The following is a 117,451-nucleotide window of genomic DNA, read 5'->3' on the forward strand; positions in this document are numbered from 1 at the left end:
ATAATACAACGATGAGTAAATGAAGGTGGAGAATTGAGAGCAGCATGGGGAGATAAAAAAAAAAAAAGAAGGAAGATGATTGACAGAGAGCCATCTGTTGATCTTCATGCTTATTTGTGTTGCTTTGAGCCTTTTCCCTCCCAACTAGTCCCTTGCATCGCTGACTGGGGGTCAGCTGTGACTGATAGCCGGTGCTCCTGTTTTCAGCTGACAGATGGCACTGAGACCGACTCTGGTGCAGCCTGAAAACGGATTCTCCATGCCTCTCTGTGTGCTGCCACAGCCATTTTGCCCACCTGTCAGTCACGAAGAGCTTGGTTGACGTTATCAGTTGTACCCTGCTAAACAGTGGAGGTCTACTCAGAGCTGCTGCTGAGGAAGAGTCAGCCAGTAGAAGGGAATCAGGAGGGGGTAGGGGGAGACAGAAAAGGAAAGACTCTCATAAATTGATGGAAGTAGAAAAAAAGAAGATAATGGAATCGGCAAAGGTTAAACACATGAGTACGAACGGCAGGGAAATAAAGTGAGGAGAGATGAGGAAAAAAGAGAGCTATGCCATGCTAGATATGACAGCATGATAATTAAAATGACATCAGATAGAGGGGTCACCAGCGCTGCCTTCTGCCGTAGATGGACACATAATGAAGATGGCTTCCAAGGCCCCTGGCTCGGCACCAAGCAGAGAGGTTAAAGATGAAGCACAACAAGAGAATCAATTCCCCCAGTTTCCCCTCCCCTCCTCTTCCAGTCAGGCAGAGATTTACAGCTAAGTTATGACACCACACTATAACGAAAGCCATATTTTTACTCCTGCAGTCTCACAACAGTATCTGCAGCCAATCAAATACCCCACAGAGCTAAGTTGTTATCGCCACTATATCTATATTAATATATATGTGTGTGTGTGTTTGCATGTGTGTCTTATTGCGCATAGGTGTTGAAAACTGCTTGTCACTGCAAAATGTGATTGTGTTACATTGAGTTGATCCACTCAATTTATTTCTGTCAGAGATAAGGGATTTGGGGGATAAGAAGATAGACTTTTATGGGAAACGTATAAAAAAAAAAATAAACACCCATAAAAGAGCCAGTTTCAATCAGACAGAGTTGAATTGCATGGAAACATGATCAGGAAATACTGTATGCTCTTAAAAGTTCACACAAGTGCTAAAAAGGGGCCAAAGAAGATGGAAAAAGAAATCTGAGAGTAAGAGAATGAAAATATAGGATACTTTGAGCCTGGATGGGAACAAAAGCATGATGTGAAAATAAAGAATGAGAAGACGAGATGCTGAAATAAGAAGGCAACCAGAGAGTTACTTAAAGCTGGATGAAAGTGTGCACAGATCAATAGATATGGATGTGAATAGGGAGACTTTTAAATAAGGCCCTAGCTTGTGTCCTTAGATCTTGTTTCACAAAGAAACTCAAACTCTGCAGATCAATATTCAGCTCGTCTCTCTGACCTGAGTCGTCCACAGCCTGTAGTGACCAGCTCCTCATGCATGCCACAGTCTGAGTTCACTTCCACTCAAAGCAGCCTTTCCGTCAGTGTCTTTATCTCTGCAGTCCGCAACACCTTTGCTTGTTAACTGCCCTAACTCTAAAAATTGTTTTTCTGACAGTGTAACCCTCCTCAGTACCAAGTAACAATCTGGCTTGTTATCATTTCCATTTCAAAGGGTACTTTCCATTGCAATTTGATGGGACAATGGCAATGCACACAGGGATTCAGTCTTTATTTATGAAATCTTTTTCTTTTGTTTCTTTGAGTATCTGGTACTGGTTAGGGCTTTTCCTGGAACTTGTCTTTCATGTTTTTTTTTTTTATTGAAGCAACTTCCTATAGAAGAACTTTAGAGGGATTGCTCAACATTTGGCTCAACACCACTCTGAGCTGAGGTGAAAGCATAAAGACTGCCAAGAAATATGTACTGCATGTAACTTTTGATAAAACCAAAAATGCTACCACAGGATGAATGTCAAAAACTTTAATAACCGTTGTCAGTGTCATCATTGGGTCACAGTTCAGTTGAATACCATATTTTCAAATTGTAGCAGCCTCACACACATTGTGCTTGATGCTTGCACTAGGAAATAAAATGTTATATCTAATTAGATAGTATTGGTTTGAGCATGTTAGTGCAGCCCCAGAGAACTGCTGCCTTAGTACATCTTGATCCTGTTACATATTTGTGTATGTACAGATTAAATAAATGAGAGACCATGTTAATTAGGCTAATCACCCCTGGCTCTCGCTTGTTTTAGCATTAACATAAATGTATGAGTGTGTTATTAATCTTCTTATCTAACTTTGAGTAAGAAAGCAAATCAGCACATTTCCTCAAAATGGGAACTATTTTTTGAACTTTATCAACAGAAAATTCAAGAGGTAAGCCACCACTTTATTAAGGACACTATCTGATTACCTAATGACCTCTGGTAAGTACTACTAGTGATTAAAAAAAAAAAAAACAAAAAAACCCACAAGAATATCTGTAAGGCAGCTAGGAAGACATTATAAAGACAGAAGGTCTGTGATAGGATATTGGAAGGATAATATTAACTAAATTCTTAATGGTGCTTGTCTACATGCCCACTAATGTATTTGTATACTTACACACACACACGCACGTACACTTTTAATTAATTCCTGACCAGCTATTGTGAGTCATCGACAGCCCTGGGACATCTGTTATTGAGATGCAGAGAGGCTGCCAATGGTTAGTCTGAACTGAGACTGTGCTCCACTGCCTCACAGCAGCCCCTGGTCAAGTATGTGTCAATACACAGAGATTTTTACATTAGGGCTTTGTTTGACGAGGGGGCTTTTGAATTTAGCCCAGTTGTATCTCTTGGTGTGAGCATATATGCATAAGCACAATTGTGCATGTCTGTATACCCTACACAAGAAACAATGCATTCATTCTCTGTTTGTTCATGAAATTGGAATTAGAGAGGGAGACTGTGTGATGTATGTATGAGTGTGTATACTTGAGTTTATGTCCATCACTGAGTGACTCTCTGCCCACAGCCTCCTTATTTTTCTCATTAGTAAAACCAGACCTTGTTCCTCGTGATGCTGTGATAGTTGGTTCCCACTGTGCAAATGTCACCAGAGTCCTCTCCTGGTGTCACCTCTGTCTGCTTCCCGCTGTCCTCTCTGACACCTCTGGGTCCCTCCCTGCCCTTTCTTTGACAAGGAACCCTGGTGATTAGAGAGACACTCGTGCAAACACACACGCGCACACACTGGAATGTGTGTGCGCAGACATGCACAAACAAACAGCAGACACCACATTGTGACTGGATCTGTATACATATTCTGTACATTCCCTCAGAGAAGGTAACTCCCCCTTTTTTTCCCCACAATGCTTTGTTACACAAAGAGTACATCTGGCAATGCTATGGCCCTGAAAAGAAACCGCAATTTAGTATGAAACAGTGCAGCTATTGACTTAGATGCTGCATTCCAACCTCACAGATGCATTTAAGACCATAGCAGCACCTATTATTGTACCATTTGTTACATTATATAGACATACAAAGTGATTTAGATGATCCCCATGGCACTGTCATGGCCTTTTCCAGAACAATAGAGGACAACATTTGCCTTTTGTGTGTAGTGGAACTATCAGTCAGATACTTTCAGCAGGACAAATACTACATGGACATATAGTGCTAAATGCTCTTTCACTTTAAAATTGTAGTGTTGATGCCACAGCTTCCTCCCTTGCTATAGTATTAACATTAGTTGTATGGACTTTGTGAAAGTCCAGGTGTGAACCATTGCATCGATTAAGTGAGACAAAAATGTTTTTAACCACAAACCGAAATCAGCATGAATTCCATAAATAACCAGGTGAGGCAAGGAAGAAACTGATTTTTCTTCAAAAAATTCGAACTCTGCCGCCAGAAACATTATTATGGATGCTGCGTTCTTGGACAGAATATACAGAGCTACCTTTCCCTGCTATGCTTTGATTATTTTGAATGCCATGATTATTTATGTAGCCCTTTAATCCACTTACAGCCTCCAAAACACCCACAGCCCGATAACAGTAAAAGAAAATTGCACTGCTGATGTTAGACCAGCAGTGATAACATGAAAAAAAAAACCTCCTACGATAACCTGCGTACAGATCCTTTTCTCTGGTCTTCATCTGAAAGGCAGGGGAGAACAGAACCATTCTTATTTTGAAGCTGGAAAATGTTTGCAGTAGATGAAAGGTAAACTGATTGTTTTTTTGTTTGTTTTTTTTTTTTGAATAATTGTAATTTAGCTGATTATATTTTTTTGGCATTTTAGTAAAGTTAAGGGGGAATTAAAAAAGGTGGCAGTGAATGCATAAAGTATTTATTTCTTATTTATTCTAAACCACATTTCAATGAATCGTTTTATTCAAAAACATTACGTGAGAATGTGGCCCGTGCGGTAAAGCAAAGCAAGTCTTTGTTAGAATTGGTTACTGCCACTGAAGTAGAGAGGAGATGAGACAAGAGTTTATTATTTCATGTTTTCCTTTTGTTTCATCTTTTCTTGCTGGAAGTAAGCAGAGACAGTGAGGGAGTACACCTGAATAGACCCCCACTGGCCGCTAAACGGAGTTAAGTGTGTTTGACTCAAAGAATTGATCAAAGCCTGGCTACTGGGCAAGATGCCCTTGCAGTAGTCTGTTTTTACCTTCCATCTTGTTCATCTCAGTTCAGAAGCAGGAGCTCGCAGCAGAGTACAGAAGAGAACACAGCTGTGGAGGGAAGTGCTGCACACTGGAGCATTTGGACCTGCAGCACAATGTAGTCAAGCTGAAGATTTAGATATCAGGAGAGAAATTACCAGAGGGTGGACAGCACGGTGGCATAGCGGTTAGAGCTGCCTGTGTGGGTTTCCTCTGGGTACTCCGGTTCCTCCCACCATACAAAGGCAAACATGTTTAGTTTGAGTGGTGACTTTGTAGGTGAGTGTGAGTGTGAGGGGTTGTTGGTCTGGTGACCTGTCCAGGGTGAACCCCTCCCTCAGCCTATGTGAGCTGGGATTGGTTCCAGCACCCCGCAGGACCAGGAAACAGATAGGCAGTAGAAGATGAATGAAAGTTACGGGAGGCTGACAAAGAAGCAACTAACCTCCATCAATTATCTTCTAGATATTTTTTAGGTGTGGACACTTTAGTGACGGTCACGAAACTGCCATTCTGAGTTTCTTTTCTATATGTGATGTGTAAGATGACTCGTTGTCATATGGTACGCAGGATACGTCTGCAACAGGGTATCTAAGCTCTGTATGGACAAAACAAAGCTGGATTAATCAATATGTTATTATAACAGTACAGACATTGAGTAATGTGAAAGGATCATCATTGGTTCATTCTTACAAAGAATTAACCCCATGGATAAACATGAAACTCACTCTCTCACAGAAACATCCCCCAACACAGCAGCTGACTGTGGAACTGGTACAAAAGAACTGAAGTGGGCACAGACCGATGTGAACACTGATCCATTCATTGTTCTATCTGTCTACACTACCAAGTGAATTATGTTGTTACTAATGATGTGTCTGAGACCCTCTTACCCTCAGCTATACAGGAGGAAAGATGAAAGAAAGCAATGATTGCAGGTGCATTACAGGCCAATTGTCTACTCAAGAGTCAACATAGAGAGAGAATGACAAAAGAACCTTAGATGCATTAAATGGTATATTAAGATTTTTTAGAAGTCACTTAACCTTTCATGTCCAGGCGATTATGAATTTTCCCAGCATGTTTAATCAATGCCATTGATCGCTGTCATTAGATTGGTGTTAATTAGATTTGTCCAAAGCCATAATCCTGGTCACTGTGTGGCTGTCTGCCCAGGAGAGGTTATCATCAGGGATCAGAGGTGAATGGTAATGAGGGTGTATGGGAACAAGAGATAATACCAGAGTAATGTGTGTGTGTGTGTGTGTGTGTGTGTGTGTGTGTGTGTGTGTGTGAGAGACGAGGAGGTACATGGGGGGGTTGTGCATATAGTTTGTAATGTTAATGATGTCACCACGTACTATGACAGACACTATTGTTCACAGGCAAAATACATCAGCATTTTCTATCCCATTTTCCTTCCCGTGAGCACACGTATACTTAGTTTAAAAAAAAAAAAAAAAAACGCTCACACAGTCACAGTACTCCCTCCAATTTGGGGACAAAAAAAATGTTCCCCAGCTCAAGTTAAAATGAACCATCAAATTTTATGCCTATCACTTAGTTTTTAGTCAAACTATTACTGTACAATCAATGCTTGGATTACATGCGTAATGTCCACAGAGAATATAAAAACACCAGCTCCACAGTTACCTACAGCTCGATGGAGCTGTTTAGCATCTTGTAGGTCAGGAGTCGGCAACTTTACATAGTTGATAAATTCTCACCACGCTCATAACCACCACTTCCATCAGCAGTCATCTATTTTGAGCAAAGCTGTTAAACCCACAGCACACCGCCTACCCAGCTCCAAACAGAAGACAGATGACAATAAGGACTAGCTAGAGAACAAAGTTTGGCAGCTGAAGAGCCAACTGTGATCTGTATGATGATGTGTTGTGCCTAATCTTTCTGCGTTTTGGTAACCAGTCAATCATAGCACGTTTAAGGTTTGTGGGTTAATCAAAGGATAGAGAAATTGCTTCCTAAAATGAGAAAGTTTTGACTGCATGGAATAAATGTGAGCATCTGTGTGAGTGTCTACAACAATGACTTATAAGACACAACAGTTTAAGCCTGTTTCTACACAACACGTCTACAGTTTTTTTTTTTTTTTTTAGTCAATTGCTCAGATTGATAGAACATAATGAACAAAGCTGTTTCTTTGTAGTTTAGATGAAAGCAGCCTCAAGATTTATATAACTCCTTCCCTTCAGTAAAAGAATTTCTGTAGTTGTATTGGTTAAATGATCCACAGATTTGCCCACAGCTGATACTCATATGTTCCTGCCACTTTATTGAATTAACCTGAGAGCCATCTTCAGGCACTGGTGTTCCAAGTTGGTTCTCTCATACATCTTTCCCACTCTCTCTATTTTCTCTGTTCCTGTCGGCTCACACCCTTTCACACATAGCTCCACATGCACACATACAGCCACACAAACCTGCATAACCATGACTGAAATTTGATGATCAGGTGTCCTAAAACCCCAGCTTCAGCTGTGGGGCCTTAAAATCAGCTTTCACCATCCATCATCTTTTATAGTGAATCACACATTGTGGTTTGACAAGAACCAGAGAGAGATGGAGAGAAGGAGGGAAATTCCGAGACAACTGAGGAGGCAGTGTTTAAAAAAAAAAAAAAAAAAAAAAAAAAAAAAAGGCAAAGAGAGAGAGAGGCTGGGAGAGTAGGGAAGAGATGGAGGCAGTGCAAGAAAAAAATGGGAGGGGGGGCGCGCATCAACCTTTTCTAATCAATATCCATTTCCTGGGGCTGTCATGTTGTTGCGAGAGTGGCTGTTGCATTACCAAACAGAGAGCGTCTGAACCTAAATAAAATATCACCTTCAATCCAAACTGTTGCATTCATCTTCATTTAACAAACACTCAGCTTTTGGCAATACCTTTTATGCATCCTCTTTGCCATAGCCAGAATGAATCTGTTAGAATGACAGCGCCTGCCACCTACATATGGGAACATTTCTCCTCTGAAAGGCACTTCACTTTTAGTGTCGCCGTTACATTACACGGTTCAGACGGGTGATCCCATAGTGGTTTATTGCAATGTGCAATTGAATTTACAGTTTATGACACACAAGCTTATGACTGATAGATTACAAGCAGTGGAGTTTTAGAATACATGACTGAGATAAATCTGACGAACAACAGGAACGGCTTTCTAGGAAGTGTGACGGTGCAGTCATTATGTGACACAAAGTAAAAATGAGTGTGTGAGGAGCACACAGATGGGTATGGATGGATGTATTTGTTGTAATGATGCACGGTTGGTTTAGGAGTCAGTTTGGGCTTGCAGAATCGTATGTGTCTGGCTGTGAATATGCTCTCCTTTAAATCAGCCTAGACTGACAGCAGACCTTATCAGCAGAAAGCAGGACCTAATTTCAGCGATGATAAGTCTGAGCGAAACATGTGACTACACAAATTGGCTCTACTCTCTTACCCTTCACTCCTCCTGTTTTCTCCCTCCTTAATCTCTTGTTTCTTCCTCATCTTCCTGTCTCTCTGTCATGAGTCTGTGGATGGCATTAAGTAAATCATCTGACTCTGGGTCCAATGAAAAGAGAGTGGTGTAATTTCATTACTGATGCATCTGCATGATTCTCACGGTTCTCAGTCAATGGACTCTCTCATTATTTTTTTTGTGTGTGTGAGAAAAGCAAAGGATACTTCTTGCCTCTGTTCGTGTATATTTAGAGTTCACTATCATTTGTTTCTCTGTGTTTTGGCCTCCAGACCAGACTGGGTACATCTGAAAGCATTGACCTTGCATCTTTATGTGGGGAAAGTGAAGTGATCCTATGTCTCTGTAATCGCTCTGATCACTCATTTGTGTCAAACCTAGTTGTTGCCATTTGTCATCATTAGTTTGGAATTTTAGAATATTTAAATTATGAAATAGAACCTCGGGGATGTTGAATAGGTAACATTACAATAGCCTCAACCAACTTGTTTGTTGACAATGTTTTAACCCCCAGAGACAACGTAACAAGACTGTCTGTTGCACTCCTGGCAGATGTTTGCTGCACAGTGTAGGTTGCCAGTTGGACAAAAGAGTTGGCTGTTTTCCTGTTCTCTAAGTGTCCACTGTTTATTGTAATCTTTTTATAGATTTTTCAGTGCAGATGGAGATCATTAGCAAAATGACCTGATGCTGCATATTTGGATACATAACTTGTCACACACAACTGTGTTTTATGGCATTGTGGACATAATCACAGAAGGAAAACAAGAAAGATAGCAGCAAAAACAAGAGGCGGAAAAAAATATTTTGCTGCTAAAGTCTCATGTCATCTCATTTGTTCGTGTTTGCCCTTTCGTCCTCTCTCGTGGCATCCTGCTCCTCTGCGCTCTGATCTGTACAGCCGTGACAGGAGCCTGATCCTCAGAGCTGCATCTCCACTTCAAACACTGAGGTAAATGACCCGATACAGTACGGAGGGGAGCACATACACACACAGACACACAGAGGATTGTATGCGTGTAGACACACACACCCACACACTGAGTTATAAGTATGCTTGGGATGTCTTAACTCGTCTTCTGGGTCTGCCTGAGATGTCATCTCCTCCAGCAGCTGCTAACAGTCCATTTCAGCCTCTAACCCTGCCCGAGGCCAGTGCCTTACAGTGGAGTACTAATGATCTCTATGCTTCAGTTTGTCTCTCCTTGTCCATCCATACATCTCTCACGTTTCTCACTTCCTCTATCAATCCATCCACCTTATTTACTGCCCTTTCTCATTTACTCTTCATAATTATGCCTGCCTATACATGCACAATTTACTGTTCCTCTTAGATAGGGCTAACAAGTCTATAATTGTTGGCACGGCTGTGTATTGGCACATCTTTGTAAAGCTACCATCCATTAACATTGTGTTTACTGTCTCTGTATCATTAAGAACTGCAGATGTGTGTCCTAGTAAAAGACTGGGACATAAACTGAAGTGATGCAGACATGGTCAGAGTCACATTATTCTCTGCTCCAATTCCATGGCTGCTTGAGAGCCTAAAAGCCTTCATAAATTACACTGTTATTTGGGTCAAACCTCTGTTAGTAAGCACGTGGCTGATTTAGAGCCTCAGCTGCTTACTCCCAGTTCTGTATTTTTGCTTTATATATGCACTCATAACCGCACACATGCTCTGTGGTAATGACAATAAACAATAGTCATTCATTCACCTCGAGGTGACATGAAGACACAGACAGAGAGAAAGGCTCAAATGTTTTTCATTTTTTTGTGACTAGACCACAAGTAGAGTTTGAGTCAGCACTTGCCCATGCTGTTTTACTAACCCATCTTGTGTGGTCAGACATCAACTGTCATAGTGTGTGCGCTTGCTGCGTGTGGATAGAGGGAGACTGTGTGCGTCTGTGTGTGTGTTGGTGTGACTCCAAACTTGCTGTTGGCTTTCCACGAAATTTCACAGACCATGTGATTGTGGTTTTACACTACAAAAACCCACCAACTGTTTTTTTTCCTTAAACTTTTAATTTGGCTGTCATACTGTTTTCCTTGTAAACTTTATTTTATAGTGTTCCTCTCAACCAGTCTGACCAGAGTTTATGCACACACTTACCGTACTATTTATAAGGTTTAGGAATTTTTATCTATTTAGCTCTCAGCACCAACACTTTATTATTAAACTATTCTAGTTTTTCAGTTAAAGCCTTTGCATTTAATAACTGTAGTGAATGGGCCACTGTAAGACACAGCCATTAGTTCTTACTCATTAGTTTGCTGTTTTTCTTTTTGGCAATAAAAAGTCCAAGTTTTGACTTTGATTAATGCAAGAGAAAAGGTCAGGAGATAGTTCTGTCTGAATCACACTGGAGGACTGGCTAATATCTCTTTAGTGCTTTCAAAAGCCCATGAGAGAAACTCAATATTGCATGATTGTCATGTATAGACTGTGTATTTCTCCTTAAAAGAGCATCTAGGTATTTTTTTAATGAATGGCTGGTGTTATAATTTCATACATCTAAATCCTTACCTCAGTTTGATACCAACAGTGGGGACATTTTCAAAAAGCATCTCATAACTCATTTTGTATGGGAACACAAAAGGAAAGGAAAACATTTCAGAAATCCTAATATGGAATAAATACTTGCCAGAAATGTTATTATGGGAATCCATGTGATGTATCTAATGTGCTGGATAGGTTATTCATCCTTGACCACACAAAAAGAAATTTCCCAGCCCATTGACCAGTCTGTCACACATGCTGGTCCACACCACATTTCATTTTTATTTGACGCAGGAAATTCAGTTTTTCTGCACAATGTGAAAGTTCCTTTTGTGCACCCTGTAATTTTCTAACACAACCATGAAGATATTCCCAACCAACAGCAGCGCTTACTCATGCTCTGCTGTTTGTTATGTTACCGGTCATAACCCCAGAGGCTACCAATCACTGCCAAGAAGACACGCCTACTTGTCAATGCCAGCCATTATGTAGATGACAAACTGGCTTGAGGAAGGAGGAGGAAAGCAATCATAGTAAAGGTGGTCATTTAATAGTAGAAAGCAGCCCAGCATGTGTCTCTATGTTGAATTCCATCTAGACCTTTTTCAGCTTTTATGAATCCTTCATATGTTCTTAAGATATCTGTTTCTATTTTGTCTGTAAAGAGCTGTGGTAACGAGCAAATTTCCCCAAGTGGGATCAATAAAGTCTCATCTTATCTCATCTTATCTGATAAGCACAAAACAGAGTCAGCAAAATTGCAGAAATGTCTTGCCTAAAGCTACAGTGGCAGTTTTTCCAAGTATAATGATATTACTGTGAGACCTTCAGTTTCAGTTCATTCCAACCCACCACTGAAATGTCTCCATTTAAAACTCTGGTGAAAATTTAAAACACCACATCATGCTTTTCTTGAAGAGACATTGTAGCTATGGCAAGAAAGAGATGATGATGATTCACATCTTCCCAAGGAGGCCATTCTTTGGCTTTGTTTGTATTTAGTTAGCTTTTCAATATTGAGTATGCTTTGATTGTGTAGTTTTTGACATTTTCCCTGTGAAGAAATGTTTTAAGTTGGTTATTTACCTTGACAAAAGGGCCTTGACTGAAATGTTTTTCTCATTCAAGGCTTAGACACTTCTCCTGTGTATGTGTTGAAGTGTCCCTTAGCAGGAGAAAGCACTCCAGTTTCTCCTGAAGGTTAGACCAATATCTTTGATTTTCACACTGGTGCCAAATGGGTGTTTGTTGGACATGTGGTGGATCACCATTCTTACTACAGACAACGTGTTTATGACAAAAGCAAATTAAAATTATTGCCACTGGCGTTATGTAACCTCACTGCTTCTTGCCCTCCTCAGATGAGGAACAAAGCAAGGCTAACACAAAGATTAACCCTTAGCTCAAAACATCTATTTTCACATGCCATTATATTCATTGCCCGCTGATGTTCTACACCTACTTTTGGGTTTAAAAAATGTCAGCCCAAAAACAGCCCAGCCACAGCGCATAGATGGGGGTTGCTCTTTTTGAGACTCTTCCCTGTAACATCAAAGCTGGATTGATGGCACTTGAGAAGTAGCTTTTGATTATATAGGATAGGAATCACACATAGGCACATGGTGCGTACAAAAGAACATGGATGTCTCGCCACCGTGCGTACACATGTACACACACAGGCAACACACCCAGGAAATCATGCAACCTACTGCAATCAGCTGTCACACGCAGGGTTCATAAAAGGATTTCACAGAAGGGAAAAGCTAGACCTGTACAGTATGTTTTTGAATAAGATAACATTAGCCATACAATTATTCTTAAATGGAGTAAATACGCTTTCTACACTTGCTGTCATACTAAATGAATCACTGCGACCTGGAAAGACATTTGGCCTGTCTATCTGTTTGTGTAGTTCATAGACCAGCAGATGTGGCCTTGCTACATTTGCTCTAAATTTAGATTTTTCATCATAGATGGACCAGTTTGAGTGAGAGTTTGTCTTTGGTCAGAGTCGCTTTTGACTCATCCAATAACAGTTCAGCGTGTCATGTCTGCCAGGTATTAAATAGTGATCTCCACATCTGTAAAGGATTATGTGGTCAATATTATCTCATTCCTTCCAAGCCCTTCCAAGTTACTCTTGACATATTTTTCAATCTCAAACTATTTATCCTCCTCTCCTCTTACTCTGTTCATCCTCTATCTGCCTCTGCTCCATTTTCAAGTGTGTAGCTGATTATAGGTGGTGACAGTTGTCCGATACAGGCTTTATTCCTGCTGATTCCCATACCTATTTGGGTCAAACAGTATTTGAAAATTCAGCAGTTTTTTTCTTCACAGTGTGCCAAAAACTGTAGATGGATTATGAGACAATAGGTCCTTGCACCCAGTCTGTTTTGTAGCTGTTTTGTGTTTCCTCTACATCTTTTCTTGTCTCTTAGTTGACTTTTGTCACCCCTGCCATTTATACAAGTGCTGTACTGTACTGATGGGCGATAAGAAAGTTTTGGAACAACTTTTTGGTGTTGGGTGGGGGTGTCTGCATCTAACTATTTTTGTAGCTTTCACAAACCAACCATCTAACAACCACCCACTTCACACCACCATTGGCCAACTGTAATGGGGATAAAGGAGCCAGGCATTGTACTTCTTTCTCTAGTTTTTTATTTATTTATTTTTTTTTTTAATTTGCAACACATTGCATGGCTTCCTGGGGAGACTTCTGTTTCTATCCCCATTATAAATGATTTTGCAGTTTTTTCCTCCCTCTCCATCCCAGCCAACGTTTGAGCCTTCGCCTTCTGGTACAGTTATTCAGATTTGTCTTCTATTAGCAGATCTTGAGAGCTTGGTCTGAGAGACCATGAACCAGCCCGCAGTTGTTTGCTCTCTCTCTTTGTTGTTGTTGCCTGACCTCTTTGTAGTTGTTTTGAATTTCAAGTTGCTTTGCCTCTTTTTTGTTGTTGCAGCTTGTCTTGGTATAATCCCTTTTGGAGAGGATTGGAGAACATTTTGTTTCTTTTTGCAATTGTATTGCATCAGCTATCATTTTCCATGTCTTTGTAGATGTTTTGAATCTACCTGCAGTTATTTATTGTATCTCTTTTGTGTCCATGTAATTTGTTTGGGTTTTTTTCTTTGAGTCTTTATACTGACATTTTGATGTAGGTTGTATTTTCTTGACACTGAACTATATTTCTATCACCTATATTGAAATTGTTTTACAAATGTTGCTGTATTTAAATGAAATATTACTACAGCTTCAATTTTACATGCATCTGCTATATAAAGGCAAGTGATATTTGTTTGGATTTGGTGAGGTCCCTGACCCCTTGGTCTCCTAAGCTCACAACCCGTATCTGACTTCAGTATTCTATCTATAATTCATTTCTTAATTCATAATTCAAGAAATTCCCTTCACTATTCGTGTGTTGATAAAATAGACTCCGTCTATCTTGTATTAAGTTGACACTAAAACAACATGCAAGGATTTATTTACACATATAACCGGATCCAGGTGTGTTATCTTTTGTCTCTGTCCTTTTACCACCCTGCTACCTCTTCTGTTATCAGTCCCAACAAAAAATATCATAGAGCACTTCTGTCAGCATTCATTTTCCCAATCCACAGCAAATAAAAGAACACACACACACACACACACACACACACGCAGACCAAAGCACAGACGCACACTCAGGGTGGCGGCTCATTCCTGTGGCTGATGAGAGCAACCATGATGGGAGTGAGGTATGTAATGTGATTTATAGAGCTGGGCTCACTTTTCAAATTCAATCAGGAACTTTGATTACTGATGAAAATTTGAGACAGGAAATCGCTTTGATAGCAAACTGAAACCTCATGAGACAGAAGAGGACTGATGTGTTTGCGTGTGTGTGTGTGTATGTCTGAGCGGACTGGGAAACACTGAGCCTGTCTGAACTCAGCCATATTTGATTAGAGAAGACACACGCAATGCAATTAAGAGCGGCAAAACAGGAACTCCTGCAAATTTAGCCAATGATCGATGAAATCTTTCCTCTGATTCAGATTTTATCTACTTTTCGACTCCTTTTTAAAAGTCACACTGCTCGCAGCCTTACACATGAACACCAGTTTCTGTAGTATAAACATTACAAACACACAAAAGTCACACATTTATAGGCAAACACAAATTTATATATACTCATAGCTCATCTAGCCAAGGTCTTGGTAGCAGTTTGCTCTCTTATGTTACTTTAATGTCTGGGGCCCAATTAGGATTCCCACAGGAGTGTAAATGTGTGTGTGTCTGTGTCGCAGAGAGGAAGACAGAAAAATGGAGTAAGGAAGTGCTCGCACGTGTGTGTGTCTGTGTGATAGAAACATGACAGGCTCATCAGTCACCAATGGCCTTTTAAAGTGTTCTCCATAGGGACACCTGACCTTTTCACATGATGCCAATAGCAGCTGCATGATGAATCAATCGTCTAAGCGTTCGGCTCCTGGTAGCTTCCGTGTTATCCAGAGTAAATGCATGAGATGACATTCTCCCTGTTGAGACACCTGGAGACAAAAGCCCAAAGTTATGGATTGGCTTTTAATAGTGAGGGAAAACCCAGCAGTGATAGCAGTGAGACAGAAAGAGGCAGCAGACCTCAAAGAGGAGGCTACATGTGGAGAAAAGCTTTGGATGGATGAATGGATAGGTAGATGGATGCAGGGGAAGTCAGAAAGCTGTGAGAAAAGGGAGATAATGTGGTATTGGAGGTCAGGGGACTGGCCACAACCTTTCTGTCTGTCTGCGCAGGATGGACACGTAAGGTGAGGGCAAAAAAAAACAGGGTCCATGTGGCCAGCAGAAAGATTAAGTGGAGGGCTGAGGGATGAGATAGATACTGAGTAAATTGTGGGAGTTTTATTTGTGTGTGTGTGTGTGTGTGCACAGTAGCAGTAGGGAAATATGGAGCCTAATATGATGGACTAAATAAGGTGTAATGGCGGTAACATAGACTGACAGACTGGGCCAGTGCATTAAGGGGTTAACCAAGGTCAGGAGTCATTGACCCTTCCCTTCCCCATGAGACAGAATTATCCCTCAGTAGGGAGACGCACACACACACTGATAATGAAAATGTGGTTGTTGCCTAGCTTTAAGCCTTGGCTTTTAAAGAATGGGATGCTTGGAGTTTCACCACCACTCACCACTGATCTGGGGATAAATGAGACTACCTTTGAATTTCCCAACTATTCACTGATTTTCTGTCACACTGGTCATGTGCTCACCTAAACAACATTTTAAACCTTCAGGCTTTGTTACATAGCTGAAAATAATTAAGTGCCAGCTCCACAACACATCTAAAGGCACTTTGAATTTTAAATCACCATTTTCAGTGTAATTAAATGGTGGTATGAGCGTATATATGGCAAAATTAATGTTGTATGTGTGCCTGAGTGATGGAGAGAAAAATGCAGCAACTGTGCAAAATGAAAAAGACACTGCAGGCTTCAGGTGAGAAATTAGAAATATTAGCATATTTATTACAGCAACATGAAAGACATTAGAATGCCTACACCCTTTACAACGACGCAGAGGAAACTGGCATGGGGACAAATTAGCACTGTATGGTGGCCAAAGAAAGAACGAGAGAGGGAGAGAGAGAAGACGGGAGGAGAAAGAGGGACTAGAAAGAATTGAAGTCTAAAATGAGTATCACTCATGAATGCTTACAATACAGACCTGGTGGTAAACAAAGGACAAACACCACATTTCAGATCAAGCAAACCAACGCACATAGCTAAGCTTGATAGAGTGAATCGTGAGACAAATTTGGGATATTGAAGGTTGAAACCAAAGTATGACTTCTGTATTCTTCAACTTTCTAAGATGGGAGTGTTGAACAAGCTTGCAAAAAAAAAAAAGAAAAAGAAAAAAAAAAAGAGGACAGCATTGTCAAAATGGGCTAATTATTTTTTTAGGCGATGTTTCATCTTCTAACCTGATCTTGTTTGAGGAATTTTGCACATTAACACTATCATACGTCAAAAATATCAAAATATAGCCCAATCACATCTATTATTAGGATTTTATTTTGAACAATAAATAAGTAGTTTTGCTATCAAATAAGAACCATATTGTCATTTTCTTCTTCTTCCATAATCTTGATTGATGAACAGCCTGAAGGCTCATTGTCATATTACAGAAGAAAATGTCACTCTTCTGCGTGAAAAGTGAATCTGCAATCTAAGGGTGTCTCAGGGATGTTATAAAACCAGGGTGTAGATGTGAGGTTATCTTTAAGAACACAGATAAATACTACCTGTACATACAGTTTACTTTTAATATCGCCTCTATAGGGCAACAGAAAAGAACAATAAATGAGGAAATAAGGCATCTAAAAGGCCAGCGGTCAAGGGTAGTCCGCTAGAGTGAAATCATAGCGTTAGCACAAGTAGAATGAACAGTTTCAGACTGTCCCAATAGCATTTTTTTCCTTGGGTGTATTTGACAAAACAGCAAAGTGGTTTGGCAAGAGATATTGATCTCTGGATTGTATTCTTTTAGCTGTAAATGTATGAAACCTGTATGCATTTAAATGTGTTTATCAATATTTGACACAAGTATAAACCTTATTGTGCTGCTGAGGGTGAAAGTTCATTTTGGCTCTGCCCCAACTGTTACTGTTACCAGGCCTGTCAAGCTTTACCTTCTAACACAACATGTAGGATTTACAGCGGTTGCACATTTATCGTCTCAGTTCTTATCAATTTTGGAAACAATGATTGCTTGATTTCAGTTGGAAGCAAGTTTCTAGTGGCAACCTAATCTAAACAGCTAAGTCGCTGTCTTTAGCACATTTTTATCAGCTAGAGCTAACTAACTATGCTATCAGTAGCTCCGTGAATTGGTTTTAAATGCCATCTCCATTCCGTGGCTACATACAATAGGCTAAAGCTGCTTGTCCAAGTTGTCAGTGGAGGATCCACATAGAAGACACGGAAATGCCCTTGTTCTTGTATTGCTGTGTAGAATTTATTTTTTTATTTTTTTATTTTTTTTTATTTAGTATGCTTTTCTTTTTGATGAACTGTAAATAAACCCAAATGAGACATAAGCGCAGGACAGTTTTTCACCTGGTATACCATAGTACACTGCATCTTTACAAAACCTGCAACCTTCAAAATTTCTTTTACCTAAGTAGTGAGTACTTCTTGATATTGCAAGTATAGCTTGGTTATTAAAGCCAGACATGGAAACAAATGCAAATAGAGCAGATAAACACACTGTTTCATCTGTGTGTTACATTGAGACTCGTGCTTCTATCAGAAAGACAGCGTGTAATGCCCTCCAAAGTCTGCTCTTGCTCTTACTACAGTTCCTTGCACACCGTGAATGCATGTGAGTAAATGCAAAGTTTGACAGGTCTGCCATGCCTTGCTAAGAGAGGACTGGATTGTTATGGCTCTTGGGGGTAGGTAGTTAAAGCAAATGCTCAATATGTGAAGAAATTTCATTTGAATTTTTCTCTTGTTTCATCCTCACCCCTTCTTTGCCTTCCTCACCGGAACAGTTATTTTCAAAAGTTATGTTGAACACTGACACAGGCTTAAAACGTGCATATAATTGCTTGTAATGGCTGTCTCATTTGGGTTCCAAATCAGGCCTTTGTTTCAATAAGGAAAGTACATTCTACTCATTCTAACACTATGGAAAAAACTGCAGTCACTGTCACCTGTCAAATCAAAGCCAAAGCTTTGCGCCGTCCTTACATTCCTTTGTTCAGACTTACGAGTCACATCCCTTCACTTTTCTCCTGTATGACCCGCCCCTGAACGAGTACTTCAGAAATCTCTATTTCACAATAAAAGTACATCATAGTTATCATCATCATCATCAGCGTTATCATTACAAACATTCTAACATTGGAAATCAACACTGTACATATTTTACACTATGATACAATCATATATACTGTACTTTATGCCACTGTTGGTCCTATAGAGTACCACATATATTAAAACCAGGTTTGGGGAAACACTAAAAGCAGATTCGGTGCCATGAATGCGGTGCACACGAGGAGGTTCCCATCATATCTAACCTTGTAATTAATATGATAAGCAACTGCTTCCTTCTGACAAGGAACAGCTAACAAACCAATTTATTTGCTTGTTTTTGTAAACATTGCTTTGTAAATTAGCCTTATGGTTGTTGTTTTGAAACTAGAGATGCTTGAAATAGTTTGGCATGACAGATAACAAGAAAGTGAGATTGTACACAACACACAAATCCTCTTTTTTTTTTTTTTTTGTAAAATTCTCCCTCACTTGGTGTCACAGCTGAGAACAACACTGCATATCTTTCCTCGTTCTGGAATTCCTCGTACTGCCATTTCAGGACTCCTTTTCATCAGGCAAACTACTTGGATAAAACACTGTAATTATTGTGACTGGCCTTGTGGAACAATGCAGAATTAAAGAAATTGTGTTGGTGTTCAGATGAACGTCTCAAGGTTATTGTACTCTACATGGTACAACATTGGAAAAACAAGGTTCACGTTCTTAACAGTGTCAACTCATGACTTTTCACCTTTGCATTACACAAAACACCAATAATTTTCTTAACAAACCTGAAACATGGGAAGGCAAATTCTTAGGCTGAAATATTCCAACAGCTGAACAGACAGTGTTGTTCGGAATAGACAGTTATGGAAGTAAAAAATGTCTCTGTGCTATTTCCACCGTAAGTAGTTTCTGTTGTCACTTCGCACTCAGTTACATCACCAAGTGCTAGCAGACAAGCACACGTGCACTGGGTCTAGTTGGTGTAGAAGTGTGTCTAAGAGCAGTCACCAGGGAACCCATTGTCCTGGTCAAATACACTATTTAAACGAATCCTCGTCCGTCCTACATGAGCTAGCAAAATCTACATCCCTCTCTACCTCTAAAGGTCCAGTTTTTTTCTGTTCCTCTCACCCAACACATTCATGTCATTCAGAATCTCAGCTCATTCATTGTCTTTCTGGAGACAGAGAGCAATGGAAAGGGCCATACAAGTACTAGGTAATAACTCTAGTTAAGGTTGAGCGATATAACTCTCACCACCAATACAAACGTTAGGTCCATCTCTACGGTTGCGGGACACGCAGCCCATATAAACATATATCTACACATATACATATCCTCTGACCCTTTTAAAACTCTTCAAGGTGAAAACTCAAAACAAACAAAATGACAGTAAAAACCAACTGTACACCTCACAGACAGTGATAATTATATTCTAATTTGTTTTTTTGTCATTTCATTTGTTAAAAATCTTTTCTTTTTCCTTTTTCGTTGAACTGATATGATGTGAAATGATCTGGGATGCTCTGTTTGTGGCCTTGTTGTCGGACACGTGTCTCTCTGTTGCTTCTCTCTGGTGGTCGTGTTGCTGGGACTTTGAGTGCTGAAGCCGGTAGTGCCCATCGAGGATGGGAAGAATGGTGAAACTGCGCAAAGGTGAAGGAGTCAAAATTTCCTTGTTGTCTCCATCTCTGTGTGCCGTAAAAATCAATGGAAGTCCGAGCACAGAGTATCCATTACAACTCCATGTCAGGAGAAACTCTTCACAGGAGCATCCATTTTGGCTCTGTCTCATTACGTGTTTATGGAAACTGTTATACTTGGACGTGCGTCCCTTGGGTCTGCAGGCTCTGAACACTGGACAAAATCTTCTTCTGATGTCCAGCCAGAGACACACCCATTTTGGCCAATTCACTACAAGAAAAGAGAGGAAACATTTCTATTAGTGGTGTTTTCAGAGAAATACATCTATAATGTCCTTCAACTTCCAAGCAGCTGCTGAGATTTGTTGTCTAAGATACTTGTGTAAATCCCTTTCTGTCATTTCTGTAATTTGCACTCAAGTAGCAAGTAATACCTCTTTTACTGATCACCTTGACCTTTTCAGTGTTTCACTTTAAAAGGATGAGGCCCTCAGCCATTTATACCTGACACTGATGTAGAGGATTGAGTCCAAGCTGACATATCCAGCACAGGAAAAGTTCTCCTTATACTGGCCCATCTTGATGGCCTCCAACCACTCATCCACTGTGCTCACACTGAACTCTGGGCTGGATGGGTCCTCCCTGCTGGAATACAAAGCACACTCACTATTCAATGAAGTTTCTATATGTTGAGTGGCTAATAGCAGTTTGTGACTTGTGTAACTCTTATTAAATGTAGACTAGACTGAGTATTCATAATAATAAAGGCTGTCTTGTGCACATTCGAAGGGTCTTTTAATGCTTATTCATGGCGCTGGATCTGGATATGGACAGAACAGTTTAAATTCTACAACAGCTGTAGCATTTAAGATTCAAATCCTATATAAAAAGAAAACAAAAACCCTAAACCTTAAACCCACCCATTAGTGGGTAAGTATGATTAATGACACATCCCCTCGTAGCCTGCTCGCACAATCACACACGATTTGAAACCCTTTGACTTGCCCCATGATTGCTTCCTTTAGCGGTAAATTGTTATAAATGATCTTTGTGTTTATTAATTTCTGTGCTCAAACTTTGTGAATACCTTGACTACACAAGACTGATGCATCTGCACGCCGTGATATATGTGCTTCAATTAAAGCCCTGCCATAGTATTCAAGTCCTGTGTATGAAGCTTTCTGGTCATGTTGTTCACTTTGTCTGTAATATGTAAACTCTTGTTATTAGTAATGCTTTTAGGCTGCGGCAGTCTTTTCAGTTGTGCTGGGATTTTATTTTTATGCTGAGTATCTTCTGTCTCCCGTGAAAGGGATTAAAATATCTTCTGCTGTACACTGTTTGCTGGTCTGATTCAGAACATCAGCCAAATGCCTGGAGTGTAAAATGTAAATGTGAAAATAATGACATTCTATGGACGTGTGCAGTACAGCTGGGGGAGACAGGGTGTCTAAGCTGAATGTGAGAATATGGATATGCCAAACGCAACCCTATATTTACATAATTTCACTGACAAACTTAACTTTGTGGGAAAGGAAAAGATAAAAAGATAAGAATGTAAGTAATAACTTGCTTCCTCCGCGACTCAACTTTAAATACAGATACACAACGCAGGCATGAGGAAATGATTATGCTGTCAGTGTGTGCATCACCCTGTGATATGTATAGCTCAAGTATAAATGCACAGGTCATTGAATGCATTGAATTCCTAGTTTTTCTCCCACTGACCATACTGAGCTGTTGGCCAGCTCTCTGAGGCTGGCAGGGTTTCTGATGAGCTTGTCCAAGATTGTGACAATCTGTCCAAACTTTGGCCTGTCGCTGCGCCCCTTCTCCCAGCAGTCTAACATTAGCTGGTGCAACACCACAGGGCAGTCCATGGGAGCAGGAAGACGGTAGCCCTCATCTATTGCTTTAATCACCTACAGGGAGAGAGAGCCAGACATTATCCAGATATTAATCACTACAAGAACAGGGAAATAAAATGTCCAGGAAAATTCATTTTCAAGGTTTAGTATTTGACAATTGAGAAAAAAAAAATTGTAGTTAAGAGATATGGTATGGCTGTATGACTCACATCCTGGTTGGACATCTCCCAGTAGGGCCTCTCTCCGTATGAAATCACCTCCCACATGACGATACCGTAACTCCACACATCACTGGCTGAAGTGAACTTCCTGTAAGCTATAGCCTCAGGAGCTGTCCATCGAATGGGAATCTTCCCTCCCTGTAAATGGTTTACATCACAGTCAGCACATTCTTGACAAACTGAGTATACCATCCCGAACTTGACGCTTTATCATGTCTCCAATAAGGTAATAAGGTAAATATTTAAAGCTTGTTTCAGTGGTATATTTCTGCCTGCAAATCAAAAGTAAATCCAACAAAGCAAATAAGATGCTGCCTGCAAAGAAGTATGGTGTCATCAATAACAAAGCGAGAATGAGAATGAGATTATACAGTGACTTGACAAAACAGCACTCCACTGATATTTCCTCAACAAAAAGTTCTACCTCTGTTCCTGCATTTATTCTTGCCGTTGACTTTCTTTTGTCATCTCCCTCATTGCTGCCTTTGTTGTTGATGTGCTGATCAAAAGGATTCCATGAAAAGCCCAGTGTACAGACACAATAGGCAGAGAGATACGCCCCCCTTCCTCTCCTGTCTACACAGACTCAGTCTCTATAAGGCTGGGTTCAGCTTTTTAACATGCGGCAGTTGCCTCTGCACCACCTAGTATTCCCCCTCTCTGCTTGGTCAAAGTCAAATAAAAGACAAAGCTGCCAAGTCACTCAGTACTGTACTTTTTGTTTCCACCACCCCCTGTCCACCAATACACCATCTTCTTTTTTTCTCTTAACTGCACTCACTGGATCCTTCCCCCTTCTGTCTTCCCTCAGCCTCCCTAGATCCTCAGTCTTATTTGATATCCACTCCTCTCTGCCTGTCTCTTCCCCATCTCCTCCAAAGCCTCTCCCTCCTCCATGCCTGCAGCTCTCCATCTAGGTCTCCTGACATAAGTCGAAGTGTATGTGTGTGTGTATTATTGCGATTGCAATAGAGCAGTCAGCAGCTGATACACTCCTCCCAGGGCAATGCTAATGCCATATTAAAAATAACATCCCCAACACTTCCTATGAATATGAATAATCCCATCTCCTTGTGGGCATTTTAGATGAGTTACTCCGCAGTGGTTTAACTCACCAGCGTTTGACTTTCTTCATTCTCTTAGAGCTCTGTGAGAGGTTGGTGATGTTACTAAGGAGTTCTTCAATTTTACTATATATAGGCAAAATCTTAAAGGGAGGAGGAGTTTCATTCATCCCTGTGTGTGCATGGTTGGGTTACGTTGTGAGTTTATAGCCTTGATTAGGTATTGTGACCTCATACAAAACTGAATTGAGTGATAAGCTGTTTCCATCTTTGTCTATTCAGTACAGAAACATTTTCTACACAAATTTACAAGCACAGTATTACATTTGTGTCTGTAGAGATGAACACGGACGATAATCAGCTGGTCATCTCCAGAGCCAGTTTGCTAGCTGCCAAGATTGTGTATGTTTTCGTTTTTTCCCCTGCAAGCTGGACCTCGCACAGCTCTGACAAATGGAAAACCAATGTTTGGATTTTTTATTATGGCAGTGAACTGACAACATATTGGAATAAATGATAGCAAAACTTTATATGTTGACAGAATAGAGCTGCAGTGCCAATTTGATTGAGTCTACACTATAGCCAGTGGTTGTGAAATGCACACTGGGACTTGTTTGATAAATTGCGTGGAGCAAGAACAACAGAGAGAGACGGTTCGACATCCAATGTGTGCACGTCATAAATAAAATAAACACAGCAGATTCTCAAAGCCAGAGAAGGAAAAAGAAAATATGTCATTAGTAACATGATGGCGGAAATCTTTCTTTAACTGGTTCTGCTTCATTAGCCTCCCATTGGAGCAAGCATCTTCACTTGAAATAAATTTTTGCACATCTGTTTTAAGCAGAGATTGTAACACCCTATTTTGGATCAGGAACAATAACGGAGGACAACGGGGGGGATGAACTGTAATTGGAGATAACATTTAATTCTGACAAATACAGCTGGTGAAAAGTGTGTCCTACCCTTGTAGTGTAAGCAGCCTCCGGGTCGTCCTCCAGAACTCGGCTCAGGCCAAAGTCCGACACCTTACACACCAGGTTGCTGTTGACCAGGATGTTTCGTGCTGCCAGGTCTCTGTGAACGTAGCTCATGTCTGACAGGTACTTCATACCTGAGGCGATGCCACGCAGCATGCCCACCAGCTGGATCACCGTGAACTGGCCGTCATGTTTCTGGAGAGAGAGACAAGGAGAAAAATGAATTAATAGACGGCACACAGTGCAAATGCTGGCATTAAGCAGCATCAGGAGGGGCACAAAGATTGGTGCTGGATCCTTCAGCAACCTCAGCTGGAAGTGAGGGCACATGCCGGCAATGACCTCTGATGGCACCAGTCCATCCTCGAGCATAAGTCCTTGAATCCTTTCCAGACCAGGGTAACTGTGGGCTTTGACCTCTCTCTGGGGGCTGCTAGCAAAAGATGAATTTCTCCTCAAAGGAATCAATAGGGGATCACTAAAAGATCCTACGTGCAGAGGATTGAATCTGACAGAGCAGACAAAACTTCCCCATCTAACGCTGAGCATGTGCCCAAGCAGAGCTCACTGGATTTCAGATTTTGAGCTGTCTTTGGCAGAGAACGGAGCCTGTTGATCGATGGCAGTCCACCTCACCTTCCTCTGCCAATTATTTCTGCCCTGGGCCAACGGTCCCCGTTAAAAAGCCATCCATGTTATCAGTCACCCTCTCTCCTTCATATCATCTCTCCTTCCCTCTGTCTTTTCTTTCTCTCCATCCATCTCTTGCTCTCCTCAGTCTCTGTCTTAGAGAGAGAGTGTGACAGAGAGAGAGGGAGAAAGAGAGCCCTGTATTACTTTGATTCAGTCTCCATCTATCTATCTACCTACCTTCATCTTTCTGCATTTGTGCCCCCCCCTCCCCTTCCTCTATCCTTCTTTTTCTGTCTCTCCCTCAGTAGCTGTGGAGTAAGTTAATTAGCCGGTGGTTTTGTGAGATGCTGATTGATTGGACTGTCTAACAAACCTACAGACTTCCTCTATCAATCTGCCCACCACACTGCCTTGCCAGGAAGGAGGAGGGGAGCGGGTGGGCAGGACAGGGAACGGGAGAGGAGACAAATGCAGGACAGCCGAGGTTAAACAAGGAAATGGGTACAAACGAGAAAGGTGGAAAATTAGACTTCTTTTAGTCAAATTTTGCCATATTAAAATGTTTGGCACCCAAACTAGAAAGGAGAAAGGAGAAAAATGGAAAATTGAAAGAATCAATAAAGGTAGTTGGAGAAGAATTCAAAGAGGAGGTGCTTCCCTGACACAACAGTTGTTTTGTTATATCTGAGGGAGGACTGCTTGATTAATGGCCAACATAATTAAAGACACATATGGATGCCAGAAACACCAATGAGCTGTAAAACTCATAAAAGTTATGCCATAATTACAAGGAGCCACTGCGGACACTCTTTATGACCCTCATTACAATACATATTGTGACACACAACATGCATATACTGTATGTGCATATGTGGGTGAGAGAATCTGAGTGTGTGTGTTTATTTATCTGTCCGATCTCATTACATTTTGCCTCAGTGTTACTGATGGGATTGGTGTCTATTTAGTGATGGGCCTATCATCGAAGGCTTAATGGCTTTGGAGCACTGCAGTGATTTTACTGGCTGCCAAACAACTCTGAATATGAATCAGGGGGACTTTCAATGTGAGGCACACACAAGCTGGAACCATCCATTCATCTGGCTGAATGTTAAACCCAGCTCTGGGCCGCTCGGCTAAATAAAAACCTTGAGTTTGTCACTTGTGCTACATATTGTGTATTAACAGGAATCACGGCTCTCACACTTGTCGTATTTCACATTATTATAGCCCAGTTTTCTTCCATCTCCCATTAAATATAGAAACTGTTTATATAATTGATATTTTAAGAAATGGTGCTGAGCCTCTGAGTCAGTTTTGATGAAATGTTGATAGACCGATTCGAAAAATTGTGCAGGTTTGGTATTTCCTCAGGTTACAGATAAAATATTGGGCAATAGTTTCTTTCAACTCTTGGCATAATTTCATTTTCAGTGCATTGTTGCATTATTGACTGATGTGAGGTTCAGGCCTCCTGAGTAAAATCTACTTCTCAATACTTTTTTTATATACAGTGAGATTATAATATATCTACTGGCTATGTTTCTCTCTTCATTCATGACATGTTGATTTTATTTTAAAGCTCTAAAGCAGTTCTGGGGTGATTTCCAATAGCTTTCTCAGTTGCTGCCTTGAATTTTAACCATATGACTTTAGAGATATTACATTACCCCAAAAATGGACTGTTTATTTTCATATCCCTTGAAGGGGCAAAATTGCACACAAAGCAATACGCATTCTTGTTTATTGCTTGTTTGTTAACAGTCTGCTGCTGTTTTCTACTCTGGGATATGGACACTAAGTGCATTTTATGGACCCAGTATTAAACATCATGTGATGCAAGTGTATGAAGACAACACAGCCTGCCTTGTGTGTATACAGTACAGTGTCTATCTAGATGTTGTGTTTTAATGGCATGTTTCTATAAACATGCCATTAATTAGTTGTTAATCAGTTGCAGTTCAGTTTAATGAGGATGTTCTGCTTTTTTTAAACCAAACTATAAAGGTTGGCCCCAGCTAAAGACATTTGTGTATTAAACATTGACATGCATTTTTTAGAGTATTTTGTGGGAGGATTGAAAACAAAAAATGTGGTTAAAATCTAACCCACTTCAAAAAAATCCCATCAGCAATAATTGTGTTGTTTATTTTAAAGGGCACTTCAGATCAGTCCTTGACAGGCCAAACTCATGTCCTTGGTTGTTTCTGTAAAGATTTACAGATTGAATTCTCAAATGTTGAAAGGTGAAACACAAATTTAGTCAGGTATCTTTATACATGTTCGAAAGAATTTATCTGCAAGGACACCAAGTTAAAGGAATAAACCCAATTTCAAATTTTTTACAGCTTTTTTTTTTTTTTTTTTTTTTTGGTAAAGACTTGTGGCTCTGACCAAGGGGCAGATGAGTGCGTTGCGTTACTTTTCACTGAACCGTGACTCACCTTGAGGAAAGTGTCGAGAGATCCATTTTCCATGAACTCTGTTATGATCATTACTGGCTTGCCTAAAGAAAAACACAGCAAGGTTAGATGTTAGTTGGAGCAGAATTACAAGGAATAGGAGACACAAAGTTTAAAGTGATAGAGGACAGAGAGGCTTTGGTGTCCACAGCTGTGACCAGCCTTCCTTTCTGTCTCTCTGCCTCTCTCCCTGGGGATAACATGGCATGTCGTCATCAGTCATACTGACAGCTTCTAATCAGCCCTCTCCATAAACACCAGCAGATAATTAGAATGGACCAATCCTCCAATATGTGTGTGTGTGTGTGTGTGTGTCTATATAAGGGGGCCTCCTGAGATCTCATGAATAGTAATCAGCCTCAAGGGGATCGGGTTGTGGTCAGATTGTTGTGCACCTGCACCTGAATAAGTGTGTGTTTATGTTCATGTGTGTAATGGAGGGATAGTTGACTGACAGGCTGCATGCACTATGCTCCCCCGCATGGCATCTGGTGAGGCTTACAAATGATTAACAAAGTATGTGCAATCACATGTACACCCACACACACACACAAACATAAAAAACAGCAGTTATCCCTGTTTTACAGGGTTCTCCCTTGGTACCACCCCCTACAGCTGAGCTTAGCCAATAACAAACACACATACACACACACAACGTGTAGTTACAAATCGTGGTGAGTATGTGTGGCTTGTAAATACACACACTATGGCAATGGTGATGAATGGGTTACATTTCTTAAATCAGACCTCAGAGATTTTGGGAAGAACCTGAGGGAGCGATAAAAGCCAACAGGGGGAAAGACAGACTGAGGAGGATGAGTCCGCTTGTATGTTTAAAGCCGAAGTTAAAACAGAAGTGGAAAATGATTTTTCCTCCACAAAAAAATCATTCAAACTCTCCTTACTTAACATGTGGATTATATCACCATAAACACCAGAAGAGAATGGGAGCAGAGACGTGAAAATACACACATCAGAGTGAATGGAAAATAAATATAAAAGAATGTATCATGTACGAGTGTATTGGAAAAAAAGAGGGGCAATGGTTGATCAGATAAGGGGCAGGGGAAAAAAAGTTAGATTAGAGAAGCTGAGGAGAGAAAGGGGTGAGGAGGGGTCAACAGCTTGTCATGGACAGCCAGGAACAACACCACAGAGGACTACAGAGAGATTGTAGGTAAAGACAGCAATACATCACCTTAAATGAATTCACTATCTCACTGCAGCAAACACTGACACACACATAAAGCGGCACACACACTTACACACAAAAACAGAGTTGCCTGGTCTCTGGTGGTGGTGTCTTCTTTGACAGTAACATTAGTCTCAGGGATAAAAGTGAAAGAGAATTGGATTTTCTTCTGCTGGGGGTGAGGACTGCTGGTCACATTTATCTCCACATGGGGCTTGTGTTGTGTGTGGTGCATCTCTTTGTGTGTGTGATAGAGAGAGCGAGAGGGAGAAGGAGAGAGCTGGTTTCAGGGCACAGCAAGTTGGGAGGGACGGCCTGATGATGAGTACATGATTTGAGCTCCGTTCGGGGCTGGGAATATATGTGCTTTTGTTTGTTCCTCACAGTGGCAGATAAAGCTGTGGGACCGGCTGAATGAAAGGAGGTCTGCTTCCTCACAGCCTTTTTTCATTTTTACCTAGCACATGTGTGTGTGTGTGTGTGTCCAGATGTTGGTGATGTTTTAGCCCTAGTGAATGTGAATACATGGCATTTTGTGTGTGCCTATGTGCATCCATACAGAACACATTCGCATAAATGTCATATTCTGCCACAGAGACAGCCATGAAATGGAAAATGGCAAAAAAAAAAAAAAAAACTCTGAAAACCAATTATGTATGTATGTGTGTGTGTGTCTGCCTATGTATGTTAGGAAAAAGAATAGATTCACTGTATTAGATGCGTTCAAGAACGAAACACATTCATCCTGTTGTTTAGGCTTTGAGAATCATGCAAGCTTTACAGGTACTGACACACACACAAACACACACACACACACACACACACACACACAATTACTAGCCATCATCTGGACATCTGCCATATAGAATTATCCTTACAACTCTGAAAGATAACAGAAGTTACCATTAAAACCTACTGCACACACACTTAAAATGCATTTTAGCTCATTGTGTCTGACAAATATAGAAAAACAAGACACATACACACACAGACACACAACAAACAAAGAATCCCTTTCATTTCTTGTTGAGACTTCAACACACGCTACCTACCCACACTTCAAACACACTGGAAAGACGACACCTCTCTAGCTCATCATGGAGCCCCTCTCCGCCAAACATTCTGTAGTGCTTGTCAATTTCCCCTGAAATCCCACAATTAACTAATCATGTTCATATTCACTGGAATCTATTGCCTTTTATTGCCTTCCGAAATAACACAGCCATTTGTGGAGCTAAATACACCTCTGTGTTTGTGTGTGTGTGTGTGTGTGCGTGCGTGCGTGCGTGTACATTGGATATTGATGTTCTGCCAGGTGGAGTTTGTTATGGAATGGATCAGAGAGGAGTTTGCTGCTTTTTACAGCTCTTCATTAAGTGAAAATAGAAAGTGTTTCTGTTTTACCCAGGATAAAGCCCGGATTATTTAGACAGTGTTGCGCGTGCATTTGTGTGTGTGTGGGTGTGTGTGTAGAATTTTTATTTGCTTTGAGTGTCTGTTTGAAAGTGAGAGAATACTTGTATTGAATATATCGAGGAAATTACATTATGAGAGGGTTAACCCTTTCTTTGTGTGTTGGTGTGAATGCAAACAACAGTGATAGACTCCGTATACATCCTGACAATTACATCATGAGTAGCTATCTGTGTGTGTGCCAGCAGGCTGCATTACCGCATTATTGAATGAGGCAGGCCAAGGTACAAACGAGAAAATGAAATAACTGCAGTATTGATTAATGTTAAGGGTCTGAACTAAATGATACAATGCTTTTAACACAGGACAGATCTCTGTTCTGGGAAGCGCCGTGTGAGGATGCAGGGGTGCAGAGAAACAGAGAGACAGAAACTCAATAACCTTATCTCCTTTCTCCTCTCCTCTCTTTACCTCACGTCCCATCTCTTTGCTTTCCCATCTCACCTCATTTCCTCACGTTTGTCTCGTCACCGCCTCTCCTCATCTATTCATGGCTCTTTTCCTCAAATCTCTTTGCATATCTTCCCCTTGTCACCCTCATTTCTTCTCAAGCCCCATGTTCTCTCATTTCCTCACTCTTGTATCCTATCTCATCCATCCATCCCCTCAAAATCCTCCTTCCTCCCTTGTTCTTACCCCCCGCAACCCTCCGACACCTATTGTTTAGTTTCTCCTCTCATGTTTCTCATCTTCTTCATTCGTCTCAAGATCTGGATGCATATTCTAAACGTGAATAACTTCAAACGCTCTTGACAGGTAACGCTCTAAAACCTGTTGTGGGCAGATGAGATGGTGCTCTGTAATTGAGGGTTTTCCAAATGAGCCGATTGTTGCAGCAATTGTTAAACACATAAATGATGATGGATGGATAAAATGAGGGCGGGGGAGATGAACGGAAGATAAGGCGATGGAGGAGGGGAGGTGGCGTAGGGAATGGAGGGGAGGGGCTGATTACCACACTTTCCTTATGTGAGGCATGTAGAGAAAAGATTTTTTTTTTCTCCGTTTCTGCATGTGGGGCTGTAATTTGCATGACAATAGTAACAATCAGGTGACAGACAGAGAAGGTTATTATGGTGGCCCGCGGCTAAAGGGGCTGAAAACTTATGTGAGTTTAAACAGCAAGAACACACACACACGAACGCACACGCACAGAGGAATGAACAATTGCAGAATGCCAGAATTGCCACTTCATACACACAAAATACAGCTGTACAAAATAATACCAATTCAGTCATTTGTACAACTGCCACGACCGCTGAACACAACTCAGCTACTACAACACTGTATTACTCCTACTGATATTGCTACTAATGACAACGACGATAATGCTACCTTGAAAACTGACTTATATTTTTAGGAGCTACAAGGCTGAAGAACAAGAACACAACCTCTATTACTTGGCCTGCTTCCTGTATGATGATGTCGAGATAAAGTGAACATTTCACTGAATGAAAAGAGTCAATTATAGATGAAAGAGCAGCAGTAAACTATACAGAGTTTACAGTTTACTGATCTGAATCCATCCTCATACTTGGGAATAGGCATCCTTTTTTTTGGTGTGTGCTTTTTCAGAACTTTTAGTACTCCAAAAATGAGACTATTTTCTCTGTCTTATGTAATAGTAAAGTGGGTGTTTTTAGGCCTCACACCACAACGCTTGCAGCTGCTACAGCATTATTAGTATAACATTCATGTTACTGCACCTGCTACTATTAATATCACTGTAAGAGTTAGTTCTGCAGCTGCTGACACCTCTACTACCCCTACTCCTGCTGATTCTGCTACAGCTTACACCTACGCAAACCAATCCAACACACCTGAGCCCAGAGCGGTCAGGGTCAGCCAGCCTGATTAGACTGAGGGCGGTGTGAAGGGACCAGCTGGTGCTGGAGAAAAAGGCCTGAAGGAATTATTGACCCATCTCAACTCTCACCCCCTTGCTTGCACATACACACCCCGGGCTGTGACCTGTGAAATTACTGCTCCACTAGTGAGATTTGTTTCTGAGGAGCTCTATCAGCTTCTCAATGTGCCGTGAAGACAGGTGAGAGGAGAGACACAAAGGAAACATATGTAAAAGTAGACACACACTTATTACACTGACATACCACAAACGACCAGTTTAGTTTTATGTCCACAGAGCACATCAAAATAAAGAGCACCTTACTATGTTAAAATAAGTTTCTTTTCAAGTCAAGGCTCTGCTGTTTAGCCTTTTCCACTGTCAACTTGGCTCTTGTCCTTTGGAACAAAATTTCAAGGATTTGGCAGTAATTCTTACATTTATGCTAATATTCCAAAGAGAGTAGTCTGTGTGCTGCTTGAAAAAGAAAAGAAAATGTGATGATCACGGATCTATCTGTCGCTGATGTTGGTTTCCCCTCTGAACTCCCTCAATCCCACTACCCAAAGGTCACAGTTATGACACATCAAATATTATTTAGACAATGCAAGAAACAGACTAAAAGGAAATGACCAAAAAAATGTAGAGGGGATACACATGCTGCTGAATATTCATGAGGCTAAAAACACAGCCAATTAACTTCATGAATTATTAATATTCATGATAAAAGCCTATGCATATGCATTTGCTCTTTTGTTGTTGGCCTAAGTGCCACTGAAATGGACTGAAGATCTGTGTGTGTGTTGGTGTTTGTGTCTGTGGCAGGAGAGGGGGGGACTGGGGGAAACTGAGGTTTATTTGTCCCACTGCATGTTTGCAATTCTGTTTCTTGATACCGACTGTCTCCTTCCTTTTACTTGTCTGTAGATCTCTCACAATTGCATGGCAATGTGTCAGACCAGAGGCGGAACAGAGCAGTGGCACAGAGGAAAGTGAATATGAAATCAGAGGAAACCCGGCTGATATAAAACACATTATGGGCGTGAAGAGGTTTTGCCCACACCAGGGTTTTTCTGTGTGTCTGCCACATGAATAAATAGAAAATATAGAAATGATTTATGAATGGTTAATGAAGTATGGACAACTGTCATCACTACACCTGTGCTGAATTATCTCCTACTTTAACATTTAAAACAAAGAATTACTTTAATTTACTGCCACACAGCTAATGACCAGCAGGTTTACATCCGTTTACAAGAGCTGACTTCCTCAATTTATCTTTGTGGGATGCAGGGGACCATTTTGGAAGCCATGTTTTTATTTGAACTAATCACAAGGAAAAACTTATTTTGGATCGATACTTGATGATGATATTAATGTGCGACTGCAGTGTCACTTTTTTTCCTTGCTGCATATGATAACTAATGTCAAATAACAACAAACCAAGTTTTGCATTTGGGTGACATATTAACTGGTTGGCCTGAATCAGTAAGGCAAAGGTGTCTGGATGGAGGATTTATCTTTATAGAGTCTTAATGTTTTTTGTTCAGATCCACAAAGTAAATATTCCAGTGGGCGTGGCTTGTATCAGCAGAAGTGGTCAGTCAAATCAGCATGTTGCATTAGTAGAGACTGGGACTGAAACTAGCAGAAAGGAAGGTTGGACTGAACGAAACAGTGAGAGAAAAATGGAGATGGATGCGGTGATTGAATAATATTAGATGGACACTAACTTGGAGAGGGAGATTGAGAAATAAGAAAAGAGCAAATCAGATGGAGCGTGTGTGTGTGTGTGTGTGTGTGTGTGTGTGTGATTGAGAGAGTGACTTACACTGATAACAAATCAGCTATCTTGTTGTACCAGGCCTGTGTCTGTCTCACCTACATGAACACACACTCACTCTAATTGCCTAACACAATCATGTGAAGTAAACAGGTGGCTCTTTGATAGGCGGTCAGTCGCCGTTTATATGCACACCCCCATGCGTCATCTGTTTGTTACCATGGTAATGGAGCTTTTATCTGATCCAGGGTCACCATTAACATCACCCAACAGCTTTGCTGTGTCTCTTACAGGTATCTGACAGATACTCACTCACACACACACACAAATTACACTACACGTACAGATAAAAGTAAAGAGTGTGTACGATTACACAACAAAACACCTCATCCACCTCACAAGAATGGTGCGAAGTTTTTATTTGCCACTCACATCTCGTGACGACACCCTCCAGCCTGATGATATTCGGATGGTCAAACTGGCCCATGATGGAGGCCTCAGACAGGAAATCCCTCCTCTGTTTGTCCGAGTATCCCGCCTTCAGACTCTTGATGGCCACGTAGATCTCCCTCTTTCCCTGCATACGCAGCCGACCGCTGCACACCTCCCCAAACTCTCCTACACACAGACACACACACACACATGCACGCAATGATGAACATTAAAGAGTAAACCAACTTGTACTTTTGAACATCTAACTACTGCATCTTTATTTATTTTTTCAAGTGCTCAAGTGCTGAAAATACATAAGTGTTCACCAGTTTCTGCTATCCTGAGCTATTACTCTAGACCACAGCTGTTTCACTGCCAACTCACCGGCTCCAATGACTCTTTCGATGCGAATATTGGAGGCATCGATCTCTTTGGCAAAGTCTCTGACAGCCTGGTTGGGGTCTTCGTAGGTGTGAGGATGGATGTAGGTCCTGCTGCCTGGGAGCTTAACTTTGGAGTGGAAAAGTAGAGAAATATGGAAAAAGAGAGTAATGCTTAAAGTACTTTACCATAATCAGCTTTGGATACATGAGTAATAGTATTATTATATTATTAAAGTAGTTTACTCCTGACACTTATTCCTGCTCAGACATTTGTGCAGCATGAAAGTACGTTGAAATGTGAGCTTGAGCGTGGGTGCTCAGTTTGAGTGGCATTACACACTGTTTCGTAATAAAATAAATACGTACTTTGTTTGCAAAGGTGTTAAAATAAAATCTTTTTCACAGGGTTTTAACTTTGCCAGCAAACATTTGGGCAAGAAAGTGTGAAACATCATGGATTATTTGACTGAGACTGCTCATATGTAGCTGTGTGTTATATGGGACAGCCCCAAGTGTTGTATAAGTTATCATTATACATTTGGCAGTATGTAATACGTATATGTGAATAAACAACCATAATCTTTCGTCCTGAAGAGTTCAGACTGATAAAATATGCTTCCTTGTGTCTGTTTACAGCTATAAATGCAGGCTGTGATGTGATTCATTGCAGATGGGTGTGAAGTGCACTATAAAAACAAGCTGTGTGTGGAGGTGCTTGTATAAGCAGAGACGTGTATATATGAAAATCATTTACTGAGTTTGAAAAACAAAACTAAAATAATATGCACTCCATTTGTATCTGCCATGATATAATGTTGTTCAAACTTACATTTACTCATTTGGCAGATTATACAAAGTGACTTTCAAGTGAGAAAAACCACCAAAGACACTAATAGGCTGATTTCTGTTTAATGAGCACAAGAAGATCTAATAAAAGAGTTGAACAGCAAGTGTTAGATAAGGTGTTAAAGTTCTCAGAAGAGATTCAGAGTGCAGATCTAGATAGAGAGAACAGCCTGGACTGTCAGTGCCTTAAAGGCAAGTCTGGCCTTTTTTGAAGGAATGCAATGGTTGAGAAGGCACATAAAGCTGTGTGATTGAGTTCAAGAAGATGGCTGCAAACCCAAAAGACACTGAGAAGGCCAAAAGGCAAGCATTAGTGACCTGAATTTGATGGTTTAATGTTAGCCAGTGTAGTTCAACGAGGAACAGGGCGACGGGCGCTTTTAGGCTGCTTGAAGACCAGACAAGCTGCTGCCTTTTGGACCACCTGCATGGTTTGTATTAAGGACAGCTGGCAAAAGAGCAGTGCAGCAGTCATTGCCAGACACAAGCCTTGCTTGGGCTGGGCGTCTGAATGAGTCAGATAAGGCCTGATTTTTTCTGATGTTGCAAAGAGTAAAGGAGCATGAGACCAAAACCACACAATGCTTTGTTTGCTCGCAGCATCTGAAAAGTCAGTGAATGAGCTCTCCTGTATCTGTTTTTTTTTTTTTTTATGTATCCTTATTCGTGCCTTTACCTCTGCCATGCTGGAACTGCATCTTCTCTTCATCTGGATCCTGCTTGGCTTTGATATATCCACAGTGCCTAAAAAGAAATGCACAGCTGGGTTGTGATCTTACATCAACTGCTTTTCCAGTGCACCGATCTGACTTTATAGCATGTCAATGGACAGTGTGTATGTGCAAGAGCACGTGTGCTGCCTTTTTTTTTTTAATTTATGATTTTTCCAGTAAAAAAGTTGTAGCTACTCTTTGTACATCCAGTTGTCTTTTAGATTTTTCCTTTGTCTATTCACCCCCTTCTTTGTCTTAGACAAGCCAGAGGAAACAAAGAAACAGACTATTTTTCTTTTTGTGTGTTTGCTTGTCAATTCCACACTTCCCTCTGTGTGTGTCTGTATGTGTGCGTGTCACAGATGTTCCTGTATAGGCAGATCTATGCATTTAAGCACCCCTCTGGCTGTTAACCAAAGCTTTTAAAAATTATCATGGGGTCACACACTAAAACACAGTACTATTCCTAGCCCCCCTGTCTAACTGCCCCATCCCACCCTTTGTGCACACACCCTGCAGCGATGGCCAGCTCAATGATCAAGAGAAAATATTGACAAATTGATCAACTCAGTGCTGCTGTCCAGCTGCGAGGAAGAGTTTAACTGTGTTTTCTGTTTTAAGGACCTGGCAGGGGGATGTTGATCTGTGGGTCTCTTACCTTGTGTGATGCTTTGAGTGTTTCATGTTTGTGTCAGTGTATTTAATCCAATATATTATTGTGCTACAGCCTCAGAAACCTCAAACTCTAATCACCCACCACGAAGACTGCCTGTGAAAATTATTACTCTTTCAAATTTTAGGCCAAAAAACATAAAATGTAAAAGCTGTTTCATATAATTAAGTGCTAAACATGACATAAATCGTCTCCCTCCTCTACTCATATGCCCCTTGACTGCTGCAGGTAAAGCAGCCACCAGTCATTATGTCTGCCCATCACGGAGACAAATTGATTTAGGCTTGAAGCCAAGAGTAGGAATTTGCAGCATATGATATAAGGAGCCAGCACAAAGGAGGCCTGAGATAGAAAAGAAGTAACTTAAAATAAACTTTGACAAAGAAAGGTGATTGGATAAATAAGGAAAGACGGGAAAATAATAAGATAAAAACAGCAAGCCATCATCTAATGAGAATAAGAACACAACAATGTCAGGGGAGAGAAGTGGGGTCCTGCCAGGCTCACTAAATCTCAGTCATTTGTCGTTTAATCCTTGTTTTGATTTTACACAGCTGAATGCATGGTATAACCCAGACATCAATAGTCTGTTATGGGAATACACACAGATACACACACACACACACACACACACACACACACACACACACTGTAAGATAGAGACTGATTGCTGGTATTTGGGGATAAAGAGGAGGGGGTATAATGTTCTTATGAAAGGGGAATTGGGCCCCACCTGGTTATCAGCTGGGCCAAAGCCAGTTGAGAACCAAGGGACCATCATTACCCCCTTGACACACACTCTTGCACACACACAGTGCTGTGGGGCATGTGTTTGGAACATATGGGGAATAGGGACATGGGTCACACCTCTGGTCCAAGGGTGATAATCCTGTGGGGATGAAGTCACACACAGACACACACACACATTTGCACCCTCTACAAACTGAAACCCACATTTGAAAGACTTCCCAGCTACAGCTAGATGTGTGTCTGTGTTAGTGTGTGTGTATGTCTCTCCACGGGTGCATGGAATGTGTATCTGATGGGAAATGAACACATTTCCATAGTAATTACAGAGCGACTCATTTCTCCTCTGCAGTTAGAAGTGTCATGAATCATTAGCGCTGCAGTCTTAAGCATAGTGCAAACCTTGACATGGCTGTGGCTTTTGTGTGTTTGGGTGTGTGTTATTATGTTTTTAATAACTTAAATATGATGGTGCAACCTTTAGTTATCATAATTTAAATGTGGCTACATTGAAGTTGTATGAAAACAAACATTTATCTCAGGACAGTCAGATTTTAGATGTTTAAACAATAGAACAGGTTGTTCACTTGAATGAACTTTCTGATCAGTGTTTTGCCGTTACTCCTTTAGCTACCAGTGATGGGAATAATGGCGTTACAAATAACGGGGTTACTTTTGTCAGTAACGAGTAATCTGATTGGTTACTCTTCCCGTCTTTATAACACCGGTACCGTTACTGTGGCGCGTTACTATAATTGAAGCCGTTTTTTTCCATCAGGCCAATTAGATCTCTGGGCCGAGAGGCAAAGAGTCACATTTCATGGTGAGCCAATCACAGATAGAGGTGGGCCAGTGTTGTTTACAGAAAATCGAAAAGAATGCATAGTCGGACACACAACGAACGACACAAGTGAGTCAGCCAACGACAAACAGGAAATGGGAGAATAACCATTACTTTTCTCTCCAAGATATGAAAGGAATGAATGGAATCATGAAATGCATATGTCCTGGACAAAAGAGCCTCTCCACGTTGGTGTCAAGTAATTCAAACTTACTTAAACATCTTCTAATTGAACAGGCCCATGTATTTTAAGTTCTGTTACAGAAGGGTAGAGGTGGGCTCCACATTCAGGCACATTTGAGCATTTAAAATTTTACTTTGAAGTAGCGCAATAGTTTCTTTCTGCAGTAACTATCCATCCATCCATCTTCTACCACTTCTCCGTTTCCGGGTCGTGGGGGGTTGGGTGCTGGAGCAAATACCAGCCAATGTTCTGGGCGAGGGGCGGGGTACACCCTGGACATGTCACCAGTCCATCACAGGGCCAACACATAGACACACACAACCATTCACACTCAGACCTACGGACAATTTAGAGCCACCAGTTAACTCAAACATATGATGTCTTTGGACGGTGGGAGAAAACCGGAGTACCTGGAGGAAACCAACACAGGGAGAACATGCAAACCTTCTGTGCTAACCACTGCACCCTGTGCTGCCCCCACAATAACTAGTTACTTTTATCATTTTTAACTGAGTAACTGATTTAGTTACTTTTTGGGAGAACTAACTAATTCCTTTTTTAAAGTAACTTGCCCAACACTGTTAGCTACATATATGCTTTGAATGTTTAAACTACCATAACCTCTTTTTTGTTTCTCTTATGTGCAATATCATGTCTCTGGAATATTGAACAGATTAATTTAGGAGAAAAAGTTGAAATTTAGTATATATATTGATGTAAACTGTTTGATGTTTGCATTTCCTATTTTAATGTTTGTGTGAAAGCAAATTATTTTTAAAATTAGGGAAACAATGACAACGTAAACTCTGAGCTTTGACATCAACGCAGGTGATAGGTCCTTGGAGTCAGTTGGACTCCTGTGGAACTGTGGAACTGTGGAAACTATTTTGTGAGAAAGTCGGTGGGGGAAAAAAAAAAAAACTGAAAGCTCTGAACTGATACACATGATAAAGTAATGAGATAAGGTCTACACTGAAACATTCATCGAAATGAAACAAGTATAGGTGGTGTGATGCTGCAAAGTAATAGTGAGTTAGTGTGATCGGTTGGATACAATGCTGTTGCCTTGGCATATCGTACTACACAGCCTCTGCAAGTTTCAAGCTGTCTTCTCTTGCTGTGAATGCTTCAGCTGTTTACTTTCCTATACGGACATTCAGAGGTTCTTATATTGGAACAGACTTTATAATAAGATAGTCCCACCTTTTGCATTCGCTGTTTCTTTATCCTGCTGTACTGCAGTATGAAGTTGGTGCTATCTGTCACTGTGGGAGAATGCATTGTGTCATTTAGCAGCCACCCAACTGCACCATACAGTACACTGCTGGTTTGTACGGTAAATACACATCCAACCCACACAGATGTATGCAGATTTTAAGTATATGGGCCTTGCACCAATCATGCAAATACACACACGTTAATGGACTGCGATCTCAGTATCACACTCGGGCTCTCACCTTTCTTTCTGCCTCTCTCTGTTCCACTTCACTGAGGACAACGGGCTATCCCTGTTCTCCAAAGCCACACGCTCCACATTTGCATATCAATTTGCTTTTTAATATAATGCTCTGTCACTCGAGACCCATTTGTCATTCTGCTAGCAAGCTTCCACCTTCATGGAACTCCATCCATATATTATTGTCGCTATTGCCCCATCCCCCACTTCCCTGTCTCCTCCTTTCTGCCCTTTATCTTTGTGGATATTCTATAGTCTTAATTCTTAATTTAAGTGAAAACAGTCTTTTGTCCGTGATCATATTCACATATCCACATTTTCTTTCTCTTGTTTCCATCCATGTATCTATCCCCCAAACAGGGCCTGTCTTCAGCTCTTTGTACTTCTTCTCTGAGAGAAAGAGAGGACGCCGGGAGCTGGAGATAGAAATAAAGAATCAGAGAGAGGGAAAAAGAGGATGCTGACAGGCAAGAATGCACAATGGGTGTTCAAGCCTGCATACCAACTAACAAGCAATCAGATGGAGAGGAAGAGTGAGGAGAGGAGGGGAAGTAGCTGTAGAGATAGAAACTTGAAGGTTAACGTGCAGCATGTGGGAAGAAAGAGGGGTGGGGCAGCATTTGTGCCGCAACAACAAGAGCTGAAGAGAAAGAACAAATATAAAACGAAAGAGCACTAATTGCAGAAGGGTGAGGAAAAGGGAAACAAGGATGATGATGTCCAATACTTGCTTTGTGCTGGGAGGATTCAAAGGAATAACAAGTGCAACACTAGCAGCACACAGCTCACCTTGTAGGAGACTAAGAGAAATGATAGGAGATTTGATTAATTTGTGACAAAGAGAAACCTGCCAATCAACAGTACGGCTGCAGAAAGAAGGAAAGGGAAGCAGAATAGCATCTAAAATGACACAATAGTAAACTGGAGAGGATGAGGACAGTCAACCCTCATTTACTCTTAAATCTGAATGCCACAATCCCTCATTGCTTTTACCCACTTAGTTCCTGCTCAAGATGACTGAAAGCTGGATCCTGTCCTGGTGCACATCAGCTAAATACCCAGGAAACACCCGGGGGAGATCGCCAATCCAACCCAAAGTTTACACAAGAAGAGCAATACACACAAACTAGGCAGACAATTGGGAGTATTCAGTCCACTTGACACTGGAAAGAAACTAGAGCACACGCAGGTCAACTCACACAAACATGTTGTGAACACTGAATCTTCCTGTCCACTAACTGAGCTAGCAAATGTTACGGAAACATTACAGTGAGAACTGCCTGCACACCGCTCTTGCATTACTTACATCACATAGCATAGACTTTATCACAGTCTATCAACCGAATATTCATGCAGATATTGTGTGAGCATGTGGCGAATGAAGTCTTCAACATAGTAGCTTCACAATTACTCGGACAGGCAGAGGAGTCCAAATGTAGGGGGTCCTGAATATATACACACTGAAAATCAGTCCAATAAAGTCTTCTAATAATTTTACAAAATATGTAACAAAGCGGGTCTCCTCCTTTTTCGTGATACTGCCAGTATTATGGCAAGTCTTCATTTATTGGTCTGTTAGCCTCAGGCTACACTTCTTTTTATATCTGACTCTTGGCTAGAGAAAGGGAGACAACACGTTCTACAATTGTGCTCCCTCATTTGATAACCAGTGTTTTTGATGCCATTTTACAGCAGCATGACGATGCAGTGTGCCATGAAGAGAATGAGCCTTGTCAGAGACTGAGGCAATCATATCACACAAATACTACAGCATTCTCTCATTGGATGTACTCAAACCTGCTAACAGCCTGAAGTTCACAAATAAAATTTTCTTATGAGGAATGTCTGGTAAGCTGCTGGAGTTCTTATCTCAGCCAGAGAGGGGAAAGAAGGAAGCGTAACTGAGGAACAGCACAAAAGAATGATAGTAGAAGCAACAAAGAAAACAGAGACCATGGAAAGAGGTAACAGAAGATCAAACTGATGGAAAACTTGGCAGGACAAACTCAAAGGCTTGATAATGCACTAAAGGCTGAAGAAAAGAAAGGGACTGGTAAATATGGATGGTGAAATAACCTTGAGATGAAGCGGGACAGAACCAAGACTTTAAAATGGCACAGGAAGCAGGGACCAAAGACAAACAATGTGTATGTGGACATGATGAGCTGGAGACAGAGACAGAGACTGGGCCACCGTTTATCTTCATGTAAACAAATAACCTTGGAGGAGCACTAACCAAAGACAAAAAGAGAGCTAATAAAGAGCATGGTTCTGATCTGGTGGTATAGTATAGTTGGTTTTATATCAATGGCTCCCTTTTATAGGATCACAGGCTGCCTGCTGGTGGGAAGACAAGAGTAGTATTTGATACACTTTGAGACAAGAAAGATGCGACAGGATCATTCATAACTTTGCTCTTCTTTCCTTTCCTTCCTCCTTCCCTCCTTTCCTCTTCTATCGCCTTTCATTTCCTGTCTCTCCACATTATTTTTCCCACTGCTAATCAGAGCGACTACAAAAATTAAATCAGTAAATCATTCGTCACCCTTCCAGCACTACACAATGAAATTACACATCTATCCTCCTCTTTCCATCAACCCCTCCTCCTCTGTCTTATACATATACAGAGATAAACTCTCACACACACACACCCCCTGCTGTGAGTATCTGTTCACACCATTACTCATGTTAATGGTGATTCCATTTAATATCAAGCTATTAAATAAAAAATAATTACTGGGAATGAAATCAATGGATGAAATTCACTCGCATTATTTCACAGAAAAATTAATCTTTGCTTTCAAACCTGAAAACATAATGCATTTACTGCTTTGGTGCTAATAAACTATGAAAGCTGATTGTGGATAATTAATAAAAAGTCAAAATACCGTGAAGAAAAACAAACTCTGACAAAGAAGTATGTATGATTTCTGCTCCTTTTTTGGCCTTCCTCCCTCTCGCGCTCTCTCCATCCTGGCACAAGCTCAGCACTTTCTGACCACAGTGTAAAAAGATTTACTCAGCTCAGGCTAATTATTAGGAAGGGGAAATGATTAGCTGAAGACTTATGACTAATAAATCTGTCTATGTTTCATTAACACCCTGTTTGGAAACATTTCATTTAGCTGCCGCTCATTAAAGAGAGTGGTAATGGAAAAAAAAGGGATGGAAAGCAAAAGAAGAAGAGGTTGGTGGGCTGCGTGTGCGTGTGTGGGGGGGATGGTTGGCAGCTAGGTCTAGTGCTGGACTGTCTTAATTGGTGTAATGTAGCCGAATTTTTAACAACCTGGCGAAAAAGGTCAACCCTGTGAGGATGAAAAGTGGGGGAGAGAGGAAGCAGAGGGGCTTGTCATCTGTATCATTCAGAGAAGTGTCTCTTTGTAATTGCTAACAGATCAGCGTGAAACTAATTCCCCTAATGATGTTACTACACCGACACAACTTGATTAGGTCATGATCATATTATGTACACTTTGAAGTGTGTGGATCAATTCACGTAGTTACATACGCCATGAACGTTAAAACGCTGGCCAAAGAAAAAAAACAAACCTGTTGTGACTTTGTCAGATTTTTATAGGACATTTGATCAGTCTCCCTGCAACATCTGCTCATTTGCATAAAGCCTGAGAGAAATAGTTTTTGCACCTGTGGCAACTAGCTGCTGTTATTGCACTGTTGGTGAGCTACTTTCCGGGCGTAGCGCAGACAAAGCTGCATTTGGCCGCATTAGCTGTAAACACCAGCATCCGATCAAGACGACACAAATCTGTCTAATGACATTACACACATGATCAGCAGCGACATCGCCCTCGCATTGTATACATGCAAACACCTCCCCATATTGTCCTTTCACATTGCCATAGAAAAAATCTTTCTGCTGCCAAATGATAATTAGTGCTGTTATCAAGGAAACAGACCCAACACCACCCACAGTGAAGATAATGTATTGGCTGATATCTGCCTCCACCAAATTTACCATGAGCACCATTTGGCTTGAACATGGGTCTATTATGTGTGCCTTTGTTCCATGTTTCCGTTTCAGGGCTTAAAAGCAAACCTTTGATTTTGAAAATTATTGTCCCCCAGTAGAAAGCTGTACCAATTTCTCCTACTTTCACTTTGTTGTTTTTGAATTTTGTTTATCACAACCTCTCTTAAGTACAAAACACACATGCACACATTTTGAGCAATTTTACACTTAATTAGCATTCTTCAGTTGCTCAGAAGTCTCTTTCACTCGCTGCTTCTTAAATCTGCTCTCTGCTCTCTTACCAGTGTGTTTTCATCAGCACCCCCCGCCCACCCCCCCATTTTTTCCCTTTCCTCATCATGCTTCCTCTCCTCTTTTCTATCATTAAGTTTTTAAGAATAACCCTGGGCTGCGCAGCAGATGCTGCGGAGGTAAAAAGAGCTTATGCGCGCAAACACGCACATCCACAGGACATGCTATTGTGTTAAGAAGGTAGAGCTGTTACCGCTCTCTATTAGTGTTACTGAGAAGTCTTCCTGCTCGAATCAGCCACATTGTGACATCTCAATTTCCTTTGTGCCTTTCTCTTTCTGCCTTTCACTCTTTATTATTCAAAACTCAGCTCAGAAAAGGTTGTTTTTCTCAAACTAGGCTTGTAGAATATGTTTCTGGAAAGTGAACTTGAACTCTTTCTTATCTCCTTTTTTTCATTTCGGATAAAATACTGAACCACCCCGCAAGATAGTTATCATAAAGGGGTTTCTCTCTAGAGAAAGTAACAAGAACGCAAAGTGAATTTAAGCAATAACTGTACACCTTATTTTGTGCCAAGTATTCAATTAATCACCACTTATTATTTTGAAGATTTTCAAACATTTTATTTCACAGATTGCAGCTTTCATTGCCTCCCTGTTGAACATTTTCTGCTCTCACAACAGATGTACTCGATAAAGGTGCTGAAAAGAATACCAGATGACACATCTTTAAAAAAAAAAAACATCACATAGATCGAACAACTTCATGTTCACTGCTCTCCAAAACTCCTACATTAAAAACATGAACACATAGGAGTCTGGCAGATAACCAAAAGCCTGCAGCTATTCAGAAAAGGATGGAGAATCACTCGACTGCAGACGAAACAGAGGCATGTACACACACACACACACACACATGCTGGGAGGCAGAAGTTATAACATGTTTAACAAGGAGTGAGAGAAAGTAAAGACCAAAGGGGAGAGTGCTCTTTGAGTGAAAGGCCATCTGCTGAATCAGTGGTCGTGCCAGTCCCTTGCTAACTTCCCATCGCTCGCACCTGCCAGCCTGCCAAAGCACCCTCAGGAGGACAAAAGCACCAACTTCACACACAAGCACAACACAATCTCACACACGTATATACTCGCAGAGCCATAATGGCACACACGCAGCAATAACTGATGTGATTTGTCAGCGCCGTGCTGTGTCTGAGGAGCTCTCAGCGTTTTTTCATGTTTTTCTCTCCTGCAGTAACAATAGCATAACAGCACTTTATTAAACGAGAACAGGACAGAACAGAATGGCCTGCAAATCAGCCCGTTTATGAGGCATGGCTGTTCAGAAGCCTGCTGGCAAAGGCTGCAGGAAATGTGTACACAGACAGAGTGAGCGTATAGCAGAAAGACAGAGACTGTATGGGCACACTGTGTGCTGTTGCTTCATAGCTGAGCAATAAAACCCTTATAGAAGGGGTGCTCAAGCTATTTCCACGATTGAGGATTCAATAGGTGATCTTTGGTTACAAAAACGTCTGCTCGTCCAACCAGTGTATTTATTATTGAGGAAATGGTTTAAACAGCTGGCATTTAGAAGAGAAAAGACCTTACAAATGTCTGGTAGGAAATCATTTCAACCCTTGCTCACTCAGGGTGTCTATTTCAATTCCATCTGTAATCACTGTCTGCATTGAACAGGTCTCAGCAAACACACCAGATTCTCAATACATTACAGGGGAGATTTTATCCAAATGTAAATTTCAAGAATGGAACAGGAAATGAAAACTGAAGAACTGGGAGATGTGGAAAATGAAGAGATACGCAGAAGCAGAGGGAGTGGTGTACCCAGTAAAATGAGAGCTGGAAGCAAACGAAAAATGGACTGATGGACAGATAAGATGAAAAGGACGAGGTATGGACGACATAAGACGAGACTAACCGAGCCTTATTTTCACACCTGAAGCATGGCACTCCTATTGCACCTAACATTGCAATCGCACTCCCATCACACTAACCATGCCTCCTCCTCCTCTTTCAGACACTCCTGTAATCCACCTTTTCATCTTTTTCTCCTTGTACCTCTATTCTTCCCCCTGGCTTTCCTCCGCCCTCCATCAATATCATTTTATCTCCCAAGCATCATCTTCTTTCTCTCTATTTTTCACGCCATCTCAAAATATAGTTCTCTAGTGGCACAAACATACTTCTGATGTACACCCCCCACCCCCCACGGTCTGTTATCCCTACTGCCTTTATAATATCTTTTCATCTATCCTCCACTTGTGTCTCTCCTTTACCTCACTTCTGTCCATCTTTCTCCCCTCGGAGCTCTCTCTCACCCACTCTCAACTCTCTAGTGATGCAGCTTTGATCCTTATTGCATCCCTCAGTTACAGACCCAGCACACACACACAAACACTCCACCCTTCGTGCACATGGATACACACAGATTGACAGATGTTGTTTAATAGAAAGCAGTAATCAACATGACTTCCTCCCAAGCGTTCCCACCTCTAAGTGGAAGAAAAATGGATAAAAACACTGGGAGGGAAAGAGGTAGAGGAAGACCTGAAATTGACAGCGGTGCATCGACCGCTCACCTAGTTAACGCCTCCCACCGTCTCTGAAACCTGATAAGTTGAGTGTGAGTGTGTGTTTGTGTCATCATGTGAGTTCATAACACTCTCTTTTTAACAGGCTGTTGAGCCTCTCACATGCACAACCTCACAATTCCCCTCTGATTAAAAAAATGTTTCATATTTATGTGCGTGTGTTACATAGTCTGCACTGATTACATTCCTCTTAGTCAATAGTGAATAGAGCACTCAGCCTGATAAGCAATCACCTCAATCAATACTAATGTTTTTAGTGTGTGTACATTAGGGTGTGCATGTGGATATGTTTGTGTAGATCCTAACATGTTGCTAATCTAGTCGGAGCTCATAGAGGATAAACATTCAGTTACAGGCACACTAAATCACAGATGGCTGTCTCCTCTCCTAACTCCTGTTCTTTCATCTTTTCTCGCCTCATAGCAATCAGCAATCCTTTATTTGTCTTTCTCCCTCTCATCTCCTTCTCCTCTTTGGCCCTATTTGAGACAGAGCATGCACTGCAGCCTAACCTTCAAAGCAAGTGATGATAGAGTCCGTGTTCTTCACATATAGAATAACACAGCCTTTAGCTGGGCTTTGGCGGCAGCATAAATGTCAGAGTTTGAGGTCCTGCTTTGGCACAGCCACATGTAATCCCTCAGAGAAAGCAAGAAAGGCCAAGTGGGAGGTTCCCATTTCATGTATGAATGTGTGTGGTAGCCTTTGTGTGTAAAGAATATGCGTTGCCAGTTAGGCCATTGCCATATAATTAGTGACAGACTGGTTTTGAGCCTATAGGGACCTTGAGGCAACAGCACTTCTGACATTGAGTCTGTCTGTCTAATTACAGATGTCAGTAGCAAGATGGGATTGACAACAAGCATATTTTGGTTATCTAAATGCAACACTAACTCTGCTAAATGAAGGCTAAACTTGGCAGTGTATGTTATATGTCTATGTTTGTGTTAGTTTTAATGATTCTTCAGAGCTTTTCCACTTTGCCAGCATGTGTGTTCTTCTTTCAAACTGCACATAGACATCTTTACAGACAGTGGATCTGTATGTTGTTTTTAAAAAATGTCCTATTTTACTGAAAATAATCCTTTATGCTGAGTCATACTGGATAAATAGTGACGGTTTGGAGGATGACTGCTAATATTCCCAACTGCATTTCATGCCTCAAGTACATAAATCACAGCAGACTGTTGTTTGAGGGGGTGCTTTCAAACTTCTCTGAGCTGTTCTCAGGTCCCATAAACTGTTTCTACACTGAACACCTGACCCGTGAATCTGTGGTGCAGCTCATTTTGTACTTAGAACCTTGGTGTCACTTCACTTTTGCCCCTACCTGCCACTGACAATGAAGCAAGTCACCAGGAAGATGAGGAGAACGATTCCCCCAGCGATGGACACAGCCAGGATGGTGGACTGGTTGGGGTCCCCAATGGCCAAAACATCTGTACGAGAGATGGAGGGAACACTGTGGATTAGTAAAACAAGCGTAAACGAGGATGAAATGAAGCTGAGTGTGTTTTCTGCAGGAGTAAAGTTAGGAATTAAAAGATGTAGGGAGGCAACAGTTGAAAAAAAAAAAAAGACAGCAAGAGATGGTGAATGTGTGTGTGTGTGTGTGTGTGTGTGTGTTGGGACGGGGGGTGAAATGTGAGCAATAGAAAAGGAGATAAAAGGCAGAGGTTGAGGGAGAGGGGAAAAAAAGACAGTAGCAAACGGGTAAAAGAGAGCGAGAAGGTGGGTGGAATAGTAAGTAAGCTCCTTGATGAAAAGCGCTCTCCCTCTCCGCATTGCCTATGAAGGGATGAGAGTGGACGTGAAAACCATTCCCATTCGGCTGGGCTGTCCAAATGGATATGTTAACATTGCACATAACAAGGCTACCGCCTAGAACTCTCTGTAAAGAGGTATCGATTTCTACGCCACACCTATCAAGCCATTACTCAAAACAAATACTTATCTGGCTTAGCTAAGAAAGAGCAAATACATGTGTCTGGGTGTGCACGTATATACAAATATCTGTGTGTGTGTTGCAGGCAAAATTAATGCCTCGAGGCATTATAAGCATTGATCTTCTATTACATTTGCTGGCACACACATACACAGCCATCTTTAGCCATCAATAGGATCGATCTGATTAGATAACCTTGATATGATTGCTGTGGGGTCAGCTGGATCTGGCAGATTTTACAGCTGAACTTGGCTGTGAATCTGTACGACGGCTCCGTAACTATAAGCGACTCCCAGCCTGGGTCTTGTCATCCATGCATAAAGTTGCAGGCACAATATGTCAGACTTTTGATAATTGAATAATTAGTAGGCTAATGTGTGTCTGTTGTATGCCATGCCACACACACACACACACACACACACACAATCTATAGTGCAGCGCTATACATTAGCTGATTTATCCCCCTCTGCTCTGCCTGTCTGGGGATCAATGCTCACTTTGAGAAGCACATTACGGGGCCTCTAGAGCAGAAAATACCAGAGCCCATAATGAAGAGATAATGAAAGTGGATGACAGCAAAGAAAGGAGAAAAAGACGGGTGACAGTGAGATGGAAAACATCATGGCAGAGACAGAACACGGTGTGGACAGATCTGTTTGTCCTCACTGGTCAGGTTCAAACCCTGTAAAGAGTCTCCTCTTTTTCCAACAAGTCCCCACAAGGATGTAACATATTTCTAAATACAGTTTGTCTCAATTATGCAAAAAAAAAGGAGAAATAAAATAATACTCTACATAGATTACTGTTGTTGCTGTTTCAGGAGAGCAGAAAAAGACCAGTCTAAACAAGAGTCATGCAGGTAGTAAGCTGTCCAGCCAAGTTTAAATTAATTCACCAAATGTCAGCAAAATGTCCAAGAATGCCAAGTGTTGTATTCACTGGTGTTATCATGATTTATGACTGAGGTAAACTTTTTCTGCCCTTTGGATTTCGCTCCAGTGATCAGACCTCACAAGCCAGAAATCCCAAGTTTGCTCATTCTTTTTCCTCAGATACATAAACGCCCTGTGAGGCTGCCAAGGTCTCTTTGTCTGACAACAGAATTGAAAAAGCTATTTGGATCAAAAGTGAGCAATTTCTAACCATCCAGTAGATTGATTCAAACTGTGGGAGGGTGAATCAGGCTCATATTGCTCTAGATATGATGGGACAGGACTCTGCTCTGCTGTTAATCTTTGCCTTTCTCTTTCACCTGAGCTTTTCACTGCTGATAAGGATTTTTTTTTTGTGTGTGTTAGCACTGTCAACTAATATGATGATATTAGACAACCAGAGGGGAGAGAATGAAAACAAAGTAAACAGAAACTTTTAGGATATATCTTTTTATCATACCTTCATGGCTGGTTTCCAGTTCAATTTCTCCACCGTAGCTCCCATAGCCGCCGTCAGTTCGAGCCCTGACTCTGAACACGTAGGTGGTCCCTGGTTTCAGTCCGTCCACTGTCATCATGTTGGAGCGAGTCTTCAAAACTGTGTAGTTCTGCTCCCGCTGGTTCTGAAAGGAGAAGTGGGGGAATGAAATTTTAGGAGCCAGAGAAATAAAATGATCATGGATTAAAAAAAAAGATAGATATAATCGTATCCTACTGTATAAAGAGGAATAGGCTGTGGTGTCATAGATAGGAACATTTGAAAGTAATAGAAACCTCAGACAGTTGAATTTAAATTTCTCCAGAGGCCAAACACACCTCACTAAGTTTTCATTTCTTCATCGCTGGTCCATTTGGTCCCATTTATGGGAGCAACTGTCAAGTTCCAAATCTTATCCTCTCTTCACCTGGGGGCATTCAGTTACTCAAAGATTAGCTTCTCAAATACCTTATAGATTGTGTGTAAATGCGTATGCACCTAGAAATGTGTTAGAGAGAGGATGGATAAAGAATAAGCTGATTCCCTGCAGAGAGTCTGATACTCTACCCAATGGAAGACACTCTACAACACAGGATAACACTATTCACACTGAATCTAGGGATGGGATGATTATAAATTTTGTTGGTACGATTATAGTGAGTGAAATAATCATTATCAGCTGTCAATCAGCTGCCTAATGCTTTCATTCGTTTTTAACAATTAATATAATACACACACACACAAGCACACCCACACTAGTTGGAAACCACACAGTGTTGTAGTGTAGTTAAACTGTTGTGGACCTCATTGTGAGTGTTGTACTGAAGTGGATGTGTTGGACTCTTTGGCTGTAACTTTCTTTTGGCAGGTTTTTGCAGATTGGGTGTCCGCCATCCTGAAAAACCCCCTCATCATCCTTTTTATAATCGAAATACTCCCACTCTAACAATTTCACTCGTGATTTGGGTGGCTAAAGACCGCTGGCTCTGTCTGCCATTGTTCCTGTGGCATCATTAGCTTCATTGGTAATTTAACCGGTGTGTGCTGACTTTTCTTCTGTTTCTGTCCCTTAAAGACACAAACAAACTAAAGAGGAAACCCTGTGTTTTCTGGGTAATTTTGCTGAAAGGCTTTTGTTCTGGCTGCAGGAGCTGCAGTGCAGGTTGCTTAACAATGTGCATGGTTCATAGTAAAAGTGGCTAATAATACCATCCCGAACACACACAGAGACTTAGTTTCATCACCTTGGCCATGTTTTACAAGGTTTGTTCGACAGATGTGTGGTTAATTGGCTCGGTGTAAGCAGTAGGGGAGACAGGAGGGAAAAGGAGTGATAGCGAGGTTGAAGAAGGGAGACACTGATGTTTGGGATGAACAAGTCATTACAGACAGGGCCTGAGGCTAAACACAAATCCTATGATGAAGTGAACAAGAGACTGAAAGCACATTAAATTCAATGCATTAAAAGCTTTAGAGGAGCTCTATAAAGTTCTGTGCAAAAGTAAATTTACCTCTAGCACCTGTAAACCTGACTAATTAACATATTTTATATAGTTTGTTAATCCAGGCAAAAAGTGAACTTCATGAACGACATACTGTCCAGAATCTAACCACATGTAAAGTTGTCAGAATATGTCATTTCAGCATCCTTTAAATCTATTGCAGGGAAAGAAAATGGGTGCAAGATTGATGGAGAGGCTGAATTGTAAACTATGACACAATAAAAAATACAAGAATAAAACATCACCTGCATTCATTCTCCAGCTGTGCTGCTATGGTGGTAAACGATGAAGCTAATCAAGTATTGAGCGCATGTGACGTTGATATTTGAATGTTAAAAAGAAGAGGCAGACTGTGGATGTAGTCTTTGTGTGGATAGGTGTTCTTCAGAACATGTAAGCATACAAAGTGTAGATTTCATGGTTGGTTAGTTGATGTAGGTTGTAGCTTTGTGCTTCATTCATTTCTGACATTGTCAGAATTTTAACTACAGAGCGTGACAAGCCATCTCTGAACTTGGAGCCACAACAAAAGATAGCACAGTTTAGTTCACCTTGGTGACCTTGTTTCAGAATAAAACCTACCTTAAAACCACAAAAAAATGTTTTCATACTTCAGGTTTGTATGGAATTAGTGGACTACAGATGTTTTGATTTCACGTTTGAACATAGCCTGGGCAGCACAGCTCTAATAGTGATTTTAAGCAAATAAGTCTATTTCTCCAAAAAAAAGTAAGTAAATAAATAAATAAAAAAGCAACCTTACACTTCCCATAGTCCTTAGTTTTCTTTTCTCTCTCTGTTCAATTTAGATGTAAGCTGATCATCCTGTGTGAAACTGGTGGTGTACCTCTATATGTGTGTGCGCACCCACGCATCTGCATCCATTCCTGTGTCTCTCACCTTCTCGTAGTAGATGACCTCATACTCCACTATCACTCCATTCGGTCTCACTGGGCCCTGCCAGGCCAAAGTCACGCTGTCCTTGCTCCGCCTCTCCTTCAACACTACACTCACTGTAGGAGAACAAAGACCGAGAGGCGAAAGCATGAGCAGCAAAGAAAGAAAATGAAGGTCAACAAGCTGTGGAAGAAAGGCATGGAAAGATTCAGGGAGAGAAAGCAGCATGTGGCAGCCAGACAGTTCAGATGGTTCCTCTCAAACACACAAACACAAAATGTGACATGTTGTTTTGCTAATGAGTTAGCTTACAAGGTGTGTGTTTTATGTGTGATGTGTGATCTGCTCATGATTTATTTAGCTGCAAACCCAAAATCTCGCGACTTACTTCCTGCTCACATTGGGAAACATTCTTGTGTGGGTTGTAAGTGTGTGCTCACATGTGCTTGTGTGTGTGTGTGAGAGAGACTTGGCGTATTTGAAGTTAGCACGCATGACAAGTGGGGATCTTAATGACGTTAACAACCTCCTACATCACTTTCACCCCACCTTCCACCCCCCTTGTTATTACACACACCCTTAGTGTGAGGCTTATTAGTCATCACCACTGTCATATGTGCTTCTCTTGCATTCATTTTCCACCATCTAATGCTGTGAAAGATGCACATGTAATTATATGTGCACATGGAGAAGTGCAGAGGTGTGATTTTGTGGCATCAGAGTGACTTTATAGTTATCATGTAAAAGCCAGATGTTATCAGTAAGAGCAGAGCAATCAGGAGATAATTTTGAAGATGCTTTGCCATTACCATTTGACAAATTCCCATTCCAGACTGACGTGTCTGTTATTTTGAAGAAGATTTTCTTTCCTGCTTGTCTTCAAAGACAAAAATGACTGAAATCCTGCAGAATTCTATCCTCTCAAGGTTTTCCTGCAGTCTAAATCTGAAAATACTCATATGATGGGAGAACTTTCTGTGTCAACAAACTGTAGTTGTCTCCACAGCTGTACCATATTTGTAGATTTTATTCTATGTTTGAAGGAGTGAGATGACCCACGGTACGTTCTCACCTGTCTGTGATGTGGTGACGTTGATGACCACTGTTCCTCTGGGTGTTGGACTCAAGTCTGACACCCCATTCTGGCTCTCAACAGTGAAGCTGTAGTTGGAGTCTGGCTGCAGGTCGGTTACCAGCACAGAGGCAGAGGACAGGCCAAACTGTCTGGGAACAAAATGGACGCTGCTGCCACATGGCGTGCACTTCCTGCCATCACCGGAGCACTTCCTGCAGTGGAGGCTGTAAGTGATGTCTCCTCTGCCTCCCGTGTCTCTGGGTGGCGACCACTCCAAGGTGACGCAGGTCTCATTGACTGTGGAGATGGGGTTCTCTGGAGCAGAAGGGGGACCTGAGGTGCCAAACAGTTATAAATTTAATTCTCTGAACATTTCAAATTGAATTTATTCATACTTGAGATTAAAAAAATAAAACCAGTTTATTCACAGAGGTTCCTGTTTGTTATAACAGAAGGAGCTAATGTAGCCTAAACCTACTTGTTTTCCATTTTCAGGCCTAATCGATACTGATTCGAGTCACATCATGGCTAATTGTGCCCACTAAAAAGTGCATGCATGCTGCAAGATGTATAATATTACCCAACTAAATGAGTGTGTCTGCTGCTGAGCACTGTTCCCTTTTCCAACACTCCTGAGCGGTAGATGTTATTTCATTCCCAAATGCACATTACCTTAACGTGTATTCTCTCTGAGCACATCACCAAATTAATAGCAGCTTCTATTAAAGACTGAATCACATTGATGAAATTAAAAATTAGTTAAAATGACTCTAGCCGGAGGGTGGACACTTTGCGTTCAATTAAGGAAGGCTTTAGATTCAAAGACGTTGGTTGATAAATGTGGCGGTAAGACAAAATACCACACCACTGAACTTTAAGACCTTCTTTAAAGAGAATTCATGTGATGATAAATAGTAGACTCCTTAGTGCTGGGAGCCTTTTTATTTTTTCTCACCATGCGATATTAACTGATACTCTTTGGGGCTGCACTGCAGACAATAAATAGTAAGTGGACAATGATCTGTAGAAAGTGCCTGGAGTAGTTTTCTCATTAGTCAGGTACATTTTATGATTCAGAGAAGTTAATATTGCTCCAAACTTCATCTGACTGACTGAATGCAAGAACTGTCAGTAATCATTTTCAAAGAAGCCGGCACACAAATGTTCATTATACGGCTGGATCCACTGATACAAAAATTTTAATTTATATCATTTTAATTTCAGAGGAAGGTTTTTTACACTAAATAGACCTGACAGGTTCAACTCCACCTCGTGTTTCAGCCACATGCTGCCTTTTTTTTTACAAAGTGTGAAAGATGTCGGACAGAAGGAAATATGACACATCATATTCGGTATTACAGTATGCATGTGTCAATGAATCACAGAGGTACGAACCCTCACAGCTCTTCGCTTCTCGTCTGCACCACAGAGATCATGATCATGCCTTTTTTTTTTTCTCTCCACATAATAATGTGATTTCTCTAAACAGCTTGTTCAGCTGTCTGTGTGATAATTCAGGAGTAATTAAGTGATTCCACATCTGGGCCTTCTACAGTGACAGATCAGAATTAGAATTACCAAAATGGACAGATTGATCAAACTGGAAACATGTTTGCCATGTTATTATTCACTGATTATGGTTGCTCACAGTCCAGTGAGATGCAGGTATCTCAACCACAAGGAAATTTGACAGTGGATGGCCCTTCAGCTTGACATCTCATCAGGGCCTGGCTGAGCAGTGAGTCTCAGGGGTCCTGCAGACAGAACCCGGGGCCTTTCTGATTGGCTTTCCGAGTGGCGCAGCTTTCTGAAGAGGAGTGATGGGGGATAACGGGGCGTGGGCATCGCGGGATGGAGGCCACGCTGGGGATAATTGAGGCTGTCGGTCATAAATCTGCTGAAAGGGCGTGCTGACTTATCCCGTTATTTCTGCCTTTTACTTTTCTCCTTCCCCCCACTTCCTTAGGCCACACATAACTGTCCGTCATCATAATTTATACTGATCGGCCTTTTATGACAGTTAGATTATATGTTTCTGATAGTCCACTAATTCTCCTGCTGCTTTATTCTTTGCCTGTGTCTTAGGTATCATTCTCCATACATCTCCATGACTAATTCCTTCACCTTTTCTAGTTATTTTCTCATTTTCTCCTCTCAATCCTCCTTAGTGCTCTTCACCAGTCAGGAGAGCATGTGTGTACGTGTGTGCCCATACATATTTGAACAAACTGTTACTCATTTCCAGCTGATAACACCTGTCACATCTCACCTGCTACAACGATTAATGAGTGTAATCTACCATAACCTGATAATGGGTTTGGGTATCTGTGTTTGTGTGTGTGTGTGTGTGTGTGTGTTCGCGTTCCATGTCACTGTTCTTTCCAACTCCCACATTTCTCCACCATTTTTTTCTGTCCCTGTCTTTCACTCTTCCTGTGTGTGTGTGTGATATAGAGAGAGTAGGAAAGAATAAGAGTCAGCTTTCTGCCTTCTCCTTGACAATCATCCATATCCATATTAGAGAAGTATATAACTTAAATATGTTATATGCATGCCGCTACCACACAGCACACAGCGTGTGCCATCTGTATGGAGAGATGATACATTAATACAGAGAAAGCAGCAATGTGATATAAGCCTGATACACGGAGCACACTACAGACTCATAAAAATGAGCTGTGATGCCATCATTGTAACCAGAAGTCAATTTAATGGCACTAAACATCAAAATATTTATATATAAAAAGGTATTTGGTGTATAATTAGCTACCATCTTTTCCTCAGTGTTTGTCAGACTCACGTGTGCAGGCCATCGAGCGTGGGTCGGTCTCAGCACGGTAGAAACTTTTCTCACACATGCACTCGACTGCCTGTTCCTGCGGGGAGGAGCTGTGAGGGGGACATTTGGTGCAGTAGGCATCCGTGGCTGAAGCTTTGTAGGTACCAGGTCTGCACGCTGGGCAAAGACACAGACAAACACAGGCTCAGAGGGTGAAGCAATGCAACCACACTTGCTGGTCCCTAAAAATAAACAGAGACAGAATGAGCAGCTTCCTCATATCCTAAATTGTCACGGTTATAAAGCTACGAGCTGGACTAACTGCTCTAATGTGGTTTTTCTGCGTTTCTGATGTTTTGACCCCTTTTTGTTTCCTGTCTCTATACATATTGGAAGCAATCCCTACTGTGCTGCAAATGCTCTTAAATATATAATTCTGGGTTGTTATGAGTCGGTTCTTATTTCCATCGTTTCGGCAATCACTTCTGGCAGTTACTGTGACACTATAATTGCCACAGTAATTGCTGGGCACCAGGAACGCAGCAACATTGCTAAAATGAGACAAGAAACCGAAGTAATCAAATAATCAGGGAGGGTTTAAACAACCTCCAGAGGTGTGCCAGACTTGTCGAGGCAGGGGTGAGTGGTTTCTTGACCCGCTCTTGCCACCACCATGGTTGTACATGCGCATACTTCTCTGTGCAGTAGGGATTTATCACTGAGGCTTTAAGTAGAGAAGCGATCATTTTACAACCAAATACAATGAACAGTTGTGTTTTTTCCCCATCTTTGCTGATATTTTTTTTCCAAACCACAGAACCCAACCAGATATATACAGCGTTATCATAAGTAACAAAGAGGATGGTAATGGATTTACAAATAAGACCAAGATTGGAAAAAAATAAAATAAAACCGGACTTCTCAAGCCTGCGTGAAAATAGAGCAGAATGAGAAGAGTGTAAGGGAGAACAGAGGCTAGAAAAACATGTACAATACAGACTGACATCACGAGTTATGCTACAAGATTGATAGGTCATTGGATGTGCTGTGCAGCACCCATGCAGAGAGAGAAAAAACAGAGTTTGATTGACTATATAGTCACATTTGGTCAACGTGAGATCCCTTTATATCATATAACTTCGGGCTTGTACAGTGCAGTGACAGTACAACAGGAGATCAGCTGCCATTCCTGTTATAGCAGTCAATCTTCAGGCAACAAAAAATACACAACCAAAGTCACAGCAATAGTCCTAACAACATAATATGATTATTGCCATGGCTGCTACAGTGGCTGCATGTTACTCATTATGTGGAGTCGTAAAACTGGGGAGGGAAAACTGTGTTACTGCTCAAAAGCAGCAGCATGCTGATATGGACTGGGGAGTTGAATGATTTCCCTTCTGCATCCAAGGCCCTGAAATGGAATTCCTGGCTTCCCCTTTGGTTATCTGAATATAGATTACATGTATTTATTTATACATTCGTGGACTTGGTATTCCAATCCTTGCAAGCTGTTTCTGTGATGATGGTAAATTGTATTGCAGTGCACAAAACCCCATGTAAGGGAAATGAGGGTGTCTTAAATGATATTCAGTACATGCTCCGTGTGTGTGTGTGTGTGTGTGTGTGTGAGAATGGGTTGGATCAATGATGCGATACAATCTGCCAGGTGCTGATTGCATGTTCGTATGCTGAGTGCTTGTGTGTGTGAGAAGTTGTTAAGTATGCAGCGAGTGTGTGACTGAAGGTGTGTGTTCACTTGCTTACTAGATTGCTTGTGCTGGTGGTGAAGGTCATGGATTTAATCAAGCTGCACGTCATTCGTCCCAGAAAGGCTGTAAATTATCACACACACACACACACACACACACATACACATAAACACCTATATCTGATGCTGTGGTTAACCTGCAGAGAGAGGAATGGAACGTGGCCTGGAAGTAGTGTGATTTCTCACTGTGGAGGTAAGTTCCTCCACCTGGACACTGAGCTTACTTGCTCAAATACAGACAGTATTTTTAGGCAAATCATTCATCATAGGGGAGCAAAGTCCACTAGCACAATCCCCAAAAGACCCCAGAGAACACTAGTGTGTGTGTGTGTGTGTGTGTGTGTGAGAAAGAGAGAGAAAGAGAAAAATAAACGAAGGAGGAGTAAAGGAGTGATAATTCTCAAAGGGCTTTGCTCTTTTTCCTCCTTGCTGTCAACTTTCAAGGTAATGGGTGCTGTGCTGGTGACTGTGTGTGTGTGTGTGTGTGCACGGCTGTTGGCTGTACCAGCAGGTTGGAAAAGCAGCTTTTCTTCTGGGACGTTTCATCCGGTGAGTTCGGGCTCTGGGTGCAGGCCAGCCACAGAGGCACAAAGGACCCAGGCGCTAGAGGACAGACAGGGTGCCCCATGCCAGGCCTGGCGTCTGAACAACTGCATGATCAAAAACTTTGTACAAGGACGAGGACTTGGACTCTTCCAGTGGAGCTCCCTTCTCTTGATCTGCTGCTTACTGTGCTGTACCACCTCATTCTCTCTCTCTCTCTCTCTCTCTCTCTCCAGTTTTTCTTCCTGTCTTTAAGTCCCCCCCGCCGTCTCTCCCTCTCCCAAATCTTTTTTTCCTCCTCACTGCTACTCCTAGTGTCTACCCCATGGGAAATGTGTGACTTGACTTGGTTCCCTCATGATTAATGATTTACCATCAGTGCAAAAAGGGACAAGAAGGAAGGCTGAGGAAGTAAGACAGTGCTCACATAAACACAGACTCTCACACAAAGCCGACACACAGGAGAGAAAAAGTTCAGCTATGTTGTCAAACTATGAACCAGCTCCAAATTTGCATCATCCTCAAAGTAAGTTTACAATGCTGTATATATGGTTTGTTTATGTGTGTGTGTATGTGTGTGTGTGTGTGCGTGCGTGCACGCTCCTTCTAAAAACAAAGAGTGGCCTCAGATCCAGTGTCTTATTAAATATTCATCTGGTCACCAGAGAGACTCAGTGTATTTATGCCAATCGATAGCTCTTAGATATGATATAGTACTGCCACTCAAGACACACCCTCAGTCACCACTGATTGGGAAGGGAACAGCCCAATTTTCTCCTCTGGGAAAACACGGTACACAGGGAGCTGATTGAGTCCTGTTGTATTCTCTTTCTAGTCTTTTCTATTATTTTTAGGGTCTCAAATACAGTTTATTTAACTGATAAGAAAAAAATGTCAAATAAGAAAATCCCACTTTTCAAAGAGTGAAGATATGCCCATGCCAATCAATGTTTTTATATAACTATGGTATTGTCGAATCACTTTCAATCTCCACTAAGGTCGACAGAGCTAATGAGTGTTTCTTATGTGCTTTGGACAGTTAGTGCCGCTTTTGCTAGTCTGGTTAAACAAAAAGTGCAAATCCCAGATTCTCTGGGACTTAAGATAAGAAAAATCTGCAAATCTTCACACTTAAGAAGGCTGATGACTAAAGCTTGACTTGGGACTTGGGCCCTTATAGACTCACATGCAGACGAACGTACACTCCAAACCTCACCATCGTCGTCATCACACAACCACACGGCTGTGTGTGTGTAAAAAATCCCATCCGCTGCACTTTACTGAATGCTCCTCTCCTCCACTTCTCCTTCACACATTCTTGCCACTTCAACTATTAATTGCTCTGCTCTTTCCTGCACTTGGTTCAAGACAAACATTGGATCCCTGCTGGCTTTATGTTAAAGGGCAGCGATACCAGAGAAGTCTTTGTGTGTGTTTATGTTTGCTGATGGGTGGGTGATTGGGGTGTAGTGAGAGTGTGGGTATCCGATTGTGTGTCCTTTTGAGAGGGAAGTTGTGTAAGGCTTGCTGGCCCAGGGGAGATGAGTTCCATAATAGTCACCATGGCAACAGGCTTTCAAGATGGCACCCTTCTAGTACCCCTCGAGTGCCACTGCTCCTGGAGCACAGAGCTGCTTGTTTGTGTCCATGTGTGTGTGTGTGTGTGTGTGTGTGTGTGTAGGCTACCCAGGCGTTAGTTGAGGCCAGCTACTTAAAAATTGATACATCAAGCATCACTGGAGAAATCTGATGAGATTGAATCTGACGTCCTTTACGGCCACCGGGGTCGCATCTGTATGTGTTTATGTGTGTGTTTGTGTCCATGTGTACGTACCCGTGAAACATGCTTTCAGTTGATTTGGCACATCTTCATGCTAAACCAACTGAGGGACCTTATATGTGGAAGAGCGGATAACAATCTGGTGCCACACAATAAAACTGATGTAAACATGCAATGGTGCGATCACAACAGTGTATCCTCTAAAACCTGCAGGCGGACATGACACGTGACTTTATTAACTGAGAATGTGTTTGTGTCATCAACAGTGTCAATGTTGATAAGTGGATGCAATATGGTCGCGGCTTTGTGTGCTTTTGTTTCCAATATTAAGTCCAGTTTACGGAGGAGAGAGCCGAGCAGAGTGCACTAGTGTTTGTGCGTGCGTGCATGTGGTAATGACAAGGTTTGTGTGGAATAGAGATGTCAGCATCAGTTCAGGTTCAGCCCCCTACTGAGATCCTTTAATCCCCATTTGGAGTTCATGACAACCTTTAACAACATAATATTCAACATTACTACTAATCCTCTGCTACACACGCACACGCACACGCACACGCACACGCACACACACGCACGCACGCACACGCACACATTCAGACAAAATTCCTAAGCAAGCCTTTGGCCTTTTTTCCTTCCTAATACTATCTGCTTACCAGCCTTTAATTACCTCACATTGTTTGCTCTGTCTGAGCAGTAACACTGAGCTACATTACATCTGATCCCCCCTGCCACACTGCTAAAACCATCTATCAGTAAGTGACAGCATTTGACAAAATCCTGAGAAAACACACAAACATGTCAATCTTTCACCGTTTCCCATGAGCCAAGTTGACAACTAATACATAAAAATTAAGATTACATGTACATTTTTCCAATGGGACATATTGACATTGAGCTTATTTTTCATGGTCTTATACATAATAGTGGAACACAAAGAAATGAAAACGTGCTCTTGCGATGCTGAGCCACATTTTATTTTATAGCTTTTCTATTCCACCAGAATAACTAGTACCAAAGAAAAACTTTTTAGTAAGCTGAGAGCTATACTGAGAAAAGACAGACTAAATTTACAGACATTCAACTTCATAATAACTTTTGATTTCTAATAATCAACTGCTAAAATAAAATAAAATTGTTTAGAGACTGCCTTTGTCTGAATTTTTTTTTTTTTTTTTGACCGTGCTAAATGTAATATTAAGTGAGAATTTTGATAAATAGGCTTGAATAATTAAACTTCTTTTATCAATTTATTGGTTGTTATTCTAATTGAACTACTGTTCATTATATGAAAGTATGATCTGTATAAAACTGTGGTCCCTTCCTGCCGGCAGATGCTGTGGCACAGGAATGCTGAAATGCAGAGGCCCTTAGTTTGAAGAAGACAAGGCAGATTGCTGTGGTTAGAGGGATAATAGCTGTGGAGGAGATGTGGGCCTGTATGACACCTCAGACAGACCCTGACTGGGTTAATGGTACCTTATGACACACGAACACACAGATGCAAACATACATGGTCAGGGCCAATTTGAAATAGTGTGTGATGTCCAGTGCATGAAGCACATGAGTACACTCAGGCTGTCTACTGTCTGTCCTCTGGATACCAGCCAATTACTGAGAGCAGGCGAATTTCCCCCCTCTTCCCCATTCACTCCCTATCTGTTCTGCTGTTTCTGTTTTTCTTTCCCTCTGTCTGTCTCTCTGTTTTCATTCCTGTCTGTCCAGTTATAGATTTCTGACTCTGTCAAGTCTTTTAGTCTTTTTTGCTCTCTCACTAACCATCTCTATCTTATTCCCTGTGTAAGTGTGTGAATGTGTGTGCGCGCGCGTGCGTCTGTGCGCATGTGTGAGACTCTGCCTTTGTGTGTGTGTGTGTGTCTTATTTCCCAGTGGGCTGTCTGTCATACGTTGACCCTGACCTTCTCCAGAGCCCCTGCACAAATATTTGCTCTCTCAGTGACAGGAACACACGAACACACACGCACACATGCACTCTTCAGAAAAAGGAAAATCACAAGGACAGATTTCTCAATTTCAGTGCAATTAAAGCAAACACACATCTACACAGAGACACATTTTTTCGCGGTAATCTAAGCTGATGGCTCTCTAATTTTGAACCTGTGTGATTATACTGCAGTCTAAAAACAGAATAAATAGATACCAGGTGTGTTTCTGTGTGAAAAGGGTCATGGGCAAGAGAGAAGGAGAGAGAGAGGGAGAGATGACAGGCCCACAGAAGAGTCTGTTGGGAGTTTGCTTCACAGTCTGAATGACTTATTCTTCTGCCTGCTTTGCTATCAAAAAAAAGAGAAAGGAACACAAAGATCTCCTTTCCTCTTTTGAATGTAGTCAGAAAGACCTATTCACAGACAAAAACACAATGGACATGCACAAAGAATACGTAGACATACACAGATTCAAGTATTCATGACAACCACACATCTTCTCTCGCCCTAAAGATTTTCCATAAAACCCGACCCACAGAGTTATAACACACTATAAACACACACCCCTCAGATCTATGTATCTGTCTCCCTTGATGCTCCCCAGCACACCCACCCATCCACACAGCCGTAAATGTGCCCACATCGCCCAGCCCCGTGACCGGCGAGTGTGTGTAGGAGGTGCACTGCACCGCACCTCCTCTCCTCACCCACGTTATTTTCAGTTCATCACTCTCAATAATTCATCCTCTCAGGCAGAGGAGTTGGAAGGGAGAGCCCCGTGCAGAGCCCTTGCACAGAGACACATGCAAACAGATGTGGCTATTAAGTAGGAGACCATATCCTCGTTGTCCTCAACCTGTGGGTGGCCATTAGTCAGCTATGTCAGAAAACAACACAGACTGTTGCCTCACTCGTGGTCATATAAAATAACAGATTATGTCTGTGTGTAATATTTTAAAAGTAAGATATTACCAATATTATTTGTTTGTCCCAGTATGATATAACACACTGTATTATATAATATTAACTTGAACATTTCTGTGTTCCTTTTTTTCATCTTGCTTTTCAAAATAGCGAACTATAAACCATAACACATTCATTTGCCAACTCGGCGTTTCGACGAAAATAGAAGTAAGAAGTAACATAAAGAACACAACACAACAAGCCTTTAATTACCTCCTTGAGCTAATTGTCAGCTCAACTGAACTTGAGGATAAAGCGGCCAAATAAATTGCCTGACTAAAATGACTAAAATCCAGCTGTTTTCAGCATACCATCATGCACCTGTTTCCTTTATCTCATACCGCATCTCTGCCTCTCATCTTTGCAGCCACTGTATAAATTCACCGTTTGTATACTGTATTAATGCAGCAGCTGGTCCAAACGACCACATTTTAAAATGAAACATAATCTGTCGTATTCTTTGGTCGGGCTAACACTGGAACTGAAAAGTCTATTTGAATTTCCTGAGTGGTTCCTCTTGGCGTGTAGAACAATAGTGCAGCTGTACAGCATATGAAAGCAGCAGCAAATTGGACTTCTGGCTACATCTGTACGTCATGTTTGGAGCTGAGCAATAACACAATAACTGTGCAACCCTGGTCCAATCAGTCTGACAAGCCAATCGTACATCTGGAAGCCATCCATGAACTAGAAAGAGAGAGGGGGGGCACGAGGGGAAGGGGTCAATGGCTGCTTTCCTGTTCCTGTGTTCCCCGCTTCAGCAGCCCCCGCCGGCTGCCTGAGCGCCACCTCTTGCTCTTGTTCATGCACAAACCCGTCTCTCTTGAAACCTTCAGATCTTAAATGGAGCAAACTGAACACATTCAGCACACGCACAAAAATGAAAATTATGAACTTTCCCATGAGTGCACATATGTTTATCCCCAACTAGAACTCAACAGAACATGAAACGCAGCCAATTAATGACAATTGTACCTGGAGGGGACACAGTCTGCCCTCTACACCTCTCCCCTCCCTCCGTGCCTCTGTAGGGAATCGCTCTATATAAAGAGAAACACGCGTTAACAGTTTCTTAGTCCTTGGCCTGGCCTGCTTTGCCTCTTTTTCTCTGCGGGTTTTTTTGTTCACACAGCTCAACCTACTGCACCAGACCCCGCTGAGCTCCATGAGCTCCTGTCTCTAACAGCCCCCTTGATGTGCACAGGTTTCACTGGAGCTAACACTTCAATAGTGCGAATGCCATCCTACTAAGGAGGCTTCTGGCAATCCAGCATGTCCCTTCCAAATGATCCGCCATGTTGACAGAGGAGCCGGGCTGGGAGGCTCTGTGTGAATAGACATTATCTGGGTCAGTGCTGTGTGGGTATGTAGACGAGGACTACAGTGTATGGAGGTTATAATGTGAGCGCCAACCCTTTGTGAATTAGTGTGTCATTTATTCAAATACAAAGAGAGGAGAGGAGAAGGAGGGAGAGGGAAAAGGGATGGGGTGTAGGGAGGACATGTGTGAGGCTGAAGATAAAGGCGAATGAAGGAGAAATAAAGGCGGAGGTGGCTGTCTTTATCCAAATAAATGAAAAGTGGAGTCAGGCAGCAGAAAGACACACACTCTTGCAGACAGACAGAAGGACAGATGACTGGTTGACTTTACTTGGCCCATATATCCATTTGTCCTTTAAGAACATCTGTCTAGTATTAACACCCTACTGCCTACCACTTCAACAGCTTAATGCCCTAATGCCTGCAGCAGTGTATACACACACACACACACACACACAGGACAGTAAGAGTACACACAAAAATCTCCCTAGTCCCTGTCTAAATCCTTCTGTTAGCTTCCCACTCCCTCCCCTGCCAACACCTTCATGCTCTCCACCTCCCTGAGCTGCCACCAAGAGAAGAGCAAAGCAATGAGAGTCTGCGTGTGTGTGTGTGTATATGTTTCTGAAAGAGCATATACTACATGCAGGAGGGAGCCCTTGACCTTCAAAAGACTGTATGTGATCAACATAAAAATGCTCACTTCACCTGCTGCTTCTACTGTCCAGACAGTCCTATTGTACAGATAGAGCCATAGCAGCAGAGATGAAGCACTGGGTTGGAGAGGCGATAGAGAAAGGCAGGTTCCCTAGTGAACTTTCAGCACTCACATACACGCACGCACACACACACACACACACACACACACACACACACACACAGCCGCACACACACCGCAAATGAGCTCAACCTCTTTCACAGGTGTGAAGATTAGCCTTTTCCTACATCTGTTCCCTGCTCAGGCCTGTTACGATCAGAGACCGCAATCCTCTTATGAGATATAAATTTCAAAAATGTATTGTATCCTTGTGCGCCTGTGTTTGATTGTGTGTGTGTGTGCGTGCATAGTCTTTTGTGCGGTTGCAGTATTTCTTTCATTATGTGCATCAGAGTGTATGTCTTGATGGAGCCTTTACAGTACATGTATTATATAACTTCCACTCCTCCACAGAGAATGTACGTTTTTCTTGTGGAGAACAAACAAAAGCTTTTACTGTGAAGCCTTTCCTGCTGTGCTGCGGTCACAGCCGCGTCTGATCGACTGAGCAGCTGAGCGGGAGGCCTTTGATCGCTGTTTGTCACCGGGCACACAGAAAGCCCAGTTCCCCTTCACAGGTTGAGAAATGTTTTCTACAAATATGAAATTGCTGTTGGTTTTTTTTCTGTGAAAATTACATTGCACGGGGTCTACGTTTTCATCCCAAGAAGTCAAGCAGACTTTTGGAGTCTCCGACAGGCTGTGAAGTGGTGAGAGGTGTTGCCTGGCGTACAGGTCACATAGCTATATTAATAATATTGGACTATTATGTAGTAGAGCAGACTTAAGTTATCTTCTCTCTCTTACTTTGAGTTGCCTTGATACGCTCTTTTCCAATATCTGTACAAAACCTGGCCTGTGGCCAATTCATGTGATCATAAGATTTTACAATGCAATATGTTGTTTTACACTTTTTCCACAGATTCCAAGATGTAACTTGTTGCTGGTGGCTAACCTGTTATGGGCTGTAGCATTCTAGTCATTGTATAGAATGGCATCACTCTTGTACTCTAGCTCTTGGCAAGAATGAATATATGACCGAAAATGATTAACTATTCCTTTAAGGTGCAGACGTGAGTGTATGAGTGAGTGTCTCTGAACGAGCAAACGAATGCAATAACTGCAAAACCAAGCGCATTCTTCAGATGAACAGCTGTATTTCTTTAAAACATTATTCCAAGTTACACAGCAGTCCAGAAATCACAAGTGTTAGTGCTCTACATCCACAGTATGAACACATGAGGCAATTCACACCGTGTTTAATGTACCCTGGACTTTTTGCTCTTTGGTGATTCACACTTTGGTTTAGGTCCAATTTGAGACGTGAAAAGAACAGCAGGAGAGCTAAGTGGAATCAGTCTGAGCAGTGTGGTGTGATTTTGAGAAGTTCCTCTTCAAGTTTTTGCCTCACACTGGTAGCCCACAGCCAAATGAATGAGAAGAAAAGGGAAGGAGACCATTAGACAGGTAGAGCCGGCGGACAGACAGACATGTCATGCTGACCTATATTACTATTAGCTGCCGAGGAGGAGTGAGAGAGAGATGAAAGCAGGAGAACTTGTGTTGAGGTGACAGGTGTCTGTCCTTCTCCACTCTGTCTCCTCCATCTCTCAGGCATCTGAGGTAGTAATTGGTGCGGTCAGACACACACAGAGGCACAGAACACACACACTAACACATGCTTAGTCACAGCAACACATATACACACACACATACACTGACATACTTCAGCATGTACCCCCAGGGCTTAAAGCAGGAGAGGTTTGAGAGGAATATTCAGTACATCCTCTGCCAGCTGAGAGACAGAGAAACAGCAGGAGAGGGCAAGGGAGTACGAGGTGGAAATGCGGGGTGCAGACAGAAACAGAGAGAGAGAACAGAAACAGAACGCACAAGAGAGGAGAGAAAGGAAGAGAGAGAACAAGCAGGAGGGGGGTTCGGCTTCGCACACAGAGGCCTCTGCATGGGGTAGATGTGATGGAGGAGAAGTGACAGGGGTCCGCAAATGTGCATGACAGGCAGAGAGAGAAGGAGAGAGAGTATGAGTTTGAATAAGAGTGAGAGATGTTATGCAACTGCATTGATGACAAGGCAGAGGAGTGTGATTTCATGTGGCTGAGTGGCAGAACCTCGGCTGCTCGGGCAGTCATGTGTTTACTGCACATCTCACCCAAAGGTGACCAAAAAGACACGCAAACTAAACAAAACAAACGTGCGCTGCAAATTGAAATGTTACATAACATTAAAAGGGCCGGATTTACTTACAGTCAATAATTCCCTAAAACAACAATGTTTCCATCCAACATGCAAATACACACAGCGCCCAAAAACTATTAAGAATACACAAACGACCACGCAGTTTGTTGCTGTGTGTCAGTAGTGTAGTGGTTAGTGTGTTGGGATAAACATGGGAGCTGTAGCAGTTTTAATTCCACCCACAAACACGATCCTACTGTGTTCCAACACTCAGTAAGACATTCACTAACAAACCACAAGAAGTAGTTCTCCGCTGCTGTTTATGTAATATCTGCTAAAAACTACAGCAGCAGCTTATTTTACACACCCCATAAATCACTCCCACATAAATATGAGTCAATGTTAATTTTAGCGATGACATAAAGCTGCAAGCAAAGTGTTAATTTTGTACTTTTTCACACATTTCATTTCTATTCTTTGCCACTGAAACCTAAAGAGTGTGTCAGTCAATACAGAGCAGGTCAATTGAAGAAATGAAATACACGTATTCTGTGTGTAACTGTAAATCACAGGCAAACATGTACAGTCAGACCAATGAATAAATCTTGTACTGACTCTACATGGGCCGGCCATTCTCTCTCTCATAATAACACGTTAGCCTCTGTCGTAACCTTACAATATTTTGTTATGCTGTTGCTACTTGTTCGCTTTGTGAAACTGTCTGTGCGAAAACCAATTTGTTGCAACACATTTCAGCAGGTTGACTCTAAAGCAGTGACACTACAGTAACCTCACCAAATATACACATACACATTCAAAACGCCTCACTTTACGGTACATGGAGCGAGTGTGGGGTGGGAAAAATACAAAAAGAGAAAGATGAACCCATGATCTATAAATTTTTAACGAGAGAACTCAGAGGAGATGGGTGCTGCAGGGAGGAAGAAGAGGAAGGAGGCAGGAGAAAAAATGGTGAGGTGAAAAAAGGAAGACAATATCAGAAGAGATGGGTGAGGAGCAAAATGGGGGGCTTGTACAGGGAGAGAGGTGGAGAACAGCCCTATTATAGAAGCAGACAGCAGAGCAAGGTTAGAAAATAGCAGCTAGGAGCAAGAGATTGAGGAGAAAAATGGCTGTAATTGGTGGTGTCTGGTGTTTGTCTAACACAGAGAGACTAGTAATGATTCCATTAGCGTCTCACACCGAGAGAGAGAGAGAGGGAGTTACGGCGAGAGGGAGAGTGACACAGAGACAAAAAGAGGAGGTGAGAGAAGCTAAAACGCTGTGACAAGATTTACACAGAACATTAGAGCAGGAAAACAATGAGCATCAGAACCACTAAATGATAGAAAAGACCAAAACAGGCACCCACACAGACACACAAAAAGAACAAGAGGAAGAGAATTCAAAGTGCCTGCCCAATAGAAGACCTGTTCACCTGCACAATGGTGATAATTACAAATGCCCTCCTAGTCCTTTTCTCAGCTCTCTCCCCCACCTCATCCCTTCATCCCTTTGTGTGACAGCAAATGAAAGAGGGTGATTTAAATGCATTAGCAGAGTGTGTTTTCCCTATGGAAGACCCTCAGACTATATGAGGGCAGGAAACCTTTTGTTTGGAGCTGACGCTGTGTGCTGAGAGGACTCTTTAAAAGCCTGGCCCTTGTTCTCTGCGGGACACATTACAGTGCAACACACTGGCTTCATTGTACTTCTCTGCGTCCTCCCATGTCTTTGCTAAAAGCAGCTTGATTAGAGATGCAGTTACATTAGCAGGCTAAGTGAAGTTTTGACGAGGGAAGGGAACATCAGAACGCAGGCACGCGCAGGCGAAAAGGCTCAGGCATGAAAGCGCTTCTAACAAACGAAATCTGGTTTCCTGGGTGCCAATCTGGCATTTATTTCACAGGCAACAAACAAGTATGAGATGTGTTCGGCTGACATACGTAGGACAGTGAATTCTCCCGCTCATTGCCATGCAAATCCTCCCCAAGATCTCCCAAAAATGTTTTCCCTAATACTGATTGGGTGGCACACAAGGAGCTTTAATTCATGGATGGAATTTAAATCTATTGAAAAATGCTTTTTGATTGTTTACAGAATAATACTACATGTTAAAAGCTGCTTTGAAACCAAAAGCCGAGATTTCTTTCTGCATCGAAGGCACCAGACACACATTCACTTTGCACACCGCATCTGTGGTGACCGTAACTTACCAGGTGAGGGACACATATATTTCCTGACCTCTGACCTCAGACTGCCAATAAGACTTCATCATGACTTCTGCTCAGAACTGGAGCTCACGTGCACATGCATGGTGTTAACGAGTTAAAACAAGCTTGTTAAATGTTCTCTGTGGCGTGATGAGACTCAGGGAGCCGACTGATGAGGTCATGGGGATCACTGAGGTTGACCGCTTTGCTGCGTCAGACTGACTTCAGATGCAGTTTCAATACAGAGAATGTGACATGGACCTGCACACCGTCGGTGGTGAAATCATTTGAAAACCTGTCAGGGAGCTCATCTCTCAAATAACTGCAGTGTGTCATTTTACAAGACAGACTTGTAGCTCAACAGTCAGTGTTTGATGATTGATATGCAGCCAGAGTTCTGCCACAATCTGTGCACATTACCAGTCCGCAGACTACAGAGTACAGCTTGTTCTTGTTCACTTGTCTCTAAGGCCCAGCAGCCAAGTTTTCTGGGTGCCTTGGCTGCTGCATCTCCAAAACAACGGAAAATGCATTATCTGCACCGATCCCAAGTTTGCAGCAATGAATATCCATTTTCTTTTTTGGGGAGGAAGTGAGCCTGTGGGGACAGATGATGGCATGAGTCTAATATGGCTTGCTCACCGAAATGCATGTACACACAGTACACTCTCTCACACACAAACACTACACATGTACACACCATTTGTGGATTTTTTATGACTCAATAAGCATACCTTTTCCTCTTCGCCTATAATGCAAACACATCGATAAGAACTTCCTCACACATACACTCCTGCCATTCTCCTTGACTCAGCAGGGGAAATGACACACACACACACACGTGTACACAATTGGAAAAAAAAGAAAGAAGAAAAGAGAAGGGAAAAAAGAGGATATGCCTCAAAGCAACTCCTACCCTTTCCTGTGTGAGAACTGTCCTGACAGTGCTGGGAGCTGTATTAAAGTCAATCAGAGTTATGGCATCCGTGCTGACACACAAGGACAGTTCGTCACTAACCTAAATACATAGTCACTGCCTTTCCATCCTCAGTTCCACAACAAAAGTCACGTGTGAGCGATGAAATGTATCCATAATGGCACACAGGCCTGAACAGGTTCACATGCATGCACACGCGTTTATTGACATCATGGAGAGCAGAGTGGAGACAATGACTGTTTTCGTTTATAAGGGCACTTCTGTAAGACACTGAAGAGGCCCACATACTTCAATAGCCAGTTCTACTTAAACAGAAGGCCAGCACTGATGAGATGTGTGTGTTCACTGATACACACACACACACACAACTGTAAATTGTACCTTGCTAAGTTTTCGCTTCATATACCGAAACATTAACGCAGATACATAACAACACCATCCCCCTTTTTCACTGATGCTATACAATTTGTCCTTCCCCGTCTCCCTCCAACTCAAATACGAACAAACACATTCTGACACATAAGAATACATCCCACATACATGCCCCGGGGATCCCAACCCCACTCACGTTGGCAGACGTCCTTGTTCTCCTCGAAGCCCGGTTTGCACACACATCTCCCGATGGGAACAAGCCAGCCTCCATCTGCACTGCAGTACATCTTGGGAGCCTCAAACTCCTCAGAGGCATTCACGCACACACCGTGGACCTCCACCAGCGCTGTGTCGCCGCCTGTTATTGTGTCAGGGAACTGGGCCAAGTTTAGCACAGTGAGGGGGCACTTCTTGTAAAACACCCTGACAGACACCAGGGCGATACAAGCACCCAGGTCCTGAAAGGCCAGGTAAAAACCCTTTTTACTCAGGTTGCTGATGTCGCGCACCTCCGTATTTAACTTCATGACTCTGTCACCAACATCCACCTGTGGACAAAGGACAGCGAGCAGTCAATAAGCGCCTTTTGTTTCCAGTGCCGAAAGTCAACCACACTGGTTTGTTTTCATTTGTGTGTGTACACCATGCATGTGACCGTGGAAGCTTTGCTTATTACACTGTAAATTTATAGAAAGGCCCTGTCTGGTCTGTAGATGTGCCTTTATGCGTCTCCATACCTGTGTGAAGCTCTCATCTGCAGCAATAGTATCGATCTTGACATACTGACTTTCCTTGATGAACCATAGGTTAGCATTGTTGGATTCATAGTAGTACATGTTGAATGTCTGCAAGACGAACACAGCATCTATTACCTTTACAACTCTAGGCATGTATGAGATCAGACAAAGAAAATGAACACTCCTGAATAGACAGATAAGAGTCAGTGAGTCCACTCTAAAGCTATTCTCCCACTTCTTTTCAGTCCTCAGTCCCTCTATCTCAGTGGCCAGTCAACAGCACTGTCTGCAGTTTCATGAAAGTGCAGCGCTGCACTGTCTCATATCATCGCCACAACTCATTCTGGAGATGTAATGAGAATGAAAAGGGTGCACGGGGCATACAAAGAAGAGATAAATGAAGACAGAGGGGCAGTGATATCTGGCTGATATGAGAGCATGGGGAGCAGTAAAAAAAAATAAATCAGAAGTTAAAATATACGAGCGAATGCAGTCTCCATTTCATTCCGCATTCTTCTCTCATATTCTTTTCCTGCCTCTGTCATATATATATGTATATGTATGTGTGTCTGTGTATATATAAATATCTATATGTAGATATATATACACTGTAAACCTGTATATCCTTCCCAGTCATCTTATAAGTACTTGTGTAAACAGGTCTAAAACATGACCCATATCTGACATGTAGACACATCTTAAAGATGATACAAAAATATTTGGTTTCTACTAGTTTATTTTAATTCACATTTTCTTCATTTTATTTTTGTTGCACCATTTTCTGCTGCAGTGATAAAGTACAACATCAGACCAAGCAATTTTCATTGAAATGGCTGAGATTTGTCACTAACGTTAATTTGCTGATTTAGTATTGACATAAAAATTGAAGTGAATGTCCCTGAACTCAGCTGACATCGATTGCTTTAGAGTGGACGTGTTGCAGGCTGTAAATGTTTTTAATTTGTGTTGTAATTAACACAGTATGTACTTGTTAAATGAAATATTCGTAAGGTGAAGCATACTGTTTATTTTTGTTCACTCAATTTTACCCAAAAGGCTCAGAGCACAGAAAGGTCGAAGGACATACTTCTGGATCTCAGAAATGATTTTTCTGAGTCAAATCCCAGACTCAAAGGAATTTCCTTCTCTACCACATTTCATACAAGCTTTACTCCTGTACCATAAATCCAAAAAATAAGAAATATGTCCTTTTACTTGCTTCCTTCTGAAAAGAATTCATAGAGCAGACAGCGGCAGAGTCAAAATTCAATGATTTGCTCACCGACAGTAGAAAAATAAAGAAGAAAAATACAACAGGAGGGCCTAAACATGCATTCACGCGGTCCAGCTGCAAGGACACTGGTTATCTGCCACCTTGTTGCCCATATGTTCTGTGCTGTGATTCAGACCTCTTTGCAGGTACCAGGGACGCCCGGCAGGCTGTTACAGTCCCTCAGGGTGAACTTGATCTCTATGTAGACACGCTGCGCCCCTTCTCGGCTGATGTGGCGTGTCCTCAGCCAGTTGTTCTGATTGGCCTCCATGACGTTACACACCTGGTAGGTCCTCATTGGGGTGTTCCTCTCATCCATCACACTGATCTCCTCCCACTGAGGAGGAGAGGTGGAGAGACAGGACCAAAAATAAACAAAGTGCTACATGAGAAAGCTATGTTATCTTTATTGATTATGATTTTTTACCAGTTGTAAATACTGAATTTTTGAGGCAAATTGCAGATCTTTGTAATATGCTACTTGGAAAAACATGGATACAAGTAGATAGCTGGAATGATGAGTGAATGATGCTGGAAGAAGGAGGAAGAAGAGAATAGCAAAATACTGACAAGCAAAGGAGGACGTTAACTTCAAATCAAAGTCTAAGGGAATGTGCAAACAGGTTTGAGTGACATTCAGCACTGCTCGGCTGAAAGATTATCTTATTTCATTGGCAGGCAATAGACAAAGGAGATCTTAGTCCAAACATTGCTAATGGGAGACTGGGCCTGAGTTCAGTGGACTGTGGTTTAGTGCAAACCGATGCCTAAGCTGCATGTTCTGTTTTCATGTCTGGGTGAATATGAGTGATGATCTGTGTCAAGATGACTGAAGGGCTGTCTTTGTCTATGTTATATGTGTGTGTGTTTTCCTAAACTGAATGGGTGATTTTGCTCTTGGGATTGTGTGTATATGTGTTTGTACAAGAGAGAGAAAGAAAGAAAGAGCGATGGAGAGGGAGAGAGAGACAGAGAGCAAGGACTAGGACAGAGCTACTTTGTCTCCCGTCATCTGCTACCATCTGTTTCCACTTCTGACTAAGGCAGTAATTGAGAACACTTCTCGCATGAGCAGGAAAACATTTCTATCTACGCACACACACACTGCAAGAGCAAGCGCGAGAGAGAGCATGTCTATTCCTTAAAGAAATGGAAAATACACCAATGTGGTCTCAGAGTCTCAAGATATCTGATCCATTCAAGAGGAAGCTAACTGGATTTTCTTCAAAACACACACACACACACACACACACACACACACACACATACCAGTTTGTCCTCGTTTGTGGTGAGGGATGAGAGGACCACCATCTTTGTTCTGAGCTCTTGTCATCATGTTAATACTGAAGCTTTAAGCTCCGGAGAGATGAGCACATATCACCTTACTGTCTCCCAACCATACAAACACATAATACATGCTATAAACCCATAGTGCATACACATACATGCATGCATACCTGTGTGAACTTAAGACTACACACACAAACACACATGCGCACACAGGGAAAGCAGCACCCAGAATGATCTACCTGCCATCCCTAAGATGTCCTAAAATTCAATCACCCAGAGTTGTAGGTGAAGCGAGAGGCACAGAGTAAGAAATAAAGAGAGAAGACACGCTAATAAAATGCCAGGAAAACAACAAAAAAGACAAAGAAACTTTCAAACAAGTCCAAGCTAAGGTTGGATTCTTGAGGTTAATCAGATGTGACAGCCCAACAACCCGGCAAAAGCTTGACGCATTTCACCTCCAAGTCCTGAGCACTAAAACAGATCCACATAAAAAACCCCCACACATTCTCACATAAGCTCACACGCACTTTCACCAGCTCTCTCACACACTCACATGCTTTTAATCTCCACAGCCTCCAATGAAACATCTACTGTGTATGAATTGGAGCTCGAACAAAACCAGCTCTCTCTTGATTCTGACCCAACAGACCCTCTACTGCAGAAACCAAAGAAAAAAAGAAGAGGCAGGAGATTGTTTAAGCTGCTGAAAACAACTGACACAAATGTCCCTGACAGCCACTTCTGAGTCTGAAGATTACTCGTAAGGGAACTGGACTCTTGCTTGACATTGTACACATACAATAACTTAGAGTCATTGTGATCAACTGCGCTCGATTCAATTAAAAGCGCAAAACACCAGACATGGGGAGAGAGGGGGAGAAGAGAGGAGAGATGAATGAATTTTGGTAAATTACAGGCTTGCCTGGCAGCTAAATAGACCCATCTGTGCAGAGTTGGGACCAGTCGGACATCACAGGACGTTTGCACACACCCACAGACACACACACACACAAAGCTGAGTCCCCGGGGAATAGTAATTAAAGCATTTATGGGAATAGTCATTGAGGGATAAAGAGGGCTTTATGATGTCTTTGTTTATTTCTTTGTAGGCAGAGTTTGGAGTGGCTGGATTACTGCCACTTCCTGGTGAGTGACTTATTTCCCTTGATGGTGGCGTCTGTTCACTGTCACTTTTTAGCTGGTGTAATGCACAGGTGTGTTTGTGGTCACAAAAACAACCTGCTCACCTCCACACTTCCAAATGATACACCAGCCTCTTGAGCGCAAACTCACCAAAAACTCGAGTGGGAAAATATTTGGGCAGGCCAGGGAATCTAAGCTATCATTCTTGTCGTGAAAAATGTTGTCTGTGTTCAAATAGACTCAACGCTAATTAACATTCAGAGTGAAACTTTCCTCCCTGAACCCTCAATCACCCCAGCCAATCAGCAAGGAGCCTGCTTGATTGCTTTGAAGTGAAGCAGAGATGTCGGATCAGGGTTTAAGTTCAACCATTCACCAGCTTAACAATATCCCCCCTTCTGATGGGTACACCTACGAGGACATAATTGGCCTCAGAATGCTGGAACAATCTGTGGTTGGGGGTGTGGAGTTAGATAAAAACAGATGGATGAGGGAACAGGAAGATGAAGAAAGAGAAGGAGTTGTGGAGCCTCTGGTTGGGAGTCGAGATGCTGCGGGGGCCTCTCATTTTCAAACATCATTAAGACGTATCTGTTTTGTGTCCCTCACAGGGAGCACCCCTGCCTGGTGACAGAAGTGGGCCGCTCAGCTCAGTCTCGGGCACATCCGGCCCTGCACGGCTTGGATTAAGCGTGACCCCCGGGGGTCAAGTGTGGTTTTGGACAAATTCCCCTAGACAGTGGTCTCAGATTTTTGGGAATTGCCTCCGAATGAGTCCAGTCCACAGGTTTAAAGTGCAAAGGTCAACTAGATAATCCCCCTGATATAAAACATACAGACCTTCTCAGCCCTGGCAGCTTTCCCCCTGACTGTGACATTCTCCCCTTTCTTCTCCTTTACATGCATGGAGCAGCTCTCCTCAAAAGGCATTACTCTTAATTCTGAGACATACAATATGTATATAGATATGATAAACAAACGGGATTTGCAGCCTCTATTAGTCACTATTTATAAGGTTGTATACGAATACAGAGAAGAACGGTCTGTCCAGGAATGACCAGCGGACGATCATCTTGGAACAATGATCTCCCAACACTTTTATTTCCTCATTTTTTGATGCAGGCTGGCCACAGTAACAGCTTGTCATCCTCAGCCACCTCTAGTATAACAGCTCACTGTTTCTGCTCTTTCCTCAATGCGCTGTTTAAAACTGATCTGCTGAACAAATAGGATCTTGTTGCATCGACCACCTTTCACTGAAGGCGAGCATTTACAAAGCTCAGCTACCTTGGTGACCAACATAATAGATTTCCTGTGTGTTTCACCAAATAATATGCAGGCAGGGGAAATGTTGCTATCCCGGCATAGCTGCGTGACTAAATTGAACTTCATGCTGATGTAGAACAGATATTAATAGTGGAGTGAGTATGACTTTTTTCCTCCTATAACATGTTCTTTAATTGGTTTTGTTAATAGCTGCATTAGAAAAGTTCTTTGAGGAAATAATACATAGAGCACAGACTTCAAATAATATTGATCCCATGCTATAAATTCTTATGGAAATTATGTCACAAGTAGAAAAGTAAAAATAGGAACTTGTTAAAAAAAAAAAAAAAAACCTTTCATTTTCTTTCACTTCATGTTTTCCTGTTTGTTTATGCTTCTTCAGCTGCACTTGCTTTGTGTTGCTTTAAGCTGGTTTGCCTTTCAGCTGTTTATGACAAACACAACATTAATAGCTTTGAAAAAACAAAGCGAAGAAAAATGTACATCCTTCTGTAAGAAACAGAAGCAGCTGCCTTTCATACAATTCAGACTTAAGATTTGCCTTGCTTTACTGGCAGTGGCTAGTAAAACAAAGGGGGGGGTTCATGTTTCTAGGAGGACGATAGCGTCATCTTCATGGACGCACACAAAATGAGAACAACCATGAGAGCAAAGACTTTCCCAGCTTTAACCAATTTAATAAAGATAAAGCAGATCAAGCAGTTGATAAAACATGAAAGTAAAGGCACCATAATGAAACAAAGTTTTTTTCATTTTTATAATGTCTCAGTTGATGCTGCTGTAGTGTTTCTTTAACACAGGAGCTGTGCGGAGGCCGAGAGAGCGAGTCTCCTCTCAGTTCCTTTATACACTCAGGAAGTACACTCATAATACTGACAGTTCATGAAAAAAGAATCTAGATGGAGTTTATTGTATATATTTTACTTTCTTGCCAACACATTTCTTTGAGAGTAAACTAACAACATGTGCTTTTCCAGGCCATGATTAAGCCAACCAAAACTGAACCATATTTCCAATTAAACTAACTTTTTTTTTTTTTTTCCAAAATCAGATAGAAGCTTTTGGTTTAGCCACAGATGGAAAACATTCTCCTCTCCTATAAGGACATCAGTGGAGGAAAAGAAATATACAGATATCCACAATATAGCTGCACAATCAGTGCATTTCAAATATGTGAACTTGATACCCTTGATTGCCTGAGAAAACAGCCTTGGTTAGCTCTGCACACTTCAGCTGCCTCTTCTCTGCTGCACACAACCATGAAACTACGTGTGGCATCCTGCAATTTAACACAGTGATGCTGAATGGTGGAGAGGAAGTGCGTGACTCAAGGGGAAATAGAATTAATTCAGCGCCATTCAGCAGCTCTAGTGCTAGAGTGACATACAGAACCAGCTCTCGCTTCTTTATTGAATCACCTTTGTCACTCTTCCTCTCTGCGCTTTCATCGTCTTTCTCTCTTCTTACTCCTCTGATGTCCTGTACTGATTCATGCTGGCTGCACCCCAGGCTCGCTCGGTCCCTATACATGGAAAACTCTAGTTATGTAATCCCTGCATACATTCAGAGTACGGCAACCTGTACCCACCAGGTCCCCTTACGTAAGAGTATTTACCCTTCCACATTGTCTCTTCATTTTTTTCCAAAAAAATCACAACCCGTAATAAATAGAGGCTCCGGTGCCACAGAATTTTCAGCGCAGCAGAAATAATTTGTTAATTCTCCCTGCAGACTCCCAATTAAGCAAGGAGAGCTCAAGAAGACAATGCTCCCTGAAACACGCTCAAACGCGACTGCTAGCTGAGTCACTGCCTGTTCCCTGAAAATAAAACATGTCAACACGACTTACTAGAGATGGGTATCAGCTTTATACTTAATAATTATGTGTGTGTGTGTGTGTTTGTGTGGTGCTGTATATACAGTACTCACCCCCTCATTAGGGTAGGCCTCCCAGCCCAGGTCAGCCAGAGCTGACATTGACTCCAGCAATGTAACTGCAAGAACACAGAGAGAACAGATATGTCAGCTTACATGTGCAGAAGTAACCGTAAGTCACATGTCATTTCTCAGTCCCCATATAAAGTCACAATATTTTCTTTCAATATGCAGTGTGAAGAAATCTGATGGATCTCAGAACATTGTCTTGTAAACCTCACACGAGGCTCAGAGATCTTTTATATGGTGGGTGCCTTTCGTTGTGCAACAGCAGTGGAAACTGCACAAACAGCAGGAAACCTACAATTTCAACATTGAGATTACTGCGGTTGTGCTGCAGCTGTCCTGGTTCAAGGGGACGCAAAGTCAGTCAGTGAAACAGCATAAAAATACCAAGGAAATGTATATTTTATGGATATTTTACATTTGCATTCTAGACATTAAAGTGATACTGCACTCACAACCCTCTCTCTCTCTTTCCACTATCAACCTCTCGCCCTCCATAGGCCTGAAGAATTCAGCTTTGAGGTTTGTGTTCCTCAAGGGCCAATGAGACTATGGCTATAATAGATCTCAATCCTGACATGTCTACAGGATGAATAAAACATATTAAGTGTCTCTGTGCGAATGAGGTTAAACACTGTTTTCGTCTCATTCTCGTCACCCGGTCAGGCCCACAATCAGCCACATGTGTTGGTCTGTGGACATCAAGCTGTTATGATGGTCGAGCCATTTTATCCAACTGAACAGAAGTACAGCAGGAGAGATTTGAGGCATTTGTGGCAATATTTTGCCACTCCCTACTGAACATTGAATCCAAACTCTTCTCAAGTCCATCCATCCATCTTGTACCACTTTTCCATTTTCAGGTCCCAGCCAACATTCCAGGCGAGGGCGGGGTACACCCTGGACAGGTCGCCAGTCCATCACAGGGCCAACACACAGAGACAAACAGACCTACGGACAATTTAGAGTCACCAGTTAACCTAAACATGATGTCTTTGGACGCTGGGAGGAAACTGTTCTTACGCCACCGTGCTGCCCTTCTCAATTCAAGTAGATTTCTGACAGCACAGTTGCTATCAAGGCAAACATTTGGAAACAAATACATCTCTGGGATATCAAACACAGTGGAGATAAATTGAATCCTGTTTGTGGTGCTCAAACAAAATGCAGTTGCACTCTCTCACTCACAAAATGTACTCTTAGATGCACTTTTCAGACAACTCCACCTGAGAAACAGTCCCTATAAAATCTGCTGTCAGCATGGTCCGTAGCTTATCCACACATTAATCTGTGAGATGGCTATCTCAAAACCTGGGGACATTAAATGAAAACTCTCTCCGTGGCTCGAAAACATTACAGTGTATGTGTAAATGAGAAAAACATGACAATTTTGAACCCAAAAAATTCATAAAAACTACAACTTTTATAATTTGAGAATGTCCTCTAGGACGAATGAATGTGTTTTTGATTTGTGAGTGATCTCCTACCTGACAGCAGGACGTGGAGGGGGAATGAAGGAAGGTGAGAGTGAAGTGTGAAGGTAAGAAGGTGACAGGTTGACCAGTGGGAGGCATAATGAAACCTGCTCAGCCTCTGGAGCAAGGTTCTCCGCCTGTGTGCAGATGTGTGTCACTTGTTAGTGTGTGTGTGTGTGTGTTTGTGTGTGTGTGTGTGTGTGTGTGTGTGTGCTTGTTGAGGCTTGGTTCATTCGGCTCCTAATCATGCCCTCAACACTGCTGACCATCAATATTTAATCAGTATCCATCTGCAGAGACTGCTGCTTCTCTCTTTCTTCTTCTCTCTCAATCACACACATCGCAGCTGACTTTGTTGATCCGGCTATTGAAATCTTTCAACCTACGCTTTCGATCTCAGACAAGATTAGACATTACGAGCAGGTGACCTGACACAGTTGAAAATGACTGCATCACTTAAAGCAGCGTGCTTGCATATTCCCTCCAATTTTTATAAGGTTAGTGGTGACCTGGAAAAACTATTCCCAAGTAAGAAGGAAACAGTTTGTCCTCCTGAATGCAAATGAGACTAATCACTCAACTGAAAGAGGCAGAAAGTGCCTGTTTACAATCCCCTCTGTGTATCCATACAGCCTGTAGGTATCAAAGGAACTGTAAAATTGGTCTACTTTTCCTGACTCCCTCTCTTTCTCTTCCTTTCGCACTCATGCTGTTCACCAGCCCGAACTGAATCCCAGCCGCTCTCCTGCGCTCTGCACACCACGACAACAAGGAGGCATGTCATAGTGCATTAGTGTGTTTGTATGTGTATGTATGTGTAATGGTGCGCATGTGGGTCTGGTTGCGCATGCACAGTGAGAAACCCGCTCAAAAATAGTGCACTTGATGTAACGAAGTAGAGACAGGGGCTGCACAGCAAAGCCGAGGTGAGCGAGGGAGATAGATTAAATGAGAGGGATGAGACAGTGGAGGAGAGCTGCTAAGCAGCAAAAGGTCAAAAGCAGCCTCCAGCCGATGTGTGTATTCAGAGAAGCTAAAGACCGTTTAGACTGCTTTCCAGTTCATGAGCATTTGAGTGGTGTACAGAAATAGAGCATAATAGTATAATAATACGTGATTTCAGGGCTCAACAGAAAGACATGGATGCACACACACACACACACACACATATTTCTGCTCTGAGATAAAAGCCACTTATCAACAGGTTTGCATATAATTGTCTGTTTCATATTAAGCTAATTTTGCCAATTATATTTTCTGTGACTCACTTACTGTTGTGCCGATTCAACCTGCACAAGTGACTCCAACCTTAATAGTTTTTAAAGGGTTTTTTACTTTAGAATTTACTTCCATGCACTGGCATCTAGGCCGAGAGATAGTCTGACTTTATTCGGAGGGTAAAGTAGTGAAGTGAACTGATTTTGGTGTGTGTGTGTGTTTAAAACAAGCAAATTCAGCAGTGTGTGTCTGTGTGTGTGGTAATTTTGAACCAGAGCTGCCCACCACTGAAGCTGTCCTTCTAGTCCAGATAGTATAGAGGTTGTTGGGAGCATGTCATTCATGTAAACATCGACCATCTGGTTTTATTCATTCCCAATTGGCAGTGTATAAACTGTATACATGTTACCTATAATCTTGAGAGAAAAATACGTATTTAGCTTAATTTATATTATTATCTGCTGTTAATAATGCTCTCCTGGGCCAATAACACCAAAATATCTCCTTTTTTAACACTTTAAACATTAAGTTGTAAGTTTTGGTACTGCCAGTTAACATTAAAGAGCTGCTAAATTACCCATCTTGCCACTTGAGCTTCAGTCATAATTGCATTTAAAAGAGAAGAGTTCAAATCATAATCTGAGCAGAGGTGCCTCTTCCAAAGGTCTGCTTTAAGACCCTTTTTGCATGTGAGTCACTCATTAGGGAGAACTTCCCTGACAGAACTGTCTAGTAAGCCAAAGTGTTCCTGAGGCCATTACATATTCTGAAGCATTTTTGCAGCCCACTGGGAAAGCAGGCGCACATAGAAACCTACGCATTGACACGTTTCTGTTCCCCTCACACCTCCTGTCAATACCACTAATCACTTGTAATCAATGGCTCCACTCATCAATTATGTATTAGCTATAGTTTCCTGTGTGCTGATACAGCAAGTATGCATATAGTCTGTGCGTGTGTGCATGTGACATGTGCTACATGTGTTGTGTGTCTGTTGAAGACAGACTGGGAAAACAGGGAAATTATAGAAAAGTGTCTCCTTCTCCCGCAAATAAACGTGAATTCCCCTCCATCTATAGCCGTCTATTTCTAGATCTGGTTCCATCTGTCCATCCATTTCCAAATGCTCTCATCCTATCTCCGTCTCTCTCTTCTCTTGTCGGGGGAAGTGGGAAGTGTGAAATCGAACCCAGGGCTAGACTGGTTTTGGCCCAAAACAAAAACACCAAGCTCATCACTCAGACAGTCAGGCCAGGCTCATGTTACGCGTTCTCTCACTCACACACACAAACCATACCAAACCTCCAGGCTGATGAGCAACTAAACATGACATCTCACACTCACAACGGAGCACGTTACAAAAGTGAGCGCTCAGTGACAGCAATGGAAACAAAACTAAAAGGACAGACATCTTTCTACGAACATGGCTTTCCCCAGCATCCCCGTCTAAAAATACCTCACAACGACTCATGGAGACTCATAGTCTCTAATATTTCATGGGCTTTGATCAGAGGACATAAATGCACAGATCCATAGACATGCACGTGTGACCTGATTACTGTGAGAGTTGTTTGGTTACACAGAGACACGTTGTTGTATTGATTTTCAACATCAAACTGTGAGGTTTACATTTTGAGAAGGAAAGATGATAAGAGAGGGGGGTGGAGGTGTGAAATTGTACTTCTTGTAAAACGCTGAAACTGCACCTACTTATAGAGCTGTTTACAGAAATTGCATTTCAGCATTTCAGCGTCTCTTTGTCTTTCCATCTCCTTCTGTCTATTTGTCCTCTCACTCTGGGAGTGTGTGCTTCTCCCTGCCTTCCCCTCTTTTCTCCTTTTCTGTCTGTTTATGTCTTTCTGCTGCTCTTTCTCTCTGCCTCTCTGGTCGGCATACACTGCCTCAGCTGGGCTGCAAGAAGCTGTGATCCACCTGCCAAGTATCAAACAGCCTTGCCAACAGCCAGATTGGCACACAAAGAGACTGGGATGCTTACACACGCACACACACTTGCACACAAAACTGACAAACACACAACATAAGATGGTTCCAGTGGCACAAAGAGAAAAGACCGCACAATAAGACCACCACACACGCTCAAGACAGAGTACAATATGTGACTATATAATGAGCTCTTCAGATCTTTTCTAGTCAGAGAAACATGAAATTAACCAGTGGACTTGGTAAAGGGACTTACTGACGCCATATTCAACATGATAATGCTGCTCATATAAGCCTCATTGTTGAAATTACATATAAACCCACTTTTTTTTAAGGATTAAAACAGTTTAGACCAGTTTTCACACTGGTAATATGACCCTCACAGCCAATAGCTGCTTTAATAACGCTGACAGCTACAGTTTACAGTAATCCACTTTACAGATCCTGTTATGATAGAACGTCTTCCTGTAAGAGAGTCCAAAAAAAAAAAAAAAATGAGGTAAGGCAAATGAAATGCTGACCATACACAAGTAGTTGATATATATATCTATTTTCAGAACCAAATTTTCACACCAAGATTAGTCGAACGAGTAATCAAAATGATTGCAGTGAATCAACACATCCAGTCATAAAAAAATACATACCCTACAAGCATACAGATGTATTAAAACTAACTTAATGAAAAGAACAGAAAAAAACATTAAACAACTATCTTCTTGTATCCTTAAAATAAGTATATTATATTTCTTAATAATTCATTCAATCATTGAGGAAAATCTTCTACATTTTTCAAATATAACACATGGAGCTAAAGCCAGAAGGCTTAAGGCTGAAAACATAGAGGAAGAAATAGCTAAGTTTCGTACAAACTAAACTCAAAAAGTATGACTGATTCGTAATACTAAAGGTAAACTGATACATTTTTTTCCCTTTGGACTGAACCAGACCAGTGATTTACACCCGTTTCCAGACTTTATGCTAAGCTCGTCCAGCCAGCTCCAGGGAAATACCTCCTATTTAAAAAGAAAGGGATGCTAATTCGCTACAAGAAAAACTGACTGTTTCCCAAAATGTTGAAATGTTGCTTTGCATTCATCAGAGAGACAGCACCGCTGAGACTGAAATCTCTTCTTTGAGGCAACAAAAGAGGCTAACAGCCTGCTTTAGTAAAACAAAGCCTCGCAGCTCGCAAAGCTTTCTTCTAGATAACTTACTCTGCTCCAATATACAACTGCACGCGGTCGCACACGGACACATGCACACCCTATATCTCAGTAGCAGCACACACACAGAGCCTCCCCCGTCTTCCACTCCGCCGAGAGCGCAGTTCAACCAGCGAGTGTTGTCGGGGCAACAAACGGGCCGATTTAAGAGCACGATGAAGGAGTGGGAAGAGTTGAGCTCTGAACTTTAGGAAGAAACTGCTGTTGTATCCCAACTGCTACACTTTCCTCTCTTGCTGTCTTTTCATCAGTCCTCTCTCCACTCATCCACAAACCACTAGAGGCTCTCAGTCTGTCTTTTTTTTCCCCCCTTTTAGTTTTCTCTCTCCATCTGTGCCCTCATGCCCTGCTCATTTTATTGAAGCTGTCTGGTGCTGTATATCCTTCCTGTCCTATCCTTGTTTTACCATACAAATGTGAGATGGATACTACTGCTTCAACTGAATAATTTAACTGATGCATCCAGAAAGTTTGGGGGTTTTTTTATGTTTCTGCATTGCAGGGTATACGCACATTTAGAGAAATGCTGCTGCATATATTTTTATGTGTACCTAAGACTCCTTCACTTGTATGTGGATGGTGTGTTTTCCATGAAGCAGGGCATATTCCAATCAACAATATACTGTCAAAATTTTTGCAGGACTAAAATGAGGTGAAAGCTACCATGATTGCTGAGTAAAAAAAAACAAAAAAAAAAAACCCTTTTCTTCGTGTCTCATCGCTAACTGCAAGAAGTGTCTATGAATTATTCATCAGAGGTAATTTCAATTCTAATCCTAATTCCTCATTGATTCAGGTTCATTGCTCCTCCTTTCCATTCTGATCAGAGAAATGCTGATCCTCTCCACTTCAACACACACAAAATTGAATTTCATATTGTGCAGAACAAAATACATAGATTACATAGATGACTGCAAACAGAAAATAGATGATAGTTAGATGATCGTTTAGATCATTAGTCTTCTGATCCAAATAAAATCATACAAACAGCAAATTCCTTGCGTGTAAAGTGAAAAATGTTGATAACGTACACTACGTTGATAATGTGGGTTAGTTGTGAATCTGACTTGATAAGTTGTCTAACCATGCAATGAGTATACAGTATGTATCGCTGCTGATTATTCTGATAATGAGCAGGATTTTGGAAAATTACTTTAATGTGTTAACTGCATGATGTGGCATATAAACACAACATTGAGGCTATTGATCCATGTCTGTGTGCGCAACTGTGCTTAACATGGGGCGCACAGTATGTAATTAACATTAAATGGTGATCTATACACTGTTGTTGACGTATGTCACTGGTAAATCGGTTACTTTTACTTTGACAGTTGCTTTCCTCTTCCATTATACAAGGCAATCATTTAGGGGTCGAAATACGGAAGAGAAATAAATGTAGTAGAATTTACTTTTGGCAGAAACCAAATAGGGTGAACTAGTTTAACAGGTGACAGATAGAGAAGATGAAATTAAATTTGATTAGATTACATCAGATAGAACTTTAATCACCATCTCGAAGGAAATCCATTTAGTAAAAATGCTGAAGAATCATTAACTATCTATACATATGTATGAAATGACTATATGTACATAAATTCAAACTGCAACTAAAGTGATCCAGAGATACGTGATGTGTGTGGCTGTTGCTTGGCTGGTTGGTTGGAATTGCAGTACATATTGAATGATATGTAGTTAAACAGATGGAAATGTTTATGAAACACTGGTATTAGTGCTGTCATTAACAAAGCAGAAAGCTATCAGATAAGTTTTTTTTTTTTTTTCAGTGTTTGTACGTCATCAAATCAAGAAGAAATTTACAAGCCATCTGTCACGATCAAAAATAGAAAAATAGGATAGCACATCTGCTTTGCTCATCAGTGGCTCTCACTGTATATATAAATATGAATCTTAATGCATCAGCTGGCCAAATCTTAGCCATTTTCATTTATAGATAAGTGAATGTAACGGATGAGATGTTTTCTATGCTGCAGTCAGAAATAGGAAGAAGAGCACTACAAAGTTTTTTTTTTTTTTTTCAATGCAGCTGCTTTATTGCTGCAATTTTTAAAAACAAATGTGAATGATTTATTTAAAACGTCCTTCTCTAAAGCCTTGAAAAGTGCTCCGGCACTTGAAACCAAAGGTGATGAAAATATTCAGGTCCTGTGTGAAATGAATTACACCATAATGAACTTTTTTTTCCCCTCCATTTTTGGACATGCCCCCCCCCCCCCCCTTCTTCTTCGACACTTTATTAGCCTACTCTGCTATTTCATACACACGAGCAGCACTAGCAGAACAGAGAAGATGGCACTCTGTCAGACTATGACAAGAGCACTGCCCCAGTTTGTCGCTTGAAGAGGCTCCGGCGTGTGTGTGTGTTTGCGCCTGTGCATGCTGGTTGAATGCTTACAATGTTGAACCGTGACACCCAGTCAGATGCAGACACTTGGGTTCCTTTAATAGGACTCCTTCACTAGTATGCCAGCAAGTCATCGCATATACCATCACACAGACAGGCGCACACAAACTACAGACGTTGAGAGTTAAAAAAATTGCTGAAACATCTCACAATTAATTTAAAGAGCTAGAGAGGGTTGAATAAATTGAATAAGCAGAAACCTTTTTCCCTGCCTGACTCTATTTTCTCCCCTTTGACGTTGACGTTTTAACACTGTTCTCCACCTTTTCTGTGTTCTTTTGGTCCTTAAGATAGTCCTCCTGATTGGACAAATGCACACAAGCGTACACACACACACACACACACTCGCTCAAAGCTGTCACACAGTGGTTGGTCACAGGAGGGTAAATTGGCTTGGAATCTCAAGAGTGAGCCACGACTTTTGAGACAGATAGGAAATCACATGTCAGATAAAAAAGTGCTTAGACGAACTGCTACTATTAAAACACACACACACACACACACACACACACACCTCAGTATCTGTCAGTCCCACACACCTGCACTAATTGTCTGTCTAGCAACTTGTCTGTCTGCCATCCTGCCACCATCAAATCAAATTTAAACAAATTTGCACTGATGTAAACACCGTCAAGTCGGAGGCTGAGAGCCATAACAAGCTTAAATGGCAAAATGCTGGAGCTAAAAAGGATAAAGGGAGAGGATGTAATGGAGAAAAACCCATGAGGGAATTATAATTAACAAAACACCTCCAAAAAAAAAAAAAAACAGACGCATATCTGCTAGTTTGGTCCTTCTTACTGCTGTTCTGTTTTTTTCTGGCAAACTGTTATACAGCATTCAGTTTATATTAATGCATCAATAACATGTGCTCCTTATTTACCTCAAGAAAAATGTGTAGAAAACGCAGACAGTGAAAATATTCGAGCCAGGTGTCAGGAAATTATGTATTTTTAACATGTTTTCTGATCAGCCACCTCCATAGATTACATTTGGCTAGGTTTAAGCAACTACACAGGTAAGGGTTGAAGAAGATGTGAAAGGCGTGAAAGTTTTCTCTGATGTCTTGAAATACTTCAAACAACCAGCCCCCAACTGGTAGAGTGCTAAAATACCAGGTAACCTCCTCTGTAGACCTTTTATCAAGAAAATCTGCTGCCTTTTTTCTTTTTCTTTTCCGATCAAATCAAATGGGTGCTGCATGAATGCTTGACACTTAAATTGAAGCTTCCAATTTCCCAGTTATTTTGTACTCATAAGACCCTCGCAGGACCATTTGTCAGCAGAGAAAAAGATTGCAGCAGCGGTCAGCAAACGCACTATATGTGCAGGCAACCCAAATCCCTCTGCTGTTTGTTTGTAAGGCTGCCTAATGCAGCCTTTCACAGTCATGGCACGAGCCAAGCCAGCAGAGCAAACAACAAAAGAAAAACAGAAAGCAAGTGAGAGGGAGAAAGACAGAGGAGTGGAGGGGAAAAAGCAACCAAATTCAATTTAGCCAAATTAAAGGTCAGGACAGGGGGTGCAAGGGCGGGTGGTGAGTGAGTGAGGAGGGACAGAGAGGGAAAAGGAGAAATATTGGTGTGTGTGTGTGTGTGTGTGTGTGTGTGTTATAGGTTGTAGATAGTGGCCAAGGCTTAGTGAGCAGTGATTGACCAGCAGACATTGTGGTGAGGGTGGGGCATTTATAACCGAACTTCTCTACCGCCATGCAGCGACTTCCTGAGACTTCATAACGACGAGCAGGTACTCTGGGTAAAACCCAAAGTAGTTGACAGCAATCGACTTTGAAATTAATAAATTAATAAATTAAATTTGCCGGTGGATTTCGTTGTCTTTTGAGAAAGCTGGGCTAGCTGTGCCCCCCCACAAATCAAGTGTCTTGTCTACAACACCTAGCTGTGCCCTCGTATTTGTCAGACAAACCTGACAGAGTGTAGTATCAAATTTCTCATCTAACAAAGAAAGCAATGAATGCATTGTATATTTATTGAAGCTGCTTTGAAAACACAAAAAGGAGAAAAAAAACTACATTGATTGTGAATAAATGGAGCTGAATACAAAACCATATTTAGCAAATTCCTGACTATAGCACAATGTCTCTGTGGGTGCTGTTATGGGTTCCCTGCTCACCGGAGCACGGAGAGAGTGTTGGGACGTTCAGTTTGTCTACAGCTACATCGCTTCCTTTGTTCTTTTCTTGATCACCACTTTTGTTTTGTCTGAGATTCTCTCTTGTGGATGCGTTTTTTGTTGATAATTTCAGTTGTCATGCCTCTCTCTCTTTCGCTCTTCCTCTTTCCTGTTCACTCTTTCATTGTCTCACACACACACAATGAATCCGGCTCTTCCTCTTTCCTGTTCACTCTTTCATTGTCTCACACACACACACACACACACACAATGAATCCGGCTCTTCCTCTTTCCTGTTCACTCTTTCATTGTCTCACACACACACACACACACACAATGAATCCATGAGGTGAAGCCCTCACAGCAGAATCATTCTCTGTCACTGAGCTGTATTTATAACCCCATCTATCAGCCAGGCCCGGGAATATGTGACATTATTCTCTAGACCAAGACCACCAAACTGCCCCCCAGCCATACATTATTTTGGGATGAAGATGTGTGGATGAGTGTGGGTGCACAAATGCACAACCACACACACACCCATATGCACGTGCTTAAGTATGGGCTTATGCTAAGCAGATATAGAGGCTCAGCATCATTGCAGAAAACCTACAGTGGTTCACGGTTCCTGTTCAACTGTTGGAGGTCAGGAGAGGAGCCAGAGAAAAGGCTCAGGGAGCAAGATGACAGATGGACAAACAGCCAAGGAGGGAACACCGTACGCCGGGAGGAAGGCCGGTGGAAAACAGAGGAGGGCATTTATGAATAAGGGGGATTAAAGATTGATTGGAGCAGAGGAGGTAGAAAAAGAAAAACACGAGGGTGCTTGTGCTTTCTGCCCCTCAGCTGCTCTCTGATGAGAGTGGAGATCCATATCCTCCTCTGTCCAAGGTCATGGCTGCTACATGGGAGCACAGCGATCTATCTCTCTCTCTCTCTCTCTCTCTCTCTCTCTCTCTCTCTCACACACACTTTGTGACGTATCGCTCTGCCGATAACTACAAGCAACCATTATAGATTAAAGCAATTAAACGAGAGGTGACCTTTCACCCAACATTTTACCACAGTCATGATCTTGTGCGAATCATAAGACCTGTGTGTATGGGAGTATGTGTCTAAGTGGAGGGCATGCTTTACATATCCCTGCCTCGCTGCTCACACTCACGTTCACCTTACAAAGCAATAAAACATCTCCCCTTAGGCCAATCCAATAAAAAAAAAAAAAAAAAACTTCATGTGCAGCTTCGAAAGCTATTACAGATTAGAGTAAAACTCAAGACAACAGAACAAAAACACCATTGTTTTTTTTCCTCGCCTTACCTTCATAAATTCAATCGTATATCATGTGCATGTTGATGTTTCAGACAGAATTCAGAATTAAATCCTTCTTTGGCCCATCACTGCGCTCTAATCAACGACCAGCTCTAGAGGAAGGAGACATGAAGCTCCAATCATGCTCTACATTTTTCTAGGATTGGGGAGGTATATTTAGAGTCAGGGGGAAGACACCAAAATAGAAATGAGTGGTTGTCTGCTCTGCTCCCCAAGATGATTCTGCACAAGAAAGGAGCAGGAGAAAAAAATGCAGGGAGCAGTGGGTGCAAAGAAACAACAAAGACAGAACGTGCATCGTTGCAGGGACGAAATAAAGACATGAGGACGAGGACAGCAGGACAGCAGGAGACGTGTGAGTATCCACCCAGATGTTACAGGAGTGTGCCCTCGGGGGTTCAGACACATTGTGTGTTGGGCTCCCTCTGCTGGTGCACAAAAAACCCCTCCACTCTTCTTCCCCACTTCACTGCTGATGACAAAGACTTCGTCGTAGGAACTCATAATTCCATCGCATTTCCTAGCCCAGACTTAGCTGCAATTTCAACCAATTTGATCATTTATTCCCAAGCACCATGTTCCACTGGTCCACTCTCATAACTGTGTTCCCTCATAATGCCAACAATTTTGAAGCAGATCAATAGCTCCAGTTGTGAACTAAGCTTGTTGACAGTACAACGTTAGTTTCCCGCTAACACTATCAGCTCTAACAAAGGGACTGTGCTCTTAATTGAGCCTTGAGAGCTGCATCTCTGCTTTTATGACAGCCTCGCTTCTGCTACTAGACAGACTCAGAGGGAGGATTTCCTGGAATAACATGACTGCCGAGATGCATGGGTGGAGAATATGCACACTCAGAGGAACACAAGGTACATGCATACACACACACACACACACACACACACACACACACACACACACACAGACAAACAGCAGCACAAAGACGAGCAATCCCTCAGCTAAGTGTGGAGTCACAGCAGGAAAACTGGCAGGCCGAAAGGTAAAAGCTGAGCATACAGTCACTGACAAAAAAATGACTTCATTGGGCCACTGCAGACACACAACCGCCGCACACTTATATTAGGTGGACACTGAGCTTAACTGTGCCAATTAGAGAAACAGCAAGCACAGACATATGACCAGAGGATAAAACACACACGGCCGGGCAAATTATTTGAAAAGTGTGCGTTGGCAAGGAGGAACCTTTTTTCATGTCAGTCATCTCAAAAATTCTCAAGTTGAATATGATCCATTCAAACACACACACATACATTTGTGTTTATATAAATCAACAGGAGTTTCCTTTGGCTTCCAGTTGGTTTCATCATTCATGCTCATTTTAATGAATATTTTAACAGTGTGTTTGTGTCTGCCTCACATGTATTGTCTCTTGCTGTTAAAACACTCCTCCTATTTCTTGTTCCTCTCTCTCTCCTTCTCCTTCTCTGATGCTCCCTCTCTCGCCGCCTATCTATCCACCTGAGCTTTTGTTCTGTGTGAGCTCCTCCGGGCTGTGACATACATTCAGTGCAATGTACATACAGCGGCATCTTATGTACTACTAACTCAGCCAGATTTGGAAAGGTCCAGTCAAACCTCACTGTGGCCCATCATTGTATGTGTTGAAGTGAATCACTTTTATTTTTATTCTTTCTTGCTTAAGCATGGAGTTGTTTGTCGGTGAGAGTGAGTGAGAAAGAGACAAACAAAAATATTCGTGAAAGACAAATCAGGCAACTTAAAAACAGGCATGGAGCGTTGTCGAGCTCCAGCAAGGCAAAGGACCGGAGCTTTGGGAAGAACTGAATGAAATCATTCACACAATGACAACCAGGGCAGACCTGTGTCATCCCCAATCCGTTCTCCTGACATCCAATAAGCAAAACAGCCCCGCAAGCACACACTCTCCCACTTTTGCAACAACTTGTCCCATAAACAACTCAGACTGTGCACACACACACACACACACGCTTTTGCGTTCCCTTCTTCTTTTAGTGTAACTTCATCTCCCCAGCCAAACAAGCCAGCTCCCATGTTTGAGCCCAACAAGCAGCCAGGAGTTGTTGGCAAAGTAAACGCATTGACTGATTCCAGGCGGTCTATCGATGTTAATACAATAACGAGAGGAGCTGTGACAAATGTAATGTAATTGCTGCTCCTCATTTGCAGACTCGGGTAGAGAAGAACATCTATCAGTTGCGTTATAATGAAGATATCTATAATTGAGAGGGATCCCTGTGGGCATGTCAATGTTGTTTTGGCATAATCATAAGTTGGGCTACTTTAATGCGAGAAAAATAGTTAGACGGATAAATCCAGCGCCGAGAAGCTTTTTTTTTCCCCCTCCGATGTCAGAAAGTGAAATGCCACATCTGCCTCCTCTATCTCCCGCATGGCTCGGCTGCCCGTGTGTATATGTCATACAAATTTAATGTCAGTATGGTCGAGAAAAAGAAACGTGACGAACAGTTCCTCCCTCCTTCTCTCTCCTCGCTTTTTATTCATGCATGATTCATAACCGAGCCGAGCACTTTGACGGGAGTCTCCGCTGCTCCGCTGCTCCCCCGACCGGAGGAGACGCGGCTTTTTGCGGGGGAAGGTCCTCATCTGCCAAACACCGAAACCAAAGTCAACTGTTTCACTGGCACCAAAGGGGCCGCTTACCTTCATTCTCCGGGTAATTCCATAAGGCCCGGCACGGCGGCAACCCGTGGAACAGAAGCAGGGAGGACAGGAGGGGGAGAGATGGATAGATCCACAGGACGCGTGGTGGTGCCATTTTCAGGCTGCGCTGCGCCCTCGCTGCATCCCTGTCGGCGGTGTCGAGTCGGTGAGCGCAGCCCTGCGATTGAGGAGAGGGAGAGGGAAAGAGAAGAGAGGGAGAGAGAGGGGGGGGGCTGTTAGGCCAGGAGAAGAGAGGAGGAGACGCTGGGAAGGAGGGTCCACAGCCAACCAAGCCCTGTCAATCAGCCGCCTGGGTCTGCGGCCTTTGGGGACTCCTTTCTCTGGGTGACACTGATAAAAAAAAAAAAACAAACAAACAAACTGATATTTAGTTTTAAAATAGTGACACATTTTATTCGGAGAGCTCCAATGACATAATCGAAATGGTGTAATCTCATCTAAAGCCGCCCCCCCAAACTGAAAGCAGTGCACCAGCGAACTCCAAATTTAATAATGGCGTATAAACGTTACAGCAACCCTCTTATGGGATTAGCTTGATTCTGTACATCTAACTCTATAAAAATCCATTCAGTTTAAAAGAAATGGAGGTATAACAAGGAAGACTTTGACCTATTGTTTAAGGTCGATGTCAAACCCATCCACTCTCCAGAGCAGTGACACCATTAGAGGCACGCTGTTAGTGCCACCACTGACAGTTTAACCCAGACCTCCACCTATTATTATTATTTTCGAAATATAATGTACATCTCGCCAATGCTGAATGACATGACAACATGAAGACAATGTTCTGTTGAATTCTCCCAGAATCACATTCTTGGGCTGAACAAAAAAAACCAGCTCCCTCATTACTGATTCAGAGTTGTCTGGCTCTACAGTCGATAGTCTGGGTAACACCAGGATAAACACTTCCATCTCACTGTAGAAAATACTGTCAATTATTTTGATAAGCGACATGGGCACATGGCAATTACTGGATTAGTGTCAACTCTGGCTCGCCTCTCTCAGTCTTTGCCCAGTTGTTGATATGGTTGCTGCAGATGCTACCAGCAGTAGACATCACTGACATGCACAACAGATTCCAATCAAACACTTTATGGAGATTTATTCAGCCTATATTGCACTGTATTTGACTGCACTTTGGACGTCAAGAATGTGAATGTGGCTGTTGGTACATCTCGAGCAGACCGTCTTTAAACATGAATAAATAATGTGCGCAGCTTGTCTTATAAAATGTGTGAGGAAAAGCTGAGTGTGCAAGGTCAACCTCTCAATCTTCCGCTTCCTAAACATAGCCGGCTGACAAGGCTCTTGTGGCAAAGCTGCCGCCCCTGACGGGAGAAGACGCCTTTTAGAAGGATGTGTTGCCTCTCTCGCTGAACTGCTCAGCTGCGTGCACGTGTGTTTGTTTTCATACACCGTATATTCTACTTCTCACTCTGGTTTCAGTGTTTCCATCAGTTTTGAAAATCTTTTTTCACCTGTAGGCTGAGGACAACACAACATGTGGCATTAACCAAGCAAAAGTCGGAGGTGCATCACTTCTTTTATGACAGCTTCTTCTCTGTTGTGTATGGGGACGTGACTAAACATGATTGTAACTGGCTCTATTGTGGCTCAGGAAACATTAACATACTACTGAGTTATATATAGACGGGCAGGGTTTTGTTTGAACAGAGCCAGATTGGCCTTTAGCCCCTGCATTCTGTTTTTATTGATAACAATATGCTGGCTGCTGGTGGTAGCTACTGTACAAAAATAAAATGTTATATTTCATTTAACTCTGAGCAATACAGTGACTGGTAACGTAATGTACAAGATTAGAGTTTATTTTCTTATCTCAGTTAAGATTTCTCTCACTGTGAATGGCCGGAAAAACTCAAAGAATAGGAATAAAGGGGTCCCATAGGCCAGGGGTTCCCAAACTTTTCCATGCCATGGAACCCCCAAACAGCATTAGCTTCTGGCCGGGGACCCCCTTTGCAAACCCACCGACAAAATATGTAAAGAAACTTCATCTTTTAGAATGATTTCCTTAACTTTATTCAATATTCAATAAGTATTTGATTTGCTTAGCATAATACAACATAATACAACAACACATTTACAACACTGTATTACATTTCCACTGAATAATAAACTTTTCAACAAACTGCTGAGAAACCAGAACCTCTAATTTCCGGAGGCACCCCTAGCGCCCCCTGGCGGTCCCTCAGGGGGCCACGGCCCCCACTTTGAAAACCACTGCCATAGGCCACCTGATGCACTGGGATTTTTTTCTACCACTAGCAGGCAAATGTGATCTAACCATACCATGATTTATGGAAGGATCATGACCACAATTATATTTACCATGAGGAGCATTCCTCTATCACACTTCTGTCCCAAATGAAGCTTCTGAAAAGGCTATAAAACTGTCAAACATACCCTGATTTATACAGAAATTCAGTTATACCCCTCCTGGCTGTGTGTGTTGCTATAGAAGTGTGTATTAGCCTTTATATATATATATGTGTGTGTGTGTGTGTGTGTGTGTGTGTGTGTGTGTGTGTGAGCGAGAGAAGCACCCACCTCCACAGATTTGTTAAAGGTCCAATTATGATGATGATTTGTTCCCTACAATGGCTTTACTTGGATGACCTAATTTCCTCATTTGGTGTAGGGGGAAGAGAAAAAAAATAAATAACAGCTTTTTTCCTCTCCTCCCTAATCTCATCCTTCACTCCTTTTTCCTTTACCCTTTTCTCCTTCTTCTTCTACTGCCATGACGCTGCATTTATCTGTATGGTGACAAACCTTGCTGTCATGCATTCCAGCAGTGACAGCATGACATGGCCCCTGAAACCCTTGTCACTCCCTCTCTACACACATGCATGCACCCGAACACACACATCCAGCATGCCTTGTGGAAGAGTGATCTCACCAGAGTGAAGCGCTGCTTTTGCATAATGACAATTCAAGGCTGCACATGCACGCATAACACAATCCACACACAGAGTTGAGTGACAGTATCATGTTTCTCCTCGTGCAAGTATTTGTTTTTGCAACATTCACTCCCTTCACTCTCCTCAGATTTTTATGAAGGACTTACTTCCACTTGAAAGTACTGATCTCTTCTTATTCTTTTCACTCATTTTTCCTGTTCGACCTCGACCTTCTCACCCTTCACCCTGTTTGGCCTGACTTGATCAGCTATTCCTACATTGGTCTACTAACCTCTTTCTCATTGTCTTACACACAACTACATTGTGTGCATACTCACAGCTGTTCTGTGTGGGGAAAAAAAAAAAAACTAAACAAGGACAGTTACAAACTTGCTAAACAAGCAGTGTGTGAGGAGTGTGTGCAAGTGTGTGCGCTGTATACATGTGCCGTTGGTGGCAATCACTTGTTTGACAAAGGGGCAGAGGTGATGACAGGGCCGTCTGTCTTGCCAGGAACTCCCCCATAGCCACCACACTCTATATACACACATACCCTTAGCCCTATTCAGAGCCACTCACTCATGTGGTAATGTCTCTATTGTGACAGCCTGAACGCTTTATGGGCAACAGCTTGGTGCTGGCATTTGGGCATAGGCATTAGTGTGTATATGAGCGTGTGTGTGTGTGTGCCCGTGTCTGGTTCATCTGCTGTGGAATGAACCCATCTAATACTTAAAGTGTTGAAACCTCAGCTCCTTCGCTCCAGACTATTGACAGAAGAGCAGAGAATTGCAGGACGAGGGGATGCAGTGTCTGTTTCAGGCACAAAGATTAAAGGACCAAAATGCACACAAACACAGACAAACACACCCATCTTTCCGCCTCAACTTCACTCCACTCTTACTATCCTTCTGCCACCATCTCTGTTGAGCAAGCAGAGTAATTCGTCATGTCAGAGAGCACTGGTGCTGCCATACAACAAAAGGTGAAAGAGAGTGTGGGAAAGGGCTGGTGCACAAAGCCCTCCCTGCCCCCGTCTGTCTCCCTGTCTCAGTTGCATGGATGGGCCTAGAACCCTTTTGGCATCCCCCACCCTGTTGTCTCCAAGGCCACCATCTGCAAAAACACCTATGGCTCTAAACCTAGACACACACTTCCATATCCCAAGTATACTTTTTAATTTTGTGGTGCAGCATAATGTAGCCCTGAGCAACAACACAGCTGGGAGTGAGGTTATTATTTTTACTGTGGCCACAAATCTTAAAATGTATGAGTTCATAGATAGTACTCACAAAATATCTAAACATCAGTTCTCTGGGGCCTCCAAAAAAAAAAAACCCTTTAGCTCAGTCCAGATAGTCATTCAGCCAGGGGGATAGAGGGAAGAAGAGACAGAGGGAGGGAGAAAGAGATAAAAACAGCTATTCAAGGAGGAAAAGCTGCCAGTATCTGCCAGCTCTACCCACAAAAAGAGAGCGGGAAACAGGAGGATCTCCTTGAGGCTGACGCCAGCTATGCAGACAGAGAGGCAAACAAACAAACAGGCAGGCAGACAGATAGAAAGGCTAGGAGAGGAGGATATTCACACTCTTCCAACTATCTTCTCATCAGGTTACTAGTTACTAAACCAAACTACCGGTGCTACACACTCTCTCTCACACACACTTCCCTGCACACAGACACATAAACCGCTGACTTGTAGGCAAAAAAGAGGAAGGATATTTACTGTAAGCCTCCTAAGGAGGAGCAGTCAGTGTCTTACCGTCTCAATTGTGTCGTTCACAAAAAGAGGAGTGATTTTGCAATCAATGAAAACTGACCTTTTCTTCCTGTATCACATTCCTGCTGGAGCTGACCTGGCAGCCGATGTTGAGAAAACAAACAGATTTCAACAGAGGGGGTGAGGTGAATGTGGTAAACACACTCTGTTGCAAAACAATTTCCCTTATAAATAAGAAAATATTGTGTGGCCTTCACAAAACTAACTGAGTCTAATGGAGACAAATGGAAGGAAACTGAATACTTGATGTTATTTGCCCCAGCTGGTGTCACATCATATAAAAGGTGGTAAAAGCGAGGGGAATGGATGGATAAAAGGGAGAATTGAGTCATCATGAGTAACTGGAGTTTGCCCAAACAGTGACAGTCTGTTGGCAGACAGACGAGGGAGGGATGGCCACCTCAGAGCTCAATCATTTCCTGCTTGCTTAGTGGCTTATATCGATAGGCTGGCTGAGATCAAGTAGAATATGAATGTGGAATTAGGCTTCAGTGTCATACATATGTATCATCCAGAACTGCTGTCATCAGATTTCTCTGATGTCTCATTATGATGTGTGGCTGCCTGCTAACTTACTTCGAGCAAACCCCTTATCCAACAGTATTAAAAACTTTGCAGGACATAATGGCAAGGGCAGTAACACGAAGACCTTGAGGACTAAGTCATTTTTTTTTTTTTTTACGTGAAAGTTTTTATGTATCATCAGGAAAAGCACGAGTGTAAACAAAATTTTCTGAATTCCATTTAGCTGCTTCACTTTTAGTTTCATTCTGCCCAAAGCTCAGACTCAATGCTTTTGCAAATTCAAATTGCACATAGCCCTGAATATCCTGGTTAAGGTGAGGTATTTAGAAGATCTCCTTTTATGGTTTTGGGGTAAGCTTTTGGGTTAGTAATTAATATGTTGACTAAAGCTGAAATGTTCAAATAGGCAGTGGTAAAATGGTTTTTCATGTGTACATAAATACATACATGCACCACCCATTAGGGGAAAAAAAGGCTCTTCTGCTATCAGGCAAAGGACGAGGCAAAAGTAAATGGCAATTAACATAATAAGAACCACAGGGTTCTTAGTCAGTTAGGCTTCGTTTAGTTTAGTAGTGTTCCTGATTGTTCAAAAGGCAGGCCTTGTGACAATGAGGGAAAGTCTGGTGTGAGGTACAATAATTCCTTATTTTGGGGGGTAGGGAGTTACATGAATGAGAAACAAGCTTAGCAGAAGGAATGGAACCTGAAAGGGATTACACAGCCCCATCTCGTTTACATCATCACGTTGGATGAAAGAACCAGGCGGTGGAGATTTTCCTTTCAGTGTGTTAAACATTAGGTTAATTACAGTGTATTTCACAAGGAAGGTGAAAATAAGAGTTGGTATTTCTGCGTAACGCATTGAGAGCCTGCTTTTACATGGAGGGAGTAGGTTTTAGATTGGCACCTTTTGCTTGACATCAGCTTCACCTTCAGTGCAGACAGATGGTAAATCATTCATAAGCTGAATGAGAGAAGTCCCAGGATGGTTCCCTGGGGCACATGCAATTCATTACTCTGAAGGTATGATATTTTACTACTCACCCTTTCACATGTCTTAATGTCATAAAGAGAAATGCCCACATGACCTGTCCAACAGACAGTCCATGACAGCTAATTTAAATTTAGATCATATTCCTTAATAACATAGAAAGAATGCATGTGCAAATTTCATATTCATTCAAACTTTAGGATACTTCAGTGTTGAACAAGTAGCTTAGGTCTAAAGTTAATCTGAGCCCTTATGATATTGAACAGAAATGCTAAAAATTTTCTTTTCTTTTGGATTTCAGAATTTATCTCAAGGAAAGAATCAGTATTTTAGTAATGAGTAGCCTTACAACCAAAAAACCCCAAAAACATCAAATTAGTTGGCTGCACAAAATTATTGAATTTCCATGTAACATAAGGTAGCTGCCAAAAATAATGCATTCAAAGTGGCTGAAGACCTGTCACATCAAAGTTTCTACAAAAAATACGGGTCCACTGTAGATGAAAGCTTTCTAAAGCAGTCTGGACTCCTCTTTCACCTTAACTTCACACACACACAAACAAAATTATGTACACAGAGCAGATCCATATGTTGGTGTGATTTGTCACCATCTTTCTTGGCATGGACACGTCTGCACTAATGGACGGACACTCTTTGTGTCCTAAACAAATTAGCTCCATTACTAAGAGACAGACAGCAAGGGTGAAAGAGACGGATATAGAAAGAGAGAGAGAGACCGAAAGGTTCAAGATAAGGGATATTGAGAGAGATATATGTTGTGAGAAATAAACATAAAACAGAAGCTGAGCGGGGGCACAAGATTTATGCATGGAATAGAATGAATAAGAGAAGAGTGGTCTTATCAAACACAATTTTATGCGAGTGTATGTGTCAGTGTGGATGCGTGAGCCGGGCCAGACATTCTAAATGCTTCAGGCCCTCGTGAGGGAGAGTAAATGTGCATTATCGTCCATCCATCACTCACTCATTACTCATTCACTCACTTACTCTCAGGCACACACATACACACACGAGGAGCACATACATGAATGCTGATAGGCCCTAATACGTGCACTTAACACCAGACTGGATGCAAGTGAGACACATTTATCTCCATGCAGCTGTGAAACGATACTGAGTGCATCTGTGAATGTGTGTAGGAGTGAATGTGATCCTTCAGGTTTCAGGTCAAAGCAATTCTCTGTCAAATGAATGGTTCATAATCTGATTGACAGGCCGACTCCCTCCTCTGCTCTGTCTTTTCCATTCTTCCTCATCGTTTGTCATCCATTTTCATTCTCTCTCATTATCCCTCCCTCCTGTTGTACGCATTTCTCTGTTCCTTTTCCACCCTCTCACCTCTTCTTGTCTGAAACTCTTTTCGATCCTCCCTCACTTTTTAAACAGCATGTTTGCACTCACCTTCTCCCCACTCCTCTTCATTCTGTCTCACGCTTGATGATATAGACATCATCTGGTGTGTGTTGTGATCGCATTACCTGTGGCAACGCTGTTCACGACCACGTCACCTCCACCATCTGGAGGTGTGTCTGTGTGTACGAGCTTCTCTGTGAAAATGTGTAGAAATATGTGCCTGTACAGTCGAAGTGAATGGAAACAAAAGCAAAAAGACTTTCATCACAGATGGATGCGAAGTAGTGGCCGTGAACACTTTCTCTGGCATTACTGCAGTCACAGAGTTGTGTGGTGATACTTTTCAATGCTGAAATGCTGCATCAATAGAGATATCAGTTAGACCACTCAGTTTGCATAAATTCTGACTATAAATGAGTCTGACAGTGCTCTTCAAAGTCTACAGATGCCATATTGAAATGAAAATCACTTCTCTTCAGTTCTTTTTCCAATTCAAGCTCAAATGCTCACAAATTAAAAATCCATTGGCTGCAAGAGGCAGGATAGACCAGGCACAGGACCATCGCTCTGTAAACGCACACACACACACACACACAATGACAGTCATGTTTACAACCTCATCATTGAAATTTGATTTAGTCTGTAACATTTTAACTATTCAAGACATTTCCAAAAACTTTGCGGACATCTTCCTGATTTTGGGACTTTGGGATTTCGCCTGGAGATCTCCTTCTCGCTATAGCCCCGTTAGTTTGATATGCATGATTTTACCAAATACCATGACAAACTAAAAACATTTCCATCAGCCATTCGTTGTTGGTGTTAGTTAATTAACTTTAGCATGCTAATTTTGCCAAATTGAGATAATGAACGTGTTAAAGATTACAGCATATGTAATCAGTATTGGTTAACATTATCTCTGTTAGGATGTAAGCATCGTAACATTAGCATTTGGCTCAAAGTGCTTATCTCTTGAAGCTCTGAGCAGGGTTACAGTATCAGGCTACCAACTTCAGATTTAACTCATTTTGTTGAAGGACAGGCATAACAGTTCATCTGATATGCCATAATATTGTAAAAGTAACTGATTTAATAAACAAGATAAAAAGGACATTTAGTTCTTCATGTGGATCGTGATCCAAAACTGGTGGCTTTTCCCAGAATGCAACTAGCTGCACACTTTTTGTTCATGTGTCAAGCCCAAAATTTCTCCAGGAGTGATTTTCTCCTAGAAGTATAGTGCCAAGGCTAAATAAAATTTCTTCAAGTAGCTTGTAGTGCGTCTTTAAGAAAATTTACCCAAAAGGAAAAACATCAGAAAGAAACTTTGAGCTCAAAGCTTTTTTCCCATGTTTATGTGTCAGCTATTGGTTAAATGTAGGTGACAAACTAGTGGGTAGCTAAAAAAAGAGCTGGGCCTCTGCTTTTAAAAAGGTTGAAGCCACAGCACCCTAATCAAAGAAATGGTGATGATCAATCTAATAGTCCTCAATTAGAGAACTTTTTTACCTCTGGCTGACCAAACTAACCTTTTCATGGATGCAATTTCAGTATAAAGCAAGTATCCTGGGGAGAATGTAACCAGCAATTCAGTGCATGCACTCAGTCAAGGCTGTAAATGGAAAACACTCTACCAAAGTTTCCTTTGACATTATCACAAAGATTTAATGATATGCTTTAGGCCTCATTTAAACTCTTAGCAGCTGCTCAGGATCTATAGTGCCATGTCACTCAAAAATCAATAGCTCGAACAAACACACACACACACACACACACACACACACATGCACAGCCTGGGAGGAATCTCCGTTATCGGTTAACATCAGATCAAGCAGATACACTTGAATGGCTATTGGGGCCAGATTGACTCACACTGAAGGGACTCTGGATCAATGTTTATGCTTGCAAGCCAAACTCATCCTGTTCTGATGTGTGTTTGTTGTCTGTGTGTATCCAGGGAGCCCCCACCTACCCAACCAGCTGTCTGCTTATTCACGGCATATTAATAACAAGGTCCTAGTGGCGAAGATCACAGCACAGAACCTCAACCCTAAAGGAGGCCGAGTGCATCCATGGACTTGCCTGACAAGAGGGGCCCCAGGTTGAACTCCCCTGCTGGGCCTGAGAGACAAAGACAAGTGCCTGTGTTTCCAAACATGGGCCCCTCTCATCACTCAGAGGTCAGGAACTTTGAATAATCTAGCTCATGCAGGAGGGATCATACTCTCTCTCTCACACACACACACGCGCACACACACACACACACACACACACACACACACACACACACATACACATTTAGAGATTAAGGCTTTGATATGACCCTGCTTAACCCAACAGAGTAACAAATAGCAGGGTGTCACAGGAGCTGAAAGTGGGCTGTAGATCTATGTGGACATAAAGATGAAAAAATGGCGGTGGTAGGGATGGAAACGGTGATCATGGGGCGTGTGTTTGATAGACAGTCTTGGTGTACAGCTGCTGAAAGAGAGAAAAAAGATGGAGGTTGTGGACTGGATGGACTGTATAATCAAAGCTGATAAAGAGAGAGGGAGACCTCGCCGTCGTCTACCATGAATGAGTTTGTTGGTCTTAAAGTGAACGCACAGCCTTTGATCCTCCCCAGAAAAGTTCCTCAAGCCCAGTGTTAAATGACAATACCAAATAAATTGACGAAATTTATTGACCAAAAAAATGACGAGTAGATGCAGTAATCAATTTGTGAATTCATCAGCTGCCCTCAAAAAAAAAAAAAAAAAAAAAAACACAACTCAGTGTTTTGCACTCTTCAACTCTCCATCAGAGCACAGTGTTAAACTTGCAGCTCCTCTATAGGCAATGAAATGCCCAGGAAGGGAAGTCTAAATTATTCAAGGCTGACTGACATTTTATCTGTTTGGCCCCACAACTTACTGTATTGCAGTGAAGAGCAGAATAATGTCAGCTATAGCCTGTGGGTTGCAGCAGTTGTATTTTTGCAACACAGATTGGCTAAATTCAGATGACTCTCTCAGAGCCTGTCAAAGCTCAGAGCCTTCTCCTGCTCTCTACAGGGGAAGTACGCCACCTAGTGCAAGAGTGTTGAGAGAGTTCAGAGGAGAAATGATAAACACGGTGCCGCGGATTGTCTTGTGCATGAAGCATGCAGTGAAGAGAATGTGATGCATCACTAAAACTAAAAAGAAGATAAAGACAGCATCTTGCTGCCCCAAACGCATTTAAAACCCATTCAGTTTCAGTAGAGCATCTCTAAAGTCTCTGCTGTTGTTGTTCACCTTCTTATTTTTGTGAAAAGAGAACAATACATTGCTTGCTCAAGAACATGACTTATGTGGAAAACAGATATAAAGGAGAAAATTTTGGATGGATGAAAGTCCTTGCATTCAGTCTTTACCAGTCAAGAAAGCTGTGTGAAACCAAATGCAGTACATCATTCCAGATTCTTACACACAACTAAATTTAACACATTTTTTTATGTTCACTTTGTCAGCATAGTTTAAGCTGCAGCTATTAATGTCCTAAAGCTACACTTTGACCAAAGGTTCCCTTCCAACGCAGAACCTGACTGAGCTGTCTGTATTTAGTATTCTGGTGTCAGAAATATGCAAATTTATCAGGTTACCTAAACCAGTCAAAATGCAGTATTGGGGCCTCGATGGTCTGTCATATAACATATATATAAAATTCTTTCATTATTATTTACGTCTTTTCATTAAAAATAAACAAGCTCATAAAATATAATTTTTCTGCTATATGAGTTGTAAATAACCATATAATAAATTGAATCAACCATAACAGACATGATTTTAAAAATTATACTTCGGCCAAATGGATAAGGTCAGTCCACAGGAGCAACACAAAGCAGTAACACAAAAGAGAAAAAGTGGCCTCCACCTCCTAACTAATCAGCCCATTTTATGAAATCTAAGGAGAGGAGAGGACAATTTGCTCAGTATAATAGCATTGGCAGCCAAAGAGACAGGTTACTGAGGAAATGATCGTGCTGGATCAGCTGTGGCATTGCACGTCTTTCAACCGTGAAGAAGTGCGGGCGGAGCGGTGCCATAATTAAAGCATTTATTGATTAGTCTTCACGCTCCTGCGTCCTGTGGACCATGAGCCGGAGGCAGCCGCTTTCACAGACATTCAAATCACCTCAGAGCTACCAAGGCAATGGCTATGCTAATGTCTATAGTAAAATAGGCCCTGTCTGTAGTTGATTATTGACGCTCTCTCCCTAAATGGACGGTTGATCCACAATTGAAGCTTTGTCTGGTGGGGTCAATAGTGAAGGGATTGATAGCGGGGCAGGAGGTCAGTTTCCTTTCAGCTCCACTGATTTCAGGAAATGAATTGGTAACGGCTTAGTTAATTGGAATATTAATTGAAAAGCAAATGACATTTTTCAACTCCAAGGGGGATTTCTAGTCATCTTCAAGTATTGAACAGAAATATACAAGATCCATCCATAGAGGCCTGGGGGAATAGAGATCCTCATTTGTTGAGGATCAACCACTCACCGGACAAATTTTGTCACTTTTTTTCATAAGCACAAGCAATATGTATGTGTATGAGTGTGTGAAGAGACTACAGAGACAGAAAGGTGAAATGGAAAGATACTACAAATCTTAGAATGAATAAAAGAATCAGACAGACGCTTCTTGCCGGAACAGAGAATATCATTGGTTAATAGTTGATGGACCGCTGGTGGGTGCTTGTGCTGGGGCAAAGTAGAAGATCATGTAATCAGTCCGAGAAAGGTCGGGCTATTGATCGGTGTGTATGGCTCTACTCTTACATATCAAAAATATCTCTGTTCTTGTACTGCTCTAAAAATGACCTGAAGTGCACTGCTCTTTACAGCAGTCCATCCCAAGACAGCTGTCCGGCCTGTCATGCTGAGGCACCAGTGCCGTCCAGACACATCGGTCTTTGTTAGGCCATACCTGGCCTTTATAGAAGTTTTGTGGCTGTTTTTCTTCCTGGAGCTGAACTTATCAGAATGTGCACACAAACAGAGAGTGAGTGAGTTAGTCACACTGTCTGATCATTATAGCCCTACAGAAAAAAAAAAAGAAAAAGTACAGAAATTGCGTATCTTTATCATCTGAAATGAATCAATACAATCTCTCAGTGTTGGATAAAGGATAAAATTAAACCTTGATCTGTATGGAGCTGATTCTTTATTAAACAGAGGGAGCACACGCAGCCAAATATATCCATCTGATGAGACATTCTTTTAATTACTGGTCTGATTTGAGACATGTCACTCACTTTGTGTCTGTGCCTGTATGTGTGTGTTTTCTTTGAGCTCTCTTCAGGCTGTCCTAAAAGTCTGTCTGCGTTTCCACTGCAAGTGACTATATGATGGGTGCAGCTGTGATGTAGGCTTTGTGAATCATGCATGAGTTGATGGGTGGGTGTCAATGTGTACGGTGTGGTCGGAAAGTTGTGGTCTGATAGAAAGGAGTTTGGTTTTCCCTATTTCTCTTCTCACCTATGCTCCGTGCATCATGATGAGGAGGCCGGCTTGTGTGAAACCCTAATCGCATTCGTTGCAACCTCAAAATTTCTGCATGGGCCCATGTGTAAATATGTTCCAAAGGACCCCTCATGTCTGCGGGTAAGGGCTCGACAGTGTGCTTCTCATTCCCATTTGCGGTCGATATCGGATATGAGGATATGAGAGTCAGTATTGATTGTAATTTCCTGCGGCGCAACGTTCCACTCTCTTGCTTTATCAGGAGACTAATTCCTATTAGCCACACTGTCGGCCAACCAACAGCTCTGGCTGCTGCCCAACACAATAACTAATGAATAAGAGAGGAACAAATAATCCAGCGAGGCATTTCTGCTCTGACTAACAGGTTGCCACAGGGATGATAATGATGAGGATGGGATATTGGGTGTGGAAAAATGTGTTTGTTTGTCTTTACCCGTGCTGGGTACATCGGTGCAGGCAGGTCATTACTGTATGTCCGTTTGCAAGCATGCATGCCTGTATACCTTTATGGGTTTATGTGTGGTCTCCATTTTGTGCACTGTGCTCGGTGAGGGCAAACACTAGCTGAGTTCTCAGTGATTTTAATGACTGGACCTTTGGGATGACAGGCATGTCTGCATGCTATGGGATTTGTTGTTGTTGACAGAGGGAGCCAAATTCATTAAGAGAATACCTGCTTTCCATCCGGACAGGAGGGAGTTGGCCTGTCAGTGTTTTTTTTTTTCTGTTATTTGTGGAGCTGGTATAATGATGTGATGGCTGAAAACTAAAGGGCTCAGAGTTGTGCTCAACATTTAATTCCTCTTTTCATTTTCTCTCTGATTCACACCTGTTGCATCTCAGTTTTTCTTCAGTGGATCTTTGTGTTGCTATTAAACTCCCTGCTTCCTTCCACTGATCTATATATCCATTCTGCTCTCTCATCTTCAGTTCCTATTTTAAGCCTCAGTTTCTTTATTTCTCTCTCCATGTAGGCTTGAAACTGAATCCATTATACCATACTGTGTAAAAACTTGAGGATTAACGTGCGGCTCCTCCTGAATTCACTATTCACAGCTCTTCTTTCCTAAATGGCCATCCATAATATAAATGGGCTTTTCAATACGAGCTCCTCCCTTGTCTCCATACATTTTTTTATTCATTTCTTCTCCCGAATTATATAAAACTAAAACAGTCTTATTGCCATCAAAACCATCAAGTCTTTTACCCAAAGGTCATGCACATGTCCTCAGGTGTTCTCTTTCTCCTGACAAATTAGACTTTTGCTCATGTTGTCTTCATGCCATGAAAGGAAACTGTTACATAAAGACACAGACTACCTGAATTTGTCCTAACAGATGTTAAGGTTCTGATAAATATTTCATTTAAAGAAAGTGTTTACAGGAACAGTCCGGCGCAGGAAAAAAACTGATACTGAAAAAAAACAAAAGGGAAACAAAACCAGTCTCACTGGAGGAGAGGCCAGTGAAAGTGAAAAAAGAAAGGAAAAACTGCTCCTGAGTGTAGATCCTGCCATGTCAGTTAGGGCATGACTGTGAACGTAACTGACAGTGTGATGGTTAACAACAATGTGAACATTACTTTCACTTAGATGCAGCACAGCCACCTTTGTTACCAACAAACTGTTTATGTTTAATATTCCTACTGAACGACCAGAAATCACCACAGAGGTAAGTGAGTATTTAAAAAAATATTATTCTCCTTTCCTTCACTTAACTTTGCATCCTGTCGGTGACGTTTAAAGGGAACAAAGTATAACCAACACACTCCTTTGTGTGTATGTTTACACATGATCAGTTGTGCTCTTCAGATGGCATTATGGTTGTGCAAGCTGCACTGTGGGCTGGTTTGTGGTTTTGCACATTTCTTGTCTCTGGCCAGTACAAGGTGAACTTAGAGTTTCCGCTCCTCGATTCTGCGGCCACTAACACTGGGAGGGGCGGGTGTTTAATGAGACAGAGCGACACCACCTTACCACGTGGAAAATACCCTGAACACATCTGCAGCTGTGTGACAGGCTGACTGATAAATACTCGGGCAGAGCAACTATTAAGGACTCCGATGAGCTTCAGAGGAATTGAGTCACACTGAGGATGAGAGCAGTCACTGTCTTCTACTGGGTCGCATCACTCAGCCTGGTTCATGCAAGTGAGTAGTCACATTATATTCACAGAGCGTAGAGTATGATGAGAAAGATTGTGAGTTTATATTTAGGGCTAATGTTTTTTTTTCTATTTTGTGTAGCCCATGGACCCTTAAATGGCTGCAAATGTCGTGGGACATCCACAACCAGACCCCGCAAGACAGAGATCGTCAATTACACAGTTCAGCCTGAGACCTGCCGTAACCCAGCTGTACTGTAAGTGCTCTTACAACGTCACACTGTATCAAATGTCAACTATTTGGATCCCGCTTTTTTTATCTGCAGTGGTATCTACTTATGCGGATAGTGTTGTCCTGGTTTTCTGCAATTTTATTTAAAAAAAAAAAAAAAAAAAAAAAATCAACTGCTGTCATTGAGTAATTCAAAAAGGAATTAATAGCTTTCATTGGAACAAAACAGTCCCTTTGAAAACAGTTTACAGTTCGAACTGTGTCTTATTCAACCCAATCTGCAAAGAGATTCGACTGTTAAATTATTATTTTAAAGCCATTCTGGAGTGGATGGAGCCTTGACATTTTAAAACTTGAACACTTGTTTTTCTTTAACTTTGGAATGAACCTTACTGCCTCAAAACTGCCTCATGATGCCACTGACAGCTCTCAATCATTTGCAGGTTTCTGCTGAAGTCTGGGGTAACAATTTGCTCCGACCCTGAACTAGGATGGGTAAAAAGTGCCATGAAGAGGGTGGATGGGGAAAAAGAAGCGCTGCTACAGATTGAAGAGAATGAACCGGAATCAACGACAGACACCCCGGCAACGACAGACACCCCGGCAACGACAGACACCCCGGCAACGACAGACACCCCAGCAACGACAGACACCCCGGCAACGACAGACACCCCGGCAACGACAGACACCCCAGCAACGACAGACACCCCAGCAACAACAACTGTATCAAGCAAAGCACCATACAGGACATACAGGAATAGAAGGAAAAGTAAAAATCTAAATCATATGATGAAGGGACGTACCAAAAGGAAGATCAAGGAAATTAAAATTTGCTCCACTTCTAACTAGCTTTTTTCTTATGCATTTTCTATCACATTAATAGAAAGCAAATGTGATGCAAAAAAGACAAATATATAATAAATCATATGCAGAATATAAAGTTAAATTAATGTTTCTAATACCTTTTTGAATAATTATAGTTTATGTGTTCATGTATCGTGATCTTCCCCAGTGTCAGCTGCCAACAAAGTTTTTCTGAATAAATGGTGCTGTTACACAAACGAAACACTGTATCAGAATCCTGCATAATGGTCTCCATAGTCAAACCATTTGAGTCCACTGATAAAGTTGTGTGTGTAATAAAGTGAAATGTAACAGGAAAAAAGTATTGAACTGAGCAATTCATTTCATTCATTCATTCGCTTTTTTGTGTAATGTCTGCTTCAAGACATTTCATGTGGGAAGAAATGAATCGCTCGGAGGACTCCACTCTTCAAAACAGATTCTCTTTAAATCTTGAATAGTCTGTTGATCTTCAGTCCTTTTCACAACTGCTCAATCGGGTTTAAGTCAGGTGGCTGACTGGGCCATTCTAATAGCTTCAGGGTTTCCCCCCCCCCCCTCTGAAACCAGTTGAAAGTTTTCAGTGCTTTATGCTCGGGATCACAGTCCAGCTAGAAGGTCCGCCCTCACCTTATAGATGGCAGCAGATTCATTTCAATAATCCATCCATTGTTCCTAGAATTATATGGAGTCTGCCGGTACCATAAGATGATAAACAACCCGAGGCCATTATGCTTCCACCTCCAAACTTCACTGTCAGCATCATGTTTTTTGAGTGATGTGTGCTGACATTTCTCCTCCAAACATGCTGCGCAGCATTACAGCCGTAAAGTAAAATATTTGCCTTGTCGGACTGACATACATTCTCTGGGGGCTTTTACACGCTTGTCCAAATATTGTGGAGTAAACTCAAAACAAGCTTCAGCATGCTTTATCTTTAGTAATGGAGTCCTGCAGGCTGAGCTTGCATTGCCAGTTTCTTCTGTAACAGTTGAACCTGTTTCCTCCAAGTCTTTCTGAAGTTCTTCCCAAGGAGTCCATGGACTCTTGGGTTACTCTGTCCTGGTCAGAAATGCTGTGAGGAACTGCTGTACGTGACTGATGTAGGGTTAGGTGATGATGTTCCTTCCATTTCAGGGTAATGGCCACAATGCTGCTTCCTGGAAGACTGATGTTTTTAAATAGGTCTGTAACATTTCCATTGTTAAGGTTTGTGATAATCAGGATTCACTTTCTAACTTATAGTTTGATTTCACTTTCGTACCAATAACTATTTGTCTGTGGATTTCTTGAGTTATTAAGTCTCATGACTATTACTCGTCAATACTTATTTCCTGTATATTAGAATGGCTGCAAAAACCGAACATCCTTTAGGGTGTTGGGGGTTATGTGGTTGGACCTTTCCCAGCAGGCCTAATGATATTGTGGTGTGTATGGAACAAAGGTTGGAGAAAACTGCCTAAATGTGTCCAGAGGCAGCTAATTGTTTCTGCTTGACAGAAGTTGGTGTTGATGCTCGTTCAAGCGTTAACTCACTTTTGAAGTAAAACACCTGGCAACACGAGTGACCTCCCAGCTGTGTGAATTTGTGTTGACATTAAACTTCCTGTGTTTCTTCTCTGAAAAATACCCAGGCTGGCTACAATAACAATGAAATACATTTTGATTCAGCATTGTTAGTGGAAGGAGTTTAATATTCATCGTCTATGTACTGACATGATGGATCCACAAGTCATGTTGTTGAAACTTGTTTTTGTTTAGTTTTGCTATAATCATTGTGGTCATCTGCACTCGTAAGATTAAGCTCATTCCTATATTTACTGGCATGACAATTATTTTCATGGCTCTATTAGAGAGTCAGTATGTCATAACCACTCATCTTTCAGTGTCTTTTCATTGGCTGTAAGGCACACAGCATGGAACAGATGTGACTGATGCCACACAATCTGGTCAAGTGCAGGAAAGCAGCACACTTATTTGTCTTTCCTCTTGTCAGTTGCAATCTTACAGAAACAGACGTTATACATTTCAAAATCAGAACGTAGCTATCATGCCTTTGGAGTTTAATAGTGATCCATTAAATGATGCATGTTATTTCAATACCTTTCTTTCTCTGGCAGATGCGAAAGTGCTTTGTTGTACTTGAGACTGGAGGCCCAACCACTAAAACCATCACATCCTGAGGGGCTGCAGAGCATCTGTGTTCATGTGTATAGAGATCTATTAGTAGAACCGTGTCCTCTTTTCTCAGAAAATTAAACCCCACTCGACAATATAAACATCTAGCGTCACTCATTGTGGGTAATGAAAAATTGTGGGTGAAACTCTGATCATGTTGAAGTAAAACAAAGATTAAAGCTTAACAAGAGACGCTTTGTGTGATGTGAATGGTCGTACCTGTGATGATGTTTCTCTCGTCGCTGAACTCTCTCAGTGGAGCATTCCAGTTTAATAGCCAACTCCAACTTCTCAGTCTATTCTTGCCACACGAGACAGCTATTTTCTGCACAACAAAAATAAATAAATAAAAAAAAAATTCTACCTGCTCACCATCAAACATTAGACACCAGCTGGTGAACATAGTTGAACTATTAAGGAGTTGGTGATGACTGAATCTGAGCCATAAGAGGATTCACATTTGACTTACTGTGAAGGCTGATGAGTGTGAGCCCAGGTGGGAAAAGGGGAAGGGAGGCAATGATACAAAATCCAGTAAGGCAAGTTCTTTAATCCAGGTGGTCATACACAAAAATGGCTGGCAGGTTCAGGGAAACAAAACAGGCAAGGAGCAGGCAGAAAGTCCACAGTTAAAAAAAACAATCCAGTCTTTCACAAACAGCATATAGAAACAACACGAAAAAGCTTGTACTCTGTGATAACAAAGACAATCTGGCAAGGGAGACATAGTGGGGTGGGGTTAAATACACAGGGAGGCAAGACACAGGTGAAACAAATAGGTAATCAACTAAGAACAAAGAGGGGAAGTAAAACTGTTGCCAACACAGGGGAAGACAAGGCTTTCAAAATAAAACAGGAAGTGTACAAGACAACATTAAATGCAGATTCTGACTCTCCCTCTTAATGTCCCAGGTCACTGCCCCAAATAAAAATGAAAAGGGGAAACAATCTGACTGTAACTTCTGATAAACCGACAGTAGAGGGTGGCGAAGGCAAGAAAGCACTGGAGCCGCTTCCGGTCGGTGAGCATAGGCCAGTTTAGGACAGCATTGACCTTCTCCGGGTCCATCTTGATCAGTCCTGGTGAGATGATGTTCCCCATGGTGACACGGTGGACATGTGAAATTCACATTTCTCTGCTTTGAATAACAACAGCCACTGCAGCACCTGGCGGACATGACCCATGTGTTCTTCTTAAGACTGAGAAAAAAATCAGGATGTCATCCAGGTACACAAAGACAAACCAACATGTCACGGAGGATGTCATTGACCAGGGATTGGAAGACAGCAGGGACATTGCTGAGTCCAAATACCATGACGAGGTACTCATAATCCGCGACTTGCATGATAGATTTGGCAGCAGTTTTTACTCCAATGCTCTTCCTGTCACAACCCCCATTTCTCTGGACTTGGGACCGACACAACCCTAACACTGGTTTGTGGTGCGGTGTAGGGGAAAGACAGGGTCCAGCGGCCTTGTCTCTGTTCATGCCTCAATATGAGTCGCCAAACAAGTCAAAACAAAATAGAAGACATTTGGGGTGCCAGGAACGAGAGCTACAACACACACACACACATAGTCCTGCACAATCACATTGGTTGAAGTTCAAGATAAGGGTGAAGGCTATCCACACAACGCACACACACACACACACACACACACACACAGCCTGTTTTAGGAATAAGAAGCATGCCACATGTTGTTTTGCTCGTTCTGTCTCTGACTACATTGTTAGTAGGGCAGAGTCCCCGTCTGACACCTGTGTCTCGACTATATGACTCATCTTGTGAACCACCTCTTCTCGCCACAACAAAATTGGTGACCACAACGTGATTGGGTTTGGACCCTGGGCTGAGAGGGAGGCCGCCACGTCCCGCACCAAAGAAGCTGCAGCACAAGGTAGGTTAAACTGAAGGCCGTAGGCTAAAGTCTCAGCTGCTGTGGATGCACTCAAAATGAATGGTGGATTTAAAAAGAAAAAAAACCTTTGATTTGAGGCTATTGGAGCAAAAACATTGTTGAAGCATTGCTGAAGGAAAGAGTGGTAGAGGATCAGAGGGGGACACGGGTCCCATAGCGCTTGGATAGGCTGTCTGATAGAAAGGAGGGACGAGTTGGGTCCCTGCTGTATCCTAGAAAAGTTAAGCTGTCCAACCACACGGCGCTGGAGATGCTCGAGCTGTCTGTGGAAGTAAGAGTTTTGTGAAGAGCCGGCACCAGGAGCCCCGTGGTTTGTGTGTGTGCAATAACCGCAGGCTGAGGATTTAAAATGAAGTGGGAAGCGCACTGTGAGCTATGCTGTAAATCGGTGGGGCTATGGTGAAGTCTTTGAGTGGCAATACTCTTAACTGGGAAACCCAAACCCTACTCATCTATTAATAAATATACATGCGGAGGGGTATCACACCTCATCCAATTGTCAAGGAACTAACCTGGGGCCTCTGCATGCAAAGCATTCAGCTCTGCCACTGAGCTAGGTCCCCAGGTTATCAGCTTAAATGTAAAATGTTGGGTATAGTCATGTTATGAACAGAGATCATCTGATATCATGTGCCTCTGTGGTTAACACATCAGAAGGAAAATGAAGTTTCACATACCTTTCAGAGTCACAAGTCACAAGCGCATGTCCACACTGGCACACCAACACACACAATGAAAGAGCTTCAGAAATGACAAGTTTGATCTATATCAATAATAATTATCTGTTGTGTTTGCAGCCATACAAAGTACACAAAGATCCCACAACCAAAAGACAAAATACAGAGAACACTACCTATATTTTGCCATATGTATGCAGCAAATGGTAAAATGATGCAAAAGCACAGCACTGTCCAGACCAGAAGAAACGCAACTCTTATCCCACACTTTCAGTAAGTTTGCATTAAGATTGACTCAGAATCCTATTTACACTTTACACAGCTTTGTTTAATGCATTCACAGTTCAGTCATACATTCAGCTAGTATGGTGGGCCACAATGCAAGGGGTGGGGAAAACCCATTACACTGTGGTTCAAGCAAACGTTACACAGACCTCAAACAGTCACAACTTCAGCCCCTCACACCTCCCCCTTTCTGCAAAAGACTGAGCTGTACTTTCTCTTTCAGCCCACATATAGTGAATGACGCTACTTTTTTTTTTTTTTAGCTCCAACAAATGATGGAAACATCTTAACTGAAAGCCCCCAAAAACTTCCACCTGGTCAGCCTGAACCCACCATGTACCTCCATTACAGGAAAACAGCATGGAACATGATGGCCATCAGAATGAGTGTAAGACTAACAATTAATCTGTCAATGACTCATCATCAGTTTGAGAATGAAGATAATAGTTTAGTCTGTAGTGGGTATCAGAAAAAATGTGTGTATGTGTTGACATTTAATATTGTGACTCAATTTACCTTAATGAGGGTGGTATTAATAGACAAAATGGGTAAAGGCCAGGATTCAAGACCACCCATGGTGAGTAATTTATTGAAATAAAAGTTTAGAAATGTTTAATCTTACAATTTATCAAGAAAATGTATAACTTATTATAGCTCATGGTCAAACCAAGTGGTAGTCCACTGCAATGGTTTGTGAACTGTACTGAAGCTTTTTTCCCCCTTTTTTTGAAAACAGATGAAACTATATTTGGATGAGAAGGACAAGATGAGGACGAGTAGGAGCACATTAGAGATTACATCAGGTATGTGCTTTCTGCTACAGTCTGTCAGTGGGACCATGATTTCAAAAATGAACATCATGTTATGTTGAAGAAGACACAGACTGAGACCACAATCCTAGGAGGAAAGCTTTGATGGAGGAAACAGATCCAGTAAGTAAGTTTAAACATTTTCCCATAGACCTTTGTGCAATTGCCGCCCAAATGGTTCTTAGATGGAATGAAGGAGAACAACGCATTTAAGCATTGACTTTTCAAAACCCTTTAAGCGATTGGGTCAGTGGCCATGTAATAAAAATATAGGTAATTATATATACACACTACTCAAGACCGTCCCTGGTGAATAATTTATCTATATAATCTGTAATGTATCACTTCACAGTCACAAAAACATAGCCATTATATTGTGTGTCCATTTTATTACATTGCTTTATATTATTGTACAATGAGAGTAACAGATTATTTACAGATTTACATTCATATAAGAAAATTGAGAAACATCACAGAATTGTAACACAATACATTTTTAAATAGAGAAACAAAAAATGGAAGCTGTGTACTTTTTATTTATTTTCAAAAGTGCAATGTTTTTGTGTGAAAGTGTTGTTGGTATACGTGGAGTTGCTGTTGTGTCAGTTGCTGCTTCTTTGTAGAACGTGATTCTTTTCCTTTAGAAAGTCAATGCTGTTTATGGTCCAACTGTTACTGGGATCAGCGCAGATTCTCCTGCCTTTTTTTGTGGTGAATCTGTTGAAAATCACAAAATCACATGTTGGTTGTTTAAAATATTATTCATTTTGAAGCAACAATGATTGTGGGGAATTCAGAAATGGAGTAAATCAGTGTAGAAGAGTATTGTTTTCGAAACTATGCACACAAATCCAACGATGAACAGTCTTGTTGACTTACACCACTGCATGTAGTTGGCACGATGGTTGTTGCTGGATATAATAACTTCTCAGGTTCTCACGTCGGACAGTGGTGTTTGAAATGTGGCGACAGCAACTTCCTATTCCACCTTTGAATGAATACACAGGCCTTAATTATCACCATGATCATCATTGGTGCAATGTAACAACACATAAAACTTTGCATTCTAAATATAATAATGCATAAATCATATATCTTCATATTGCTGTTACTATTTTCCTTACCTTGTGCTGAGGTTGTCCATGCCATCATAGTTAGAAATAAAAATGAGACCAAGGTGAGGGCCGTCATTGTCGGTCTCTGGTTACAAGAGGTATGAAGTGTAATCTTCGCTGTCATCGCTTTTAAAGCCAAGACAGACCTCACATTGATTTATACCGCTTGTAGTATGTGCACTGCACCTACAGATATGCATACAGTTGGAACATTGAAACACACTTCCTCCCACTACACCTCACACTTTTCCTCGCCCCTCTACTCACACATTTGTTGGTGTGAGGTCAAAGCATTTTCCGCTGCAGGAGAATGTGGTCTTTGCATATAGTATCATTCTTACAACTCAGTTTACAAAATGGAAAATAACTGCTGTGACTTGTAAAACCAGCATTGAAGCGCTGGTCAATGAAAATGATGACATCACTGTGTCATCATACCCACTTTAAATTGATCAGTGCACAGATATTGATACTTCTCTACAAAGAGCAGCCTTCCAAATAACTTTTGTTTTTTCATAGTATCACGTTGATGACACAGCCGATAGTGACATTTCTTTTTGATAGTATAAACTATTCTGTCCTCTGTTAGTAACCCATAAAACTCAGGAGAATGCTCAAACAACACTGGAACAACTTTCACTTCCTGAGACAAAACATCTACTGTTTTTAGTTTTGACATTTCTTGTGCTGCTGAAGCTTGTGTACTCATCTCTGCAAACACATTGCATGAAGGCAGACATGGGCCTCTTGGTGGCGTCTTTTAATTTGTGGGCAAACAAACACAAATGCACCATGTACACTAATACACTGAATGTTGTGTTCTACTGAAACCACCATGGTTTGTTGTCACGTCTGTACTTTCCACCTGCAAGAGCATAGCAACAAAAGCCTTTCTCTCTATGAGTTAACTGGCCTTGAATTGTTTATTCATATCTTCA

The 117,451-nt window shown here is 41.8% G+C and overlaps 2 protein-coding genes across 4 annotated transcripts; one reads left to right on the plus strand and one right to left on the minus strand.

The window, feature by feature from the left end:
• Positions 1-18,905: 18,905 nt before the first annotated feature.
• On the minus strand, positions 18,906-93,394 carry LOC115057157 (ephrin type-A receptor 3-like). 2 transcript variants are annotated; one of them, XM_029524040.1, is made up of 19 exons: positions 93,234-93,394; positions 78,814-78,878; positions 73,298-73,498; positions 71,889-71,996; positions 71,348-71,699; positions 56,378-56,533; positions 53,575-53,910; positions 52,506-52,618; positions 50,086-50,248; positions 48,079-48,187; positions 35,981-36,048; positions 34,460-34,585; positions 34,076-34,261; positions 27,332-27,393; positions 24,243-24,452; positions 22,202-22,351; positions 21,853-22,046; positions 20,629-20,766; positions 18,906-20,395 (listed from the first exon to the last, which is right to left on the minus strand). In XM_029524040.1, exons 1-19 carry the CDS (start codon positions 93,346-93,348, stop codon positions 20,296-20,298), a joined length of 2,952 nt encoding a protein of 983 aa, XP_029379900.1. In that variant the 5' UTR covers positions 93,349-93,394; the 3' UTR covers positions 18,906-20,295. The 2 variants fall into 2 exon arrangements, with proteins under 2 accessions (XP_029379900.1, XP_029379899.1); XM_029524039.1 differs by having other exon boundaries at positions 20,629-20,769.
• A 14,521-nt stretch (positions 93,395-107,915) lies between these two features.
• LOC115057158 (integumentary mucin C.1-like) lies at positions 107,916-109,844 on the plus strand. Of its 2 annotated transcripts, none has more exons than XM_029524041.1 (4): positions 107,916-108,021; positions 108,311-108,499; positions 108,596-108,710; positions 109,129-109,844. In XM_029524041.1, exons 2-4 carry the CDS (start codon positions 108,445-108,447, stop codon positions 109,532-109,534), a joined length of 576 nt encoding a protein of 191 aa, XP_029379901.1. In that variant the 5' UTR covers positions 107,916-108,021; positions 108,311-108,444; the 3' UTR covers positions 109,535-109,844. The 2 variants fall into 2 exon arrangements, with proteins under 2 accessions (XP_029379901.1, XP_029379902.1); XM_029524042.1 differs by having other exon boundaries at positions 107,984-108,499; positions 109,129-109,270; positions 109,325-109,844.
• Positions 109,845-117,451: the final 7,607 nt, after the last annotated feature.

Source organism: Echeneis naucrates, chromosome 17 (assembly GCF_900963305.1).
Source record: "Echeneis naucrates chromosome 17, fEcheNa1.1, whole genome shotgun sequence".
Taxonomy (NCBI): domain Eukaryota; kingdom Metazoa; phylum Chordata; class Actinopteri; order Carangiformes; family Echeneidae; genus Echeneis; species Echeneis naucrates.

Excerpts from the sequence above, each read along its gene's own strand:
- LOC115057157 (XM_029524039.1), bottom strand. The coding sequence starts at position 93,348 with ATGGCACCACCACGCGTCCTGTGGATCTATCCATCTCTCCCCCTCCTG. Across the intron at positions 34,586-35,980 it reads GCAGTTCCAGCATGGCAGAG|TTAAGCTCCCAGGCAGCAGG; the intron begins GTAAAGGCACGA and ends TCCACTCCAAAG. Across the intron at positions 34,262-34,459 it reads CGAAAGAGTCATTGGAGCCG|GAGAGTTTGGGGAGGTGTGC; the intron begins GTGAGTTGGCAG and ends GTCTGTGTGTAG.
- LOC115057158 (XM_029524041.1), top strand. The coding sequence starts at position 108,445 with ATGAGAGCAGTCACTGTCTTCTACTGGGTCGCATCACTCAGCCTGGTT. Across the intron at positions 108,500-108,595 it reads ACTCAGCCTGGTTCATGCAA|CCCATGGACCCTTAAATGGC; the intron begins GTGAGTAGTCAC and ends TATTTTGTGTAG. Across the intron at positions 108,711-109,128 it reads TGCCGTAACCCAGCTGTACT|GTTTCTGCTGAAGTCTGGGG; the intron begins GTAAGTGCTCTT and ends AATCATTTGCAG.